The sequence below is a fragment of the Gopherus flavomarginatus genome, chromosome 1 (genome assembly GCF_025201925.1).
Source record: "Gopherus flavomarginatus isolate rGopFla2 chromosome 1, rGopFla2.mat.asm, whole genome shotgun sequence".
Classification (NCBI taxonomy): domain Eukaryota; kingdom Metazoa; phylum Chordata; order Testudines; family Testudinidae; genus Gopherus; species Gopherus flavomarginatus.
The window spans coordinates 104,179,413-104,299,354 of NC_066617.1; the positions used below are offsets into that span (position 1 = coordinate 104,179,413).

At 42.1% G+C, this 119,942-nt stretch overlaps 2 protein-coding genes across 4 annotated transcripts; one reads left to right on the top strand and one right to left on the bottom strand.

Moving 5' to 3' along the window:
- Nucleotides 1-8,165: 8,165 nt before the first annotated feature.
- CRY1 (cryptochrome circadian regulator 1) lies at nt 8,166-86,412 on the bottom strand. 2 transcript variants are annotated; one of them, XM_050926566.1, is made up of 14 exons: nt 85,895-86,412; nt 40,869-40,977; nt 37,894-38,036; nt 36,069-36,253; nt 30,633-30,721; nt 30,060-30,200; nt 29,657-29,968; nt 21,175-21,326; nt 20,869-21,071; nt 19,995-20,096; nt 18,509-18,604; nt 17,363-17,434; nt 17,175-17,279; nt 8,166-8,857 (listed from the first exon to the last, which is right to left on the bottom strand). In XM_050926566.1, the coding sequence occupies exons 1-13, from the start codon at nt 86,050-86,052 to the stop codon at nt 17,179-17,181; spliced, it is 1,863 nt and encodes a 620-aa protein (XP_050782523.1). In that variant the 5' UTR covers nt 86,053-86,412; the 3' UTR covers nt 8,166-8,857; nt 17,175-17,178. The 2 variants fall into 2 exon arrangements, with proteins under 2 accessions (XP_050782523.1, XP_050782533.1); XM_050926576.1 differs by lacking the exon at nt 8,166-8,857 and adding an exon at nt 8,864-15,572.
- An 11,488-nt stretch (nt 86,413-97,900) lies between these two features.
- MTERF2 (mitochondrial transcription termination factor 2) lies at nt 97,901-106,470 on the top strand. Of its 2 annotated transcripts, none has more exons than XM_050927041.1 (2): nt 97,901-98,684; nt 103,311-106,470. In XM_050927041.1, exon 2 carries the CDS (start codon nt 103,325-103,327, stop codon nt 104,507-104,509), a length of 1,185 nt encoding a protein of 394 aa, XP_050782998.1. In that variant the 5' UTR covers nt 97,901-98,684; nt 103,311-103,324; the 3' UTR covers nt 104,510-106,470. The 2 variants fall into 2 exon arrangements, with proteins under 2 accessions (XP_050782998.1, XP_050783007.1); XM_050927050.1 differs by having other exon boundaries at nt 97,901-98,585.
- Nucleotides 106,471-119,942: the final 13,472 nt, after the last annotated feature.

Sequence of the window (119,942 nt, forward strand, 5' to 3'; positions counted from 1 at the left end):
TCTTCCCAAACTGGCCATCTGCCTTGGCTCCTAAATACAGTAGTTCTGAGTAAAAACATGACTGGAGTTCTATGCGGCAGCAATACAAAGCTCTGCGACAGGTATTCCTCAAGTATGCCGTGAATTCTGCCTTCGAATTGGCACATATATCCTCTGGTACTTTGACTCCTGTAGTATCATAACAGTGAATAATTTATCTAATTTATTTGGGATTGTCCACATGGGAACGGCCAGGAAATTTAATCCAAATTAACTAAAGATATTAATTTAAAGTTAATTAAACTGCATTAAATCCCTGTGTGGACACTCGCATTCAGAATTACAGCGGCCTTAATTTGGTTTAGCTTAATTCACTTTGGAAGTGAAACTATTCACACAAACCTCCACACAACTGTGCTTCCTTTGATAACTAGAGAGGCTACCATTTGTGCAACCACCCCACAACCATGATGGGGCAAAGTCTGAACTGACTGGCAGCTGTCAGATTTGACAGCACAGAGCTCACAGCCAGCGGACTAAAAGTGACTTTCTGCAGAGACCGCTTACTTGAATATAATGCTATTGGTTGTCTGTTCATGGCTCTGAGAAAGGATTGTGCTGCAGAGGGATGCCTTCTTCATTCACAGGAGACACTTGTAAGCCTTTCCAGCAATCCCAGTGATAAAAGATCCTTGGCAAAGCTTAAGAGAGACAAAGGTTTGATGATCCTTGTTGTCCAATACTGGCTTATAGAGGTCTGATTCTCAGTTCCATTGTAGACAGCCAAAGCTGAGCCCATCAGGCTGGAAATCTGGCTTCAGACTATCAGTCAGAATGAGGGTACCTCACTTCATCCCAGCAAGGGGTCTTCTCCCTGACAGGGTAGAGATCTGTGGACACAACACGTCCAAGCAAATGGCTTACGTCTCCCAGCAAGCAGAAAGGGTTCAGAATACATTGCAAACAGGTCTGTGTGGATCTCTTTACTGAGACTGCACAAACATTGCTTGCTTGAATGCCCTATGCACTTATTTGGGTTTAACAATAACTAACCCCCTACTTACAACTGGCACCTACTTCATCTAATCCTGAATTAGTCAAAGGTAGAGCAGCAGTACATCAACTTCATTCTGGATTTGACTCTTAAGCTACCTCCTCCATTAAAACCTCTCTGTGTCACGGGATAGTAACAAAGGTCCTGACAAAGCCAATGAAAGCTTGTGATACCTGTATGGAAATTTGTTTCCAAATGAGTTTAACTTGCCATGTGAACCTCAGGCCTTTGTGATGGATCCACTTTATTGATACAAGATATTACAAGGAGGACCACATCTGGGTATGGAAATGGTATGGCGGGCCATGAATGCTCACAAAATTGGGGGTTGGGGTACAGGAGAGGGTGAGGGCTCCGTCTGGGGTTGTGGGCTCCGAGGTGAAGCCAGAAATGAGGAGTTCAGGATGTGGGAGGGGGCTCCAGTCTGGGACAGGGGGTTGTGGTGTGGGGGTGGGGCGGTGTCAGGGCTCTAGCTGGGGGTGTGGACTTTGGGGTGGGGCTGAGAATGAGGTGTTGGAGGTGCAGGAGGTTGCTCTGGGGTTCGGAGGGTGAGAGGCGGATCAGGGGTGTTGCAAGGGGTTGGGGCAAGGGAGGGGGTCAAGGGCATAGGCTCAGGGGGGAGGTGCTTACCTCAAGCAGCTCCCAGAAGCAGTGGCATGTCTCCCCTCTGACTCCTACGTGGAGGCACAGACAGGCAGCTCTGCGCACTGTCCCATCCACAGGCGTCGCCCCATTGGCCGTGGTTCCTGTGGCATGGTTGGATCAGAATGTGGAGATATGCATCCACTAGATCCACTGAAGTCAGAAAATCCCCCTGGAACAGGGATGTCACCATAGAAGTTAGAGTCTCCATCCAGCATTTTCATTTTCTTCATCAAGGCACTACCCTTGATATCAGCAGCTCTTTGATTTCATTGGCTACTTGCATCACAGCAGCCCCCACAGTAGATTTGCCCACTCCAAATTGATTCCCGACTGACCGGTAGATGTCTGGCGTTGCAAGCTTCCACAGGGCTATTGCCACTTGCTTGTGAACTGTGAGGGCTGCTCTCATCTTGGTATTCCTGCGCTTCAGGACAGGGGAAAGCAAGTCACAAAGTTCCATGAAAGTTCCCTTATGCATGCGGAAGTTTCGCAGCCACTGGGAATCGTCCCAGACATGCAACACTATGCGGTCCCATGTCTGTGCTTGTTTCCCGGGCCCAGAATCAGCGTTCCACAGCATGAACCTGCCTCATTAACACCATGATGTCCACATTGCCGGGGCCCTGTACTTTGAGAGAAGTCTGTGTCCATGTCCTTATCACTCTCATCACTGCGCTGCCATCACCTCCTCACCTGGTTTTGCTTTTGCACATTCTGGTTCTCCATATACTGCAGGATAACGCACATGGTGTTTACAGTGTTCATAATTGCGGCAGTGATCTGAGTGAGCTCCATGCTTGCCGTGCTATGGTGTCTGCGCTGAAAAAAGGTGCAAAATGATTGTCTGCTGTTGCTCTGATGGAAGGAGGAATGACTTGGCTTACAGGGAATTAAAATCAACACAGGGGGTGGGTTTGCATCAAAGAGAAACACACAACTGTCACACAGAATGGCCCCCTAAATGATTGGACTCAAAACCCTAGGCTGAGCAGGCCAATGCGCAAACCACTGAGCTATCCCTCCCCCCACTATTCAAGGAAGGAGTCGGGAGCAAATGAATACAAAACAAATCTGGTCTCTTTCTTGTTTTGATCCACTCCATCTCTCTTATACCTCTTAGGCAGGCAGCAGACAGTCCAGTACGACAGCTAGCAGCCATCATCATCTCCTGGGTGCTCGCCTGAAGACGGTGCAGTATGACTGCAGGCAGGACTGAATCTCCACGAGACAAAACTTAAAAAGAGAATGATCTGGAGTCAATCCCATTTATGTCCTGGTGCCCCTGACAGACCTCACTGAGGTTGGCTAAAAGAGCACCCAGGAGACAACGATGATGGCTACCAGTTGTAATGCACCATCTGCTACCAAAAGGCAATGAGCTGCTGCTGCTGTGTAGCAATGCAGTGCCACGTCTGCCAGCAGCCAGATGTATGGTGATAGTGAGCTTAGCGAGCTCCATGTTTGCCATGGTCCAGTGTTTGCATGGGTAACCCAGGAAATAAGGCTCGAAACAATTGTCTGCCATTGCTTTCACGGAGGGCGGGGGGGTCTGACGACATGTACCCAGGACCACCCACGACAATGTTTTTGACCCATCAGGCATTGGGAGCTCAACCCAGTATTCCAGTGGGCAGTGGAGACTGTGGGAACTGTGCGATAGCTAGTCACAGTGCAATGCTTCGGAAGTTGACGCTAGCCTTGGGTACTGCGGATGCACTCTGCCAAGTTAATGGTCTTAATGGTCTTGAGTGGGGGGACACACAATCAACTGTATAAAATCAACTTCAAAAAAATCAACTTCTATAAATTCGACCTAATTTCGTAGTGTAGACATACCCTTAGATTTTGCAGCATTGTCCGCCACTACCTTGTCTAGCTTATCTCCAAAAATCAGGGCTCTTGTGGTATTTGTGGAGCACAGCACCTGCTTAGAGTGGCTAGCCACCTTCCAGAGATGGAGCCATCGGTGGCACCTGTCAGTGAGCTTGAGATCCTGGCTTTGGCTGAGAAGAGGTTACTCACTTTGTGCAGTAACTGAGGCTCTTCAACATGGTTGTTCCTGTGAGTGCTCCACTTTAGGCATCTTGGTGCCCTGTGCTTTTAATCAGAGATTTGTAGTAGCAGTGCCTCAGTTGGCTGTGCACATGCGGCAGCCATCTCGCACCACTCCGAGCAGCTACCCTGCGAGTGCAGCCAACCGTCCCCCAGTTTTCTACCCCAGAGGGTTGAAGTGAAGCTCCAAAGGAGAGGGGCGGAGGGGGGGTAGTGGAACACCCACAGGGACGACCATCTCGAATAATCTCAATTACTGCACAAGGTGAGTAACCGTCTCTTCTTCTTTGAGGAGTGTCCCTCTGGGTGCTCCACTTTAGGTGACTATAGAGCAGTGCCCCTCAGTGAAGGGTAGGGGCTTTGGAGCTGATTTATGTACAGTGGAGAGGACCGATAGTCTAAACTGCGCATTTGCAGCTGATTGCTGCTCTAATGCATAGTGTTTGGTAAAGGTATGGGCTGATAGCTGCTTTACAAATGTCCATAATGGGCATATTATTGAGAAATGCTACAGAAGTGGAGAGTGCGCTAGGGGAGTATGTGCTAAATCCAGAGGGGGCTTCCATATTATAATTTTGGTAACATAACTGGATATATGTAGATATCCATTTAGATGGCCTCTGCTTGGAGATCGTTTGACCCTGAGAGCATTCTGTTGTGGATATGAACAGTCTGGAAGATTTTCTAAACATTTTTGTTCTTTCTATATAGAACACTAGGGCTTTGCGGACATCCAGCATATAGAGGGAGGCCTCCCTGCTGCCGTCGGTACCTGGGAGTGGCCTCCATTTTGATTTCTGTAGACCTTAGGATAGAACTCCTTTTCTGAGGGGACAACCATATTGTTAAGCCAAGGATGCTAAGGTAGCATCAACCTTTGGTATCTCAGTAATTTGGACTTTTGGTTCCTGGATCCTATAGAATCTAAGATCGTTTCTGTTGATGTGCTTGTCCTTGTCTGGCTTATCCCGTTCACCCTTGATTACCTCCACAAAAGAGGCATGTAGGGAACGGTGACCTCAAGGGAGGATACTGAGGGGAGAAAGTTGCTCAGAGGCTGGCTCTCAGGATTTTTTTAAAGGTTGAAACTGAAAAGTGGATACAATCTTGCTGCCCATGGCCTCAAATTTCTCAGGGAGGGAAAAAACAACAAAAACACACACAAAAAAACCCCTTGCTGAGTCTTTCCCCAGTCCTCTCCTCTCTGTCTCAAGGGACCCCATGGGGACTTACTCCCTGAGTCAGCTGACTGTGATCCTTCTCATCCTTAGAGCCTCACCTGGCTCTGCTCGTTAACTCCTAGTCCATTTCCCCCACATTGAAGTCATGGTTGCTCCAGTGGATAGGGGATCTCACATGCATGGCCAACTCATAGCCCTTAGACCTAACAGAATTAGGGACAGAAGGCTGGCTGCAGGCTGGGCACAACTCACCATTAACTGCACTTGGGAGATAGTGCTCTGGCTATGAGACTATTTGCATTTCATTTGGTGCTTTTTAGGGTGCTCTGCCATGCACAGGAGTCAGCATGTGGACAGTACAGCTGAGGCTCGGGGTGGTGCCAACACCTGGCTAAAAAAAACTGACCCAAGGGGCATGGGGAGAGAGACTGAGAGGAACTCACTGCTCACCCCACCCCAAATTTTTGACAAAAGCCCACTTTAGGTCAGTATGAAGACAGGGACTGTAAAAACTGCAGTCCACATGCTGGCACGGAGGCAGAGAACCTGGAAGCAAACAGGATCTGAGGGGGCATGGCTAGACAATGCTGCTTTGAAACCTTGATCCACTTCAGTGAGCTGCAGAGAGAGAAGAGCAGTCCAGATGTAAAGAACTGTGGGAGATGCTAGGCCGCAGAATGGCTCCATCTTTCCATCTGTGGGTTCCTTCGGTTAGAACTCCCACCCTCTGAGGAAGTAACATATCCCTGACATACCACGCTACAGCAGTGTTAACCTTCGGTATCTCAGCAACAGAGCCCTTGGATTTTTAAATGTTATTGAGCCTTGCCCTTAACCTGGCTTTCTCCATTCATCCCTAATCACTGCCTCACAGAAGGAATGAATGAGGAATTGCAACCTCAGGAGAGGATTTTGAAGGGAAAAATTTATTTTGAGGCTTACTCACAGGAGTCTGCTCAGGTGTCGGTGCCAGACTGCTCACCTTCCTGACTGGAGGAGTCAGAGAACTCAAATCTCCTGGATGTGTGTTTTTTCTTCCCTTTTTAAGATTTTTTAAAAACTCTTAGCACATCCTGGGAGCGCAGCAGCTCTACTATGGCTTTTGTGAGGCCTTTCACAGCTTGCCTTCCCTTCAAGAGATCAGTCTCAGAACTCTCCCACACTGGGTCCCATTCCCCTGGGAGGGAGAAGGGAGGAACTTGTTGGAGTTCTCCAGGTCAGCTTGGGAGGCTGACTAGAACCTTTGCACTTCCTTCACTCAGGGCGCTCAGGACAAACTTTAAGATTTGGAGCGGAGGGAGTCTTGTGGCCCCACAGGCCCCTATGTTCTGAAAGGGTCCCCTGGAACTTATCCCAAGTCAAATGGTCAGTGTCCGTCCTGCTTTTGGAGCATCTCCTTTCTCTGAGTTCCTGGTCCAATTTCCCCATGTTGGGAGTCATGGCTTAGTAGGCAGGCAGGGGGACCCCATCTGTCTGTCTGACTCCTAGTTCCAGGACCTAAGGCTGTGTGCAGGCTGGGCACAACTTGCCATCTACAAACTCTGGGAAGGCTGACTTACACATAGAGCACAGCCTGGATTTAACCAGCGCTTTCTTAGCTGCTCTGCCATACCTGTAAGGGTGCAGTGCAGGTTTAGGGAGGGTTAAATGACCTAAGGAGGAGGAATGCTGAAGAAGGAAAACACTGCTCCCCACTGCCCATGGACAAAAAAAAAAAATGAAGGAGTAAGGGCAGGAGCAACAGAAACCATCACTGTCTGCTGCTGCTGTGGAGGCAGAGAAACTGGGAGCAACCAGGAGAAAAGTGGGAAGGGTCACACTACACGGCACCAAAATGCTGATCCACCTCCATGAGCTGCGGAGATAGGAGAGCAGCCAAGATGTCCAGAATTATGGGAGACAGTGGCGCTGGGCTGCAGAATGCTTGGATGGTAGCATTTGTTCTTAACTGGGACTGGTACATAACTTCCAAGACGACTTTGTTTCAACAACATAAGGTATTTTCAAAAACATTTCACACTTTTATTCTTTGCTCTTCAAATTTTTAGAACCCTAAAATGAGCAAAATGGGCATAAGGTTCCTTTGTGTATTTTGGTGGTTTTGTGCATATTCTGCTTGAACTCATTTAGGAAAAATGCCTCACATCTGGTTCTCTGTTTTAGTGCTCAGTAATTTGCTAAGAACACTCAAACACTCTGCACTTCAAACAATACGGGATTCCACAGACAAAGAACATAATGTGAAAAACAAGTCGTATTTATTTAGTAGTACTTTTAACTACATTTTCTCTCTCTGCCCAAAACAGGTTGCTTATATTAATGTCATTGTATAGAAGAGGATCTAAAACTATCTCACACAATAGGGGCATTGCACCATCTTGTGCAGTATGGCACTTGGTCCTAGACAAGTTGCCAACGCAACATGCTATATAGGTTTGGTTTGAATTTGTAACTTCAAGTTAACCTGTAATGCTAGAGAGAAAATGCCTATGACTAAAGGTCATCTGAAAAGACGTTGCTAAGAACAGATCTTAGCAACTCAAATGAGAATTTATTTGTGTATCCACCAAAACAGCTAACTGGCCTTGCTTATATAAAATGTAAATTCGGGTTGTTCCTTCTAGGATCCTTATGTTGTTGGAAGATTTCTAATCTTTGCAATTCCCCCCAGAAAAGTTCAGATTGAGGCAAACTATTGAGTGGATTTGCAGAAATCACCACTGCCACAGAAGAGCAAACTAGTTGCCGTAAGGAAAAGGCTGCCCACTAAGCTGCTGAATTACTCTTGTAGTTGTAGCACAGAACAAGCATAACAAGGCATCTAAGCCTATATAAAGCATCCAGTGAATGACGTAGGAGTCCTGTGGAAAAAAATTGTATGCAATGTGCACAAGGGATCTGAATTAAGATTGCACAGAAAACTTCATTCTAGCATTTCCTAACTTTTGAGTCCTAGACTTTGTAACCTTGCAAGTAGTAATAAGCAGCTTATTACTACTCTTGCATTCTTGTCACATGGGTTTTTCATAATTAGATTTTAAATATCTAGATCAACAGATGAGCAACTTGTACACAGACAATTTTTAGCTCTGCTACTATAAAAAGTTGTGGAAAAAATTAAAGAGGAAGCCGTGCAGTCAACCATTCTAAATCTGAAGATCATCTCTTTCCCTCTCCCTCAAAGAAGTTTTTCCGGGTAATAATCACCAGAGCAACAACATATAGTGTACATGTACACACACACACAAAATCAGTACATATGTATATACATTTTTATTAAACAAGGTCATTTTAGCTTAACTGAACAAGGCAATGGGAAAATACAAGGACTGGACATATACATGACAACTTCACAATTTCTTGACAGAAATAAATGGCTTGTGACTTATATACAGCTGCATTTAATAGAGGTTACAAGTCTACTGTATTTTAATTAAACACAGTCCTAAGCTCTTACATTATGAAAATATGCAGAAGTTGGATCATAGAGGTTAAAATCCTGTCCACTCTAAAAATATTAAGTCTAAAACCCTCCATACCTTCCAATTTCTGCCCACAAAGTTTCTATTTTACAGAACCACTATTACCTTACTGTCTTTACTGTTACCATATACGAAATATCAAAAATATATTGATAAGTCTATCACTAATCATGAATGTTTGTATTTACATTCAAGTTAACAAATTCCTCACCAAATACTTTATATACAAATCTCAATTTGCCCTTTATGAAAGTCATTAAAAAGTAAAAATCCATAAAAATGCCAATTAGAAATAAAGCATTCCAAAAACTGAACTTGTTTACAACAATTCAGAACATTTGAAACAAATTTATGAAAAATGTGTTATCTTAATACAAGTACTATCACAATACTTTAGCTCCAATAGAGCGCAACAAAATTTTGCCTTCAACACATTCTGTGCGACATCTTCTCTTCCAACAATGCTGTAGGAAAAAAAAATTAAGTAATCAATTGAGGAATAATATTTTTGCAGATCCCGGTACACTATCATATAAAATGTATGTTTTGATGATGATCTTTACAGTAAACTGGCCAATAAACATAGCCCTCTTACTAGATTACCATGACGTGTACATTACATTTGACTACAATTTTACAATGACAACATTTCAGTAGAGTCCAGGAACACCATATAATATATCTTAAACAAAATGATAACTGACATTTTAGACAAGTAGGGTCTCCCAAAAGTGTAACTGTGCTCACAAGAAAAATTCACCACAAAAGACTGAAAGATGGGGAATTTCTTCAGGAGTTGTGGAAGAAATCCAAAGGTGCGTAGGGCGTGGAGAAAGGTGTATAGATTGGTGAAAGCAACATATTTGGAGAACTCCAATAATAAGTAAACAAACATACACACATCCTGATGTGTAGTCCATTAATTCTGACAGGGGAAAAAAGGTTTTCTTTCTTTCTTTACACACGTTCATCCAAACTAGACTACAATGTTCGCATAAAAAATAAAACACAACTTTTTCAAAATTTCTTGTCACCGAGTGGCTGAGAGTCCAATCGGCAGCTACAGAAAAACATGATGTAGAAGAGAGACATGCAGACCTCCTTCCATCAGTGTTTCATAGCATATATAGTGTCTTGTCCATTGGGACAACATCTCATTCATTGGGACATACAATGACTAGACTAGTCTACTGCTTTCAATAGGATCTCATTTAGGTTCATGTGAATTCATGTATCTTCTCCAAATACCTATACAACAGGAGTCACATTCCTAAAAGAGACTTTTTTTCTTTGTAATACACTTGTGATTTACAGCATTATAGACCAAGCAATAATAGGAGGTTAATTGGAGCTCAGCAGCCACTTACTGATTTCAGATTACAAAACAGAGATTATACTTTCAAGCCAGTAATACCTAACCTAGGAGTTTAGAGACACTCATCAAGCCCTAGAGTAGGCGGGTCCAAAGTTGTTCTTCAGAGTTTACATAGTTTCATGAAGAGTGAACTTAGATAGAAGAGAGAGCTACTCACCTTGTGTGAAAATGAGGATTCCTTGTGGCATCTTAGACACTAACAAATTTATTTGGGCATAAGCTTTGGTGGGCTAAAACCGACTTCATCAGATGCATCAGAAAGCTTATGCCCAAATAAATTTGTTAGTCTCTAAGGCAGAGGTGGGCAAACTATGGCCCGCAGGCCACCCGTCCTGTCCAGCCCTTGAACTCCTGGCCACGGAGGCTAGCCCCCAGCCCCTCCCCCACAGCCTCAGCTCACCATGCCGCCAGCGTTCTGGGCCGTGGGGCTGTGAGGTCCTGCCAGGCAGTGCAGCTGTGTGAACTGCCAGGTGTAGCGTATTAAATTGCTCCCTGTAGAAATGTGCCACTTACTGCGCACCAAGCAGTACCCTTAGTAGCACATTCCTATGGGGAGCAATTTAATACACTACACCAGCCCTCCATACAGTTTTGAAACCCCTGATGTGGCCCTCAGCCCAAAAAGTTTGCCCACCCCTGCTTTAAGGGGCCACAAGGACTCCTCGTTGTTTTCGCTGATACAGACTAACATGGCTACCACTCTGAAACCTGTCACCTTGTGCAATAACTGAGGTTCTTCGAGATGTGTGTCCCCATAGGTGCTACACTGCAGGTGTGGCAGCACCTTTGTGTCTGGAGTCAGAGATTTTCAATAGCACTGCCCGTTGGACAGCACATGAGTACCTCTCCTCCCCTGCATTGTGCGCGGGTAGTATAAATACTGCTGTGTGGGGCGACCCCAAACGCTATGCTCCAAAGCAGAGGGGAGGAGGGCTGTAGTGGAGCACCTATGGGGACACATATCTCAAAGAACCTCAGCTACTGCACAAGGTGAGTAATCCTCTCTTCTTCTTCGAGTGATGTCCCCATCACTGTAAGTAACTATAAAGCAGTGTCCCTAGCTGGAAGGTTGGCGCTTCGGAGTGGCTGGTATCGCCGAGGACAGGACCGTATGTCCAAGAATGGTGTCCACTGAGGAATCCTGCAAGATGGCATAATGTCGGGTGAATGTATCAGAGGATGCCCATGCGGCAGCCCTGCATATATTATGGGAACATTATTGAGGAATGCAATGGAGATTGAGAGCACTCGTGTGGCATGTATCCTGTTAGAGCCAGGTGGTTGCTTATTGTCAAGTTCATAAGACAGGCGTATGCACTGTGAAATTCATTTAGAGAGGCATTGTTTAGCTATAGCAGAGCCTTTAGCGTGTTCGGCAATGGATATGAACAAGCAAGGCGAGTTACTGAACAGTTTGGTTCTATCCAAACAGAATGACAATGTGCATCTAATGTGTGGTGAGCTGCTTCTTGGTAATTGTGTGGTTTGGAAAAGAAGGAGTAATATAGGCTTGTTTAGACAGAAGGACATTAACTTCAGCAGGAATTTTGGGAGGGGATGGAGGGTCACTGTCTCTATAACACATTGTATATGATGGGTATGCCATAAAAGCTGATATTTCTCCCACACATGGTGCTGATGAGGAAGGCCATTTTCATTGCTAGATGAAGGAGTGAGCGGGTTGACATTGGTTCAAATGCAAGTCTAGTCAGAGAGCGTAGGACTAGGCTGGGGCCCCAGGATGGGATGGGGGGACATATGTCAGAGTATAGGTTTCAAATACCTTTAAGAAAATGTATGACAAGGGTGTGTGCAAACACTGAATACCCCTTGACAAGGCAGTGGAATGTGGTAACTGCAGCCAGGTGCTGTTTGAGTTGAAGGGCGTAGTCCAATATGAAAGGGAATGGAGCATGATCCCCCTTAAATATTTATATAAAAAAGTGGTTTTGATTTATAACACAATTATAAATGCTGGAGGCAAAGCGGGGCTTGGGATGGAGGCTGACAGCTCACAGCCCCCCATGTAATAACCTCACAACCCCTGAGGGGTCTTGATCTCCAGTTTGAGAACCCCTGCCCTAGTGAATTGCGTCCCAGGCCTGCTCTGGAACAAAACTGAAGTCAGTGGGCATTCTCCTGAGTGGTGAAAAGGTCTATGGTGGGGTGACCCCCATTGGTGGAAGATGGGTCAGAGTGCTCTCATGTCGAGCTGCCATTCGTGCTCGTGTGAGAAGGTTCTGCTCAGTGTATCCGCTCTCGCGTTCTGAAGTCCAGAGAGATACGCAGCAGAGATGGAGATGTTGTCGTGGATACACCCATTCCATAGCTTGATCACTTCTGAGTGCAGGGAATGGGACCTGGCACTTCCTTGCCTGTTGATGTAATACATGCAAATAAGGTTGTCTGTCATTACTCAAACAGCCTGGTTTCTGAGGAGTGGTAGGAAACATTGGCAGACATTGCAGACTGACCTCAGTTCCAGGAAGTTGATGTGTAAGGTGGCCTCAGTGGGCATCCATCTGCCCTGTATAGTGTGCTTGCACAGATGTGTTCCCCAGCTAAGGAGGGAGGCCTTGGTGGTAAGTAGCATGGTAGGTGGAGGTTGAAGAAAAGGGACTCCGGCACAGACATTGTCGGGACAAGTCTACCACAGTAGTTACTCCTTGACCTGGGCTGGCATGGACAGAAGTTTCTGCATGCTGTGTTTGCGAGAAAGTTATACTGTATGGAGCCAGCCCTGAAAACACTGCATGTGCAGCCTCGTGTTTTTGACCAGAAACATAGCTGCAGCCATATGTCTCAGAAATTGGAGGCATATATGTGCTGGGATTTGGGGCCATGCTTGGGTAGTTGAGACTAGTTGTGTTATCTCTGGGAACCTGTGAGGTAGTAAACATGCTCTTGCGTGGTTGACATCGAGTAGAGCGTCAATGAATTCCAGTGTCTGCACTGGAGTTAGTGTGGACTTTTCAAAATTGATAAGGAGGCCCAGTTTTGTAAAGAGGGTCCTTGTAGCGTGGACTGTTTGGAGCGCTTCAGTCTTGGATGGCACTTTGAGAAGGTAGTCATCTAGATACGGGGAAATGGCGATACCTTGTTTGTAGAAGAAGGCCACGACCACTGCAAGTACTTTGGGAAAAACCTCACAGAGCTGTGGATAGTCCAAAGGGTAGTATCCTGTACTGGTAGCGACTGTGGCCTACAATGAATTGTAGGAAATGTCTGTGAGAAGGATGTCTACTGCAATATGAAAATATACGTCCTATAGGTTGAGGGCCGAGAACCAATCCCTCTGTTCCAGTGCTGGGATGATGGTGAATAGGGTGACCATCTTCAAAAGTTTGTAGTCTGACAAACTTTGTTGAGATTGCGAAGGACTAGGATGGAGCACCAACTACCAGACTTTTTTTGTACCAGGAATTAGTGAGTAAAAACCACATCCTTTGTGTTGTGGAGGGACTCATTCTATGGCTCCCAGTTGAAGATGTCATCTCATCTTTCCCTCCAGGATGGGCTCCCCTGAGAGGGATCCCTGAAAAGGATGTGGAGGGGGGGTGGAGGAAAGGCATAACTAGGAAAGGAATGGAGTAACCTTCCTTTACTATTTCCAGGACCCATCTGTCCGAGATAATGAGCATCCAAGATGGTAAAAATGGAGCTAAGCAGTTGCCAAACTGTCGGTATGTAGATGGCATTACAGATGGTAGGGGCAACTGGAGCAGGCAGGAGGTTTTCTGGACCTTGATCACATCTTCAAATTTGCTGCTTATTAGAGTGTTTGGGCCAGCGTCCCTCATGCAGGCGACTGTCTGCGCCTGTTGGGAAGTCAGTGACAACGGTGTTGGTTGTCAAACTGCTGCTGTTGGTAGTATGGCTAAGGATGAGATGGTGGAAACAGCTGATATTTTCCCAATCTTCTTTTTGGCTGCTGTGTGTAATACCGAGGGATTTTAGAGTGGATTGGGAGTCTTTCAGTGAATGTAAGGAGTTGTCCGTGCACTCAGAAATTAGTTTTTGTCCCTCGACCGGGAGATCCTCGACTGTATTTTGCACCTCCTTAGGAATTTTGAAAGGTTCAACTATGATACATGTCGCATTACTACTGCAGTAGCAATGGATCGGGCAACTGTGTCATTTGAGTCCAGGAAGGGTCTACAGGGCCTTGTTGTAACTGGAGTTCTTTAAGATGCGTGGTCCTTATCTATTCCACTGTGAGTACGCATGCGTTCCATGCACCTGAGACCAGAGAAGTTTTGCAAGTAGTGTCTATTGGTTCATGCCTGCACCACTACTCTTCCTGTGCTCTATTGTGAGGGAATAAGGAGTGGGGCAGACCAACTGCCTCTTCACAGTTTCTTCTCTACTGTGAATCTTGCCAAGCTCTGAAGAAGAGGTGAAGGAGGTTGGGAAGTGGAAGACAAATAGGGACTACACATCTTGAAGAACTTCAGTTACAACAAGGTAAGCAATTTCCCTTTCTTCTTTGAGTGCTGGTCCCTACGGATAACTGACAAGCAGTACTCAGAGAGCAGGTGGGTGCAAGAACACAGGTGGTATAGCTGCTTGTAGAATCACTGCCCCAAAGGATAAGTCAACGGCAGTCTTGGACCCAGAAATAATGCATTATGAATGTGTGGATGAAACTCCATGTAGGTTGTTCTGCAAATGCTAAGCAGGGATGCTTCTTGAAGTGATGCTTCTGAGGCTGCTTGTTCCCTTGCATAGTAAATCTTTACCCCATGTGAGGGAGGAAGCTGTGCCATCTGGTAAGAGAATAGGATATACCCAGAGATCCATTGAGAAGATATAGCTTGACCTTAAACTCACTCTGGAATAGAAATGAACAGTCTAGATGGCTTTTCTGATTGGTTTTGTTCTCTGCAGGTAAAAATCACCATGCTCATAATTAGTCAAGAGAATTAAGTCTCCTCTCCTCACTAAAGGCACAAGGCTTTGAAAAGGCACAGGTAAATGAAATGACTGGTTTATATGAAATGATAGAACAATTTTATGAGTAAATTTTGGATGTAGTTGTTGGATATAGAGACTCTGTCCTTATGGGATATTGTGTATGGCCATTAGGACCCCAAGTTCACCTACCTTTCTGGCCAAGGTGATAGCAATGAGGAAGGCAACATTTATCTACAGGTGAGATGTGAAACACATAGCTATTAGTTCAAAAAGAGTGGGTTAGTAAGACATGAAAGTACTAAATTAAGGTCCCAGCAAGCGGTTGGTTTTCTTACCGGCAGAAAGATTCTGATCAGAACTTTCTGGAAACTGGCTGTTGGTGGGTGAGTAAAGATTGAATAAATCCCTGATGGTGGGGGACACGCACTGATTGTTCCAGGTGAACCTGTGGCAAACTATGGGAAAGATCCACTGTCTTGAGAGTTAGAAGAATCTAAACTAGCAAGAAAAAATGGTTACTTATCCGTATGGTAACGGTTGTTCTTTGAGACGTGTTGTAAACACATACGTTCCACTGTAGATGTTTGTGTGCTCAGTGCAGCAGCATAACCAGGCAGTGCATCCTCCCCTGATCTCCTCATGCCTTCAGGTGAGATTATACAAGCGGAGTATCTGCCGCCTTCTGCTCCGTTCCTTCACATCGCTGTATGTAATGTCCTAAGTAGTTTGGAAGGTTGGAGGATCATGAAATGTATGTGTGCACAACACATCTTGAAGAACAAGAGTTACTATACTGGTAAATAACCTTTTTCTCCTTCGAGTGCACCTATACATTCCACTGTAGGTGACTCATCAGCAGTTCCCTTACAGGTGGAGGGACTTTGGATCATCTGAAGAGAGATTGGCAAGTCTGTTACTAAACTGGTATCATTACAGGAGACTTGAGTGATGGCATAATGAGTGGAAAAGCTATGCACAGACAATCATGCTGCTGTCTTGCATACAACAGCTATTGGAACATTGCTGAGAAAAGCTGATGAAGTGGACTGAGCTATTACTCTTGGTGGAGGAGAGATTTTAGCAAGATTGTAGCAGAGCTTAATGCAGTCAGAAATCCAGTGAGATTAGCCAAGGCAACGTGGATTGATCCTTAATGCTCTCAGCAAAGGCTACAAAAAACCTGAGGGAAGTCCTGAAGATCTAGTATGGTCCAAGTAGGATGCCGGGCTCTACGAACATCCCACATATAACTTTTTCCCTTAGTTTTAGACAAATGAGGTTTTGGGAAAAACACACTACTGGAAGATTGATTGGTTTAAATAAAAAGCTGACATTACCCTAAGCATAAACTTCTGGCGTATCCTAAGGGAAACCTTGTCCATATGGAAGGCCATGAAAAGAGGGCCAGCCAGAATAACCTGAAATTCTGAAACTCTCCTGACAGAAGTAATTACCACCAAAAAGGTCATCTTCATAGACAAAGATAATGAAGTTGTAAGCCAGAGGCTCAAAAGGGAGTCCCTTGTGTTTGGAGAGGACGAGTTTAAATCCCATACAGGTACAGGAGCAGACACAGAAGGGAAATGTTAATCAGGCCTTTCAAAAAAATAATAAAATAAATAAATAAATAATCAATAAATGAGAGGATGAACTGAATGCTGATAGGCAGGCAGGATGACATTTGTAGGAGGCTTCGAAACCAGAACTGTCTGTGCTGCTGAATCTTCCATAGAACCTAAGGTAGTAGTGGGAAAGGAGTGACAGATACTGCACCTGGAAGAGACAGGCACTTCCCCAAAGCAGTACAGGCAGCACTGGTGGTTGTCACTGACCAGAAAGGGGTGCAAGGACAAGAGATAAAGCTTTTAAAGCCAGATAATCTAGACATAATCTAATTCACATTCTGGGATGCACACAAGTCCCCAAGGAGAGGATTTTACCTATCCATTGAGCTATCCATTGCTATACTAACAGAATTATTAAAAACACTAACTATACTAAAGATAAAACAGGTAAGCTCTTATATATTTACAGTTTTTAAGGATCAGGCTCAAGGGAAACAAACGGCACTGCACTGGCGACTCAGATTTAGGCCATGGTGCGGTAAGAAGAACTGAAGAGGCCATCAGTCCTCCCCATCCCTTATATACTTGGTGCAGAGCATGAAGAGAGTACAGGCACAGGCCCTGACCTATGGATACTGCTTTCAAAATTTCTCTAGTCTAAGGCGCATGCACACCCACAATAGAATACACATAGGGACCAGCATTCAAAGAAGAACTTGATTTTTGGCCTTCTACTCCCACCGCAATTGTGTGCACGAAAAAGCAGAGCACAGCTGCTGTACCTTTTCAGCCACATTCAGTCATAAGTTATGTATATTTGTTCCCCTTTATACCATGCAATGGCACACATATTGTATATTAATGGGTGTAAACAGTATATAGTAATTTAGCTCACTAACAAGATGTTTTAGAATTCTCCTTTCTTACCAATCTAATTAGTGCTCTGTCGCTGGACTTTCGGCCCAATGCTCTGAGTTTCCTTTTCCGGATTTGGGCGTTTCCCAGTGCTGACACCAGTGCTTCCTGTTCTTCCTGAAAAAGGAAATCAACACCTAACATGAGAAACTAGTTTGCTTTTTATGTATCCAAATGATATCTTTTAAAACATAAGTCACCTTGTTGCAGTAAATGTGATTGCTGATGGTCTCCCTGGGCATAATGTAAAATACTGCTGCCTTGAGAATAACCTGTTAAAAACACAGTACACATTTACTTAAATCATTCCTGTGTTTTCCTTTTATTTAATCACAGTTATAGACTTGTATCCATTAAATTTTTGTATGAACAAGAGGAGCCAAACCTTGAACTCCCAAACACAGAAGTCTGGCCAGACACCATTCTTGTTTGCAGACACCGTCTGGTACTAAAAGGTTCTACACAAACACACGCACCCCCACCCACCGATCCACCCACCCCCCACCCCTTTTCTAACTGCTACAAACTTCAGTTTTGACACCACCCAATCATCCTTTTTACTATTCTCTTAAGATAACAGGAGTCAACAGCACAACTAAACTGGGATGAACCAGAATTTTCTGTTTCATGTAAATTGCCCAACAGCCCTCGATACATCAAGAGAACATGTACTACAGAAGCAAGGGCAAGTTTTCCTATTCTGCCCAAACATTTGCTTCAGCCATGTTCTGGAGGCCTGTAAGGAGTGAGAGTAAAGTCCTGTCTCCACATCTGTTCTGTCAACCCTCAACTCCTGCTCAGATTACAATGCGAAGCCAAGTCGGGTAATGATTTTGTGATGTGGATACCTATTTGACAGCAACTGTATTTCTAACTCTTTAAAAAAAATAATATTTCTCGTGCCTGTTCACCCATACAAACAGTGGACTCTACACAAATTGCTGTCAAATGCACAAAGTAAACAAATGGAAATTTTACTTCCTTCAAGCTCTCAGCTGTAGTGATCTTAGGTGTTATTTGTAAAAGGAGACAAACAGAGACCTCTGATTTCTGTGCTGGTATCCCACGAAAGACTATTGTAAAATATCCTTACCCCAACTCTGAAAACAAACAAACAGAGTCCGTGACTTGATTCTGGAGACAGCTCTTTGTATTTGAGGCCACAAATTAATATCATGCTAAATGATAATCATTACACATTTATGTATCAACAAAGAAAAGTGAGCCAAGCTCAACTTAGAATTCTGCTGTCACCAGTAAAAAAATATCAGAGATATTTTTAGGATTTTAACAATTTCAAGAATCGTGAGAATGTCACTGAACACACTTTATTTGCTAAATAATACCGTGTTGCTGAATTCCACTTGAACCTGCATGTGAGTCTTCTAGGGAACATGTCTGAACGCCCACTGTATGACCATCATTGCTTCCCATTTGAGCTCCTGAAAAAAGGACATTTTAAAAAAATATTTTCAGCACAGAATACAGCACAGTTTGAACATTTAATAAATAATTAAGTGTAATGTTTGAAATACGTACTTTTGTCTTGTACAAAATGGGAATGATTGAACAGTGCATTCTAAAGCAATAAAGGGTTCCGTAGGGTCAAATTTTTGAAGATTTTTTTTAATGTAACCTCTAAAATTATGGGAAAAATTTTGTATGTCCAAGGTATTGCTCAAACAAATTCAGTTCTCTGTGCACCAACCAGGTAGGTGACTCAAATTCCGGATAGGAAAAATACAAATGCAGTTTACGTACACGCGAATTTGATAATGCAAGATCGTCCCTTCATTTTGTACGCTGGACTGAAACCCCTTTACAAGTTTTGCCTTTGATGTTTAAGTTTCAAGCATGTTTTTTATTATTCCCTATATTCTGTATATAAAATACTAGCATCTGTACATCACCTAAAAAAAATGTCTGTAGGCTAAAAATATTTTTCATTAAAACCCAATTGAAAGTTATACATTATGTATTGTCAGGGCCGGCTCCAGACACCAGCCGACCAAGCATGTGCTTGGGGCGGCAACTTGGGGTGGGGCGGTGCTCAGGGTTTGTTGTTTTTTTTTGGTTCGGCTGGGCGGTGCTGGAGGGGTTTTTTTTGGGGTTGGCCCGGCAGCGCGCTGTGTGCGCGCGCTTGGGCGGCGCTTGTGGGGGGGCGGGGGCTTGGGCTGTGCTGGGGGGGGGCTTGGGCGGGGCGACGCTCGGGGGGGCGGGGTTTTCCGGCATGGCGCTCACGCAGGGGAGTGTTGCAGCAGAGCGGCGCTTTTTTTTTTTTTTGCTTGGGACGGCAAAAGTGTTAGAGCTGGCCCTGTGTATTGTACGTATGTTGGGGATATTTTACCATCATTATTTATATTGTGGTGGTGCCTAGAGTATCCAGTCCCCAAAGTACTAGGCATGGTACAAATATAGCAAAAATGGGCCTTGCCTCAAAGAATTTACAGTCTGAGTTAATCTATGATGTTACCACTGTCACAAGGTATTTCTGATTCCTAGGAGGGAAACAGATGTACAAATGTTTTGGAGAATTGCTTGAAATGTATTAATAATTTTAAAAGGGTTAGAACATTCCTCTCTAAAGGTTTACTTACTTAACGTTGAATATACCGATTCTTCAGATGAGCGGCTTATCCGCATTTATCTAACCATGCAAAAATTAACTATGGTGGAAGAGTGGATCTGAAAACATTCTTATGAGCAGTTTTCACAAAACTGTTTTCGCGTGGGCAGCTGTTTCTACATAATAGCATGTTAAGGGGCTCACTTAAGGAATTTGGGCAACTTGTCAGTTCCAATACTTTCGTTAGAACAGGAGATTTTACTTACCACTTGCACTACTACAACCAGAGATGTTTTCTCCTGGTGAATATCCCATTAGGCCACCATTTCCATTTCCATTTGGGTTAGAAGGCACTGTTGCAAGAAGACCTTATCAAGGAAACAAAATTCATTGTCAACAATATTGAGGCAAGCAAATATATTTTGATTTAGTATATATCTTCCCTTGTCTCCCAACAGTATTTTCTTTAATAGTTTAACTTCATCAGTGGAGAGAATTATTTTTTTCCCCCTCTACTATAAATTGGAATATCTGCCCAAGAAATTTTAGATTATAATTATTTTACTTATCAAAAAGTCAGTATTATTTTTGCAAGAAACTTTAATTGCCTATGTTAAATATGGTACATTTTAGTGCAAAAGACATCACAAGTTACGTCATATCTATGCATACCCTGTATCCCTGGATTACAGCCATTATTTGGACAGGCAGGTGTCAACAAATGCACATGTTGCACAACAGTGGGAGAAATGGACTTTTTTAAATAGATGGAAGAATGTAAACAAAGGGTTAAAATTAATTTCTCAAGATAAACCACCATGTTTGCGAATAGCAGATGTACAGTTAAAGGTTGCGAGACCTTTTCCACTGTAACTTTTTCATGCAATAGTTCTATCTGGCAGTTAAATTAATCTGTACAAGACTAATTTGATGCCCTGGAGATGACATGACCATAAAAGAAGCTTCAGTTCTAACTCCCTAGGCAGATGCAGATACACTGTTCTTATAATCCACTCTAGTCAGTTAACTAGGCCGACTCTGACACTGGGCTCATATCTGGCCACCATGGCTACAGAATGGGTTGTCACAACTTGAAGGCGAGAAAAAACCTCAAATACATGAAGGAGACTACAGTCATACCCAATCCTCTGTATCGTGAAAGCTGCTGGTAGATTTGTTTCATCCTCTCAATATTCAGGCGGCTTGCCTCTGCATGATTTACCATTGGTTTAGGATAATGAACTCCTATTACACATTTTGCAGCCTTCTGGATGCTCTCTGGGGCATTCCAAGGATCGTATATGTATTTTGCAGGGAAACCTCTAAGTACAGGCAAATAACGTCTTTAAAGAAAAAAAAGTATAGTTTAAAACACACAGCTCTTTGAAACTGAGGCAACTTTAATGATGGTTGTATGTTAACGGGGAGGACTGTATGTGAGATTACCTGATGTAGTCCCCATTAGGATCAGTTCTTCTGCCAAAACCCACAGGACAGTAGCAGTGAAAAAACTGCTGAAAAAATGAACTACAGGAAAGCCACATCCAGCTTCCAGCATTTACACTCCAATCTGCATCAAGCAGCAATTCTTCAAACACCTTGAGAAATAACAGTATCAAGTTATTCTAAATATGCATTGCTCAGCTATCAAGATGTCAGTAAGGAAACTTGTCTCTTAAATGTTGAAATCCTGTATTTTCTGACATTTGCCCAGACTTGGTAACATCCAAAAAGTGCTCAATACTTACACAAGTACTTCTTTATAGGTCCATTCAAGTGGGATAGTGGAAAAGAGGTATGTCTGGCTTCTATAGCACAGAAGTTGGACATATTTTGCACAAATCCATTTTACAGATGGAAAACTGAGGCAAAGAACGGTGAAATAACTCGCTCAAAGTCACCTAAGTACGCCAGTGGCAGAGTTAGGAATAGAACCTAAGTCTCCTGAATCCCTGTGCTGTGCTCTATTCACTAGGTCACAATGTCTCTGGTCAGGGGTGGAATTTTCTTTCCCAGTTAGCTCCGTACATACTCTACTAGAAAGCTACATTAATTTCCTAATGCTTTCTAGTGGGAAAGTTAATTTGCATAATTTTTTGGAAGATGTTTCAATTAACTTAACAGTTAACTTAATAATTGGAGAGACAAGGTGCGTGAGGTAATATCTTTTATTGGATCACTTCTCTTAGTGAAAGACAGAAGCTTCTGAGCTTACACAGTGCTCTTCAGGTCTGGGAAAGGTACTCAGTGTCACAGCTACATGGAACAGACTGTTATACATGAGGTAACATATGTTGCAAGAGACCATTCAAGGTGAAGTTAACATTTAATAATTACTTATTCTAAAAAATTCTAGAACTTAATAGCTTTGACATATGAAGGTTACTTACTTACAACTGGAGTTCTTAGAGATCAACACTGCATAATCACATCCTTGGGACTCATGCCAACCAATGCAGGATGGTAGAACCATGTGTTAGCAGTGCTCATTAGGCACCCGTGTTCCCCTGCTCACCCTGTCTAGCACTTGAGCACTGTAGCGGGGTGACCACCCGCTCCAGCCTGGAAGGGGTTGGAAAAGTCCTGCAAAGGGCAAGGTAAAACCCTGGCTGATTGGGGGAAGTGGCTGCAGCCGGGGCCACACCCCAAACTGAGCAACAGGGCCTTATAATAAGGCCAGGGAAGCCAGGAGCAAACACTCTCCCTCTAGCTATAGAGAGAGATGGGCCTGGCTGCAGGAAGCTGGACATAAGGTACCTGAGTGGAGCAGGGCTGGGGAAAGGCAGAGGAGCTGGGGAGCTCTAGCCTGGAAAGCCCCAGGCCCTGGCCTAGCATTGGACTAATAGGTACTGGGGGTTGCGTTGCAGAGGGCAGCCTAGGGGTAGGCCAAGGCAGCAGGTCCAAACCCTCCTTGCCAGCGATGAGTAGGCTGATACTGCAGCCTGCCCCAGGGCGTGGGGCTAGATGATGACTGGTAGTTGCCTTATACTAAGGCAAGGTGGGGATAGTGGGTGGGGGTTCCCCAGGGAGGGGAGACCCTAAGACTGAGCGGGTACTAGTACCCCATGTAAAAGGGCACCGGGTCCAGGGAGGGACACAGGGGCCAGAGGACAGGCGGATCATCAGCCTGCAGAGAGCACTCCAGAGCTGGAACGATCTAATTCCTAGGAGTCACCACCAGGAGGCGCCGCAGGGGTGAGTCCGCTTGTCTACAAGCGCATTCTGATGGTGAGAGTTTAAAGGGGGCATGGCAACATTGCCCCCTCAGTTCCTTCCACTCCTAGAGCAGAAAATCCAAGATATTTTAATTTGGATTCTGCAGGAGTGGGGAAGGTGGTCAGGGAGCATGAACATGCAGAGCCCATTTCAAAGAACTCCAGTTACAAGTGAGTAACCTTCATTTCTTCTTTGAGTGTCCTCAGCGTATCTCCACTCTTGGGATAGTCTTGCAAGCAGTACAGCAAATTGAATAGAGGGATGCAGAGTTTTAACTAAACAAGGATTGGAGCACCACTCTACCAAACTGGGTGTGCAACTGGGATGCCATATCCAATGCATAATGCTTTGTGCAAATGTAAACAACCTCCACGTAGCAGCTTTGCATATCTCAATAAGGGCAATGTTTATAAAAAGCCATAGATGTAAATTACTGCTCTAGTAGAATGAGCTCTGGCCAGGCTAGGAATGGTGAAAGAAGCTCTTCTGTAACATTCTTAAATGCACTAATCTATCTAGACAGGGGGAATGAGAGAAATGACTTTACCTTTAAAGTTACCAGCATATGAAATAAATAAATCTCTTGGAAGACTTAAAACTCTATAGAAAAACTCACGCCACAGGAGTTTGAAACGCAAGATGTTGAGCCTATAAAAATTATGCAACTATGTAGTCTTTTACAGTTTGCTAAGCGGAAGCAGCACAGCAGAAAAAAGCAAAAGCAACTCACCGACTTTTTAAAGAAAAAGTAAACTAGTTTATTGTAATGTCCACTTTAAATCTCTAATAAAGCAACACTTTTTTCCCTCATTTACTGTTTCCTTCAAGTAGGAGCTTATTTTCTAAGGTTTTCTATACTTTATGGATGTGAAGGTAATCAGTGCTACAAAAATGTCTATATCCATTTTTATATATATACACAGTACATAATTTTCTCCATGGCATTCCATACGTGAAGATGGAAGTTCATGGCGCTTGAAAGCAGACAATCAAAACAAAGTACACAAAGCATTTAACCAAATTCATTAAAATCACTTCATTTCAAAACGCAATTTCCACTGACGCCCGTGGTGAGTAATGTATCTTGTAGACTTGTTTTTTGCGACAGTTCCAAGTTTTGATGCTATTGTTAGCGCGCTATAAACCTAGAAATACACAACTACATATACCTGTATTGAAATTTCGGTCACAAAAATATAATTTCATTTTAACGCGGTCCCCGCTATAACCCGGTACTTGGCATGGATCCCAAATCCCGCGTTTTAGCAAGAGTCCAGTGTATTGTTTCTGAAATTTGATAAATGCAGATGTCCTTCTACAATAAGGAGGTAGTAACCCCCAGAGCTGGCTCTACGGTTTTTGCCGCCCCAAGCAGTGTGCTGAATTGCCACCGCTAATGGCTGGGGCAGTCCGTGCACCGTTAGGGCGGCATGCGCATTTCTGCGGTGGCGGCAATTCGGCAGCAGCTTCTCTCCTCAGCTGGAAGACAGAAGCTGCACTGCCACGCACAGCTGAACATAGAAGCTGCTGCCAAATTGATGCCGCCACAGAAACACGTGTGCCACCCTGTACATGAGTGCGGCCGGGGCTCGACCCTCTCTGAGGGGATAAGGGGAGCCACGCTGGCCCACTACGCACAGGTGGATCCGGGAAATTAGCCCGGCAGTCCTCGCGACAATTGCCTGCCCTGTGGGGCAAGGGGCTCAGGCCTTTGGGCAGGGCTGAGCAACAGTAACAGTTTAAGGCCCGGCCCCAGGTCAGGGCGGGGCAGCAAACACTGGCTTCGGCCTCGTCAGGCCAGGGAGAGGGGGAGTCTGCCACCCTGGACTGGGGTGGCAGGGGGGACGCAGGCCCTCCCACTCCACTGCGTCCCAGCCTGGGGCTCTAGCAGAGGCCAATGACCCACTGCTCAGTCAGTGGGGATCCTGGCTGCAACACACTGACATAGGCTGCCCCGGGGCTACTTCCGAACGCCACCTCAGGACCTACCCGGGCCCTAACATCGGCCTCTGCAGGGTCCATGAGCATGGTCTTGTCGCGGCTGGGGCGGGGTGGTAGGTCCGGCAACTCCTCCGGATAGTCTGGCCAGGGCAGCTCCGGGAGTTCCTCCGGGTAGCAGGTGCGGGGAAACTCTGGGGGCTCCACCGGGCAGAGGGCACGGGGGAGCTCCGACCAGTTGAGGCAGCCGGCCTAGGCCGCAGGAGTTTCCCAGTCTCGAGCTCCCTACGGGAAGTCTGCTCTCTCTGGCTGCTGGGGCCTGACTGAGCTCTGAGGGCCGGCCTTTATAGTTCCGGGTCGGCGTCTGACCCTTTGAGGGGTGGGCTTAGAGTTCCTTAGCCCCGCCCACTCTGGCCTCCGTCTGGGCTCTTCCTCTCTGGGCCGGAGGGGAGCCACACTGCCTCACTACACGCCCTAACAGCCCACGGACTTCCCCCACTGTCCACGGTGGCAATTTGGCACGCTGCTTGGAGGCACACACAACCTGACTGCCACCCCTTGCAGACTGCCGCTCCGAGCACCTGCTTGGAATGCTGGTGCCTGGAGCCGGCCCTGGTAACCCCATAGATCTCGCAGTGGAGAGTGTGTCCATTTTCTCCAGCACTTCAGCAGTTTTTGAACTGAACAGCCCGTTTCCTTCAAAAGGTAAACCCTTAATTTTTGTCTTTGTTTCCACAGGCAAAGATGAAGATCATGTATATCTGTGGAGAGCTACTGCTGATGCCATAGCTCTTGTAGCGGTGTCAGAAACATCAAACAATGCCCTAAGGGCATGTTTTGCCACATTCTGGCTCTTCTTAATGAGAGCGGTTGTTAAGCTTCTCTGATCCTCTGAGAGTTTCTTGGTTAACACTGAGATCTTCTCCCAGAAGTTAAATTAATATTTGGCCATTACTGCTTGTTAATTGGCCACATGCATGTTTAAAGAAGCTGGCAAAAATAATTTTCTCCCTGGAGAGTCCATCCAACTTTTTTCCCCTCTCTGTCTTAAGGAGCTGAAGAAGTCAAACATTGACCTGATCTGGATCACTGAACTTACTGCTACCACTAGTGAATTAGGCTGAGGGTGCACATGAAAATAGGAGAACCCTTCATTGGGACCTGACATAATTTATCTGCCTGTTTTTAAGCTGAGTGATGAAAATGTATTGGACCAGAGATATTTTTATAGATGCTAGAGATCTTCCAAAATGAGCAATGAGATCTTACTCTTTACAACAGAGCCCAAAATGTCAAAAACTGGATGCGTGGTTTCTTCCTAAGCTACTAATGGTAATTTTAAACTTGATACCACCCTATCCATTAGCTCGTGAAATTAAAATCACATCCTCAGGAGACAATGTTGCAATTACACCCACATTTTCATCAGGAGGTGAGCCACTGTCCAGGCTACATATCTTGTTGTTGAAATTTCTGTAGAGGAGATGTTCTCTGATGCTCTTCATCAAATAGTGTCTCCTGTAGCAAGGATGGAGAAAATTCTGTAGGTGTCAGACCCAGGCCCCTCGGTTCTGGTGAAAGATGTACCAGGACTGAAGATTCATGCTTCATAAAGTGACAGTAGTAAGCTAAGGTTGACCAATATGGCTAATGACTCCAAGGCCATATAGGGCAATCCAGCTGGTCACTCCAATCCTTCATTATATCCTTTGTTCAGAATATAAGGTGCCAAGAATGGAAATTCTTATCTGAAAATGATCAGATCCCAGGTATGCTCGTGGGATCTGGCTCTACATCTGTGGATCCAATACTGAAGCAGCAAGTGAAGTGACCATGATAGGCATCTGGGTCATGTAAAGTAGTGACAAGCCCCTTCTTAACGATCCAGTTGAGGGTCTTAGATTGTGGAACAGATGCTGGAGATTTTCTGCATTTAGTATCCCATCTCAGTCTCTTATCAGGAGAGTCATGAGAAAGTCGGAAACCAGTTCCACAAAATAACGCATTAATTTGAGTCATATCAGAGGGTTTAGAATTGGTCAAATCCACCAATCTGGAACTGGAACTTAGTGCCAGGACCAATCCCTTTCCTTTTTCTTTGCCAGCCCAAGATGTGAATGTGCTATAGATGGGTAATGGCTCCCTCCAAAACATTTTAAAACACTGAACCTGCAGGTCAGATACCAGGAAGACCTCTGGGCAAAACACGCATTGCTTGAACCTGTGTTTCTTCATACTGGATCAACCATACTGAAAAATAAAGCTTTTCCTTAAATCCACGATCTAATCTAAATCTAACCTAATTTATAGGTTACAGTAAAAACTAACTATAGACTACTAACTATAAAACTATTAACTAACAACATTACACTAAGATACAGGCAATAAGTATCAGTGGATCATGAGATCTGTTGGTTCACATTCTTTTAGTGCTGCAGCTGGAAGGAAATGGAGGTGCCAATAGTGTCACAACCTCTTTAAATCTCACCCTCAGAACATACTTGAGCACCAGATGCGGTGTGCGGGAGAGTGTGGGTGCCTAATTGGCACTTCTACTAGAAGATTCTACTGTCCTGCTGCACCAGTGCCAAGAGAGGGACTACACAGTTGTAGAGGACACAAAGTAGAATTTCAAATTTCCAGTGCTTTCTATAGAGAAAGCCCATCTGATCAAGCCTAACTTGCATAAAACAAGCTCCCCTGCTTAGATGCATCATTAAGATTGTTGTCTGAAAGAGAGAGAATCTTATTCCTTGAAGGAAAATACTAAAATAGTGAAAAGGTTTTCTAAAGTTGCTTTGAAAGTTTCTTTTCAATACATATATTCTTATTTAGCACACATTTTAAAAGTATTCAGTGAGTAGTTACTTTTCCTTTAAAAAACTTAATCACAAGATGTTCTATATAACTAACAAACAAACAAACAATCTAATTCCCTTCCCAGGACAATACTAAACCACAAATATTAATGTGACCCATGACTAGAATTAACATGTTCTGCTAGAAATCAGAAATAAAATAGTAAAGTTTAATACACAGCAAAAAAATGTGTGTGGGAGGGTAGGGGTTATTAGGTCTCTTCTTGCTAAACTTGCATTTAATACTTCATTCCAAATTCACTATTAGAACACTTCAGAAAGCTAAAAAGTAGAGTTCAATCAGTATCAGTTAACAAGAGCTATTTAAAGAATATATTAAAAAAAACCCTATAAACCATTACCTGAATACCTGCAACTATGCCTTTTTATTAAAAAAATTAGTTATGTATTTTCTCAAAAATATTTAGTTGAAATGCTTTTTAAGCATTTTAAAATTAAAGTGGCTACCAATCTAATAAGTTTAGAGATACAGAGTGGATGAGGTAATATCTTTTACTGGACCAGCTTCTGCTGATGAGAGACAAAATGTAAGTACACAACTGGTCCACTAGATGCTCCCCTTCAAGCACACTTGCTAAGATTGTGTAACACAGGACCTAGAATTAGCAGGAGAGATTCACTCTCACTGGTACAGAGAGGTATCATTTATTTCTTCTTGTACTACATAAATATGTTCCTCTCTACCTTGGGTTATTTACTCCAAGGGTAGGCTAAGTAATAACTGTAATACGCACAAACAAATGCACAAAGCTGTATGTTACAGGCATACGGATATACAATTTACACATGTATAAACTGCATAAGACAAGCTGCCTTAGGATTTTTCATGCAATTACTTGCATAACCAAGAGCGCTGTTTACATGTGAAACAGGAAGAAGGATGTGAACACAACTCAATAGTTTAAAAAAAAGAATTAGAAGAGATATTATAAGTGAACTTACACCACCACCAGCAAATGTATTAATGTTCAAGTTTCAAATAGTAAAAACTTTGTTTACAACTGTAATTAGTTTAAAAAATTGTAACCATATTTAGAAATTTAGTTTTATTATCTCAAACACAAACAAAAGCAAGGACTGAACAAAGAATGATGCAAATAATAACAATGAGACTGACACAACTTTGTACTCCGAATGGCCATGTCTCCAGTTTTAGGAAGATTTGGTACTACATCTCTACCTCGATATAACGCTGTCCTCGAGAGCCAAAAAATCTTACCGCGTTATAGATGAAACCGCGTTATATCAAACTTGCTTTGATCCACCGGAATACACAGCTCCACGCCCCCAGAGCACTGCTTTACTGTGTTATATCTGAATTTGTGTTATATCGGGTCGCGTTATATCGAGGTAGAGGTGTAGTTAGTTGGACTAATTAATTGTGATTACTCACAAATCATGTTGTCCAACATGTATGGGTCTGATACTGCCAGGTGCCAAGTGTCCTCAACACTTACTTTTCTGCCCCCATCTCAATTCCCATCTTATTTTCTCTACTAATCTGAAAAGAAAAGGTGGGTCGCTTCTTTTTTGGAAGAGGGGCAGAGAGTATGTTTGGGAAAGAATTTCTATTAGCTGATGAATAATCTGTATTTATTCTTATCATAGAAATATAGGGATGAAAGGGACCTCAAGAGGTCATATCCTCACTTCCCCCATATTCTATTTAGATTTTAAAAGAACCCATGGATTTAATAATTGCTGGCCTCAATTTTCAGACTGGGTTACCTAAAGTTAAGCACCAAAGATCATTTCACTCCTACCAGAACTACATGGTTTAAATTTTTTGACCACAGTTTAAGCTGTAAAACCTACTTGGATGCATTTACCAATGGGTATAGTTTGTATTTAATTCTTATTATCTGCATCAGAAATTCATTAATGAAAAACTGTACCTTCATTCCTTCTTCCCAACTAATCCACAGGTCACCTCGAGTCAAGAAGCATGCCACAGCATGTCTGGCTAAATGGTGAATCCAACCTTCCTGACGGAGCTGTGTCATAATTGCATCAATCCAAGGAAATCCTGTCCTGCCTTCTGCCCACTTGGCCAAAGCCTCAGGATTCCGATCCCATGGAATCTGAACACAGATAGGATTTCCCTCCATTTTATCAAAGCGTGGATTATTAGTAGCTGCTGTGTAGAAAAACTCACGCCACAGGAGTTGGCCATAAAGGGAGAGGGGAGGGGAGCTGTTTTTCTTTACCTGAAAGGCAACACAAAAAGAAAACAAATTTTATTAGAATTTTTTTCACTGTATATAAAAACATGATTATCTGACCAAGTTGAGTTCATACCTTTTTGTATAGGTCTGTTAACTTGAAATAAAAAAGGCGACATGACAGACAGCCAAACCGCAGATAGGGACTAAGCCCTGTGGGACTTGCAAGAAGGGAATTTGCATTCATTCGTGGTCTTTCAAAGTTTGCTACCCAAGCCTTAGAAAAAGAAAAACAAATTGGTAGAATACAGACTAGATGATCCACAGGCAGACAGGAAGATTATAAAGTTGAATATAAAATTGAAACATAACTGATGATTAAGAAGTTATCTTTATAGTCACTTTTTGTGACTTTACTGAAGGTATCTCCACTGGAAAAGGAGTTCATATATTTTTCAAAACTACATGAGATGTTATCAAATCTTCTTCTAGTTGTTCAATTTTTATAAAAGTTGAAATTCTAAATTTTTATCGACTTGTAAAAATCATTACAAAAAAAAAATAGCTATTCAATCTGTATCAGGATATAGGTCTTTGTTGCAGTTTCCTGGAAATTCTGTTCTTCTTTTCCCCACACTTATTTGTAACAGTAATTTACCATGGTTTTCAAGAGGCCAATTTTTGCTTACATCAATGATCTGCAACATACCTTTCGTTCTAAGTGCCTTTCCAGTCTCGTGAGTGCTTCTGTTTCTCCACCTGGCCACACTGCTGAAGGCAAACCATCTGTATCAAAACCTGATGAGTGAATTAAAAGAAGAAAAAAAAGATATATTTTTTAATATTGTAGCACAAAGAATCAGTAGTTATCCCTATTCTTGGAGAAAAACTGTATCATGGTTTGAGAACATCACTGGATAGCAGAATACAGCTTTTAAAACAATGTTTGCCGAAGTGACAAGTCCTAGCAAACTACTTTAGAACACCATTTACCTGCAACTAGCTTAAATATGATTTTTATGCTCTATTATAAAAGAGGCAAGAGTGGAAAGATCTTACTTCAATTCCTTTTTACATTTCCCTTGGCATGGACAGTTTAAAAAAAACAAACAATTTCCATTTTTGTTTATAGTTTTGTTTTTGAGTTCTCAGCTCTGTAACATTTGGGATGGAAGAACTACCGAGATTTTTATTTTTCAGAGACAACCTCCATTAGATTTTAAGAATGCATAACAAAAAACAGCCAAAATGGAAACAGCTCATTTTGAAAAATTTTAAATTTGGAACTAAAATTTACAGAGACAAGTCTTTATATTCTCCACGTCCACTGAAGGTAATCTGCTGCAAGGGATATTTAAGTCAGATATTCAATATTAGGAAAAACATTCCAACTGTCAAGATAGTTAAGCACTGGAATAGGCTTCTCAGGGAAATTGTGAAATCCTTGTCATAGGAGGTTTTTAAGAACAGGTTTACTTGGTCCTGCCTCAGCACAGGGGGCTGGATTGGATGGCCTCTTGAGGTCCCTTCCAACTCTATAGTTCTATTACTCTATTCTAGGGGTAGGCAACCTATGGCATGTGTGCCAAAGGCGGCACACAAGCTGATTTTCAGTGGCACTCACACTGCCCGGGTCCTGGCCACTGGTCCTGGAGACTCTACATTTTAATTTAATTTTAAATGAAGCTTCTTAAACATTTTGAAAACCTTATTTACTTTACATGTTTAGTTATATTATTATAGACTTTTAGAACGAGACCTTCCAAAAACGTTAAAATGTATTACTGGCACACAAAACCTTAAATTAGAGTGAATAAATGAAGACTTGGCACACTACTTCTGAAAGGCTGCCGAACCCTGTTCTATTCTACTGAAAAATGGAGTGCCTGGGAGCAGAGCAGAGAACCAGGAACTAACTCAGTAACCAATGAGAAGGATATGCTGCATAACCCAGGGACGCAGTAATAAGTGCAGTAGTGTCACTGAAGTAAATGCTTACGAGTTTTGTTAGATTGGGCCTTTAATCTGCAATTTTTGAAAGGGACGAGGTTAACTTGAAAATTTGTATGACAATTCTGTACCTGCTATAGTGACAAATTACACTCAAGAATACTGTAACAAGAAGCTAGTAATTCCTCTCCCCCCGCAGAGACTGAAAAGACATTTGTTAGAGGAGCAGAAAAACCCTTATAAAAATGTTTTTAAATGATTTGTAAGGGTCCAGACATATTTAAAAGGTGTTCCAGGAGAAACTGATGGTGAATGTCAAAAAGTTCAATTTGTCAGTATCTCTTTGATTCATCATGCTATGTTTAGCCTGACATGTTTTCATATGGGCACTTGTGTTTGCCAGATTCAAACAACAATGGTAATTAAATAGATCATTACTGTAAACAATATTATGTAAAAACTGATCTGCATAGTTGTTACTAAGTGTTTAATTATATACTAAATTGATCAAATACATGTTTTACTTTTTGTTTTCTTAGACCCAAGCTGTGTGATTTGAATTGAACTGGACTAGACAGAGCAGTGGAGGTGTGACAAGATTTTTCCCAGACACCTATGGTGACAACCTGGAGGCAAAGTCATATTTGCTTGTGTTTAATGGAAGTGACTGAAGATTAAATACATTACAAACAGAGTGAGGATAAAGGAGTCTTTTTATTATTTTACTTCATTTACTTTATCATAATGTCTTGTGTAACTTTGCAAAAATAGGTTTTCAGCACAGTTTTGTATGAACACAAGGTACTATCCTGAAGCACAGAGATAGGGAAGGTGTTCAATGCAAAAGAGGAGCTGTAAGTATATAAGCAGGAGTGTTGTAAGAAAGACATGCTCTACTCCGTGCTGATTAGACCTCAACTGGAGTATTGTGTCCAGTTCTGAGCACCACATTTCAGGAAAGGTGTGCACAAATAGGAGAAAGTCCAGAGAAGAGCAACAAAAAATGATTAAGGGTCTAGAAAACCATGACCTAAGAGAGTAGATTGAAAAAACTGGGTTTGTTTAGTCTGGAAAAGAGAAGACTGAGGCTTGGTCTACACTACGCGTTTAAACCGATTTTCGCAGCGTTAAACTGATTTAACGCTGTACCCATCCACGCTACGAGGCCCTTTATATCAATATAAAGGGCTCTTTAAATCAGTTTCTGTACTCCTCCCCGACGAGAGGAGTAGTGCTAAAATCGGTATTACCATATCGGATTAGGGTTAGTGTGGCCGCAAATCAATGGTATTGGCCTCCGGGCGGTATCCCACAGTGCACCACTGTGACCGCTCTGGACAGCAATCTCAACTCAGATGCAGTGGCCAGGTAAACAGGAAAAGCCCCGCAAAATTTTGATTTTCATTTCCTGTTTGCCCAGTGTGGAGCTCTGATCAGCACGGGTGGCAATGCAGTCCCAAATCCAAAAAGAGCTCCAGCATGGATCGTACGGGAGATACTGGATCTGATCGCTGTATGGGGAAACAAATCTGTTCTATCAGAGCTCCGTTACAGAAGACGAAATGCCAAAGCGTTTAAAAAAAAAAATCTACAGGCTACACAGTGCTGTGTGACAAGTGTAACGGGAAGCCAGAGACTTAAATGGATGCTCATGGAAGGAGGGAGGGGGTACTGAGGACTCCAGCTATCCCACAGTCCCCAGCAGTCTCCGAAAAGTATTTGCATTCTTGGCTGAGCTCCCAATGCCTGAAGGTTCGAACACATTGTCCGGCGTGGTTCAGGGAATAGCTCGTCAATTTACTCCCCCCCCTCCACATGAAAGAAAAGGGAAAGAAATCCTTTCTTGACTTCTTCCAATGTCACCCTATGTCTAATGAATGCTGCTGGTAGACACGATGCTGTAGCAGTGAAGAGCAGTATCCACTCCTCTCCCCTCCCTGGTGGCAGACGGTACATGCTTGAAAACTGCTGAATACCCCTGGCTGGCCTCAGGGGCGCCTGGGTAAAAATAGGAATGATTCCTGGTCATTCCCAGTAGATGGGACAGAACGGCTGGTAACCGTCTTCATCATAGCCACTGGGGGCTGAGCTCCATCAGCCCCCTCCCTTTCCTGTGTAAAGAAAAGATTCTGTCCTGCCTGGACTATCATAGCAGCGACATGCTGGGCTCCTCTCCCCCGCACCGCTTAATGTCCTGCCTGGACTGTCATAGCACGGGGAGGTTGCCTCCCCCTCATTTTATCTCACTAACAAGTCACTGTTTCTTATTCCTGCATTCTTTATAACTTCATGACACAAATGGGGGGGGGGACCACTGCCACAGTAGCTCAGGAAGGTTGGGGGAGGAGGGAAGCAATGGGTGGGGTTGTTGCAGGGGCACCCCCCGTGAATGGCAGTAGCTCAACATTTCTGCAGGATCTGACACGGAGGAGCTGTGCTCTCTGACACACTGCTTCTCTAGTACACTTGCCCCAAATTCTAGGCAGGACTGACTCTATTTTTAGAAACCATAAAGGAGCGATTGACTCGGGGAGTCATTCCCAGTTTTGCTTTTGCGCCTCCGGCTGATCTTAGCCAGGGGCACCCATGATAGCAGCAGACAGCACAGAAGGACAGATAACCGTCATCTCATTACCAAATTACACGGGCAGCAGACGGTACAGAACGACTGGTAACCATCTCTGCTATCATGCAAAAGCAAATGAATGCTGCTGTGTAGCGCTGGAGTAGCGCCTCTGTCCGCAGCATCCAGTACAGATAGGGTGACTGTAAAAAAAAAAAAAAAAAAAAAAAAAAAAAAAAAAAAAGCTGAACGGGCTCCATGGTTGCCATGCTATGGTGTCTGCCAGGGCAATCCAGGGAAAAAGGGCGCGAAATGATTGTCTGCCGTTACTTTCCCGGAGGAAGGAATGACTGACGACATTTACCCAGAACCACCCGCAACAATGATTTTTGCCCCATCAGCCACTGGGCTCTCAACCCAGAATTCTAAGGGGCGGGGGAGACTGCGGGAACTATGGGATAGCTACAGAATAGCTACCCACAGTGCAACGCTCCAGAAATCGACGCTAGCCTCGGACCACGGACACACACTGCCAAATTAATGTGCTTAGTGTGGCCGCGTGCACTCGACTTTATACAATCTGTTTTAAAAAACCGGTTCATGTAAAATCGGAATTATCCTGTAGCATAGACGTACTCTGAGAGGGGACATGATAGCAGTTTTCAGGTATCTAAAAGGGTGTCATCAGGAGGAGGGAGAAAACTTGTTCACCTTAGCCTCTAATGACAGAACAAGAAGCAATGGGCTTAAACTGCAGCAAGGGAGATTTAGGCTGGACATTAGGAAAAAGTTCTAACTGTCAGGGTACTTAAACACTGGAATAAATTGCCTAGGGAGGTTGTGGAATCTCCATCTCTGGATATGTTTAAGAGTAGGTTAGATAAATGTCTATCAGAGATGGTCTAGACAGTATTTGGTCCTGCCATGAGGACTGGACTCTATGACCTCTCGAGGTCCCTTCCAGTCCTAGAGTCTATGAATATATAAGTACATAAAAGTTTGTTACAAGGAGGAGGGAGAAAAATTGTTGTTCTTAACCTCTGAGGATAGGTTAAGAAGCAATGGGCTTAAATTACAGCAAGGGAGGTTTACGTTGGACATTAGGAAAAACTTCCCATCAGGGTGGTTGAGCTCTGGAATAAATTGCTTAGGGAGGTTGTGGAATTGCCATCATTGAAGGTTTTTAAAAGCAGGTTAGACAAACCTGTCAGGAATGGTTCAGATAATACTTAGTCCTGCCATGAATGCAGCGGACTGATCTAGATGACCTCTCGAGGTCCCTTCCAGTCCTATGATTCCAAGCATATTAGCCAGTACAGTGTTTTCAAACAAGTGTACTCTGATATCATGGAAAGATGGTTATGCTGCAGGAGGCCAAAAAATATAGGGTTTTACCTAGCCATCTAGCCTCGTAAAAATAATAATAATAAAAAATAAGTCTTGAAGTCACTTGTTCAGGCTTTCCACCTTTGCTTTAGGTTGATCTGATGTCAGCAGTTTTAGTTTATTTATGAAGCTTAAGTGTAAAAGTCACCTGAACAAGACTGAAATAACCATGTAGGACATTTTATAAGTAATACTGAAAATGTGTCTAACACAGTGCAATGAACGAATACAAGTCTTATAACATACCTAGCTCTTCTAATGACGGAACACCATATTTCTCATCATGGTCATCAGAAACTGGAGTAGTGCACTTTTCCATTACTTCTGCAGTGATGGTTTCCACTGGCATCTCCAGGGGTTCCATTCTACTGATTAAAGTCTGAAATCTTTTATAGGTAAGAGGTGGCTGGCCCCCATTTAATTCTATAATCCTGTGTTCAAAACACATAAATGCCTGCATTTAATACCAGTGCATATTACAATTTTTATATATTATACACACACACTTTGTCCTTACCTGCAATTTGAATTCTGTTGTTTACACACACACACACACACACACACACACACCCTAGAACCTTAATTATACCACTCCAATCCCACTAGGGAGACAGAAGAACTTAATTGCATAACAAAGTGATTACTATTCTAGCTTTCTGGGTTTGAAAAAAAAAAAAAACAAACCTCTCCGCAGTGGACAAATAACGAATAAACAAACAAATATATACACATCCTCAAACAGATTACAGATATCAGTAAAAATAAAGTTATTACAAAGACATACATACAAGCCACCAATTAAAAGCTTTAAAACTGCAATTTGGAAGAAAAAAAGATTACTGTGGTATTCCCATGGAATAATATGGTAACTTTACTTAGGCAAAAAATGAAGATCTAATGCTTTTAATGGCAACCACTGTACATGCATGCACATACCCCACCCCGCTTCTATACTCCACTTTTTCCTCAAAAGAATAATTTGCTTTGGATATACCCCAAACTCCAGAGAACACTGAAGCAGAATTTAAAAAAAACAACCCTAATATTGTGGCATAGAATGGTAAAACCATGTTGTGCAGAGGGAGCAGCAATTTCTCTCTTTTTTTTTTTTTTTTTAAACTACTTCATTAATTTGTTCTCCCCACCCACTGATGAAAGGTCAACTCCTGGGTTCCAAACAGTGGGAAAAAAATATAAAAGTGAGAGATTTTAAATAAATTACTTTTAAATCAGCTATAATAGTCTAAAACTGGAAATTATAACATAGTTAATAAATTTATCAAAATCTCAATGGGACCAATACTTTACATTTTATGTATGTATGTATGTATGTATGTATGTATGTATGTATGTATGTATGTATGTATGTATGTATAAATAATAGGGATCTAGTACTAATCCATTAAAAACAGTGGTCTGTAGAAAAATATAAATGACATTGTGCAAGGCAAGATGATGATATCAAGCAATCCCCAATAACTTTCTAGATACATAAATGAAAGAAAGGGAGTGTTTGAAAAATGTTCGATTCAGAACTAGCCCACTAGAAACAGTAAAGGACTTTAAACTTCTTGACATATTTGCATACTGAAGACTGCACTAATTTGAAGCAAGGGTACTGATCTTGACCATTAGTATTCTTAGCAGGTTCTTTATCACCCTGATGGTATGGAATGGTAGAACTGTTAAAAATTGGTATCTATTTAACTATATCCAAAATCTAAAATTTAAATAAAATGATAAATCCTATGTAAAGCGAATTATAGGCACTAACACACCATATCCACCCAAAAAATATGCAGCCATTTTTATAGACTGATTATGGCATATTTTATTAAAGGACTGATATGTTGGCTTCCTTGACCCATTTTGGAGTTCAAAACTCTACTTTGTATTGAAATAAGATGTCATTATTTCACTAGGGGGCGTAAGGAGGAGGAATGAAACCTGACTAAGCTTACAGTAAAGAAGACTGCAACTGTGCATTGCAGTTTCTGTGCAAAACAATGACTGAATGCTGCATAAAAAACACAGATCACTACTCTGTGAACTTACGACAGTGGTAACTTACTTGTCTAAGTCATATAATGTATGCGAAATTCGTACAATGACCTCCACTCCGGCTTCACTAGCCAGCTTCTTAATTGCTGCATCCCTCTCCTTCCCAAATGGCTCAGAATCATATTCAATAGAAAGTTTTGCAATGTTCCATTCCTGAAATTCAGGAAAAAAGTGTTAGTTAGAAACACCAGTTGCCAGGGGGTGGAGGGGAAGAGACACTTATTCCTCCACACCTAATTAGATAATAATCCAGTCTTGCACATCAGAAAAAGTCAAAAATCTTAAAAGAAGCAGTAGCAAAGATAAACTAAAAACCAGGCCTCCCTCTAGCCATTATTCAACACCACCTTCTCAGAGAATAAATGCTGCCCTTTAAGCATTCCTGTCTGTTTTAACTGCATGGGAAGCTAAATTCTCAGAGAGAATTAATCCAAAAATGATCAAAGTGACTTTTAAAAAATTATCTCAAAAGGAAAGAGAAAACCAAGATGCAGTTTTATAGCCTCACAACCTGAATCACCTGATATGGGCCAGCCACAGTTGTTTTACTGTGCAGCAGACATACTTTTGGTGGACTCCCGGGGTATCCCACAGGCCTACTTTCTTTGTTCCCTGGACAGTTTTCCCACACTGCACCACAAACAAAGGACTAGAGTGAACACATTTTGGAAGGGCACTAGGAAGTCTGGGATACGGGTGGTTGGATGCGGGCCCGCATGATGCAACGTAAAAACTGGAACCAGGGTTCAACAATTCCTAACCTGGGGTTACAAATGAGCATAGAGGCTCAAGCCCTAGGTTAACAAACTCAGGGTCTGCTAACCTGAGTTCTATTAAGCCTGCGCTTACATTGCAGCACAGACATAGTCTTAATAGTCTGTCTGAGAGGCCTCTACAGGAATCTTCCTCTAGAGAGTGTTTGTGCTGAGATGGCAGGGGCACTTCTGTTGACTGGAGACCAGCGTACAGCAGGACGAAGGATGGCAGGGAATGTTATATCGCAGGGGTGGCCAATCTGTGGCTCCGGAGCCACATGCGGCTCTTCAGAAGTTAATATGGTGCCTATACAAGGACCATGTCTCTGGGGCTGGAGCTACAGGCGCCACCTTTCCCATGTGCTGGGGCATGCTCACTGCTCAAACCCTGGCTCTGCCACAAGCCCTGCTCCCACTCTACCCCTTCCTGTGCCCTCCCCTGAGCCTGCCATGCCCTCGCTCCTCCCCCTCCCCCCTAGAGCCTCCTGCATGCCACAAAACAGCTGATCGGCAGGCATGGGGAGTGGAGGGGGAGGCGGCGGCACTGGGAGCAGGGGAGCTGCTGGGGAGCTGCTGACATATTACTGTGGCTCTTTGGCAATGTACATTGGTAAATTCTGGCTCCTTCTCAGGCTCAGGTTGGCCACCCCTGTTCTATCATGAGGAGTCTCCATTTAATTTTCCAGTTCTTCCTAACTCTGAATTTAAGTGCAAAGCAGAAGTTGCACTTTTAAAGGATGTGTGTTTCCTCGAGGCAACGGATACAGTGGGAATGCCCATTACTCACAAGGATGGCCTCCTGGAAAGTGTGGAAGCGTCTGAACCCCAATTAACCAGGAATACCCTCCCGTTGAGGTAAAAACCTTCCCAGAGGGAAAATAAAATAAAAAAAACCGAACGGATCTCATATAAACCAACTACCAGCTACCCTACACTAACTAAACTAACAACTAGGATAAGAAACATCTATAAGGCAAGCTCAAAGTGGACACTGCTGAAACTCCATCTCAGGCCAAAGTGAGCAAAAAAACACTGTAAAAAAATTCTCCTATTGAAGGCACATGTGCAGCTGAAGTGGAGAACTCATAAGGACAATACTCAAAGGAGGAGAACAAGCTTTTGAGCTTCTCAGAGCTCTTCCTCAGGTCTGGAGAAGTTAATCAGAGGAATGTCTACACTGCAATTTAACATCCACAGCTGGCCAGCGTCAGCTGACAGGGTCTCAGATCCTGGGCTCCAGCCCGAGCCCGAATAGCTACATTGGAGTTAAACAGCATCATAGCCTAAGCCCAATTCAGCTGACGTGGGCCAGCCAGGAGTGTTTAATTGCAGCACATACATACCCAGATGTCCAAGCTACATACAAGGAAGGGCAGATTGTTAAGCACAAGAGATTCACACACAATCCCTGGCAGGTTTGAATTGTTCAGTAATAAACTCCCCACACAAACTTTAAACATCTTCAACATAAATCCTTTTAGAGGCTAGGTGTCTAACTTTATCAAAATAAGTCAAGCCGTATCTAGCAGAATTAGCTTGACAGCTAGCAATTATAGCTTGATTCTATACAATTAGAAAAGTTATGATCCCCCAATTTCCAACTTTAAAGTTTATACATTTACGAGGAACAGTTTGAAATGTTGGATACTTCCCCCCACCCCAAAAAGATTCCAGACTCAATAAGATGAGACAGTGAGACACACACTGGATAATGGGGGTGGAGGGCAGCCAGACTACCCTGAACCCACCCAAAAACCGACCAAAGAATTTAACCTCTATATAGGAATCTCATTAGAGATTAGGGATGAATATAACATTTCTCTCCATGAACCCTGAACAATTTCCCCAGAATAAAAACTTCCTCTCTACTTCAGGGAGAATTGTCAAACTAGGAGGAAAGTTAGCAACAGCACAAAATTTTTATATACTTTGCAGGCTATTATGAGCTATATTTTATTTTACACAAAAAGCAAAAAACCCACACATTTCTTTAAATCTCTCTCTCTCAGAATAGGAGCCCAACTAAAATTCTCTAACCTTAAAAAGTAGTGAGGGATTCAAAGGTATTTAGGTAAGTAGTGATTTAAGTTAAAGTGCAACAGGACGCAAGTCTTCCCAGACAAAACTAGTTTGATGATTGAAAGCTAAAAACTTCTGAGTGGAGGCGAAACAGTGTATGAAAAGAAAAATGCTGCATTTGAATTAAAACACACTTCTGCCTAGAGCTTACCTTAAAGAGCCTGGGAAACACATCTGCTGGCTGTCCACGAATCACAAACAAACGAGAATTTAATTTTCGTAGATTGGCATCAAGATCTTCAAGACACTGAAGCAGAAATCTGTGGAGAAGAAGATAGATCTTATTCCAAAGCAACATTTATCCTCCTGAAATAGTTCAAACACACATTTTCAGTTAGGAAAGGGGAAATAGGAAGGCGACTACAAGTGGATAGTCAAACAGAAATTACCAAGTTTCCAGGATTTTACAGAAGACCTGCGTTCATACATGCATATTCTTATCAAGGTTCAAATTATACATACTTATTTTGACTACAGTTGTTTATATTCACCAGATGTATTGTTCTACACTGAACTGAAAAAAATCTATCTGCAATGCAACTTCACTTTTCTGCATCATACATTTTAACTTCGGAATGTGCCGAAATGAATGCTAGTTATAATTTGGAGTGCAGTTTTTCAATAATGGAGGGACAGCAGAGGAGTGAAGAACAGGAGTCAATTAGTTGTTAGGAGTATAAACACTTTGTGTAGTAAGGCCTCATACAATACAGTAACCTAAAATGTGACTGAGTACTAGTATAGTTAAGGTCACACTAGATCACGGATGGCAACCTTTGGCACCCGGCCCACCAGGGTAAGCACCCTGGCAGGCTGGGCCAGTTTGTTTACCTGTTCACTGTCCCAGGCTAATGGCGGGGGGGGAGGGCATGACGTGGGCCGAGGGATGTGCTGGCCGCCACTTCCTGCTGCCCCCGTTGGCCTGGAGCAGCGAACCACGGCCAGTGGGAGCTGCGATCAGCCAAACCTGCAGATGTGGCAGGTAAACAAACTAGCCTGGCCTACCAGGGTGCTTACCCTGGGGGGTCGCATGCCACAGGTTGCCAAGCCCTGCACTAGATGATCATAACTTAAAAAAAACAAAAACAAAAACAAAACCAATAAAAATAGGATTTCTATGTACTAATTAAGATTTGTGGTTTCCTCTGGAAGCCACAAAATTTCATTGCCTTAGCTATCCACCCAGTAGGATTATTTAAACAAGACAAATGAAATAGCCAAACCATGAACCCTATAAATCAACCAAAAATGATCTCTAGTATGGCCAGTATACAAGTTTTCCAAATGGAAATTATTTTAGTAAGTCTCTCCAAGTCCATAAAGCTTAAATGTGACATTCATTACTAGTACAATTAGTTACTATGAATTGGCAGTATAATTTTTTGGCATACAGCAGTTAATCTATGCAAATTAGGATATAACTGTTTTTAGATATTTAACAAGGAGCGTGGAGGATTAGTTAATGCTTATAAATTACTTCGTGAAATGTTATGCAAGTCTGAAGTATTCAAATATTGCAAGCATTACATACATCACAATCTCCCCACCCATCCAACACACACACAAAACTTCCCATGTAGCAAGAATAATCCATCATAGGTTGGGAAGAAAATACTTTTGGTGGGTAAGATATACACTAATACAGTAAATTCTGAGGCATTTAGCTGCACTAAAAAGGAACTCATCTCCCCCTTGTACAAAATTGTACATAAATGAAAATTTAAGAAAGATGTTTAAATTAACTGCCAGCTGAAGTTAGTCAACAGAAATAGATCCTGTTGTCTATAACATCATAAAACAATCACAATTTAGTTAAACATTGCAGAATCATTAATAGCTTTAAACTAACAATACAGTTTTTGCCTGCTGCTAGCCTCCATACACAGAAATTCTATTGTTAATTCTGATACGTGATATGATTCAACAAATGCAGAGTGATGGGTATCCCTTCCCATCAATCAAGCACACTAACAGATAATTTCTAATCCCCATATTTCATCTCTGCCAGCATCTCTCTGCTCCCAGCACAAGGACTTACAGCGCTGCAATTTGTTTTGGATTAGTGCCCACAATAACTACTTTTAAGGAGAGGAGGACCAATTTTTTCACCAAAGGACAAGTGTCAATAGTGATTAAGCCTGTTCACAGAAAAGAAAGAATAATCAAGAAATTCTGTTTTCTGGGGTCCTCTTGTCTCAGTGTAAAGTGATGGGTTCCAAGTAGCTGTTCCAAGCAGAATGAATATAAAGAAGGAAAAACAAAGGTTTCAGCTATACTCACCTATCTAGGTATAGCTTCCCAGTTTCTCCATCAAGACGTAGAAGAACTAGACCCCAACTAAACACTAAAATAGATGCAACAGTGAGCCTGGAAAAGGAGGTACATGTAGGTGAAGATAGGAAGAGGATAATGTGCCACAGTTGGAGGACTAGCAGGCTGAATGCTATGCTTTTTTCAGTTAGCACTTAAAGGATTTAAGTATCAAAGGGGTAGCCGTGTTAGTCTGGATCTGTAAAAGCAGCAAAGAATCCTGTGGCACCTTATGGACTAACAGACGTTTTGGAGCATGAGCTTTCGTGGGTGAATACCCACTTCTTCAGATGCATGTGATGGAAATTTCCAGGGGCAGGTATATATATGCTAGCAAGCAAGCTAGAGATAACGAGGTCAGTTCAATCAGGGAGGATGAGGCCCTGTTCTAGTAGTTGAAGCTGTGAAAACCAAGAGAGGAGAAACTGGTTCTGTAGTTGGCAAGCCATTCACAGTCTTTGTTCAATCCTGAGCTGATGGTGTGAAATTTGCAGATGAACAGAAGCTCAGCAGTTTCTCTTTGAAGTCTGGTCCTGAAGTTTTTTTGCTGCAGGATGGCCGCCTTAAGGTCTGCTATAGTGTGGCCAGGGAGGTTGAAGTGCTCTCCTACAGGTTTTTGTATATTGCCATTCCTAATGTCTGATTTGTGTCCATTTATCCTTTTCCGTAGAGACTGTCCAGTTTAGCCGATGTACATAGCAGAGGGGCATTGCTGGCATATGATGGCGTATATTACATTGGTGGATGTGCAGGTGAATGAACCAGTGATGGTGTGGCTGATCTGGTTAGGTCCTGGGATGGTGTCGCTGGTGTAGATGTGGGCAGAGTTGGCATCGAGGTTTGTTGCATGGATTGGTTCCTGAGCTAGAGTTATTATGGTGCGGTGTGCAGTTACTGGTGAGAATATGTTTCAGGTTGGCAGGTTGTCTGTGGGCAAGGACTGGCCTGCCACCCAAGGCCTGTGAAAATGTGGGATCATTGTCCAGGATGGGTTGTAGATCCTTGATGATGCGTTGGAGGGGTTTTAGCTGGGGGCTGTATGTGATGGCCAGTGGAGTCCTGTTGGTTTCTTTCTTGGGTTTGTCTTGCAGTAGGAGGCTTCTGGGTACACGTCTGGCTCTGTTGATCTGTTTCCTTATTTCTTCCTGCGGGTATTGTAGTTTTGAGAATGCTTGGTGGAGATTTTGTAGGTGTTGGTCTCTGTCTGAGGGGTTAGAGCAGATGCGGTTGTACCTCAGTGCTTGACTGTAGACAATGGATCGTGTGATGTGTCCGGGATGGAAGCTGGAGGCATGAAGGTAGGCATAGCGGTCGGTAGGTTTTCGATATAGGGTGGTGTTAATGTGACTATCACTTATTTGCACCGTGGTGTCAAGAAAGTGGACTTCCTGTGTAGATTGGTCCAGGCTGAGGTTGATGGTGGGGTGGAAGCTGTTGAAATCATGGTGGAATTTTTCCAGTCTCCTTCCCATGGGTCCAGATGATGAAGATGTCATCAATGTAGCGTAGGTAGAGAAGGGGCGTGAGTGGACGAGAGCTGAGGAAGCGTTGTTCCAGGTCAGCCATAAAGATATTCGCATATTGTGGGGCCATGCGGGTGCCCATAGCAGTGCCACTGATCTGGAGATATATATTGTCATCAAATTTGAAATAGTTGTGTGTGAGTATAAAGGCACAGAGCAGCCAGTTGTGCTGTGGCATCATCAGGGATAGTGTTCCTGACAGCTTGTATTCCATCTGTGTGTGGGGTTTAATTATTGTAATGGGATGGCCAATTCTCCTACCCACTGGGCCAAAATTGCTGCTATGTGAAAAGCTGTTTTCCAGGACCAAGAGACAAAGAGGCTTCCATATGAGGTACACAGGTGGATAAGTTTATTTCCAGAAGTCCTTTGACTCCAGGAAAGGATAAGGGGACCATCAAATAATCAAAGAATTAGCTACTGCAGCCTGACACCTTATGTAACAAGAATTAGATCCTATAGGAGACCTTTAAATATTACCCCAAAATAAAATGAAGGCAGAGACTTGAACTACAAGGAACTAGAGAGCAGAGCCATCCCTAGGTAACAGTGAATCGGGATGACTGCTCCAGGCCCTGCGCTTTGGGGACCCCACAAGCCAGTGCAATTGGCTGGATGGTGAACTGCTGGCTGGGGGAGGTTACCCCCAGCCCCACCCCTTCCACCTGAGGGAGAGCACACCTGGAGGAGAGCATGCGGCGGCGGCGCTGCAGCCTTCCCAGCCCCAGGAAGGCAGGAGGCATGGGTGGCCGGAGTGTGCGCGGGGCTACACCTGGCTATTTGGGCAGGGACTACCTCCCCCAGCCTCCTCTACCTTCCCCCGATGTGTTCGGCCCCTGAAGTGACATCACTGCCAACCCAGGCCCCGCTCTTCCAAACGGACAGCCCTGCTAGGGTGTAATCTTTTGTAAAATCCTGCTTGAAGAAAATATAATGAGAATATTTTCTTGCTTAGTAGTCAGCACACAAATGAGTGATGGCAACATCACATTCCTTTTAAAGCTCTTTCTAGATCCCCGAGGAGCTAAAAAGTGTTAAATGAGTAGTCAAGCAAGACAGGCCACTGCAGAGAAGTTAAACAAATTATATGCATCAGTCTTCACTGTAGAGGATGTTGCAAGATACCCACATCAGAGCTATTCTTTTGGGGTTACAAAACTGAAGTACAGTCCAAAACTGATGTCTCAGTAGGAGAGGTTTTAGAATAAACCGATAAACTAAAACAGTAAAAGTCACTGGGACCAGACAGTGTTCTGAAGGAACTTGGATCTGAAACTGCAAAAACTACTAACAGTGACATGTAACCTATCACTGAAATCGGTTTCTGTACCAGATGACTGGAAGGTAACTAATGTAACACCAGTTTTTAAAAAGGACAGCTGAGATCCTGGCACTTACAGGCTGGTGAACTTTAATATCAGGAAAATTCATTGAAAGTATAGCAATGAACAAGATTATCAGACACATGGATAAACATGGATTTTATAAAAGGAAGTCATGCCTCACCAATCTATTAGAATTCTTTGAGGGAGTCAACATGCATGCAAATAAGGATGATCCAGTCAATACAGTGTACTTGATTTTCAGAAAGCCTCTGACAAGGTCCCTTATCAAAGGCTCTTAATGAAACTGAGTAGCCAGGGGATAAGAGGGAAGGTCCACCCATGGATCAGTAACTGATTAAAAGACAGGAAACAAAAGGTTGGAATAAATAGTCAGTTTTCACAATGGAGAGAGGTAAACAGCAAGGTCCTCAAGGATCTGTACTGGACACCTGCGCTGTTCAACATATTCACCAGTGATTTGGAAAAGGGGTTGACCGGTGAAGTGGCAAAGTCTGAAGATGATACAACTTAATTCAAGAGTTAAGTCTAAAACAGACTGCAAAGAGTTACAGAACAATCTCACAAAACTGGGTGACTGGGAAACAAAAAGGCAGACGAAATTCAATGTTGATAAGTGCAAAGTAATGCATAATGGAAAACATAATCCCAACTATATATACACAATGATGGGATCTAAATTAGTTGTTACCACCCAAGAAAGATTATGGAGTCAGTGTGGATACTCTGTAAACTTCTGCTCAATGTACACAGCAGTCAAAAAAGCTAACTGTATCTTATGAACTATTGGGAAAGGGACAGAAAAGACGACAGAAAATATCATAATGCTACTATATAAATCCATGGTACACCTGCAGTTTGAATACTGTGTCCAGTTCTGGCCATCTCCAAAAGAATATAGTGGAACTGGAAAAGCTTTCAGAGAAGGACAAAAAAAGATGATCAAAGGTATGGAACAATTTCCATATGAGGAAAGACTACACAGATTAAGACTCTACAATTTAGAAGAAAAGATGACTAAGTGGGATATGATCGAGGTCTACTAAATCATGAATGGTGTAGAAAAAGTGAATATAGTCTTTTTACCTTTTCACATCATACAAATACCAGGAATCACCCAATGAAATTAGCAACAGGCTAAATACAAAAAAAGGGAAGCCTATTTGTATATATTTGTTAATGTCTAAGATTTCTGATTTACCCCAATTAATTGTATATCCTGAGAGGAGTCTAAACTTATTAACAGTAGTTGGAACGTTAGGAATGGTAATGTCAGGCTTAGATATAAATACAAGAGCATCATCAGCATAGGGCACAATTTTCTGCTGTTTGGCCCACCCTGATACTATGAATATGTTGATTTGCTCGCATGGCAATGGATAGAGATTCTAGAGCTAAATCAAAACAGAAGAGGATAAAGGAGGCAGCCCTGCCTCACACCTCTATATAATGAAAATGGGGCCAAAACACCACCACTAGTAACTACCCTGGAAATCAGGTTAGACTATAAAAGCCTAATCCAAGCAATAAATTGTTTATCAAATCCAAATTTTGCTAACATAAGAGATAGTGCCAGTCCATGTGGTCAAAGGCCTTTTCAGCATCTAAAGAAATGACAGTTAAGATTCTTTAGAATCTCATGAAGTGGCAATAATATCAGTTGATGTAAATTATCTGAGCCATGTCTATTATGAAGGAAGCCCACCTCATTTATATGTGTAACGTGTGAAAGAACTTTATCCAATTGCATAGCAATTGCATAGCAAGAGCTTTAAGTACAATTTTAGCACCACAATTGATTAAGAAATTGGTCTATAATTATTATCTAGTCCAAGGTCTTTCCAGGTTTAGGAACAACTGAAATTACAGCTCCTCTTACAATGGGTAGCAGAGTTTGCTCGTTCTTGGCCTCACTGGAACATATTCAATAATCTAGGTGTTAAAAGTTTCAGAGAACTTTTGTAAAATTCAGTTGGGAACACATCTGCACCAGGAGTCTTACAATCTTCACTTCTTTTATAGTTTGAATCAGTTCTGTGATTTCTATGAGGGCATCTAAAAGTTCCTTCTGAGAGTCAGATATTTGTGGCAGACACAATCCACTGAAGTTATGTATGGCATCTTTATTGATTCTCTCTTCTGCTAAATATAGTTTTGAATAAAACCATTGCAACTGTTTATAAAAACCTGTGTTGTATATAATTTATTAGTACTATTGCAAATAGCAGCAACCTCATTTGTTGGCTTCTGCTTAACTCTGTATGCCAACACTTTGACAGCTCTCTCGCCAGATTTCCCAGTAGCTCTGCTTCAAACAGAATACAACAAACTTAGCATTTTGGGACAGAAGTTTGTTGATTTCGCATCTTAGATTGAAGAGGGTTCTGAGTTTCTCTGTGGAGGGGGAAGAAGCATAGTCTACTACATCCAAGGCCTTAATTCCCTTTGTAAGAATATGTCTTCTATATTCTCTTCATTTCTTTTTAAAAGTGCCGTAAAAGATGATACAGCCTCTGATGAAGGCTTTAAAAGATTCCCCAAAATGTGGAGGTTGATGACGTGAGGGGGCATTTGTTTACAACCAAAAAAAGTTTTAACTCCTGTTGGACAGAGTTAAATGATGTATCAAACAGCAGAAAGGCATTTAATCGCCACATTTTAGTTAGGAGTGCATATCCTGGGGGCCTGAAACATATATCTGTAGGAGCATGGTCAGAAACAACAACAGTATCAATGCAACAATCAGTGACAGAGTTGATCAAATCTTATGACTAAGAAATAGTCCAATCTTCAATATGTTAAATGAGGTGCCGAAAAAACCAAAACCCATAGTCTCTGGCTGTAGGATTACCCAGGCTCCACACGTTTTGTAAACTTAAATCAGCAATGTGTGCATGACATACCTGATGAGTATTCATGTTTTTATATGGAGATGGAGAAGATTTATCAAAGACTGGATCTAGAGTTTCGTTAAGTCTCCAGCTGTAACAGGATGGTGGATATGTCATTTATACTCCCCCCCCAAAAAAATATGAAAAAATTTGGGATCATCCTGGTTTGGCCCATAGAGATTGGCAATGATAATTACAGAATTGTCATTTTGAGCCTTGAGGACAGGAAATCTACCCTCATTGTCAGAAATCTACCCTTGTGCTCAGAATATTAACATTCAACTTTTTATCCATTAGTATAGTAATGCCCCTTTCTTTAGAATTAAAGCAACTAGAAATTGAGAGGCCTATCCAATCTCTGTTCAGTTTTCAAGCTTCATGTTCCACCACGTGTCCCCTGGAGCATGGCAATGCCAAAATTCTTTTTAAGTAATGAATATTTTTTTCCCTTTTAACAGGGTTACTAAAACCCTTTATATTCCAGAAGACATTTAATTATAAGAAGCTTCATTGTTAAAATATATTGGAAAATATATACAGTCGCATTTTGAATAAATGAGAAATTGCAAGTTTTCCTGAGCAGCACACAGTTCTTGCATAGCTAAGCAGTAAAAATTATATAATCCAGGCATAGGGTATTGCTTCCCTGTACATATTCTAAAAAAAGTGAGAAAAATTCCCAGTAATAGGAGGGCAACAAAAGAGGGTAAGTGAAAACAAAACAGAAGAGACAGCGGAGAGAAAAATACACATTGGTACCATACAATAGAAGAGAAAAATATCTGTTTACACAGCCCAAATATACAAACTTGACATGCAGAGGGTGCAGACAAGTCAGGTGAAACTTGGAGATCCTCCCACCCCTGGAACCCCAAACATTACAGCTAAAGTTATCATCTAATACCAATAGAACCTTGATACACTAGTATCTAATAAAGTGAAGCTTTATACAAAATTTACTAATCAAATGATATATTTTACACTAATGCTCCTTTCCCATGAGCTAGGGCAACAGGAATTAAATCAAGAATAATCCTCTAACCATTAGCGATGGGGAAAAAAGAAAAGGAACTAACTATATCAACTAGAGCCCATCAACTTGTTTAGAACAGCCATATCAAATTGTAGAGAGCAATCCAAATTTCATATGGTCAGACCATCCCCAAGATGTCTCCTCTTGTTAGGGATGAGTTTGCAGATTTTTGAGGTACTTTCCTGCTTCCTGAGGGGAAATGAATGATACTATCTTCTCACCAATCTTAATATGGAGTACTGCAGATATTTAGTAAAATAATTCAAGTCCATCTTCCCGGCCAATTGCTTTGCTTGGTTAAAAGCTGGCCTCACTGCAACCACATCATAGGCATAATCTTGAAAGAGCAGTATTTTAAATTGCTGGTTCTCCCCATAACAGCTCCTTTTTTCCTCTCTTGATTTCTGCAATATAACTTCTTTAGAGGTATACTTCAGGAAGTTCACAATCAATGCTGTAGGCTGACCTCCTGGAGCTGGCACGGGGCAAAGGCTTGGTACGTTTACTTTATAATCAAAAAACAAAACAAAAAAAATCTACCTCTACAACTTAGATAGCAGTTTAGGGACACATTTGGAGGGTTCACCTTTCTCTGTTCCCTCAGGGACACCCACAATCTTGATGTTACATCATCATGTGTGGCTTTCTAGATCAATAAGCTTGGTCTTAGTAGTCTTGATATCATTACAGTTCTTCATAACCTGTAATTTGTTCTCTTTGAAATAATTTTCCATTTCTGAAATTCTGTGTTCTGCTTCAACAATCCCGCCTGGATAGAGTTTGTGGTGCACTTTGAATCTCAGTCATGGCAGTCTGTAGGGTGAAAACTGTAGATTTAATTTCAACAGAATATGCAGCTACCTGTTGTACTACAGCCATCAGCTGCGTTCCATCAGGTTCAGCCATCATTTTGTTTGTAGAAGTGAAAATGGAGGCAGATCTCCTCTGTTTCTTCAGTGCTTTCTGGCTGAGAGAGGAAGATGCACAGCTTGAGGGTATCTTGAGAGTGTGTCACATTCCAGGGTACAACACAGACCAGTGAGGAGTGGTGTCACCACCTACCTCGCAGCCTTGGGTACCTCATGATGCTTTGCTCTCAACCTGGTGAGCTCTAGTTTTATAGTTGTTTCGCTGGCACTCATATTAATGTTTTACTATGGTTTTATTTCCGTTTCTCGAAATAAACGGACAGAAAATAATAAAGCTGTAGCTTTTCTTGTGACTGTTCCCAGCCACCACACTTCATACTCACTTAAAATTGTTCTACCGCTGCTTAATGTGTAAATATCAGTTAAAATACCAAGATGTGTATAAATCCTTCTTTGACTACGCCTCTATCACATTCTGGGATGCAATCCAGACCAGTGAGGAACTGTGTCATCACCTGGCCTACCTGCTCCACCACCTCACACTGCTTTGCTATTGCAACTCCCAACCTGGGCTGCTCACAAACAGCCTACCAGCATGCATGTTACACCCTGAGCATCTTTGTATAGCTGTAGCCCTCGTCCAGCAGCTTTGACCCCAGCAGCCTGTCAGCAAAACTCCAGGCATAATCTGACTTCCACCAGCCTTGGTTAGTACTTGCAGAGGGCTCCCAACATACTTCCCCTCCTGAATTTTCCCCCAAAATGAACAGTTCTGGACAGTTCAGGTATTAAAGGTCCGTTGCACCTGTAAAGGGTCAATATTCAACAGATTGGTAACCCCAGTTAAAGTAGCAAACAGTTCAGTTTAAGCACAACATTGAATTTATTTAACTACAAAACCAGATAGATTTTAAGTGAATTCAGGTATTAAAGTCAGAAATGGTGACAAGAGAAAATGATAAAACGCTTTCTAGTGGCTTCAACTTAAGCTAGACTTGATTCAAGGTAAAATCTTTGCCACAAGATCCCACCAACATGGGTGACCAAATTCTCAGGTCAGGATCTTGCCCCAAAGTCAAAGGGCAGGTTGCTTTGTGTTCTTAGGTGAAAGTAGGAGAGTAACTGGGGGTTTCTGTCCCTTTCTCTTATAGTCCAGTTAACCTTTAAAATAGATTCTTCGGAGAGTTACCTCTCAAAGCAAAGTTTATTCAAACAGTAAAGGAGGCAAAACGGAGTCTCATGGTGAAGGAGGCTCCATGTTCTTCCTGCTCACCTGTGTTTGCTGAAATGCAGATTTTCTCTGTCTTCTGGCATCTGCTCTCCTTGCTGTCTTGAGGACCCTGCTTACTACTTATATGTAAACTAAGGTAAACGCACATTTCTTTGTTCAGGATACTTCTGCCTGGGCAGGGATGTGTGGTTTTGAAAATATGCTAAGATCATCATGCAGGGGGATTTCATAACTTTAGATATTATCCTGCTACATACATTACATCATGACATTATTGATCGAGTTTAGTTTTCTAATGGTATTTCCCAAGGCATAATTTGTATAAGGATTATTACAATAGTACGTAGAGTGGGAATGCATCAGTTTTCACCAAAAAGTTTAGTAGTGATTAGATGTCTAATACAGTGAATGCCAATGAAAATGAGGTAGGATCTAAGGCTAAAATAGAGAAAGAACAAATTAAAAATTACGTAGACAAGTTACATGGCTTCAAGTCGCCAGGGCCTGATGAAATACATCCTAGAATACTCAAGGAGCTAACTGTGGAGGTATCTTAACCATGAGCAATTAGCTTCAAAAACTCTGAGAAAATGGGAGAGATTAAATACAGTGTCAATGTATAAAAAGGGGAATAAGGACAACCCAGAGAATTACAGACCAGTCATCTTAACCTCAGTACTCGGAAAGAAAACAGAGCAAATCATCAGGCAATCAATCTGCAAACATCTAGAAGATAAGAAGGTGATAAATAACACTGAGCACAGATTTGTCAAGAATAAATTGTGTCAAACCAACCTAATACCTTTCTTTCACAGGACAACAAGCCTTGTGAACAGAGGGAAGTGGTAGATGTGGTATATCTTAACTTTAGCAAGGCTTTTGATACCGTCTCACGTGACCATCTCATAAACTAGGGAAATACAGCCTAGACAGAGCTACAATACGATGAGTAAGGCTAAGATTGGTCATGGTTATTTTTAGTAAAAGTCATGGACAGGTCATGGGCAATAAACAAAAATTCATAAAAGCCGTGACCTGTCTGTGACTGTTGCTGCTGCAGCTCCATTGTTTCTCCTGCCACCATGGTGGCTGGGGGCTGCAGGGTTCTTCCTCTCCCCCCCCCCCCTGCAAGACTGTCCCCGTTAACTGGAAGCCCGAGGAGGGTCCCCTGAGGTGGCTGTGTCACCTGTCACTGGAAACCTGCAGGGGGACCCTGAGGAGGCTGTCATCTGTCGCTGGAACCCTGCCATGGCCTCACTGGCTGCCAGCTCCAGTCCCACAGACCCAGGGGCTGAAGCAGAAAATTTCATGGAGGTCTCTAGAAGTCACACCTTCCGTGATTTCCATGACATAAACATAGCCTTAATGATGGGTGCATAACTGGTTGAAAACCTGTTCCCAGAGAGTAATCATCAGGAGTTCACAGTCAAGCTAGAATGCCATATCGAGTGCGGTCCTGCAGGGATTGGTCCTGGGTCCAGTTCTGTTCAATATCTTCATCAATTATTTAGATAACTACATAGAGAGTACACTTATAAAGTTTGCAGACAATACCAAGCTGGGAGAGGTTGCAAGTGCTTTGGAGAATAGGATTAAAATTAAACATCCATCTGGACAAACTGGGAGAAATGGTCTGAATTAAATAGGATGAAATTCAAGAAGGACAAATGCAAAGTACTCCACTTAGGAAGGAAAAATCATTTGCACACAAAATGGGAAATGACTGCCTAGGAAGAAGTACTGTAGAAAGGGATCTGGGGGCCAAAATGGATCACAAGCTAAATATGAGCCAACAATGTAACATTCTTGCAAAAAAAGCAAACATTATTCTGGGATGTATTAGCAAGAGCGTTGTTAGTAAGATATGAGTAACTCAGTGCTAAGGCCTCAACTGGAGTACTGTGTCGAGTTTTGGGTGCCACATTTTAGGAAAGAGATGGACAAACTGCAGAAAGTCCAGAGGAGAGTAACAAAAATTATTAAAAATCTAGAAAACATGACCTATCAGGAAAGATTGAAAAAAATGGGTTTGTTTAGTTTAGAGAAGAGAAGACAGAAGGGGGACATAACAGTTTTCAAGTACATAAAAAGGTTGTTACAAGGAAGAGGGAGAAAAATTCTCTCGTTAACCTCTCAGGATAGGACAAGCCATTGCTTAAATTGCAGCAAGTGTGATTTAGGTTGGACATTAGGAAAAATTTCCTGTCAGGGTAATTAAGCACTGGAATAAACTGCCTAGGGAGGTTTGTGGAATATCCATCATTGGAGGTTTTTAAGAACAGGTTAGACAGACACCTGTCAGGAATGGTCTAGTTATTACGTAGTCCTGCCTTGAGTGAGAAAAATTCGGTCACTTTTCAGCAAATGGCTTCCACAAGCAATAGGCTTAGATTTGCTAGTTATATATAGCGAAGGATTCTACTGGTCCTAGGCAAGATTTTTAGTAGAATTTACACATTCCTGCATATTCATCTTATTTGTTCATAAAGTCATCCATGCACATCAGCCTTATTCTCATATGTTCTTATTTTACATGTGAACTTTTGAAAGCAAGACGATGAATTTTATATACAATTTGACCATTATAATCACAAAAATGTTATTTCTGACAATCCCAAGCATACTGCCTGTGATCCGAAATCTAAGTTGCGTTTTCTGGTTTTTACTTCCTAACTATCACCAGTAACTTTGACACACCTAATATGTACTATAACTGTAAGGTGAAACTGAGACACACAGAGGTCCACTCAAGATTAAGATTTTACAGTTTGAATCTTAGTTTATAATTGTGTGGACAGCAAGAAAGCCAGAATAAAATCAAGTATATTACAGCAGTACTGGCTCTGTAGTATTAACAGGAGTAAATCTTTGTTCTATGGGAAAAAATGAATATAAACAGGCCTGGTAAGCGCCCATAAACGTTGATTTCACCACACACAAAACCAGGACAAACAATATTTCCACCAACATGAATCGATATTTACATATAGGCAAAGAAAGAAAAATACTGCTTGACAACTTTCATTTAACTTTGTATATTTTGCCATGTGATATTGACCATTTGTGTTTTAATGGTTATAAAGCTTTTGAATCTCAACATTTACTCTAATTATTCTGATGACCCCATAATTTCCCATAACTGTAAGAATTTAAAAATTGATAAAAAAATTAAAAAAAGCTTAAAAATAAACATTGATGTTATCTGTCAAAATTATAATAAAATAAATACAAAATTCTGCCAAGCCTAAATATAAGACTAACAAATAAGGTGATGAAATTTTTATTTAGGCTGCAGTTTTCCAAAACTGTGCGACTACAGCGAGACTCTTAAGGCTCTAAGTAAGTGGCCTGATTTTTAGGAGCAATGATCACCCAAAGAGTCCCACAGAATTTATGTAGCTCCAACTGTGGGAATCTCAAGTGCAGCCAGATATTCACTAAGAACTGGTAGGTGCTCAGAACTTTTGAAAGTTAGGCTACTTATTTAGGGACCTAAATAGGGAAATAGGAGCTTAACTTTGGTCACCCATTTTTGAGTCACTTTTCTCAACATAATTTACAAATGTTAATTTAAAATGTATTTCAAGTTTAACTCAGGGTAAATTCTTTTGAATATCGAATTGCCAGGCAGAGCAAAACATTTTAGATTAACTTATCATTTCAACACACATGCAGAACTTGTATTGCACCTTTTAAAATAAGCTCTCATACTATAAATTCTCTTTTTTTAAGGAGACCAGAAGAGTTTTGTTTAAGATTATTTTGTTCCTAGCTTTTAAACAAGAAACTTAAAATTACAATGTAGTTTTATCCTAGGAATAATCATTAGGATTCTGTGGGAGGTGTCTGTATAATCATAAAAAAAATTGTTGCAACTGGGAAGGCAAACAAGTATACAAATAAGTTTCTGTACAGGCAACAGGTACATAAAGGGAACAGATTAAATATGTTAAATTAATATTTTATTCATGATACCTCATGCATTTTGCCTCCAAGACATATTGAAAAGAACTGACACCACTCTTAAGTACTTTCTACTGCAGTAAAATTTGAATCTATAAACTCAAATTGAAGTTGCCTATATTAATAAGAAACTAAACAGACACGCTGTGTTTAAATTAAAACTGATTGCCAATCCATGCAAACTCCCTTTTATTTAGCTGGACAATTATCTGCACCTCATTTTTGACTATGCAACTTCACTCCAATTTTTATATCTGAACCACCACACAAAAAATTGTAAGGCTGTCAAGTGCAAGACATGTTAGGACACTAGCTCTCACACACAGGCTCGCTCTCCCAAAACCCTATTAAGTAGCTTCTCATATTTCCTATGTCTATTTTATCTTAACCTTCCCACATTTTCATTGATACTATTAGTCAGACCCTTCTGCTTCATCCTTTCACAAAATTTAGTGCCATGCAAGACGTACCAGGGAGAAAGAAGGTTATGTATTATTAAGAAAAGTCAGCTTTAAATTGTTAGACATGAATGAGGAATTTTAATTTATATTAAAGCTTTAAAACTGTTAAACATATTAATGCCTTCCCCCTCCCCTCCTTGTTGAAAAAAACAAAGAAACCAACCCCAGAGTACTGCACTTGGTAATAAGGTCTGCTATTCTGTCATTTATCCAGTTAGATCATATATGAAAGTGGTTTTTTTTAAATTCAACTACACATGTTCACTGCATTAATATCTATATGAGGCAGATGATGTATGAATGTTTTAGTTAGATAAACTGTCACTTAGACTGCTGAGATACAGTACAGCACTATCAGAGATTTCAGCAAATTGAATGCCAGCATATTTTCTTTTTACCTTGGTTTGTAGCAATCAGTCATTATATAGTAGGGCCAGTACGTTCAAGTAAACAGATTAAGCTCAGTCAGGATTTAAATGTTATGTACACTCCACAGCATCACTTGACCCTGGGATGGACTGCTACCTTCCTATCGCCAAATCAAGGTCCTTCTGTTTAGAAAGATGCTTGTTTTATTGATTCATTTAATTCCATATCCATTTTATATTGTTACAATACAATATGAAAGTTAGTGTGACTTTCAAAGGCTGAAAAAGTATTCAGTAAGGAAGTTGGTATTTTGTATTGCTCTCCATGCTTTATACTAACAGACAACACGGTTTTCACATGTTAGTACAAGATAAACTTTATGCAAAACAGAAAAGTGAATGAGGCAACAAGACGATTTTTTGGCTATTTTAATCAATAACAATTCTTATTCTCTTCACTGCCACCATGTCAAAGTAGTGATGGAGGGAGGAAAAGAATACTACAGGATATAGTTGGATAATCCAGTGTAATTGCAGAGTTCCATTACCAAATTCTATGAGTATCACACTGTCTAATAATATATGAAAAGGCCAAGTTAAAGGGTTGAGCTATTTTGGAAAACAATGAGAGAAAATGAAAAGAAAGCAGTGAGTTATACTAAGTTGTGAGCCATCTGGAAAAGTCTTCAAACTAGACCCAACTGGGTTACTTGTCATGCAGCAACAGGAGCTCTGTCCATTCAGGCCCTTGACAACTGTCTGAACTGAGAGGTTTCCCCTAACTAGCACACTACCAGATTAGTTACAGTGGTAGATATTAGCTAGAAGCAAATAAGTATCTGAAACGGTCCCAACTTGTTTGGTGAACTACAGAAAGTTGCTTCTTTCTGCTCTACTCCCTACTATGACTTTCTTCAACTACATTACTGTACCCACACAACCACATCTCTCTCTTCTTTTAGAGATTTTTTTTTTCTACATAAGGAGTACGATATGTCTGATCCAGTTACGGACAGTTGATATTTGGGCCAGCATGAGAGATCCTCATTCTATGCTCAGGCAGATCCCACCATCTGCTATCTTCCTTTTAGACAGGATATTGATGTATAAGAGTTCACTTTGGCCACATGACAATTTGCTTTTGAAAAAATATTTCTAGACCAGTTATGTGGTCTTGTAAACAGTCACCTGATATGATAGGCTGGAGCTTTCAAGAGAATCTTTTGGGCATTTTTTGTTTTGGTCATCAACTGTTCTCCAAAGAATATCTGGGCTGCTGCTCCTCTCAATTTGAGTACATTTCTTTAAGTTCAGGTGGTCTTTGGCACAGCTGGGGACACACTTCAGCTTCTCTTTGGTGTACCTGAGACACAGATTGTAAGGTACCAGGGCATAGGCAGTCTGACCTACTGGTCACAAGTCAAGGATGGTTATGAGGTGGTAGTTAACGAGTAGGGATTGGAATAATCACTAGTGCCAGGATCAATAGGCAAGAGTCAGGGTCAGAGTCAGGGACCGGAGATCAGAGTTACCATGCTGGAATCAGGAGGCAAGAGTCACTGTCAGAGGCTGAAAATCAGAAAGTGAGAAGTCACAGAAGGCCAGAAGTCTATGTGGATGCACAGATAACTGCTTAGGGCACCTTTTTGGTGTGCAATGGCCAATCAGAAGGCCCCAGAGTGTTGTCACTTTGGACCTTTTAGGCGGTAATTCTTGCAGCGCCTAATCTCCATGGTGCTCCTTGGATGTGGCTCCACGTAGGTTCTTGGTGGTGATATGGGAATGTCAGCTGTCCCAGTTTCTGCGTATCTGGGTTCTAGTCCCTTATACAGAAGGAGGACCTTGCAATAAGTCTTGGCTATGTATTGGTGTCATACAAATTTGAAAATTTTGGAATATGAATCATACCAGATCAGCAGTTTTATGCAACATTTTAGGCCTCTAAAACTGTGGTGTACAACCTCCACCCATGTTTGGCTTGTGAGTTTTGGGGGGGATTTTTAAAAGTTCTTTATGATGATCTGCTGGAGGTCCCATCGGCTTTGACAGAACTTAAGCTTTCATTTAAAAATAATTGTTAGTGACTATGGTTGCAAAATAACTATTTTACTACGGCTTATTTTCACAGAAATATCTAGCTAGTGTACTTATCCCATCCATCTAGCTGGATATCACAGAAATTAAAGATGGAAAGATCTATTATGACTGGAGAGAAATCTCAGGCCACTGAACTGCCCCAGGCTTCAATTCCTCTCTAGAGAAAGAAGCCAGTCAGAGCTCCTATGTGTGTTAGATAGGTCAGAGCAAAACTCAAGGGTCTGATCATCAACTGGTCATTGAAACTTGTGGAAGGCAACTACTACTGCAAAACTCACTCTATGAGCCTAAAATCATTTACTGACTAATCACAGCAAAATATTCTCAGGTACTTAAAACTTCACAGGTGAGTGGGACTTTTGTTTTCTGCTAGTATGGAAGACTAGCCCTTTATATTCAGCACCAAACTTTCACATAGACAACTTCAGCCAAATGACCTTTTCCCACTTTCTGTCCAGCCTAATGTTCAAGAAACATATGGCAATTATGTGCTTGCTGAAAAGATCAAGAAGCTTCAAGATTCATTTGAGCAATGACAAAGATTTTCAAGAGGAACAAAAAAAAAAATCACCTACATTCAAAAATAAGTGTAGATTACTTGAAATTAAATTACTCCAGACTACTTCAATTTAAATTTCATAAAGGAAACAACTGATTTTTTAAATACAGAAAATACCTGCCAAGCAACAGCTATCCAAAGTTATGTCACAGGGCTATTCGTACAAAACTTCTCTGAAAGTACCTATTTGTGAACCGACCTTTCTGTTATGAATTTAATCATCAGTTAGAGGAACAAACAAACAGTAAAGGCCAAGCAGCGAGTAAGGCCTTTGTATGTGAGCAATAAAGTTTTCTTTGTTTTCTTGTCTCCTTCTGCTGGAAGGCAGGCTACATTCACACTGCCTGAGCTCACCTAGAAGTACTAACAAAGTACTGATATTTCTACAGGAATCTGACAGAAAAAACAAAAACACACACACACACACACCCCAAACCTTACTGTGTGTTCCACAATATGTTCTGCCCCTTTGGAGGAAAAAAAAAAATAAAAAAAAACTTGTCATCAAGAAGTTTCCAAGAAGCTGTACCAATCTTCCCAGAGATATTTGTTCCCCTGCAGCCTTGAAATCAGATTTTATATGCACTTTTGTAAGCTACTACCTACACTGACAGTACTCAACATCATGTTGAGTAAACATATTTTCTCTTTAAGCTTTGTCAGTACAAAATACACACATTATGGATAGGCTTGCTCCCTGCAACAAGGTCCAAAACCTTCTGGAAAATTCTGCTCGTTAGGGACTGTGAGGACTTTCCTTCAAGTAATGGAAATGTCCAGGTGAAGCTACATAAGGAAATATGGCATCCATAAATGCTGTTCCTGACAAATGCCAGAAGAGCATGTCAAAATCACTCTGCTTCCTTCAACTTGCTAGCTGAGCCATTTCTTTGTTTTTCTCCACAGTTATGGACAGTATAGGTTTTTGTTTTTATGTTTTGTCTCAACAAAAACTCCCCGAGGGTCCACATGGACTCCCCCTGAGGGTCGAAATGACAGTCTGGACCTATACATTGAATGCTTCCGCTGACATGCACAGGCAGAAATTGTGGAAAAACAACATAATGCCTCAAAACCTAAGTCGTGCAGAACGCAATGCCATCCATAGCCTCAGAAACCACCCTGACATCATCATCAAAGAGGCTGATAAAGGAGGTGCTGTTGTCATCATGAACAGGTCTGACTACCAAAAGGAGGCCGCCAGACAACTCTCCAACACCAAATTCTACAGGCCACTTTCCTCAGATCCCACTGAGGAATACACTAAGAAACTGCAACATCTACTCAGGACACTCCCTACACTAACACCGAAACAAATCAACATACCCTTAGAGCCCTGACCAGGGTTATTCTATCTACTACCCAACATCCACAAACCCGGAAATCCTGGACGCCCCATCATCTCAGGCATTGGCACTCTCACTGAAGGACTGTCTGGATATGTGGACTCTCTACTCAGACCCTATGCCATCAGCACTCCCAGCTATCTCCGTGACACCACTGATTTCCTGAGGAAACTACAATGCATTAGTGACCTTCCAGAAAACACCATCCTAGCCACGATGGACGTAGAGGCTCTCTACACGAACATCCCACACACAGATGGAATACAAGCTGTCAGGAACAGTACCCCTGATGATGCCACGGTACAACTGGCTGCTGAGCTCTGTGCCTTTATCCTGAAACAAAACTATTTCAAATGTGATGACAATATATATCTCCAGATCAGTGACACCGCTATGGGCACCCGCATGGCCCCACAATATGCCAATATTTTTATGGCCGACCTGGAACAACGCTTCCTCGGCTTTCGTCCACTCATGCCCCTTCTCTACCTATGCTACATTGATGACATCTTTATCATCTGGACCCATGGGAAGGAGACTCTGGAAAACTTCCACAACGATTTCAACAGATTCCACCCCACCATCAACCTCAGCCTGGACCAATCTACACGGGAGGTCCACTTCCTAGACACAACAGTGCAAATAAGTGATGGCCATATTAACACCACCCTATACCGAAAACCTACTGACCGCTATGCCTACCTTCATGCCTCCAGCTTCCATTCTGGGCACATCACACGATCCATTGTCTATAGCCAAGCACTGAGGTACAACCGCATCTGCTCTAACCCCTCAGACAGAGACTAACACCTACACAATCTCCACCAAGCATTCTCAAAACTACAATACCCGCACAAGGAAATAAGGAAACAGATCAACAGAGCCAGGCGTGCATCCAGAAGTCTCCTACTGCAAGACAAACCCAAGAAAAAAACCAACAGGACTCCACTGGCCATCACATACAGTCCCCAGCTAAAACCCCTCCAACACATCATCAGGGATCTACAACCCATCCTGGACAATGATCCCACACTTTCACAGGCCTTGGGTGGCAGGCCAGTCCTCGCCCACAGGCAACCTGCCAACCTGAAGCATATTCTCACCAGTAACTGCACACTGCACCATAGTAACTCTAGCTCAGGAACCAATCCATGCAACAAACCTCGATGCCAACTCTGCCCACATATCTACACCAGCGACACCATCACAGGACCTAACCAGATCAGCCATACCATCACCGGTTCATTCACCTGCACATCCACCATTGTAATATATGCCATCATATGCCAGCAATGCCCCTCTGCTACGTACATCGGCCAATCTGGACAGTCGCTACGGAAAAGGATAAACGAACACAAATCAGATATTAGGAATGGCAATATACAGCAACCTGTAGGAGAGCACTTCAACCTCCCTGGCCACACTATAGCAGACCTTATGGTGGCCATCCTGCAGCAAAAAAACTTCAGGACCAGACTTCAAAGAGAAACTGCTGAGCTTCAGTTCATCTGCAAATTTGACACCATCAGCTCAGGATTAAACGAAGACTGTGAATGGCTTGCCAACTACAGAACCAGTTTCTCCTCCCTTGGTTTTCACACCTCAGCTGCTAGAACAGGGCCTCATTCTCCCTGATTGAACTAACCTCATTATCTCTAGCTTGCCTGCATATCTATACCTGCCCCTGGAAATTTCCACTACGTGCATCTGAGGAAGTGGGTATTCACCCACGAAAGCTCATGCTCCAAAACGTCTGTTAGTCTATAAGGTGCCACAGGATTCTTTGCTGCTTTAACAAAAACTTTGGAGACCTTTGGTTCCTGGAATTGCCTTAAACATGTGGATTGCAGACTCAACAAAAAAACTTGGGTTTAAGGAAGGTCTTTCTTATGAACATGAATTATCTGGTGTCAGACCCTTATAACTGATATCTTGGATAATAAGTATTTACCAATCAGTTCTCCAGCTGCCTTAAGTACACTAGAAAGGCCTATAAGGATGAAAATACTTTTCATGCTCATACTTAGCTTAGCTTTTAGGACAGATTCAAACTGAGAACTGGCTCCATCCAGACCCGTCTCTTTAATTCTGATCAGAGGATGCCTTAAAGTTTAGTTCCGAGAGATCCTCATTGCTAGGATAGACTTGATAGTCTGCTATGCCAGTGGTTCTCAAAGCTGGTCCGCCGTTTGTTCAGGGAAAGTCCCTGGTGGGCCGGGCCGGTTTGTTTACCTGCCGCGTCCGCAGGTTTGGCCGATCGTGGCTCCCACTGGCCACGGTTCACCGCTCCAGGCCAATGGGGGCTGCGGAAAGAGCGACCAGGACATCCCTCAGCCCGCGCCACTTCCTGCAGCCCCCATTGGCCTGGAGCAGCGAACCGGGGCCAGTGGGAGCCGGGATCGGCCAAACCTGCGGACACGACAGGTAAACAAACTGGCCCAGCCCGCTTTCCCTGAACAAGTGGCAGACTGGCTTTGAGCACCACTGTGCTATGCCATGAGAGGCCTCAGACTTTGTTCCATTATCAATAGACTGAAGAAAAGAGAGATGACATCATCATTACACAAAATCCTGTTCTTCCTCTGGGAACTCTATAAGAATGAATAAGGCCCTGACAGCAAAATTTCCCTGTGCTGAAGAGTGAAGTTTACATTCCAGGGTGCTGTTTACATTCCTTTGGGTTCTGAGACAGCTCCTCCAGCATCAACAGAGAATTCCTCTCCCCTGATGCCAAGAGATACCCTTTTGTCACTATCGCTCAGTTCCTGCAACAGATCAGGAGCCTGCTGCTCATCACCCCATCCACATTGGGGTAAAGTTCCATGTGTTCAAAGGATTTGAAGCTGGGATCCCTTGGGGTCTGCCTTGCCAACATCCAGGCTTGCGCTAAGGAGGTTCTTCAGTTACCTTTTCTCCACAGTTGACTTAGTTGTTCTGAGGTACCTAGTACTAAAGACTGAGCTATGTCCTTTCTAAGGCTTCAGTAGCTGCCACCATTTTGCTTATCTTCTGCTGGAGGGGTAGAGGGATACCCTTAGTTTTATCTTATCTTTCTTGGATCAGCAGCGAGGAATCCAAGCTCTTGCAGCATTGAGTACGTATATAACTTAGATGTGACCCTTGGGCTAATGACAAGCTGCAAATCTTCTAAAGGCCACAGAGACAACACTGCTCCAGCACAACTATTGCCATTTTAAACAACAAGACTTTTGGGTCTCCTCATATGACAGCACTTTTTGGCATGCATCCATATGTTTTAGGAGCACTTTAACTCTTCCTTAGGCACCTCACACAGATGACTGTAAGATATCTTTAAGGTGCCTTAAATTCTTCTAAAAAAGGCTATCCATTTCAATGCAGTATGTTCTTGATAATAACAGTTCATTATATTCCTTTCAGATCTAGTTAGCTGTCTTCAAAGAAGTGCAAATATTCCATACTGAAGTGTCTCTTAAGAGAGTTGTGAGCTTTTAAGATGTTAGGGAAAAATTAAATGAACTTGGTGTACTATGGGTAAGTGAGCACCCTTGATCTTGTTTGCTTTCAGCATAACCAGATCATTTTTGATCCATACTGTGACCCTATTATTTCTTATTGATATGTTTTCCCCCCTACATTTTCACAAACCCATTCAATATACTTTCAAAGTTACATAGTGTATTACATTTTAATTTAAAATTACTAGTCAAATTGACTACTATTTGATTAATTCATCATGTATGCAGTCTACGTGTAACTCAACACACATCCATTTATATACATTTCTAATATGCTAGATTTGTTTAAGTTGACTTCAGACAGATGGAAACAACATTAAACAAAAATCTGACCCTTAAGTTAAAATGCAGAAGGGGTTAAGGTTTAAAAAGGATTTTTGAGACTAATTAAAATTACTGTACATGATTAAGGTACATCATAATCAAGACCTTGAACATGCATTTCAGGTAAGAAAACATGGGATTCTGTCAGTAATGTTCGTTTCTCCTGGTAATTTAAAAATACTCATTTTTAAAGAAGGGAAAATGTACTTGTTTTGTTTCAATGAGGTCCTGCATTGTAAGTAAACAATGCCAGCAACCTTTCAAATGACCAAAGGCACATTCAATCATCATTCTGTACCTGGTGCTAAATTAGAGATACGTGTACCATCTAGTACTCCACTGCAGGTCAGGAATTCCATTGCAGCAAAACCATCTACTATGCCCCGCATATTGCCAGAGTAATAGTTCTGAATAGCAGGAGGCAATGAATGGCCCTGCACACTATCATGACAACAGCCCATTCAGTGATTTTCCTGACTCCAAATTGATTCTCGACTGACCAGCAGCAATCTGCTGTTCCAAGTTTCCATAGTGCAATCGCCACTTACTTCTCAACTGGAAGGCTGAGGCGAATTTGGCACACAGATCCAGAAACATAGATGGCCTTGTACATCCAAAAGTTCTGCAGCCACTCCTCATCATCCCAAACCTACATGACAATGCAATCTCACCAGTTTCTTGGGACCAGAACCAGCACTCCACCATCTGCAGCTGCTCCCTGAACGCCAACAACCTTGAACTCTATCTTTCTGAGTCTCAGAACAATCTAGCCTCTGAGGACTTGTGTGGCTCAGCAAATACTGCAGGATCATCTGCCCTGTGCTTGCAACACTCATGACAATAGTGCAGGCTCTATGATGCTGTCAGTGATGGTGGACAGCAAGGAGAAATGCAAGGGTTTGTGTGTATTTTGAAAAGGAGTGAAATATTATGGATGCAGATGAAGTTATGGGCTACAGAACACTACATTACAGGAAGCTACCCCATGCTCCCAGTCACCCCTGAGTGACTTGTTTCAGGGTGCTGCAAAAACACTCTGGTCACTGGATGTTAGTGAGGTGCACAGTGGGATTTGTACCCACAGCGCACTGCACTCTGCACTGATACAAGCATGCCTGGCGAGGACACACACCGCCAACACGAGGAGCCAAGTGTGCACATGCACAAGTGATGTGATAACTATCACAGCTGTATGCAGACATAACTTAGGTCAGCATAATGTTGTAGTATAGATATGACCTAAGTGTTTTTACTCCTACCCTCACAGCTTCTCCCATATTCACTCTTATTCACACAGAGAGCACATAGATTGAAAAGTGAGAAGAATTTTCAATAGCATGTAGCAAATCATTCATACATAATCTTTAGTTTAGGGAAAGCTTGCATTTCTTGTTCAGCTAAAATATAGGGAGAGGCCTGCAATCCAAGTGCTTGTACTTGTCTGAATGTTTTTTCAGTTCTTGGGGTATCCAGGACTGACAGTTACCTTACCACTCCCTGCCTCCAGCATTAGGGAGTCTTGCCTGTACCTGACTGGATGTCAGCTCCTTAATATCACCAGCCTTTCAGCCACTCAGGACTTCTCTATACTTGCAACATTACAGTGGCACAGTTGTAGCGCTATCGCGCTTCAGTGTAGATATTCATTACAAAGATGGGAGAGGTTCTCCTATTCACTTAGTTAAACCACCTCTCTAAGGCAGTCACTAGGTCGATAGAAGAATTTTTTTTACTGACCTAGTGCTGTCTACACCAGGGGCTAGGTCAGCTTAATTATGTCACTCAGGGGTGTGGATTTTGCACACCCTGAGCAACATAGTTTGGTCTGCTTAACTCTTGAGTGTTGACCTGGCCTCAAGCGCTCTCCTCTGGGTTGTACCAGCCCTGTCTTTGCATCCAAGTCGCTGACTCCCCTTGAAATCATACCTCTGTGATATCTAGCCCCTGGCACTCGTTACTCACAGAAATCCCAGATGCTCTGCTGCCAAGAACCAGTATGCCCCAGCTTACCTTAAACCAGTGTGCCTGTAAACCACACTACACTTGTGAGCATTTATAATACAACAAACGTAGGTTTATTTAAGAAGGGGTAAAGATTTAACTAGACACCCTCATTCCACAAAGGATTTCCTCAGTGAACTAACTGATCCAGAGGACTTGTCCCTACTCTGTGTTATACTGAAACAGTCTTTTGTTTCTATTCACAGATAGGAAGAAACCTTGTCTTGTTGTAATGTTCCTTTTTTACCTTCAGGAAGTTTTGATTGTTTGTAGTTCCTTTTCATAGCTTTCAACTGAATGTCATACTATAGCAGAAGGCTAAAAAATTAAGCCTTGCATTGCATCACTGGATAAATAGGACGGGGTGACAACTCCCTCCTGAATGAATGGGCCACCACTACAACACATTATCCTCTGGTGACTAATTTTTACTCCAAGTCCATAAAGCACAATATCAATATAAATATTTTATTCCTCAAATATTACCCATGTGTGCCTCTCACAATATTATGAATCTTGACAAGTTATGCGTTTTCTGTAGATACAGGATACTCTTTATGGATATTATATATATATATATATATATATATATATATATATATATATATATAGTAGTGAGTTTGCCAGGTTTAAGGAGAGAGATGTTTGCAAAAAGATAGGAGATCTCTTGCTAAGGAGTTTCTGTCACAAGTGTAAACCTTAAACTTTTCACTTAATCCACTCTGATACAGGACTCCTACTTTGGAAAGATGCAGAGTTATGCTGGGTCTAGGTTAGTACGTGTGACATGATTCTCTCTGCTTGCCAATTTGAGAGCAACATATCATGTGTTCTTAACCTGCCCAAATACAGAGCCAGCTGCTGCTTCTGACATAAATGACCATTAGACAAAATTAGCCACAGTAAAGAATTACAGCAGCTGTGACCATTATTGTTAGGTTCAAGAGTTTACATTCCATCTTCTGTCATTTTCATGTACCCCATTTCTCTCATTTAGTGTACAAGTTGTAAGGTGTTCTGTAATTAAGTCAAGGGTCCACTTCACTAATTTAACAGCAAGGATAAAAATATAGCTCAGTAACCTCATTTATTGTGCACAATCCAACTGTTCATGGAATGAGCAAGTGTATTGCTGAATAGTATGTGTACACACACACACACACACAAACTTGAATTGCACGTGAAACCTTAACTCTGAAATATGCATCAGGAAATGACACTTTATAATGTTAAAATGTAACAAAATGGGGGTTCAGTCTGTACCATTTCTGAATTGTGGAGAATTTTACAAAATCATATCATGAAATTTCTGTGTCATGGAAAGCCTACATGCGTTAGCAGGGTTGTGTCAAGTCTCTTTCAGATCAGAGAAAAGGGTATGTGATCACTGAGTGCTCATCAAAGTAAAACACCTTGGGATGATGGGTTTGCTGTAGCTAGGAGAAGAAATCCCTTCAGCCAAGAGGAGAAAGTAAGAAGGGGAATTGGAAGTAATGGAAAATTACTGGGAGGGGAACAAAAACAGCAGGTAGACCCAACAGGAGTCTATAAAGGGACTCACAGGGTGAACTGAGGAGTCATTTTGCACCAGATAAAGATGAAGGAGGCTGCTGCAGGGGCAGGATAGGCAAGAGGATGGGAAACCTTGTTTGCCTAAACACAGATAATACCCAAGGAAAGGGTGAGCTAATGTGAGGGACATTGCATTTAGAGTACTTTATTGTTTTGTATGATCTGTACTCTCATGAACATGACACCACTGCCTGTTGGAATGTGCTGCAGGTATCTCACTCTGAGGACCTGTCCATACCTGCAGTTATTCAGGAAACAGCAATTTCTAAACAACTCTATGTGTGGATGCTCTAATACTAGAAGAACACTTTGTTCTAGTTTATATTAATCCACTTTCAAAGTGGATACAGTTAAACCAGAACAAAGCATTCTTATTCCAGAATAAGAGCATCCACAGAAGGGCCTGGTCTACACTACCAGGTTAGGTCGAATTTAGCCATGTTAGGTCGATTTAAAAATAAACCACACAACACACCCTGTTCCATCTCTTAAAATCAACTTCTGTACTACTCCCTCGCGAGGGGAGTAGCGCTAAAAATTGACTTTGTTGGGTCGAATTTGGGGTAGTACAGATGCCAATTGACAGTATTGGCCTCCAGGAGCTATCCCAGAGTGCTCCATTGTGATCGCTCTAGACAGCACTTTGAATTCTGATGCACTAACCAGGTACACAGGAAAAGCCCCAGGAACTTTTTAATTTAATTTCCTGTTTTGTCAGTGTGGCGAACTCAGCAGCACAGGTGACCATGCAGTCCCCCTCGAATCATAGAGCGTAGAATGTTTCTACACTCCCCGTATCATCTCCGTCCCTGAGGTTATCGCAGATTAAAAGGTGGAGAAAAAAAACAACAACGCATTCACGATTACACGTTTTCTGAGCTCATGCAGTCCTCCTGCACTGATAGGGCACAGCTTAATGTCTGGAGGCATTCAGTGGCAGAGGCCAGGAAAGAATTAAGTGAGCGCAAAGAGCAGAGGCAGGACATGATGAAGCATCTGCTGGGGGAGCAAACGGACATGATGGAGCATCTGCTGGGGCTGCAGGAAAGCCAACAAGAGCACAGACTCCTGCAGTATCCACTGTATAACCACCTACCCTCCTCCCTATGTTCCATAGCCTCCTTACCCAGATGCCCAAGAATGTGGGGGGGGCGGCGCAGGCTCTGGGCACCCAGCCACTCCACTGCAGAGATGGCCCAAGCAACAGAAGGCTGTCATTCAAACAGTTTGATTTTTAGTGTGGCTACACTAAGCAATGTGGCCTTGTACTTCCCTCCTCCCCCACCCCACCCAGGCTACCTTGTCCGTTATCTCTTTTTTTAAAAAATGTAATAAAGAAAGAATGCATGGTTTCAAAACAATAGTTACTTTATTTCAAAGGGGGGAGGGTGGTTGGCTTACAGAGAATTAAACTCAACAACGGGGGCGGGTTTGCATCAAGGAGAAACACACACAACTGTCACACCAAAGCCTGGTCAGCCATGAAACTGATTTTCAAAGCCTCTCTGATGCTCAGCGCACCTTACTGTGCTCTTCTAATCACCCTGGTGTCTGGTGTGAAAAGATTGTCTGCTGTTGCTTTCATGGAGGGAGGGGCGACAGAAGACATGTACTCAAAACCACCTGCGACAACGTTTTTGCCTCATCAGGCATTGGAAGCTTAACCCAGAATTCCAATAGGCGGTGGAGACTGCAGGATAGCTACCCACAGGGCGCTGCTCCGTAAGTCGATGCTAGCCATGGTAGTGAGAACACACTTCACGGACTTAATGCACTTAGTGTGGACATACACAATTGACTGTATAAAATCAATTTCTAAAAATCGACTTCTATAAAATCAACCTTATTTCATAGTGCAGACATACCCAGAGTTATGCAGGAATAGCTACTGCACTACAGACAAGACCTAACCAACTCAGATTCAAATAAATGTACTACACTTATTAATGTACAATTACATACTGCACTTCATATTCAAAGTTAACTTCCCTTTTTTCAAAAGTACTTGTATCTAGAAGTTTGCATAGCATTTTGTATCAGCTGTTCAGAGAGACAAGTTTTTTAGAAACAAGGTCAAACTTTATTTTTGGAATGGATGTGCCTTTCATATTTCCATCATTCTACCTGCCCACCCATTCTTTTCTCATAAGCAGGCACGTAACTGAAATTTACTTTTTGAGGATTCCTGTAAGCTTCCAACCCCTACTATAGTTTTAAGAATAAAGGCAAGCAGACAGGGCTGAGAAACAGCATGTTGTATACATACATTTCATTACATTCATGGAGATGGTCACATAGCTAGTGCTTCCAATTTGCCAGTGCTGGTAATCCAGCACTGAGGATATTTTAGTGTTGCAGATTTGTTTGTTTGATGAGGGGCAGGGGCGGAGGGTAGGGAGCTAATTATAAAGAAACATCCTGTTTTTAAAAGGCTAGTTATATTTTTTAAAGCCATTTTGTCATCAACTTCCATGAATTTTTACCCCTTTAGTAAAAACTGGCTTCCAGACAGCTTCCCAGTAAGAACCCCACAGACATACTTTGGGTTGGTTGCTGGGCAGGCAGCAACTGTGAGCACTCTTCTCTAGAATTCAGCTACTGAGGAAAAGGAGCATCTCATATACAGTAAAACCCAAGGGGGTCTGAGCCTTCTCAAGATTGGGGGGGCTATAAGCCCCTCCCCTTCATCCCACGGGCCCACCCCTCCTCCTGCCCTGGAGGCATCTGCCCCGCCCCAGCCAAGCCAGAAGCTGGAGCAGGGCAGGGAAACCTTCCCCTCTACCCATGCCTATGATGGGGTGGGGCCAAAAGCAGCCCCCTGCCAGTGTCCCCGGCCCCCAGATCTCCCACTCAGAGCAGATGGAAGGACCCAGGGTCCCCACAGATGCTTGTGCAGCTCTCCCCAACCCAGCTCCGGCCCAGGGGCAGAGCCTCGGTGCCACAGCCCAGCCCTCAGAGCCGTGATCAGAGCCGTGCGGGCAGCTGGCATGGAGTCATGGACCCTCCATCTGCCTGGACCAGGTGGGGAGCTGGGGTGGGTGGGCACCCACCCCAGGGGCTGCTCTCAACCCCCCTGCATTGCAGTCAGGTGAAGTGTCCATGTGGCTCCCACAACTAGCTGGGCTCCCCGCTGGCCTCACCAGGGCGTGGGGCCTAAGGGGAAAAAGAACAGGGGAATGGTGTGGGGTCTGCCCTGGCGAAATGTGGATGGGCCAGGCCCATCCACCTTCAAAAAGTGGGAGGACTATGGCCCCCCCTTGCTCTGGCACCATTGGTAGAACCTCAAGAGTACCAAAATAACAGAGTTAATAACTGACTGGTCAACCACATACCTCATTTGAAACCAGAAGTACACAATCAGGCAGGGGGAGGAGAGCAAATACTGTACAGTACTGTGTTAAATGTAAACAACTTAAAAAAAAAGAAAAAGGGAAAGGTTAAGAAAAGATTTGACAAGTTAAGGAAACCATTTCTGCGCTTGTTTCATGTAAATTAAGATGGTTAAAAGCAGTGTTTTTCTTCTGCATAGTAAAGTTTCAAAGCTGTATTAAGTTAATGTTCAGTTGTAAACTTTTGAAAGACTCACCATAACATTTCATTCAGTTATGAACATTTTAGAGTTACGAACTACTTCCATTCCTGAGATGTTTGTAACTCTGAGGTTTTATTGTAACCCTGTAGCCATTTCTATACCCAAAGAAAGAAATGCCCCTTCCTTCATGGTCTCTGGACTGAAATCTAAAACTACACCTCATTGCTCAGGAAGCACAACTGTTATGTGTGGCCTCCAGGGAGGAGAAGTTTTCCACTGATGGAGGAGAGGAAATAAAACCTCTGAAGACTAAAAATGAAGCCTTGATTTAAACCCCCTACCCCCAAAAAGCATGGGACAGGAGGAGGTGGGGAAAGAGAGAAGACACATTTTTAATACAGAGGAAAAGGGTTAGCTACAAAGCTGTGGAATTCACATCCATATGCTGATTCATGTTGAAATGATCTTTTAGAAATCATATAAAGGAAATGGGCAGGTTTGAATCAACTGAATTAGCCTCTTAAAGTAGGTCGTTGCTCTAGCAACCAGTAGGCTGTTTGGACAACTCCCTGCAACAATGACCTACTTTTCAGCTCCTCCTAGGACAGCCTCATATAACCAGAATTTCATGTTCACATCTGAAACATTCTAAAGAGAGAAGACTAATCTTTAACTTATAAAGCCCATCTTTCCTGGAAACAAAAACAGACTTCCCGAATGTTCAGAACCCAGATCAATGAGTTCCTCTACACTGACTAGAAACATATTCACAATATAGAAACAAAACTATTCAGTACACATTCAGACTTCAAAAAGCATTTAAGAAAGTCAATTATTAAAACTCAAAAATACTAACAGAAAATAGCATGAGAAGCTGCCACAATGAACATGGCCAGAAGCAGTGTTCATCTCTGACAGCAATCTTCACTGTAAACAGGCTGCTTCACTACAACACAGAGAGTAGCTAGGAGAGATATTCCTCGATTATAGACTTGAATAACATTAAGGTTGTGACAAAACTCAGCAATGACAAAGTTAAAACTGATACTTACCTTTATACAGGGTTAAATGCAAAGATGGTGGTAGAGGAAACATATAACATAAATCCAGGAAACAGCACTGACAGTTACTTGATAACTTTTTGCCTATCCTTTGTAACAAGCTTTGTGTTACCATTTTCCAAAAGAAATAAGTCTACCAGTACATCTTTACTCAGAAGTTTATGAAATCAAATCTGAATTTTACTAAAATTTTGGAGACAGCTACCTCTTAGATAAAACTGAAAAGTCAACAATGTTTACCTGTAGAATACATGGCTACTCAACCATCCAACTTCCCAACCATTTACATTAAGCACACATAATTAATATGTGCAATAAAATGTTATGGGGGGGGTCACATTCCAAGAACAAGAGAGGTGCTACAGATGCAAATCCATTATTACACAGTATACCTGGGGTTTCTGATTTTTTGTTTTAACTAATAAACACCAGTAGAGCACCCCCAACATAAAAAAGGAATAGGTATTTATCCTATAAACACCAGAAATGGTTACTTGCATCTAAGGGCTTGTCTACACAGAGCAATAATATGGACTAAGGGAATGTGATTTCTAAAGTGTGCTATGCTGCACATTAATTGGTTACTTGAGACAATTCTGTGCCAAAAAATTTTAAAAAATTAAAATGTTGCAAAAATTTGCTCATTGGCAGGTGCAGGGGCAATGGGACTCTCTTGGGGAGGGGGGTGTCGAGGTGAAGGTGGTTGTGGCTCAGTGGGGGGGGGAGGTTTGGAGGCTGGGAGAGTGGGGGTGCACAGGGCTCGTCAGGGTAGTCAAGGTGGGGGAGGGCCCACTGGGGTGGAGGTCCAGGAGGGGCTGTGCAGGGGGTGAGAAGTGGCAGAGTGGAGTTTCGGGGTGTGTGTCTGAATATAGGGAGTTGGGCAGATGGGGGAGCAGCTCCCTGTACAATGATCCTTTCCTCTGCAGCTGAGGAGCAAAGGGGGCAGGAAGTGGGGATGTGCATGTGTGTAGCTTCCTGCAGTCAAGGGAACTGTCTGGGGGTGGGTCTGACCCAGCCCTGGCCGCTCCTTGCAGGGGAAGAGGAAGTCCCGTCCTTCCCAGCCCAGCCAAGACTAGCAGCTGAGTCCAGCGCAGGATAGGAGCCACTGGACAGGGCATCCCCAGCTCCCGCCACCCACGGTCCGCTAGCTGTTCTGGATGCCCAAAATGGCACACCTGTGCGACTGAGGAGGGGGTGTGTGTTCACTTTTGCAGCTTCCCTTTGCCTCCCCGTCAAAAGTCAGTTTTCTGCGAGGAAGCAAAGAAATCTGCAGGGGACATGAAAGCTGCACTTGCGCAGTGGTGCAGAATTCCCTCAGGAGTAATTGGTGAGTGTAGACCCTGCTAGCATATACCAAAGGTTCCCTAGTATGCCTTAACAGAGAGCTCTTTGAAGCTGCACTACATTAAACTGCACTAGAGAATATTACAAAAAAATGACGGTAGTATATACAATAATAAGCAATGTATATTATATACATTCAGGGTAGATAAAAATCAATTTTTAAAAAAATCCATTTTTTTTGGTAAAATGTTTTTTGAGAAAACTATCTTTAGGTCTTTTCAATGACGATACATTATAGCTCAAAGATATCTCATCATGGAATAGGGATTATAAATTCTAATTCTATAGTATGAGACAATATATTCATGCAAAGTTTAAGAAAAGTTTTGTAAACAAGTTCGAGTAGTTCATGGATTTGGGACCCAATCTTATGGGGTTCCAAGGGCTTCTGCATAGATTATTTAGGTAAATCTTTCTACCTACCCAATGGGACTCAGTGCCCAGTCTAGTGTCTCACTCATCAGAGATGTTCAGTTTTGCAGTTCTCAAACTGTGGATGTGTGTCTCCAGAGATAACATGCTTGCTAACAGCAAAAATGTTTTTAAATAAATAAATATATATAGAGAGGTGAGAAATAACAGACCTCAACCTTATTGTCCCTCTGAAAATTTGTGTACAGAGAGTCAATCCCTTACCTCTATTTAAAAGTTTCAAAAAGTTCAATGAATAGAAGATTGTTGGGGCAGAATAGATCTGGACAAGGAGAAGAAGTCTGGAAATAAATGTGAGAAGGGAGGGCCAGGCAGTAGAAACAAAAGTGAAACTGTCTGAGCAGCATATTATTCCTTTGGACTAATTCATTCCAAATTGAGAAATCGTTTGGGACCTGAAAAAGCAGGATAGCTGGTTTTTTCTTTTCCAGATTATGAAGAGGAAAATGAAGGTGAAGACGACTGAATTAGCTGCAGAAGCCAATATTTTAAGTTTCTCATGTTGACCTGGCTGACAGTCTATTTAATTTTTTTTAAATATTTTATTTAACTATTTTAGTTAAAAACAATTTTAACAAAAATAAACCTGATTTTAAAAAACTTGAAAGTTTACATTAAAAAATTCATGCGCTTGTTTTTTTAAAATATTATATGTTTGCTGTTGAAGAAAAAAAATCCAGACTACATAATGTTCTTGCTTTAGTTAAAAAAAACAATTTAAATGTCCGTCTGGTGATGTTCTCCTCCTAATATAGTCTGGCAAGAAAATCCTCCAAATGTTAATGATTAACTTGTTGAATTGGAGATATTTATGAAGTCATTGGGAGGTGAACTGCTTCAATTACCTAATAATCATTCCTTTAGTGATATAGCTGTCATTCCTTTAGTGATATAGCTGTAAAACTAATCTGAAAAGTGTTCAAAATAAATCACTTAAAAAATGTATAGTGTGTACCTTCTACAAATGAAACCTACATCTATCTCTGAGTTGTGAAGTATATGTATTAAGGTTATAATAACCCATGCACTTTTATGTAGAAATCCCTGATTAAATCGAGTCTTCCTGACTAGTGATTTAAATCAAATCCACCCTGTATACATTACAGTACAAAGAGACCCGCCCCCCAAAAAAATAGATTGACATCCTCATAAAACTCAAAAATTGCTAAAAACAAACTCTAAAAAATTAAATTAATAAACCCTGAAGAATAGAAGCCTCACATATGCCCTAATGAAGACAACATTAATAGAGAGGTTTGTACAGTTTTCTATGGGGAAAGAAGAAATTTATTTGTATCTTAAGTCTTGACAAAAACTGTAAGTTAATAGGAAAATTATTTGAATCCCTGACAAATGATAACATGGATGTAAAACTCTGGATGATGTTCTAGCACCCAAGTCTTGGGTAAATACTGTAAACATTACGAACCTCTACTACTCCTGCAAATAGCACTTCCCTAAATATAGCAACACAATAAATTAAGACCATTGCAGTTTTACTTTGCCACGGCTAGCCAAGTGCAGTATGTGGAATCCTGAAAAGGTTAAAAAAAAGGGAGAGCAGAGAATACTTGAGGGAAACTCAAGAGTAAGAGGAGTGCTGCATCTGTTCGGTGGCAGAGAATCCAAGTTCAAGAATGCCAAGAATCCGAGTTCTAGAAGGGGATAGGCCTTTTCTGCAGTCACACTCCTGAAGACAGGACAGGAGTACTTGTGGCACCTTAGAGACTAACAAATTTATTCGATCATAAGCTTTTGTGGGCTACAGCTCACTTCATCAGATGCATGTGGTGGAAAAAATGCAGTAGGAAGATATATATATACACACAGAGAACATGAAACAATGGGTGTTACCATACACACTATAAGGAGAGTGCTCAGTTAAGGTGAGCTATTATCAGCAGGAGAGAAAAAGAACTGTTTGTAGTGGTAATGAAAATTGCCCATTTCCAGCAATTGACAAGGAGATCTAAAGAACTGGGGTGGGGAGGGGAGCAGGAGGAATAAGCATGGGGAAATAGTTTTACTTTGTGTAATGGCTCATCCACTCCCAGTCTTTATTCAAGCCGTTTTATGGTGCCCAATTTGCAAATTAATTCCAATTCAGCAGTCTCTCGTTGGAGTCTGTTCGTGAAGTTGTTGTTGTAATATTCCGACTTTTAGATCTGTAATCGAGTGGTGAGGGAGGTTGGTGTTCCCCAACTGGTTTTTGAATGTTATAATTCTTGACCTCTGATTTGTGTCCATTTATTCTTTTACGTAGAGACTGTCTGATCTGGCCAATGTACATGGCAGAGGGGCACTGCTGGCACATGATGGCATATATCACATTGGTAGATGTGCAGGTGAATGAGCCCCTGATGGCATGGCTGATGTGATTAGGTCCTATGATGGTATCTCCTAAATGTGGACAGGAGTTGGCAACGGGCTTTGTTGCAAACATAGGTTCCTGGGTTAGTGTTTTTGTTGCGTGGTATGTGGTTGCTGGGGAGTATTTGCTTCAGGCTAGGTGGTTGTCTGTAAACAAGGACTGGCCTGTCTCTCAAGATCTGAGAGAGTGATGGATCATCCTTCAGGATAGGTTGTAGATCCTTGATGATACTCTGGAGACGTTTTAGTTGGGGGCTGAAGGTGATGGCTAGTGGCGTTCTGTTACTTTCTTTCTTGGGCCTGTCTTGTAGTAAGTAACTTCTGACTCTGTCAATCTGTTTCTTCACTTCATCACGTGGGTATTGTAGTTGTAAGAACGATTGATAGAGATCTTGTAGGTGTTTGTCTCTGTCTGAGGGGTTGGAGCAAATGTGACTGTACCATAGAGATTGACTGTAGACAATGGATCGAGTGGTGTGGTTTGGATGAAAGCTGGAGGCATGTAGGTAAGTATAGCGGTCAGGAGGTTTACTATAGGGTGGTGTTTATGTGGCCAACATTTATTAGTACTGTAGTGTCCAGGAAGTGGATCTCTTGTGTGGACTGGTCCAGGCTGAGCTTGATGGTGGGGTGGAAATTGTTGAAATCATGATGGAATTCCTCAAGGGCTTCTTTTCCATGGATACAGATGATGAAGATTTCATCAGTGTAGCACAAGTAGAGTAGGAGTGTTAGGGGACGAGAGCTGAGGAAGCGTTGTTCTAAGTCAGCCTGAAGGTAGACTCTGGAAGAAGAAATGATCGGCCTCCTGAAGATGATTTACAAGACACGCCAACCTCTTGTCTATCCCCAATACAAAAAGAATTACAAAAAAGGAGGGTGAGGGATCTACATACCTAACCCCACTATAATTTTCATTCCAACAAATTCCTACATACATGCAGCACTGCAGAAATATAAGTACCTCTGAGCTGGACAGTGGAAGCCAACTGCTTTATTGGAAAAGAAAATTTTGGTCAAAGAAACCGCGAAAAAACTCTACTCAGCTGAAGAACAGTATGTCCACAAAAAGCAAGCAAGATCTGCATTTCAAGAGAACCATCTTAAAACTTTTGGGGTTTGAGGGAAGATATAGCATACTGATAGGGAGATAAAAAAAGTTTTCTGAATTTTGCTATTATTATCCCTTTTTTCTGCACACAATATCATTGCTTGGGCAAGTAACTGGCGATTCGCCAGAAAATTTGAAGGAATAACTAAGCAAAAAAATCAGTTTCCTTAATTTGAAGATTTTTCCTCTTCTCTCTAATGAAGAAAATGTCTTGAGTCAGGAAATTTTGTCTAACCTGATGATAAAAACTGTTTTTCCTGTAATATCCATATAGTACTACTCTTCAAGAGTCACTGGTCACTTCACAGAATTAAGATACTTCCATGACCTGACTGTCCATATTCCCTATTACATGAAAGGAAAGGAAGACAGCAATCAGTAAATCAACTGTATGTGGAGAATTGGATAAAAAACAAAGATTCACTGATAATGTCACACATAAACGGTGTACTTGACTAAAGGAAAACATTTTATATATCTGGATTGTATGAAGGAAGCTGCCTTCATGTCCACTGAGTAATAAGTAGTCCCCAGCTGGGATTTCTTGGGTGTTATTTCCCAAACGTCTTGATTTGACCATTCCATTCAGTTTTCGATTTTTCATCTTGGAAAGAGAGTCTTCCATTTTCTTGGCACCAACACAGACATCAAGAACAGAGTAAGTCAGACTGCCATTATTTAATTAAAATAAATACTGGGCAAGAGAAGGAAGTTATGTCAGATTCTTGGTGGGGAATATGGGAAGAGAGAAGAGCTCAAATGCATATAATTCTATGGCATAACGATTAATAATTCCTTTCAGAACTCATTTCTCCTCTGATACTCAGTCCAGTCAGAGGTCCATAGTCAACTTTTCACTCATGAAATGCTGGATACTCCTCTGTTAGAGTTGGAGGGTACAAAATGAAGAAGAGATCTTGAAATCACTGATGAGCTCTCCCTGAAAACCACAGACCATCTTAACCTGAGGAATGAAAAGGCAGTTCATCCATTACCCACGGGATTGGTCTCTAAGCAGTGTAAACCCAGACTAGAATTATTTCTCTGTCCTATAATAACTGAAACTTATGAAAATCAATTACTCAATTGCTTTTCTGAGAATTTCCATAATGTACCTCCTTCAAAAGGTGTTTGGATGATGATGAATGTGGATACAGGGATCTGCATTTCAAACCAAGCCTAATTTCAGGAGTATCTATTTATGTTGTATAATGAATAAAAAAAGATCATATTATTATTAAAATGTAACATAAAAATCAATGACAACTCTCATATTGTGCTTTTAACAGAAGTACATTATTTTCATCCACAGATCTCACAGTGCTTTAAAAAACAAGTATCATTATCCCCATTTTACAACGGGGGAAACAGACACAGAAAAATGACATGACTTGCCGATAGTCACCCAGAAGAGCAGGGGTAGAGCAGGGAACAGGCTGTTAGATGCCTAGATCAGAAGAACAACACTTCTCAAAGTAAAAACTGAACCCACGATGGCTGCTGCGTTTTAGCTTTTTTTTTTTTAAAAGAGTGTTAACTTCTCACATCTTGAGAAAGAGAGCTCTCCCTTTCTATTTACTTGCCTCTCCAATCTTCTCCCTTTTCCCTTCATATCTAAGGACACTGTGCTGTTTACAATTGCCGTCTGGAGTTCCTCTCCTCCAACTCCATCCTAGACCCCCTACCATCCAGCTTCTGCCTTTACCGCAACTGAAATCACTCTCACCATCTCTCATGACATCTTAATCAAATCTCAGAACCATCATTTTCCTCAACCTACTTGTTACCTGTGACACAGCTGACCATGGCTCCTCTTCTTGAAACTCTTGTCTTCCCTTGGCTTTCATGACTAACCTATCCTAGCTCTCTTCCTACTTTTCTAATCACTCTGTCAGCTTGACCTTTGGAGGATCCCTCTCCAGCTTTCTGCAGGAGTTCCACAGCACTCTGCCATTGGTTCCTATCTCTTCTCCTTTTATCTATGGGTAATCTCATCTGCAAACACAAAGTCAACAAGCAGGTCCTAGCACAGCAAAGTCCTTACCAAATAAAATGCACTGAAGTTATGATGTGCCTTCACAGTGAGAGACTTTCAGAATTGCTGGGGTAACCTAAGAGACACCTAAGATGGAAATTCAAGCACCAGATGTATGAATATTTCACACTTAATAATTCTTACAAACCATGAAGGTGAGTTTGTTTAAAAAATTACAGAGGAATTAAGATTCGAAAAGTTGAGAGCATGAAGGAACATGGGTGCTAGAACTGGGGGTGCCGCAGCACCACCTGGCTTAAGATGGTTCCATCATATACAGGGTTTACAGTTTGGTTGAGCAGCAAAGAATTCTGTGGCACCTTATAGACTAACAGACGTTTTGGAGGATGAGCTTTCGTGGGTGAATACCCACTTCATCGGATGCATGTGGTTGAATGGCTCTTAGCACCTCCACTATACAAATTATTCTAGTGCCCTGGAAAAGAGAAATAAATGCTTGTACCTCTACTTCTCTGATTGGGTAGAGCAGCAGATTATATTAATAAGACTGGCAGTGCCTCAAGCCAGGAAGTTATGAAGCACAGGTTATGGAGAAACTCTACATAACGCCTCCCTCCCTCTCCCAAATGAAACCTTCTGCCATAAAAAAAAAAAACAAAAAAAACACAGCACGTAACATTATAAGCTACTGAACATGTCAAAATATTTCCATAGCAAAAGAACAATTCACTTCAAAATAAAAATACATTAACTGTGTGCAGAGTTAATAATATTTTCTTGTTTCAAAAAAAACAAACAAGTATTTTAAAGAAAACAGAGAGAAGAAACCAAAAAATTCCACCACAAGAAATTAACAGGATGCCTAAGGCTTTCTAAAACTACTCCTTCATGCCAGCATCCTTCCCAACCAACAGGAATCAAGGAAAACAGAAGAAATGTAAACGATCAGCCAAACTGAATCCTTACACGGCAAGACAATGAAGGAAAGAAAAAAAAATACGTGGAGATATTTCTATTAATCAAATGCCAAAACAAGAGTAAAAGCATTTTCTTTCATCCTGAAGACAAATGTGATCAGAGTGATTTGTACTCTTTGCTCGTAACAGGCAAACATATTCAAAAACAGTCAAAATGAGACAAAGTCATGCTCAAACCCTTTATAACCTATCCCGAAAAGAAAGTTATACCTTTAACTTTTGTATTTTGAGGAGAAAAGCTCACAAGTCATTCAGTTTCTTCTTAAACTATGGTTCCACTGTGAAATGAAAGCTACAACATTTTTTTGAGGGCAGAATTTAAACCATGTAAAGTAAAGTAAGAGTAACTGAACAGCCAGTTAAATTTCTTAATATATGTCAGGGGTGGCCAAACAGTGGCTCATGAGCTCTTTTACAGTTAATGTGCAGCTTGCAGAGCCCCCACACCTCCCCATTCTCCACCTAGCAGACTGGGGGGGAGGGAGGAGAAGAGAGATTGGGATCTCTGCCTTGCAGCAGTATGGTAGGGTAGAGGCTTCTGCCCAGCGGGAAAGGGGGTCTCAGGGATTCAGCCCCATGTGGCGAATGTACTGGGGCTTGGGTCTTCAGCAGGAGCAGGACTGAAGCCCAGAGTCCTGGCAGCTGTGCCCCAGCTCTCAAACTTGTGAAGACTGTCATAAGTGGCTTGGAGGGTCAACAAGTTTGGCCACCCCGGTATATGTCAATGCCAGAAATGAGAGACATAACTCTGATATCAAGGAGTTAAGGACAAAACTTCCATTTTGCATCTTCCTGCCCCATGTCCTATCACTTTTTACATTAATTTAATCAATCTTCTGTTAGGACACAATCTTACATTTGAGAATGGAAATGAAAAATTTGTTATCTAGATCCAGTACCTCTGGAATGATCAACAGGGAGATATACTTAGGTGCCAGTTTAACAACTTGAGAGGCAGAATAATAATCAAAAGAATGGTATTAAGTTTTAGAGGGCGTAGGAAAGAAGCCAAGAGAAAAAGAGGTCAGTAAGGCCATGTCACTGGTTAGTAATTACACTTGCTCAATATGACAACTATACAAAGATACTAATTCACACAAGAGTTACCTGCATGGTTAAGAGGAGAATTTCCCATACAACATCAATATATTGAAGTATGCTCTCAATTTGCCAGCTTAAAAAACCCTGAAAACCAGAAAAACTGCAAATGTCTCTATTTTGCACAACTTATAATGTGAATGGAGGAATCATGACTGATGTAAAGACAGCTATCACAATGTAATGTTATTTCCAAGAAGAAACAAAACCTAGTCTCCTCTCATTTCTTTTCTAGTTTTATTATAGCATCTTTTTCTATGCCCATTCTGTTAACCATGCTTTATCTTCAAAGATAGATGAAAACCTGACAATGGTAGTCACTCCAGATGTACTGATTTTGAACAAAAGGTGACAGGGTCTAGAAGAGAATCTGGGTCACTGGTCCAGCCCTTTGCAAGACAAATATTTCTGTCTATATAGATTTCCTTAGTTTTTAAACCCTCCCTCAACCCAATGCTAAACTCATGTTGATGAAAAAATGGCACTGTAAATTAGCAGCAGAAAAAGGAAACTGACAAGAAAGTTTAAGATTTTCAGTTGCTGAGTGAGTATCTGTTCCTATTCACACTGAGTTGTTTTGTTATAGTTTTGCCAGTGCAATGCCCTGTTCTGTAAAAATACATGAGCAAATAACCAATATCTGAGAAGATAAGCACTTGACTGTCAATTTCAGCTGCTGAATGATAGCGCCAAACTGAAAGGGCCATTTTACAGGTCTTGTGCACATACTACAGCTGTTAAAAAATGAAAACAAAATTATGAAAAAAATGTAAATTGTTTCCATTTAGTTCAAAACAAACTTATTTGTTTGTTTATAAAAACTTATTGAAATCATTCTGGTAAATAGTTGTTGAGACTAGTTTTGTTGGTATCTTAATGGTGGCTGTAAATTTTACTTGAAAAAGCTTTAATAAAACACATAATAAAGAACTATGAAGCAGAAGGAAGAGTCTCTGGTACACAAACTGTGTTTATAGCAAGAGCCATATAGGCACTGAAATCTGAAGCAATTTAAATGGTGTCTTAGGAAAGGGTGCTGCAGTATCTGAAACTACTTCTGGGAGATCTCTGATCTTGTTGGAGAGGTGAAGGATTAGCACAGAGCAGGCATTCTTCCTTAAAAAAAAAAAAAAAAAAAAAAAAAAAAAGTCTCCAAAGTCCTACTTTCTTCTTTTAGACTATAAGTTCTTCAGAGCAGGGATTGACTGTCTTCTGTACAGCACTAAGAATATTTTTAGACTAAGCAAGCTAACACGTGCTAAATATGAGTAATATACATTATACACATATAATTGTACACTGACTGGTTGCCAGAAACCCAGAGGATGTTAATATTAATATTAATGAGGCTCTTCTTCTTTAGTAGGTCCCATGAAGTTCACACCTGCTCACAGATCATAAGCTTCCATGCTGCATGCTGACCTTGTAAAGACTAGAGACTACAGGAGTAGAAGCATATCTTGATTTGTTTCTGCATAATATTACATATTTCAGGATATTTAACATTCTTAATTCCTACTCCACTAACAAACAAATTTAGGAACCTGCAAAGTACTTTAAAAACATCAGACTTGCCTTATTCCTTTAGGCTGGCTCCAGCAGATAGAATGATTAGGAAATATAATTTCACAGCTTGTAATGGCATGTATGTAGTTCTACCATAAAAGCAGAAATCTCTGAATTGTTTATAAAGAAAATATGTTTTTCAGCAGAAAGTATCTGCTGAAAACAACTTGTAAAGACAATTGTTGACCATCCCATTTGGAACCAGTGTCCAGCAACAACCGTATTATACTGCATAATTCTAAATTGATGGTTAATGCATGTTTGTCAACAAAAATGAAATATCATAGGAAGGGTACTCTAGTACTTCTACCTTCTCAAAACTATAAATAGGACTACCATGGGCAGAAGTTGGCAACTTCCAAACATTTACTTCATGGACAAGCTAACTTTTTTACTCTGATGTCCTTGGATAGAGAAAATTATATAAAATAAAAGGAAGATCTTGTAGAGAAGGCTCTAAACTGGTAGCCTACTAAGTCAAAGTTCTCCTCTTAACTCTGCCCTACATTCCTTGTATAACTTTGGGTAAGTAACTTCATCTTTCTGTACCTCAGTTTCATCATTTGTAAAGTGAAGTTAACACTTCTCAGCACTACAGTTCTATGGAGGCTAAATTAGCATTCATCCATCCAAGAACTACAGGCTCTTTGCTGATTCTACATGAATTCCAAGATATTATCAGTTTATTAGAAAAGGAAAACCTTTCAGACAAATACTGAAGTTTTAAGTAAGCTCATCATTTTGCAGTATAACCTAGCCCCACTACCTTCTCCCTTACTTCTTCTTTTCTTGCGATGTCATCTCTTTATTATACAGGTAACTTTAACTACGGAGCTATGACAGATAAGTGCAAAACTCAAAGCAGGATTCAACCTCTGGCTACAAGTTAGGTGTGATTCCCAGCTCAAATACCCACATTCACACTAACTCTCATCTGAATGTGCTACACTACTCTTTTTAGCATGCTAGCTCAGATGAGAGCTTCCACAAGTGTGAAGATGTAGCCACTGTTTGGTATGAAGTTTGTTAAACTTGCATCTTCCTGAAAATGACATCACTTATGCTTTTCAGGATTGAATGAATTTTCTGAGAATTTACATATAAATCTCATTTAAGCAATGTGTGTTAAGCAATGTTAAGCAATATTAAAAAGTCCTTTCGTGAATTCAATACCTGGTGTCAGTGCATTTTTTGTCTCAAAATTATCTCAGCTCAGGTATTTACAGGAAATAACTGACCCACTCTACTCAGCACCAGTGAGGCCTTGGCTGAAGCACTGCATCCAGGTCTGGAAGTCAAATTTATGAACAAATTGGAAAAAGTCCAGAACAAAAGTGATGTTCTTTTTGCTAAACTTTTCCTTTTCTCATACCTATAACAAATTGTTCATGTTTAGTCTTGAGAAGGAAAAAAAAGAGTGATGGGGACCTGACAGTCCTCAAATAGGTTAAGAGAGGTTATAAAAAGGATGGTGATCAACTGATCTCTATGTCCACTGAAGGTAGGACATGCAATAATCAGTTTTATCTTCAGCAAGGAAGACTTAGGTTACATATTAAGAAAAACTTCGTAACTGTAAGGATAGTTATGATCTGGAATAGGTTCCAGGGTAGGTTGTGGAATCCCCATTACTGGAGGTTTTTAAGAACAGGTTGGACAAACACCTGCTGCCAGAGATGGTCTAGGTTTTCTTGGTCCTGCCACAGCACAGGGGGCTGGATTAGATGACCTCTTGAGGTCCCTTCCAGCCCTGCATTTCTATGATTTAGAAGGTAAGCTCTTTGGACTTGCATACACTAGTTTCTTTCCCTACAGTTTCCAGCCACTGCTACCAGCAGTGCCCCTCTACTGGAAGTCCCAGTGGCTGAAATCACTAGTATTTAACGTACATCATCTAGATCTCCTTGAATCATGATTACACAACACAGGGGGTTAAAGTCAGAGATTAGCAGGAGCGCTGCCAGGGTGGCAGGGACTCCCTTATTTGGCGCTGGGGCAGATTTTCTTTTGAAGGGGGAAGCTCCTGGCACTCTGGGCGCTGAAGCTTACGCTCCGGGCCGCCCAGCAGCCGGGTGACAGCACAGCTGGGAGCACTCAGGAGGCGGAGGGCGGTGTTGCTGTGGCTGGCACAGCAGGCCCGCCGCGCAGGCTGGGGACGGATTACCGCCGCCTGAGCCGCGGGCAGGCAGGGACCGCGGCGCTCAGGCTGCAGAAGGGCCAATAAGAGCGATGAGGGGAAGGGCAGCGTGACCGCATATGTAACCCGAGGTTTACGCGCGGCCGGCCGGGCCCGCTCACTCACCGCCACCTGTTGATGCCCACGTTGGAGGAGCCCGCGAACCAGGGGTCGAGGATGTAGACGCAGCGCACGCTGTCGGCGCCCTGGATGCACTCCCGCAGCGCCGGGTTGTCGTGGAGCCGCAGTCCCTTGCGGAACCAGTGCACGGCGTTCACCCCCATGGCCGGGGGCGCGATCCCTCGCGGAGCGCCGGGTTCAGGAAGAGCCGCCGCGGCTCATGCCGGACGCGGCTTCGTCTCTCCCGTGGAGCCCTAACGCGGTGCGAAGCCCGGCTACGCCAAGAGCGAGGCGGGGCTGTGACACTGAGAGGCGAAGCGGCTACCGGGTCGCCCCCGCTGCTTGGCGATCGTGCGTTGGCGCTAGGACCCCGCGGAGGCGGCAGCGCGGCCGGCCGTCTGAGGGGGACACATCACCCCGAAACCTTCGCTCCAGGAGTCTCCCGCCCACGCCGAGAGGCCGCGCGCAGCCACAGGTGACGGTTAGCGGCGCGCGGGGTGTCTAGCTCCAAGCGGCGGTGGCGGCTTCCTCGCCACTAGCCCTGTGACTGCGCCGGACTTCAGAGCTGACGGGATCGTTAAGCCCCGCCCCGCCTTCCTATTGGCTGCTACCGCCCCACCTGCCTAGCCGCCCTCACGTTCCTAAAGTGTGTTTACTACCCCGAGAGGCTGGGGAAGGGGGGTGCGCGGGCCGAGGGGCTGGACAGGACCCGACAGGAGCTGTCGAGCTAAAGGCAAACAACCGATCCCGTTCCCGTGCACAAATCCGCCCGCCCGCCGGCTCGGTGACCGAGGTGAGGGGGGCGAAGGGGCGGCACCTTCGGGACTGCGAGTCCCACCCTCTTCGTCTCAAGGGCGGAGAAGCCCGGATGAGCACGGGGCTGCGAGGCTGCTCCTGGCGCGCCCGTGCGCGTGCCTGCGGTTGGCAGCAGAAATGTCTGTTTGTGCGCATGCTCCCCTGCTGGAGCAGCGGGGGACGGCGCATTCCTGTGAGGGGCGGAAGGGCGCAGTGCGCGCGTGCACGCTGGGGAGCGCGGCTGTTATGCAAAGCCTCCTGTGTACGTCAGAAGGAGCGTGCCTGGGCCCGGTTCCCAGTGAGCTGCTCCTTGGTGCTTACGTCGCTGTGCAGAGAACGGGGCGAACCCGGCATGAGTCGCAGCAGCAGGGTCACGGACTGTCGCTTACATAACAGCTGCACGAGGCGCAGTTTTAGGGCTCGGGCCCGGTTCGTGCACGGCCGCTGTTCCACACACCTACCGCCGCGTCATCCTGACCGCTTGTAGCCCTCTTACCGAGGGCCGGTGCAAGGACGTTTCGCGCTCTAGGCGAAACTTTCACCTTGCCGCCCCCCCCCCCCCGGCAGCTCCCCACCCCTTGGCCTGAGGAACCCTGCGGTACCTCCCCACCCCAGCTCACCTTTGCTCTGTGTCCTCTCCAAGCAGGCCTGCGCAGTGGCACCCCTGGGCTGCTGCTGGCAGCAGCATGCTGACCCAGGGGACCTTCCTAGGTTGCCAGGGGCGCGCCAGGGCAGCCCAGAGGATTCCGGGGGCCTGGGGTCTTTGGCGGCGGGGGGGGGCCCCCACTTTGGCGGTAATTAGGCAGCGGGGGGCCCTTCCGCTCCGGGACCTGCTGCCGAAGTGCCCCAGAGCCCTGCTGCAGGGCCCCCCCACCGCCGAAGTGCAGCAGGGTCTTCAGCGGCAATTCTGTGGTGGAGGGCCCCCGCCGCGTGTCTCCGGAGCACTTCGGCGACTGGTCCCAGAGTGGAAGGGCCCCCCGCTGCCGAATTACCGCCAAAGACCGGGCTGCATGTCGGCAGCGGGTCCTGCTTCAGCGGTAATTCACCGGCAGGGGTCCTTCCACCCCAGAGCGGAAGGACCCCCCGCCAGCGAGGACTGGGAGCAGAAGAAGCTCTAGGGGCCCGGGCCCCATGAGTGTTTTCTGGGACTCCCGGAGCGAGTGAAGGACCCCGCTCCAGGGACCTCAAAAAACTCTCGTGGGGGCCCCTGCGGGGCTTGGGGCAAATTGCCCCTCTTGTCCCCCTCTCTGGGCAGCCCTGCTGGCGCACCGACCCAGAGGAAGCCCTGGGCTGCCGGCAACGGCGCCCTGACCCGGGGGACCCCCTCGGTTCCCGGCTGCCGCGGCGCCCAAATCTCGACGCCCTAGGCAACTGCCTAGTTCGCCTAAATGGTTGCACTGGCCTTGCTCTTACCTGAGAGGTGCTAGAACTAGGGGACTGGCAGCTCAGCTGTGGATTGAAGTGGTTTCCATTACAGTCAGAGTTTACAGTTTGGCTAAATGGCTCTCAGCCATCCCCTTAGACACATTGTTCCAGCCCCCCTGCACTTTCTTGGGGGCTGAAGTGTGTGACTTGTACTAAGTACTATTTTGTATGATAATATTTAAAAGGATTTTATTTTTCCTTCATCCCAAAGACTCCGCCATCCCTAGGATGCTTATTTCCCAAAGGAAAAATGAGACACCACATGAAGCTAGCCCCAACTGCTTGCTTAAGGCACATTTCCCCCCTCCCCAATTGTCACTGGTCACTCAAATCCTGCTGGCCCCCCCACCTGAAATTGTCACTGGAATCCTGTCTGCCCCCCCACACACAGTAGAACCCTTATTCCCCCACCCTCCAGCCCAGGCTGGCATCTCCACTTTTCCCCTGCCTGTTTCTCTGCACCACACCCACACCCCACTTTTTTGAAAAAGTTGGCAAGAACAAAGGGGATAAATGCCCACTTTTGCCAAAGAAGTCAAGATGGCTGGGACTGGTCTTAATAAAGGGACTGTCACAGCCAAAACAGAACACATGGTCACCCTATAAAGCACCATCTTTCCTTTGCACAGTTTGTAATCCACCCACTGCTACACTGGGTCGGCTAGCACATAACCCAGGAAGTGAAAGGATTAGAAATAAAGGCAAAACTGTGGGCATGGCTATGCTACAGCTGACTAGCTTCCTTCAGCCTAGCCAGATTTAGGTCAGCTTTACTACAGCACTCAGTGTGAATAGTTCATACCTCTGAGTAACATAGCTATGTCAATTATAGGCATAGACTAGACCTAACTCAAGGTTGTGGATCCTGGTGAATGATCTGCTGAAAGAAAAAGAGAGAAAACCACAAACAAATAAAAAACAGTAAAGATACCAAGTACATTTTATAATCAACTTTAATAAAAAACTTGTGTTCTTTTAAATACACTTTTCATTACCAAGGAAAGAGATTTCCCCTACTCCATTTGAGACACTTGTCAGATTTGCCTTTATATAATTTTTTATTTTTACTTTTGTATTTACTTTCCATACTTTAGCTGTTTCTTGCTCAAAAGAGCTTTCATGTTTAAGAGCAGAATAAGAGCAGCATAAGCCCAGACAGTACATTTTCCTGTCAAACTCAGCCATTATTGTTACAAAGAGAGAGTAGGAACACATATAGGACACCTTAAGCAGAATAATATTCTAACCAAAGATGAAGATAATTCATGAATTGAAATAGGTCATTTTTTAAAAAAGTATCCTCTACCAGCAGAGCTTTGTAAGTTAGCATTTAAGGCAGTTGAATGCAGTGTCACTGTATTGACCCTTTTGTCTCACAAAAGGAAGTCCTTTTTTATGGAACAGGTTACAATGATTCTCTTTTGTTTAAACTAGAGACACAGGCATAACTAGTATAAACCCAAGGTAATCTTGAGTGACAGCTACATATGTTTTTGAAAAGAATGATTAATATTTTTTAAAGGTGCAGTTAAGATATGCAGACTTTGCGCAGCTGTTGGGAACTGTGCATGGGATGCAATCTGGCTCAAGATTTTCAAACAACTAAGAAGGGACATGATAATATACCTTTCTGTACCATTATTTTGTATATCGGGAATTTTTTGTTCACCATGGCTCATTACAAGAACAAGGGGACATTCAGTGAAACATAAAAATGTAGGGCTGAAAGGGACCTTGAGAGGTCATTCAGTCCAGCTATCCACAGTGGGGCAGGACCAAGTATATCTAGACCATCCACGGCTGTGTTCGTCTACTCTGTTCTTAAAAATCTCCAAGGATAGGGATTCCACAGCCTCCCGTAAGCTATTCCAGGGCTTACTTACCCTTAGAGTTTTCTTACTATTAACCTAAATCTCCCTTTTTGCAGATTAAGCAGATCATTTCTTGTCCTGTCTTCAGTGGACATGGAGAACATTGCTCACGGTTTTTCCTGTAACAGCCCTTAACATATTAGAAGACTTACCAGGCCCTCTCTTCAATCTTTTCCTCACGACTAAGCATGACTCTTTTTTTTTTTTTTTTAAAAGAACTTTTCCTCCTAGGTCAAGTTTTCTAAACTTACCATTTTTGTTGTTCTCCTCTAGATTCCATGCATTTTGTCCACATCTTTCTTGAATTGTCTCACCAAAAGTGGACACAGTACTCCAGCTGAGGCCTCATCAGTGAGGAGTAGAATTGAACAGTTAGCTCCCATGTCTTTCATATGATGCTCCTGTTAATGCATCCCAAAAACTAGAAGATGGCAAATTGAAAACTGATAAAAGTAAGTATTTTCATACAATGCAGGTTAGTCTGTGGAACAGTCAGAGACCAGGACATAGGCATTCAGGCCTAGTGGTTGGAAGGGGAGTCAGGCAGCCAGGAATAGAAACCCAGGTCAGAGCCAAAAAATGAGAAATTGGAACCAAGGCTCAGAGCTGGGTTACCTGTAGAGAAACAAGGGAAAGGCTGAGTACAAGCAAGCGCTATTACAGCTGTGGGCAAATGCTTTGAGCAGGCACCAAACTGCTGGTGCTGGGCTAGAGAGCTATTCTGCTGACTCTTCCTACTCATCAGGTGGAGTAGCCAACCAAGCAATCTGCTACCGGCCAGTGGCACTCTTTAGGTTGCCCAGTGACTGACTCTGCTGCATACCCTGATTCCAGATGGGAACTGAATGCTAAATAGTATAATTGAGCCTAAAAGTTTAGCAGACTTAAAACAGCAATTAGACATTTACACAAACATAATATACAGCAGTAAGTACCAAATAAAAAGCCATGAATTTTGGAAGAGATATAAACCCTCATTCTCCAGGACTAAAGGCAACCAATAATTATAGGTTGCCTAAGAGGAAACTTACCCTGCCTCTTACAGGTCTTTTAGCACCTTCCTCTGAAGCATCTCGTGTTGGCCATTGTCCGTAACAAACTATTGGATTAGCTGCACCACTGGTCTAATTTAGTATATGTGACATTATTGATATAAACTGGGACCATATAGAACATGGTTTGCAACCAAAGTCCTGTAGTGGCACCAAATCTTATGTAAAGGGGGTCATATAAGATGTCTAAGACCTTGGTTGCTGGTTATGATTATGCTTCTGTATGTCTGTATCATTTTGTAGTTGAAGTTATGAGTATTGGATCTATACTGTCTGTATTTCAAATTTGTGCTGTGTTTCTGGGAAACATCCCAGACAAGTTGGTGTTAGCTCTGCCTAGCCTGCTTGATGGCCCATTAAGGACCATCAGCTACACAATAACCCATTGAGAGGGGGCAGATCCATCTTGTAACTCAGCAGGGTGTACAGGAACTTGCCCATGTGACTGCAGACTCCCATTTTGCTGTAATTTTCCACAGTAAGAACAAAGAAGTGTTCTTACATCTGTAAGCAGAGTCAGGATAAGCTCTACCCTGACATCTGGTGGAAAGAATTTCAGAGAGTGTATTTGCATAGGCACGCCTACCCTATCCCAGACTGCTGAGCTGTGGGACTGCTTGGTGACAAATGACTCACCCTCAGTTGGGTGGTACTTGCTAGACAAGGGACATGGGTTCCAAAACCCAGTGAATTGAGAGAGAGGCTGGGGACAGGTATCTGTGCCTGGTGGTGCAGTCTCCTTGTGGAGCCAGAAGCACCAGTTCCACCCCCTCCTCTCTCCACTGTGGAATGTCAGAGTTGATTTTTTTTTTTATTTTATTCCCTCAAGAATCTAAATACTGGTTACTGAGCTGAACTCACTTTGGGCTAATGGTGCACTAGCACTGGGGCTCCCCCACTAAGAGCTGAGATCACTAAGAGTTGAAATCACTAAAGAGCTGAAATAACTGATCTGAGAGCACTGAGTACTGTGCTAACTAGTGGGGGAGCCTGAAGTTATACTGTGGAACAGAGCAGCTGGTGGAGTGGAGCAGTTGCGGGGACGGCTGGAGCGGATCATGGGACAGCTGGTGGCAGCAGAGCAGCTGGCAGAGCGGAGTAGCTGTGGGACGGGTGGAGCGGCCCACAGAGCGAGCGGAGCCGAGCAGTTTGCAGAGCAGCTCATGGAGCAGAGCAGCTGGTGGAGCGGAGCAGTTTCTGAGGACGGCTGGAGGAGCAGCTGTTAAAGCGGAGCAGTTCGTGGAGAAGGCAGAAGCAGAACCCACGGAGAGGCAGGGCAGTTGGCCCCGGACCACGTAAGGTGCCCCTTTCTACCCTGGCTGGGGGGAGGGACCTCTACAGATAAACTCTCGAACTCTAGGGTGGCATTGACCAGAGACTTTTGGGTTGTTGGACTTTGGGGTGATTGGACTTAAAACCCTAAGGGGAAAAAGGACAGTGCCAAACGTACTTGGAGGTGGGTTTTTGTTTATGGTTTGTGTTATAACCCTGTTTGTGGTGTTTCTCCAATGGGATGCCGCATTGATTCCTTCCTTTATTAAAAAGATTTTGCTACACTCAGACTCCGTGCTTGCGAGAGGGGAAGTATTGCCTCCTAGAGTCGCCCAGGGGGCTGTGGTATGTGAGTGTCCCAGGTCACTGGGTGGGGGCTCGAGCCGGTTATGCATTGTGTTACTGAAACGGAACCCCTGGATACTGAACCCGGCCCTTGTTGCTGCCAACTCAGAGGGGCAGAAGGGTTACACATCTGGAAGAGCCTATATAAGGCTAATGCCTCATCTCCATCTTGTCTTCAATCCTGCTTCTTACCTCTGGAGGATTTTGGTACAAACTGAAGCTCTGAACAAAGGAATGATGACCCATCCCAGCTGTGGATGTACTCCAGAGACTTGATTTGAACCTGCAGTTTATTCCATCACTGCTACAAGCCTGAACTAAGAACTTTGCCAGTACCGTATGTAATTGATTCCATTTAACCAATTCTAGCTCTCATCTCTATTTTTTCCTTTTATGAATAAACCTTTAGATTCTGAAGGATTGGCAACAGCGTGATTTGTGAGTAAGATCTGATGTGTATATTGACCTGGGTCTGGGACTTGGTCCTTTGGGATTGAGAGAACCGTTTTCTTTTAAATGGGGTGTTGGTTTTCATAACCATTCATCTCCAGGACGACTGGCACTGGTGGTGATACTGGGAGACTGGAGTGTCTAAGGAAATTGCTTGTGTGACTTGTGGTTAGTCAGTGGGGTAAAACCGAAGTCCTTTTTGTCTGGCTGGTTTGGTTTGCCTGAGAGGTGGAAAAACCACAGCCTAGAGTGGTACTGCCCTGTTTAAGCAATTGGTCCTGAATTGGCACTCTCAGTTGGGTCCCGCCAGAACCGCATCGTCCCAGTATAGCAATTCATGTGTTCCTCACACTGCTACTGTTGGTGGAGTACTGAAAACAGTTTCACATGGTAATTTTAACTTTTTCTGTTGCTTTTGCAGTTTTACCTTAAGGGATGGACAACAACAGGAAGTGTGTGCTGATTACAAATAAAAATAATTATGCAAGAGCATCCTGCCTCCATTTACCTGTTTCTCTCCCAATAAGGAATGAACCCAGACCAGAAGTCCCTACTTAGAAGCAGAACACTATTTTAAAAAAAAAACTAGTTATTTGTTCTCTACTGAAGTAGATTTTTGTAAATAGAGTAATAGTGTAATGTAGAAAGGTGGACTCAACACCTTTGCAGCTGTGTGGCATAGCAACTATCCTTTCTAGCAGCCTCTGTCTACAGTCACTTCAGTGGTCTCTTCTCATGACATAGCCCTCCAGTCAGGTCACATCACATTTAAGTCTATCCCTTCTCGAGTAACAGAAAGTCCAACAAACAGAAGTTGGAACACATAATCTCAAGACCTTGTCTCTCCAGCCCTCTAACTTGGGGCCCACTGGTCATCACACTCTTCTCTCCTTCCTAGTGGGGAACCCATGCCCACCATCTACATTGTGTTCCAATCCAGATGCCCTATGTCTGCTGTCAGACACTTCATCATTGCCTCCCTGGACGCTTTCCTGTCTTCAGCCATTTCCCCCAGCCATTTCCCCCAGCCCCTTCCTGGGGCCTTTGTAACAAGCAACGTCTCCCAGAGCTTATCTCCAAAGGTCCAGTTCTTACCCTTATGTCAGGGTCAGCCACAGGAGTTTACTCCAGTTCTGTGGATACCAGCTATCATCCCTCTCTGGACTTCCTCCTCACTCTCCAGACCTTCCTGTTCCCCACAGGTCTTTCCACTCTCTACTTTCCTACTCCTCAGAAGGAGACCATTTTCCTCTCTTCCCATGCAGCCCTTCAAACTTCAGACCCAAACGCATTTTAAGATTTGCCATCACAGCCTCTTGGGATTTACTGCCTCAAGTTTACTTTTAGCTCAGGAGGTCTTGCCTCTGGCCCTAGACTTCACTACCTCTGGCTGAGGACCTTCTGATTCTAGAACAAGCATCTCACAGCCTTTAACCGAAAAGAGGAAACTACCTTTCTCCTAGCTTTCTTCCCTGGGCTTCCCTCCATTATCCTGTGCTCTTTCCTCTATGAAAACCAAGTGGCATTGGAACCACAGTCATAGCACCACTCAGATTTGGCCCATCTATGGAGGGGTGGAGAGGCCAAATCTAAAGGGAGTTGTGTCCAGCTTTACCCACTTGAAATGCTGGGAGGTATGGGCTCCTATTAACCATTTCATTCCCTGTTTGGAGATACAGACACCTTACATTTTTCCATGCTGTCCATCCTAAGGCATAAGCAAAATAGGAGGCTGCATAGGGCACCTGAAAATTTGGGGCACCACTAGGTCTTAGTGTCCACCCCTCCACCTTCCTATCCCTGTTCTGACCGTGCCTGCAGGCTCCCACAGCTGGCTGCTGCAGCCTGGTGACTCTTACTCTGGAGGGGATCTAGTAACTTAAAGTGAAAAAGCCTTCCCGCCAGCCAGATCTATTAGTACAACATTGAAACTATTAAAGAGCTATCCAAGTGGTAATGAAGGCATTTGCCAAATCCCAGGTATATACTGTCAGTTTCTGAATTTACTGATAAAAACAGTTGTGCATTACTATTACAGATTATGCATTCCTTATGCCACCCGATTTTAAACCAAACTTTGCACCCTCGATAATCTGTATGTTATTCCCTGATAACCAGAAACTTCTATGCCTAAACTCTCTACCGTTCACTTTTTTTTTAACATCATCTTAATAAAATATTTACTCAGAACATATTAGTCTACAGGACCTTAGTTTAAAATTTGCTTTAAAAATATTTTACTACTGAGTTGGTGAAGATTATAAAATCACATCTCTAACAAATCCTTGCACAGATTTTTAGATGCACAATCATCTTTAGCCTTAAATGCTTGGATCTTCAGACATACAGTTTTTAAAATAAATCCTTCAAAAGTCCATCCTTATCTAAAATATAGATTTTAATTTAAATTACTATAGTAAAAAAAAACTTGCTTCTTGTCCTTTCTGTCCATCCCTTTCTCCCTTACCTCCCCCCATCCCTTGAAGAAAGCCCTTAAAGGGACAACACCCCTTTCCTTCCAGATAGCTGGACAAAGTTTCCTTCTCTTTACTTCTGACTATCTGATGAACTAGTTTTAAGAGAACCCTCCAGCAAAATCAGTATCTTAGTAATATATAAAATCCTTTGTTATGCCTAAAATCTTTGGAAACATATTTTTTAAAGTTGGTGAAATTTCATACATATGTCTATTGTTAAGGCGATCACACAGAGTAAATTAAGTGTTCTCTTTTTCTAAAAGTAATGAACATTGTTATGAACACACTAAATGTCTGAGACTGATTAATTTAAAAGAATGTCTTTGTTTCAGTGAGTTAAATATGTAGTAATCTGGAACGATTACTTTATAAAAGCTCAAGAGTACATTTAAAATATAAAATCAGCTTTAAATATTGATTAAGAAAATGTAAAATAGAAGAGCTGCATCATGTATTCCATAATATTTAATATTGTATTCAGTAAGACAGCTGACTCGCCCTTACTACAAAATCTTTGCAAATAAATGTCTGACAAATGTCAGGGCATATCAAAAAACCTGTGACTGACATTTTTTATTGCCAAGTTTAGTGCTTTTAATTAGGTACCTTCTGCATGTCCATTCTGCATGAGAGAGAGGGTACGGGGGTCTCTTCGGGGAACTGTGATTCTCCGCCACAGTGAAGTGGGCCAGGCATCTAGCTATCCTTTGCTGCCTCGTCCCTCCCCTGTACCCGCACCCCGGGCTGTGAGCACGGGCTGCCATCGGGCATAGGGGAACCAGTTTAAGAATACTGCATAGGGCCCCATAAATCCTAAGGATGGCCCTGATTGTCCCTCTCCAACTCCTGAACTTTATGAAATATTATTATTTAAGGTACAGCGGCTACCAGCTGTCATGATTAGAGAGCCCTATGGTGTTTGTTGCTATACGAGCTACCACTGATCCACACAGCTTAAATAGAATTTGTGGGGCCAGTTTAGCTCCCATTGAAGTCTATGGAAGTTTTGCCACTGACTTCAATCGGAGCATGAATGGCCTTAAGGCTTTCAAATACTGTTTCTTTATAGGCTTAACTTCAGGTCCTCAAAGAAGAGGAAACATAAAAATGAGGAACAGAGGCCCCAAATCACCTCTCTTCTCCCTTTCTCTCTACCTATAATATCCACAATGCCTGAAGGACAGGGCAAGGAACCCAAACCTTAAGTAATATAACACTGGTATTTCAAAGGGTAACAATAAGTTTAACAAAACAACTTTTTCTCATGATCTCATTCTTTTTGGTCACATGCTTAGGACTTATGCAAATATTCCAACTCAGTTTAAAACTAGAATCCACCTACATCTAATCTGGGCCTACATTCTGACATAAAATGTGATATATTGGGGTCTTTTGACCACAGAGGAAAACTGGGATGTGAGTCTCTGTTCTCTTTGGGAGACTATGAGAGAGATATTGGCCTTAATAAGCTATTATAGTAGGTGAAATGGAGTATGAACTGTGAGCTATATTTAGGGCTGTGCTGGTTGGAGATATGCATGTAGAGGTTTTTATTTTACAGAGCTTTACTTTTAAAAAAACTAAATTTCAAATATTTGTTTCTTTAATAACCACATTCTAATATTTTGAAATAAAGGCTATTGCTTTATTTAAAACCTTAATTCCATTTTCATGTCTGGGAATTTTATTAAATCTAGACATGCTTCAGTGTCTGAAATTGGAACATTTCTATTTAAAACTGCAACAAAAACAGTTGTATCAAGTGGAAGAAATATGAACATAAGTGATTCTCAGTTAGAAAGACGCTGTAGTCTGCTTATCCTCACTCTAATTAAGGAAGAAGATACAGTAGCATGAGTTACAGCATATCAAAAGCTTGGTAAATTACCACAATGAAACGAGAGCACTGAGACTTAATTTATTAACAACTGTACTTCACTACCAGCTGCGAGCTTGACTGAGGCCTTGGCTACACTGGCGCTTTACAGCACTGCAACTTTCTTGCTCAGGGGTGTGAAAAAAACACCCCCTTGAGTGCTGCAAGATACAGTGCTGTAGAGTGCCAGTGTGCTGCAAGCTAATCCCCATAGGGAGGTGGAGTACGTGCAGCGCTGGGAGAGCTCTCTCCCAGCACTGGTGCTGCGACCACACTCACACTTCAAAGCGCTGCTCTGGCAGCGCTTTGAAGTTTTGAGCGTAGCCAAGCCCTGACTCAAAGTATTCTCTTCCTCCTTGCACTGATTGAAAACATCAAACTACTGGATTTACATCAACATAGAAGTGGTGAGAGAAATCAGACCCATCCCTGCACTGCCAGGGTATTCACATACTACTGCCTAAACTCCCCCATCCCATCCCAGCATGCAGAAGGCCCAGTCAAGCCTAGGATGGATTCTCAGGGGAATAACCTTTTTGGGTGTCCCACAGTCTAGGTCAACAATCTAGTGCAGCTGTTGCCAGGATATTATATGGGGATAACCAGCAAAGCTGAAATCATAAGGGCAGATTCAGCTCTGGTTTATCCTACAGAAGTAAAGATAGCTACTCCCTTGAATTTGGCCCTTAGCCACCAACTGCTCCTAGGACAGCCCATCGTAAAACATCGGCTATTTTACAGTGATCTGTGAAATGCACTTCTGTGGAGTCTAAAGAGGCCTCCCTATTGCCCTCCTCACTCAGACACACCCTAGTCTCCCTCCCCCAGTTATCCTTAAATTACCCAGTCACTGGCCACCGTGCTGGGGCCTGGGTTCGTTGCATTCATTTCATGCAAACATCCCATTGGCGATTTACAGGTTTTAACTCTAATTTTCAAAGGGCCAGACCCTGGCGGCCCCTGGGCGTCACTGGGAAAGGCCCCACCTTTGCAGCTCAGCAGGGCAGGGGAGTTCCCAGCAGGGGACGCTGTGCTGCTCCCGCTGGGCCCAGGACCCGCAGCCTCCTCGCTCTTCCCACCGGGCAACAGGGACGGGACAGGCCGCTTGCGCTGAGCCAGCGAGGTCCCCACCCGGTACAAGGGGGGGGGTCGCTCCGTTCCCTCCTCCAACGGGCGGTACCGGCGCCAGCCCGCGTCGCCCCTCAGGAGAGCCAGCGGGAGCCCGGAGCCCAGGTCAGGAGCCCGGGGTGGCGGCCGAAGGGCTGAGCACCAGCGACCGCTCCCGCAGCAGCCCGGCCACTGGGGGCTCAGGCAGGGCTGGGTCCCTCCCTCACGGCTGGCACCACAGCGGGGCCCTGCCGCCCTCCCCTCCAGACTCGGGGTCGCTTGGGCCCCTCTCGCCAACGCGGAGCTGGGCCCTGCCCGCCCCCACCCGTACGGCGCTGTGTTGGGGGCGCCACAGCCTCTTCCTCACGCCTGTATCCGCGCGAGGGGGCGAGCCAGTTATTAGCACATCCTCAGCTCTCCGGGGTCGCCCGTCGCTGAATCAATCCCTCTCTCGCGCTGCCGCTGAGAACTGAGGCTAGAGAGAGCCCCCCCCCCCGTTTCCTGTACACAGTGCTGGGGGGTAGGGGGCTGTAGATGGCGTTTGTTTTCCTAATTCGGTGAAGACAGTTGAGCATATTGAAGGGGACATTTGAAAAAGCAAAAGTGCAGGTGTCTGAGCTGAGCGTTAGCTGCTCACAGGTGCTCAGACTGTATAAATCCTGACAGGTGTGAAATCCTCCCTTCTCAGACTATATATTTTATAAAAGTGGAGAGATGTTTTCTCCAGACTGCTGCAGGAGGTCTGTGCCTTAAAGGAGTTAATTTATAATCGTTCAGCAGTTTAGCCTTATAATTGTTGCATTTTCATAGACCCATGGTGTTACCACCACATTTTAAAATGTAAGAGGACTTCAATGGTATTTCTGTAATATTACATACATAGATGTAATGCTTATGGAGGAATCTACACCCTCTCCTCTGAACTTTTTTATTCTATTTTACAATACAGCATTGTAAACTGCTGCACTATTGTATATTATATTTCACTACTGGAATTTCAAACTTAAAAACATATCAAGAGTATCACACCTTGGTACACTGCTTGAAAGTTAGCAAATAGTCATTGGTGCAGGTGAAATGAGTTTAATCCTGGACAAGTTCGTAGTAGACAGCTGTATACTTCATTAATATTACTACCACATCTGGATGTAACTGGCACCCTTGTTGACTATGGGATCAAAGGCCTCATCTAGTCTGGCCTTTTTCTTAACATCTCCCAAAACTGCACTACTGCCACCACAACATATGAAATATCTAAAAGTCTGAATGTAGCTATACATATTTGTATCTACATATCTTGGAACTATACGTTTTAAGGATAGTAAGAACAGTCTAGCATCTGTTAGAAAAATCTCCGGAGATTTTGTGGACTACGGTGAACAGAGACTATTCCATAATATTATTCCAGAACTTGGTTATTTTGAAGACAGTGTTTTCCTACAAAGCTTCTTGTAAATAATGATATTCTCATCTACAGACTTTATAATATTATTTCAATATCAAATCATAGCTTTTAGACACTTCTTTAGCAGGACACTATCAATTTAAAAATCTATTCATTTTTTTAAAGTTCAGATTAATTTCATGTATTACAATTGCCCTGCATACCCATACCAAGTATTGGATGTTAACAAATCACATTTTTCTACTTTTAAAAAATGTTTTTATCTTTCCTGTTTCTCTGTGACCCTCACTAAACAACAGAGAAACTGACTACACGCAAAGTAGTGTCTACAGTATAAAACAAAAAGATTTTTCCCCATCTACTTTGTTTCACTTTAGTAATCTGGCATTTTTTATAGGTAAAACGTTGAAACAGAAGTGCAGATTTTAAGTTGGCTGAGTCCCTTTGACAGAACCTGTGCTGTGACTTATGTGCCTGACCTCAGATTAGCATGGATAGCATTTACTAGGCCAAATTTCACTCTTTAAAATTTTGCTTAAGAAGTATATTAGATGTTATTGGAAAAAAGTGTTCATGAGTAGTGTATTTATAAGTGAATATGGTACTGAAGTCTATTCTAGTCTTTTAAGTCCTTTCTTTGACAATTTGTAAATTGAAAATAAAAGTTGGGCTTGGCTATTTTACTAGTAAGTACTTTTATGGATCCCATTACCAAAGTCTCCAACCACTTTTAATAATACTTCATTTCCATGAGAACCGTGGATCGAAGGTGCTAAAGTGCCACACACAATTTAACTAAGGTCCTGATCCTGCAAATACTTACATACATGCTTAAGTTTACCCACCAAGTAGCTCCAGTGAATTCAGTAGGACTACTCACAGTACGAAAAGTTAAGCACTTGCATAAGACTTTGCAAGATCAAGGCAGTAGGCCTTAAACCCCATGAAATATTATTCCAGTTTTTCAAGATTGGGAAACTAAAGCACAGAAAGTTGAATGACTTGCCGACAGTTACACAGCAAGGCTTTGACAGACCTAGAAACAGACCAAGACTGCCTGAGTCCCAGTTCTGTGATTCAGCTTGCTAGACAAGACTTCCTTAAATTATGAAACTCTTGAGATCACATCAGAAACCTTAGATTGCGACTTTAGTATGTTCACATAATAGCTGGATTATGGGAAGAAATCTTATTCAGCTTCAAAAATTTTAAATAATCTCAAAGAAAAATACTAGTAAAAATGTTTTACATTAGTGTCCTCTTGTATGTAAGATAAACATGCCTACAATTATTTAAGAATTTGAACTAAATTTCTAAAGTATTAAAGGCTTCTTAATCTAGCAGAAAAAAGGTATAACAAGCTAATGGTTAGAAGTTTAAGCTACACAAATTTAGACAAGAACTAAGGGACAGATTTTTAAGTGAGAATAATTAACCATTGGAATAATTTACCTAGGACTTGATGGATTCTCCATCATTTGCGGGCTTTAAAGAAATACTGAATATTTTTCTAAAAATGTATCAAACAAAAGTTGGATGCAGAAATTACTAGGGAGGGTTCTTTGTCCTGTGGTATGTGCGAGATTAGTCTACTAGAATATCATAATGGTCCCTTCTGTCCTTAAAGCAGTGGTTCCCAAACTTTTCACAGTTGCGCCCCTGCCCCTTAACCTTGTCCACATCCACCCCACATCCTCTCGGCAGCTGGGGCTGGAAGCAGGGCCACAGCTCAGGGGTGGGGGTGGGGCATGGACAGGAGTAGTGGGGTGGGGGGGCAGAGCTGGAGACAGGAGTGGCACCAAGGCTGGGTCTGGGAGCCATGGTCAGGAGCCACGGCTGGGGGCGGAGCAGGGCTGGTCTGCGCTCCTTCCCCACCCCCATGAGAGCTGGCCCAGGCCCTGCTGCATCCCCCTCAAAAACATTCCTCCGTGTCCCCCAGTGGTGGCATGCCCCACAGTTTGGGGACCACTTCCTTAAAGTCTGTGAAAAATTGACTTTTTTCCTGCTCTCTTTTTGATCTTAAGGGTATTTTTAGCTGAGGAGAAACTGCTGTACAGTAAAACTGACAGTACACAAAGTTGTCAAGTGCACAAACTGAATTCAGTTGTTTTTTTGCTGACTTTCAATTATAGTAATCAGTGGTGTGTTACTTATAGCAATAATTGGTACAAAATTTTCAAACAAATATGATTTTTCAAGTTTTTACTCTCCCCTTTAGCTTCTAAAAGGTTTTTATTAAAAGTAGAAATTTAAGTTTAAAAACATACCTGATAGTGCCCTTTTGTATTTAAACACTGTTGTTCTTCCTCTCATCTCAGAATATGTGCAGCTGCATTAACGATAACCTAAATTCAGTTAGAGGGTGGGTGGGAACACTAATTATCCAAAATCACATTCTGATTAACTGATTGGGTTTGTCACATCTGTGCACCAAATCCAAAGGATGCACAGATGGGAACTCATTTACACATAAATCCGTTTGCTCATTTTGTTCAACAGGTGACAGGGGAAGTTAAGTACAGAAAAAGATAAGGCAGCTATGGGGATGGGAGATGAAGAAAAGTAGTTGTTTGAAGGCCTAAAGGAGAAAGCGATAACAATAACTCCCTCCCCAAAATGCCAAGCTGCTAGTTCAGCCACTTTTAACCTACCTGACTAGTCATAAGAAAGCTGTCCAATAGTCCAAATTATCATTTATTATAAAAAGTGAGTTTAGTGGCTTTTAGAATATATATGGCCAATGAAAGAAAGAGAGGATGTCTGGAAAAAACTGAATATATTCAAAGTATTTGAAAAAGGCATTTAGCTTTTCCCTCCCATTGATCCTTTTAATTGAAACTTTTGTTTAAAAAAAAAAAAGCAGCAGCTAAATTGCATAGAATCTCATACTTTAAATGTGCAGCTGAAGAGCTACTCTGTAATAGCAATAAGACACTTCTGAGTGCCCATGAGTTGGCTAATGATGCATTTTTGGCAGGATTCCCCCAACCATGCATTGTATCTTGCAGTACATCAGAGGCATCCACCAGTAGCCTATTAATGAACACCCTTTTGGGGACAGTTAAACTTGCGTGGTATTTGGGGCAGAACACTCACATTCTGCCCCATGTTCCCTATATGGCATTTGGGGGTTTTATTGTTCTAATGAAGCATCCTTTGAAATGTTAGCAGAAAATTCCATGTTCATTCTGAAGTGGAATGAAAGCTAGGTATGTGAAAATGTTCCTTTTAGAAGTAATTGTCTCCTATAGCAGCTCAGGTTTGAGCATGAATGTCTTTTGAAAATACTTTGCAAGACAGAAATTAATGTTTTCTAATTTTTGTTTTTACATTCATTTTGTATATAGTGCAGCACTCCAGAATGTTGAGAGGAATTGCTAATAGTGCAACACACATGTTTACATTTTCGTTGACTAGATCTCAGCACTGCAAACCATTGTTGACTCTCTCATCCCTGTGGAAAAACATAAAAGATGCAAGCTTTTTACAGCATTTCAGTTATACAACTGATATAAAATCGAAAGTGGAGAACAAAAGAACTGTGGAGAATCTCTACAGATTAGCCGTTGATATTAAAAAAATTCGGAGACTAAAGGAGTGGGTCCTCTTTCAGGATGCAGCCTATGTTAAAGAAACTGCTAACACTTTACGTGAAATGGGAGCTGATAAGACTGCCATAGCAAATATTTTGGAACGTTGCCCAGAGGCAATCCTCCGTACCCCAGCAGAGATAAACTCTCAAAGAGATCTGTGGCAATCAGTATGCCAGAATGAAAAACAACTGGTCAAATTAATAGAACAATTTCCAGAGTCTTTTTTTACTGTTGAACATCATGAGAACCAGAAATCGAATGTTCAATTCTTTCAAGAGTTGGGACTGAAGAATAATATAATCAGCAGGTTCTTCACAAGTGCACCCGATATTTTTTACAAGCCTGTTGAGAAAAACAAACATATAGTAGAGACATTACAGAGAATGTATCTAAATTTAGGTGGTTCTAATGCCAATATGAAGATCTGGCTTCTGAAATTATTGAGTCAAAACCCATTTATTTTGTTAAATAGCTCCACAGCAGTTCAGGAGAACTTGGAGTTTCTCCAGAAGAAAGATTTCACTGATTCTGAAGTTCTGCAGCTGCTATCTAGGCTTAAAGGTTTTATTTTTAATCTTAGTCCTGACACTATGCAGAGGAGCATGTTTTTTTCCAAAGATGTTTTTAAGTGCAGTGATCAAGAATTAAAAGAGCTCGTGTTGAAATGCCCTGCTCTCCTCTACAATTCTGTTCTAGTTCTGGAAGAAAGACTCAGGGGACTGTTGAAGGAAGGAATTTCTGTAGATCAGATTAAAGAGACGCCAATGGTGCTGGAGTTGACAACCCAAATTGTGCAGTACAGAATTAAAAAGTTAGCTGCTTTAGGATACAATATAAAAAATGGAAATCTAGAAAATTTGAAGGGAACAAAGAGAGATTTTGAAGCCACTTATTGTAGGATACAAGCAAAGAGAGAGAGACCAATGTTTAATCCTGTTGCTCCTTTAGATTAATTTGAATACCTTTAATTTATTCAAAAAGGGAACTTTATCCTTTAAGGATGGAAATAAAAATATCCTTAGCCAAATTGTATTCTATTGCATGAAGTTGTGCAGTAGCTGGCTTTAATTCATAGCTCACTGGTACTTTTAAAAGTTGTATTACAAAAAGTGACCATAATAAAAGGTTGGCAATATAATTGCTATCATTTACATAAGGACTAGGTTTTTAGATTGTATCCCAAGCACACAATTTTTAAAGAAGTTTCCCCATCAAACTGGCCACCAATGTACCTAGGTCTTTAGCAATTGGTGTTGTACTGGCCAGTCTATGATAATACCGAGAACGATTATACTAACTAACAAGAAAAGTTAGCAGCATGAATTTTCAAAACTGTTCATCAGGCAGCAGGTAAGTAAAAGACTTTCAAAAAGTCCTTTAGGTAACTGCTACTGCAGCAAAGAGGCCACTGGAAGTTGAGACCAAATTGAAGCTCGCAGTCTAATGGGATGGAAGGAGATTACATAGCTAGAGTCTCCACGGAGAGGATGTACAAAGACTATTTACCATATTTATCTACAATCATTACTATAAGAGGGCCTTGTCACTGTCTTAGTGTGGTCTCTCATGGGGTCTCATCTTCTCCTGACTGACCTTCTTAGTTTTCTCTGTCAGTTGCTGGACATTTGCCTCCAGTTAAGTCCATCAGCTCTTCACATTTTGGGTTTGCAGTCTCTCGGCTGTTTTTGTGGAGACAGCCTGGTACTATTCCACACCTTTCTGCCTCCCATTCTTTCCTTGTACTCTCCATTTTTTCTTGTTTTCTCTATTGGTCACAGCTGTGGATGCCTGCTTTTATGATTTGCAGTTCTAGCAGCTGCCTGGGGTTGTGATCAAGCTGCTTGTTTATAAACAGGAAAGATTCTCCTCCCTCCTCTGTGTGCCCAATCTGGGGTTTGTAGACCCCATTACAGGCCCTGATTTGGTTGGGGATTCTGGGTGCTAAAATAAAGCGAATAAATAACAAAATGGTTTTAGAGGGTCTTTTTCAAGGTTATGAAACCTCAAGCTGGCTCCTCTTTCAGGAACACACTCTTTTTTTTTTTTTGGCCTTGGCTTCTGTCTGTTATTCCTCCTCCTCCTCCTCTTCCTGGGGCTAGAAGGAGAACAGGATCAGAGAGGGAATTAGCTAAAGACTGCTTCCAGAAGGAAGGAGGCAGAGAAGTCTGAGGGGAAGAGTGTGGTCTTGTGCCTGAGCCACAGCTACTTTAAAAGGCACAAGTCTTTGCTTTTAAACTGGTGAATATTAAAAGTGGACAAGATATGCAAACAGCCACTGCAGTTATTTCTTAAGCATATGGAAAAACAGATATCTTAGAAACCATGATGTGATAACTGCTGAGAAATGCTGACCTTTTAATAGCAGTTACTGTAGGTAGTCATTAGTCTTTGGGGGTGTGAAAGAAGTGATACATGACAAAAACAATCATTAGATGTCACCTGACTGAAATTAAAGTTGTCGAGGGTTTCTGCATAAGCTTTCATGAGCAAGTCGTCTGTATATATTCCTCCTTGGCAGGCAGGAGATAAAAATGCATGAAAGAGTGGTGAGGTGAGCAACTGCTAAGGAACATGTTCCATATTTAAAATGTCTGGAAATTCAAACAAGTGTGATCAAAAATATCAAATTGTAAATTGATTTTGTATCAAATTTTCAAAAGAAAAACCTACTAAATTCTTGGGGCTCAACCATGAACCAAAACTGTTGACTACAATGGGAATTTTTGTTGTGCATGAAATGTAAGATCAGGTCTGTTCTCTTTGAAATAACCCTGCCGAATACTTGAACTGTTATTTTGCTTGTCATGAGTATACATTTCACATATATACATACATAAAGTACAATTGACTGTAACACTTGCTATATTCGCTGTATAATTAAGGATATGTTGGCAATAAATCAGTTTTTTCTTCATTTCTTCTTATTTTCTTAGAGGTTTACAACTGCTGAAGAAACTTAGTAAATAATCCAATACCAAGATAAATACTTTTTTTCCTTGCAAACAACACCCTCAATACATATACCCTTCCTTTTCTGATCTGTCAATGAGGTTTGAGAATGTTGGGAACTAATCAGTGTTATGATATAGTCCTCTCTTTCAGTACTCAAGGGACTGGAGGATGTTTGCATCCTCTATGCTAAGTAAACTGTAATTTGTGAGAGAATGTTTTTGAATAGCAACAAGTATATTCATAACCATTGTTCCCCATTGTCTAGCATGTCACAACCCAACCATGGGACCATAGTAATGTATTTTATTCAAGACTGTATATATCAAGTGAAGTGTTAATTTCTTAACTTAAAACTCTTAATATGACAAGATTAAAGAGGGTGGTTTTTTGCTGTTGTTTCTACAGTTGTATTAAACACCAACTGGAGAACAACTTACCAAACAGGTAGAAATTCTATTACCATTCATGTGGCTGAGTATTATGATGCATACCCAGAACAATGGTGTTGATTCAGCCTTAATTTTGGAATTTCCCTGCTTGAGGGCTTAACTGTGCAATTCTGATTTCTTTAAAACATTGTCATATTAAATAGATGTATTCTGTATAGGGGAAAAAGAGACAGATTCCACTCTTATTCTTTCATATTAAAAAAGGAAAAAAATAGAGGGTAGTTTTATTTACAGAACAAACTATGCACAGTTCAGTATTAGGAATATGTATCTGTGCTAACCTGAAAATTTCCCTTCTTTCAGATCCACTATGGTAGGTACTTCAGCTTGCTAGCAGTTTGGGGCAGAACCAGATCTGTCAGTCACTGGAAGCAAGGGAATGCCCCACCTCCTGAAGTTCCCTTTGTTGAGAACTTCCACAGCCAAGATAATTCAAATCTACTTTTCTAAATTATAGATTATGTTCTATACTTTGAGGAAAAAGCACAATGATTTTTCCTACTACTGCACATGATAAATTCAACTTAACAACAACAAATCAAATTGGATATAAATTCCTCTCTCTATTCTGAATAATCCATTTGTCCCCAAAGTGGGCTGGATCGGTGGACCTTATTACTCAAAGAAAAGAAATTTTCAGGTAAGCATGGATAATTTTTCTTTATGCTAAGGTCCACAGAGCCATTACAGTGGGATTTTCATAGCCTCCAGGATATGAAGTGAGACCTTCCTTTAAATGTGGACATTCAAAATTAGGTAGATTATAATCTGCAGCTATATATCCTCCATCTTCCCCTGGGCACTAAGGCATGGAGAAGACATCTGCCAAAAGAAAGGGAACATCATTGGCTAAGACTCGATGACTAGTATCCAGGATTTTATTATTTTGTATTGATGGCTATGGGGGTGTCTAGCAGATATCAATACAGGAGACATGACTACTCTGCTCTGAGATTCTCATTGCTCCTAAAGACTGGACTTTGATGCTTACCAAAAGGAGAAATATTTCTTGAATTTACTTAGGGAATGAATGCTATGACAGTTATAAGGACTGTCTGAATTCAAAGTACAATAGTGGCTCTTGCTAGAGAAAGCTTCCATCTTCCAGGAACTCATCTGATTGGAGATATTAGCCATCTTCTGTTTGATAGGAAGTATAAAGCAGGGGTTCCATCTGCACAGTGCTGTAAGGAGCAGAATGAGGTTCCAAGGTCATGCTCTGTGATCCTGCAGGGTTGGAATAAGGGTTGTTGTCCTAAGGAAATATTTAATGTTGGGATGTGTACAAAATATCCTTTTCTTGAACATGCCCAGAACATCATATTGCTTGACCTTTTTGCTTGGACACTACTATGCACCCATAATGAAGCCCTCCTGTTGGAGCTCAAGGCTGTACTGTATTTCACTTGTTTAACATGATAGTTAAACTATGGACTTTGCATCAGCCAATAGAATAAATTCTATTTGATGACTTCTCTTTTGGGGTCCATCAGAGTAATAATCACTTCTTCCAAATGTTCCCTTTAAATCTGTCTGATCCTTGATGATGGATTGGGTTTGCAGTAGCAGACCTCCTCCGGGAGACAGAAACAGCTGAAGAGCCAGTGCTAAGAATAAAATTTGAGACCGTAGTCATTTCAGCCAGAAAGGCATAAATGGTTTCACTCCTGTTCTCTTGTTGCTATCTTTTTGCATTGTCAGTGGAAAAAATGGGAAGACATCCACAACAAGCTTTGCTTGTGGTCATTCACCATCTCACATACCATATGGCACATAGACATATTTATCTTTTTCAGATGCAGAAGGCTGATCAGCAGCCCACCACATTGATTTACTATACATGAGATATTTGTGGATGTAGGAACCACTCTGCTAATCTCAGTGTTCTACTCCCTGCTAGTGGGGAGTGTATATAGAGATAGGAAACTGCTTTTCCCAGGACAGAAGAATCTCTCTAGGGTAGGACTGATCATATTCTTCCTAATTGCGAAGACCCCATCTGACTATCACAACTAGAACAGTATGTAGTGTAGGTGTGTCAGTCCCAGGATATTAGAGAGAAAAGGTGAGTGAGGTCATATCTTTTATTGTACCAACTTCTGTTGGTGAGAGAGAGAAGCTTTAGAACCAGTTTGTTATCCATGGAAGGATCAGTGCACAGAGATCTCCAGGAATCAGTGTTCCAGTGGGTAGATGCCGTGCTCTCTCTTTTTAGAACCCATTCCCTGAACTGACTCAGGAAGCTCCCTTTAAAAAATAAATCTGATTCTCTACATTCACCAGCTGTGAAAGCAGAGAATATACAGTTGGAAATAGTTCTCTGGATGAGATGAGAATGTGGATCCCAACATTACTGAATATCAGATGTACTTCGGATCTGTCAAGGTCCTTTCCCCACTCTGAACTTATGGGTACAAATGTGGGGACCTTCATGGACACTTCTAAGCTTAATTACTAGCTTAGATCCGGTAACACTGCCACCACCCAGAATGCCAGTGTCTGGGGCACTCTCTGTTCCCCCAAAACTTTGTCCCCTCCCTGGGTTGCCTTGAGAGGCTTCACCAATTCCCTGGTGAACACAGATCCAAACCCCTTGGATCTTAAAACAAGGAGGAATTAACCATCCCCGCTCCTTTCCCCCCCACCAGTCCCTGGTGAGTCCAAACCCAATCCCCTTGGCTCTTAAAACAAGGAAAAATCAATCAGGTTTTTAAAAAGAAAGCTTTTAATTAAAAAAAAAAAGGAAAAATTATCCTTAAAATCAGAATGAAAAATGCTTTACAGGGTAATCAGATTCCTATAGACCAGAGGGCCCCCCCTCAGCCTTAGGTTAAAAGTTACAGCAAAAAGCAACATTTACAAGTTGAGAAAAACAAACATAAGACTAACACACCTTGCCTGGCTAATTACTTACAAGTTTGAAACAAGAGAGACTGATTCAGAAAGATTTGGAGAGCCTGGATTGATATCCCGTCCCTCTCAGTCCTGAGAGCGAACAACAACAACACAAAGAGCACAAAACAAAAGACTTCCCTCCACTAAGATTTGAAAGTATCTTGTCCCCCTATTGGTCCTCTGGTCAGGTGTCAGCCAGGTTTACTGAGCTTCTTAACCCTTTAAAGGTAAAAGAGACATTAACCCTTAACTATCTGTTTATGAGAGGATCACTGAAGCATGCCTGTATGGAGAATCAGAATTCTCAGTAGGCTCCACTAATAATTGAATTTTGCTTATGTGAAATCACTTGTTTTCCATTATGGTCATCTTGTTAACATTCATCTGAGATGATAAGCCTTTGTACGGTATTTGATAGTACACCTCTACCTCGATGTAGAGGTGTACTATCTACACCTCTACAAGAGTCAAAAAAAAAAAAATGAGGTGTACTATCTACACATCTACAAGAGTCAAAAAAATCTTACTGCATTATAGGTGAAACCGTGTTATATCAAACTTGCTTTGATCCACCGAAGTGCACAGCCCCGCCTCCCCAGAGTGCTGCTTTACTGCGTTCTATCCAAATTCATGTTATATCGGGTCGTGTTATATCAGGGTAGAGGTGTATTTGTCCTCTCTCCAGGCCTGATTTCCCTGACCCCATTGTTTGTCCTGAATCCAGGATACTCCAGAAACTCTATTACTATGTGTTTGTTTGCTTCAGCTTTCTCTCTCTACAGAACCCCAATCAGAGAGATTGTTCAGGAAGTGAGATGAATTTTCTTCTTCCCTAACACCAGTCCTATTGCTACCGTGATCCTGGACCTAGACCCTGAGAGCACATGTAAGATCAGATTGGGAAAAGGGGGAAAAAAAAAAAAAGCTGCCATTCATCTGCAAAACATACTAGTCTGAGGATGGTAAGATGGACATACTCTGAAGACAAGCCTCCTTTAGGAACTTTCAGTGTTTCAGACTGGGCCCCACTCTACTTGTCCCTGATTTTCTGAGGCTGGAAATAGTATGGAGAGTGAGTTGCTCTGATCTGAAGTAGCTGACAGATTTCATTCATACCATGGCCTTTCCATAGATTGCTGAGACTGGGAATGAGGCAAAGTTGTTCCTGTAATTCTTGCAGAGCTCCATAGGGTACCCACTCTTAATAGCATCCATTTACCTCATTTGCTTCTTAATTGAGAGAACTGGCACCAGTTGAGGGTCTAACTCCAGATGGGGCTGGCTGAGAGGCCTGTGTATAGCTTTGAGGCAATAGAGGGCAGTTACTGACTACTTTTTCTAGCTGCTGCTTGCAAAGCAGTATCTTCTCCTGTTGTACTTCAGGGACTGCTTCAACTTGCCATATAGACTATATTCCTTTCTATTTTATCTGCAGGAACCAGGATTGTAAGCAGATTTTTTGATGACTGTGAATAGCCTCAGTTTTTCATGAAGTTTGATTGTATCACTAGGATAGCTGAGCATGTGATCAAGGACCAAAGCCCCCAAATTATTATTTAGACTAACAAGTATTTTAGCTCTTATAGCACTTTTCATCAGTAGAGCTCAAAGCACTTTGTAAAAGAGGTATATGGATAATGACTTTGTAGATTGGGTAAAATGAGGCACAGAGAAATGAAGTGACTTGCCCAAGAACACCCAGTAGTCTATTAGCAGATCTGAGTTTGGAATTTCTCAGAAAAATCTTTGCAGCAGGGAGGTTTGATAAAGCTACCTGCCACTGTGGAGACAGGAAAAAACTGGAGAAAACTTCAGGGGTGGGGCATTTCCCAGCTGTCAGGTCTCATTCTGCCCCCAAACTGCAAGCATGTTGAAGTAGCCGGTTTAACAGATCTCTGGACCTTAGCATGAAGAAACTATAGTTTAATACAAATCTGGGTGGTTCTTAAAAAAAAAAAATCCTTCAGCGAGAGCATGAAATAATCCAGCAATTGGACTGTTCACTGCTCTGTACATTGGCATCTGCAACAACCAGCCTGTTTCTTTCACCACTAATATGCAAGATCCAGGAGAAAAGCGTTTGTGGGGGGGAAATCCTGGTGTTTTTTTTAAGTTTCAGATCTTTACGAACATTTTTTACCTCTAAAAAAATCTTACATAATAATTCATTCTTATCCTTCTTGAAACCTCATTTATTAGGCTCACCTATGTTAATCTATTGTGCTATTATGCGTTCACTTTCCCAAATATAAAAAGAAAAGAATTTAAATTGGTTTCCATTTTTTATGTCTCCACATTTGTCTTCATTTTTCACACTGCAGGAAAGATCTGCAGGCAAGGACTGTCTGTGTTTTGAACAAGGGCCAAGCAGGCTGATAGTTATGTTTTGCTACACAGGATTAATTTAATAACTGTTAAATGCGCTATTCAAATTTACTCTGGTCCTCCAGTCCCATTCCACTTTGTTTCTATTTTCAGATCAAAGGTCTGATTGGTCCTCAAATGAAACATTCCTTCACCCAGACAAATTCAGATTATGTAAAAATGATGATGTAAGAAGTCACACAGGTTAATAAGCATTCAAATGTTTACTACACAGCTACAAACTACTAAATGTGTAGTCCTAGAAACCACCTATGCATGTTGTTTTCTGCTAGAGTTTAGTTTTCAACTTTTCCAAAAGTATCCCACAAGAAATTCAGCTGATATAGTGTAAAATTTCTCTCCCCCCCTCCTTACTGAAGGTTGGTCCAATAAGAGATTTACATCAGCCACCTTGTTTCTAACATCCCTCACTGCAACATTTTCCTCTTCCTCCTCTCTGTTACCATTGAAAACACCACCTTATTCCTTATCACACAGACTCGGCCAGGCAGTCATCTCGAGTTCCTCCCAATAGTCTGTGTACATATCTTGCCTTTACTCTTTATTCTGTTTTGAGGCTATGATCCTTCCCTCACACTGCCAATAGCTAAAACCTCAACCATGATCTAACAAACTCCCATCTTTACTACTGCTCCTCTGAATTTAATACATAACAAAACTGAGTCCCCACCAGGCTGTGCACATCTGAATTGAGAACCACTTAATCATATTGTTGTAACCCTCGTTTGTTCTTGTCCCCCTTTCCCTCAAATAACTTAAAATCTGAGTTTTCCATCTGTAAGATCTTTTCAGAAGGCTACAGAGTAAGATGCATAGAACTCTGTCCACAAAGCAGGAAAGAGCTGTCCATACTTTAGCTGCCACGGACATCTCCCTCTTGGAACTGAGAGTCTCAGTCTCAGAGCTCAAGAATTTTCCATGCATGGAGAGTCACAGAGACAAGCTTATTTCCTGACTGTAAACTGTTTGGGACAGAGATTTGTGATTAGGACATTGGATTGTGACTCTGGAGATCAGCATTGTGTTTCCTGTGGCATTAGTATTCATTGGACCTTGGGGAAATTCATTTTTCTCTCTCTATGCTTCAGTTCCCCTGTCTGTTAAAATAGGAATATGTTCTTTCTTCCATTATTTTTCTTGTCTAAACAGTAAAAACGTCCTTGGTGCATCCTATCTGTACGTACACCTGAAAGCACAATGAAGCTGCAGTCTTGCTGGGATCTTTAAAGCACTATTTTAATCAATGACACTTTTGGGTGCAAGAATGTAATATGGAGACCTCCCACCCCACCAAGTTATTCAGCTCATAGGTAGAATCTCTCCCCTGTAGTTCTACCTTCCCCACATCTAGAAAGGAAGCTGTCAGAAGAATTCAAACTGCAACAATTTAATGTTTCACAAGTTCCAAGCAGGGCAGAATCAGAACAGTTTTGAAAAAAGGGTCAGTCATACATTAAGTGGAAAATAAAAATATGCAGACAGCATAGGACCAAGCTCTAAACTGAAACCCTATACTACTTTAAAGCATTTAGTTACAAGAATTCAGAATCACTGAATACATTTTTCTCCTAACACATGCTGCAAGATGGTTGTAGAGTTGTATAGATTATAGCAAAAAACTTCTCAACTACACTTAGTTTGCTGCATGTTTCATAGTGTCTGTTATTAAAAACAAAAAAGCATTTAAATGGCTTATCAAAAAGGGTAAAGAGTTTGTGTTTTAAATTTAACACTCTAAAATTCCCAGAGTTTCCATAAAGATTATTAGTAAAAGTTTTGTTCAACAGTGACTGTAGTAGTATTTGTGAACCTTGGTATAGTTGATTGTCCTACCACTCTGTGTTACGGGCTCTGAACTATCCGATGATAAACTTACAGTTTCTACATGGTCCTCTTCAATCCCAAAAAATGGTATATGACAGATTAGCGTAGCAATGAAAGATGCTTTACTCAAACAAGATGAGTAAATAATTTCTTTAGTTGGAATCTTTAAAAAAATTTACATACTTTAAGATTTCATTTCCACTTCTACAGAGTAGCTAGAAAATATATTTATCTGACAGTTTAACAGTAATGATGTTTAATGAAGAAAGTTGCTTCAGATCACAGCTGAAGTACCAATGGTTTAGACATACTAGCTGACTAACATATCAACCAGTTTACCATATCAACATCAGTTAAACAGGAATAAAAATTTTAGACAAGTGGTACCTTTTGACCTTTAATTTCTACAAACACATTTATATCTTCCTTGTACAACTATAGCCACTTAAAAGGTAAGCTCACGTTTAGAAATTCTCTGCAGGGACATACATTTTTAGGAAATACTGCATACAGAATATTCACATAAAACTTCCGCCATCTTTTACAGGCTATCAAAAGGTTATTTTTAGCTGCAGAGTCATCAGATCTTGACTAACTGAGCCTGTATCATGTCATGCATTTAGATCCTGCTCATGCACATCCCTGAAGATGTATGAGAATGCAGCCATTCAAAGGAGTGTCAAGGTTGGAAATCTGTCCCTATACAATTCATTGAGATGACATTTCTCCTGCTTTAAACATTCTGTCAGTCTTATTTGTTTAAACAGTACATTGCTGTGTTTTAAGTAAAAGTGTATTTGAGATATAAATGTAGTGAAAAAAATCTTTATATCTTGGTTATAGGAGATGGTGAATGGTTAAAGCAACAAACTAAACTGGTATGGCATGCAGTTAGACAGCGGTTTTTCTTTAATTAGATCACTTTGCAGTGGTTTCCAACTTCACAGCAAAGGAATTTCTCTCAAGATAACTACAGGTTGCCATCCATTGCCATATGGATCATGAACCTCAGCCTAACTGAAACTAAGCCATTTCCTTCTATTGCTTTCTAGCTTAAAAAGTCACAAGTAGTAAGCTTTCATTTGCAGGTGATAGAGTGATACCTTTAAAATACACCTGAGAGTTAGCAGTATTGTATTTAGTAAAAGATGGCTAAGTTTCAGATATCAACACATCAAAAAAGTGTCTAAAGTTTGTTCTATGAACTGGGTTGAAATGATGGACATTAGAAAACATTCTTTACACAACTTCACTAAATGAAAAATAATTTTTCAACCATAAGGCATGAATCATTAAAATCAGCATACCGCAAACATAGAAAACTTAAGATGCTTTCTATCACAAACCATTTTAAGCATACTTCTCCCTCGACCCCCATCTCCACTTCTGTCTCTTGCCAGCCATCACTAACAGAATGCACCGACAGAGTTTATAATCTGTATAAAAATAGTTTCCAAAAGCAAAAATATACGAAATTATCAGACACATCAGGAAGATGCCTTTACATAGTTCAAGGATTCCTTATCAAAAAGATGCAGAAACCACTAAGAATGGTAGCTGGCACATCATACATCTAGTACTACAAAGATTGCCATCTAATTTTTTACTTTCACATCTTAGTCCCATACTGCAAAAGATTTACAGTAAATGAATATTCAAACATGTAGTATCCCTTCATATACATGTACTTGGTTCTACATTTATCAAGTGTAACATTTCACCAGATATAAAGCTTGAATCTAGGTTATAAGTGAACCTTCACACACTGTGCTGTCAGTTTCTTCTGTCCCTTCAGAGGAAAGCAAAAGTTTTCCCACTGCTCTTTAGAAGATAAGTGTCTAAGACATGTGGCTTTGTTGTAGTCCAAATCTTAGCAGATTCCAATGCCACTGACGTAGTATTATGGAAATCAACTAGGTCTCAGTCCTTTAGTCAGACTTATCCTTTTTCTTCCCTGTTAAAGGCACTTTACTTGTGACAGCAGATCCGACAGCTGTAATGCCCCCAGCCACAGCAGAAACACTTCCTTTAACCAGACTCACTCCCATGGAAGGCACTGCTGTAACAGCTGTTTTGGTCACTTCCAAACTTTTTCCTCCAATCCAGGCTACGCCACCGATCGTGGCACCAACAGCTCCCTTTGTTACACTGAAGATGCCACCAGTCACACGAGAAAGCATGCCGGGCTGCTGCTGTGGATGATCTTTCAATGAACCTGAAGGACAAAGTGTAAACATTCAAGTCAGTAATACTGCGATTACGAATTTTAGAAGAACACAGTTTATTCATAAGTACTGCGCCTTTTAATGGCATGACATATTGTAAGATGTGCATCTTACAGACTCTTGGCTGGCTGCCTGGAAAGCACCAGTGTTCCCAGGGTTAGTTCTTATTAAAAGGCGAGATAAATGGAGTGAAGCCTAAAAGTGCCTTGATGCCATTTTTTCACAACACGGATTAACGGACAGGGAATCTTCCAAATTTAGATCAGCTTCGAAGGGTACCCAAACTGAGGCTCCCCACCGAACCCTTCAGCTAATCCACATCTCTTTCCCTACCCAATCCCAATCCCCTTCCACAGGTGTCAGTTCCACCTCAGCCCCTGAAGACCTCACTACCTCCATGTACCTCTCTGCTGGGCTTTGGCTACGGAAAAATTCAATTTTTTGCTGTAGGGCTGTCTTCCCAAATGACAGAATTTCAATTCAGTACCAGAGTGTGATATTTACTGGGTCTAGGGTAAGCTGAACTAAGGTTACGTTGGGAAGGGGTTGCGGGGAGGATATCCCAGCCTGAAAAAAAAGGCTGTTTGGTTTCTTTTTCCTCTCTAATTTTGTTTTTGTTTTGTTTGGGTGGTGGAAGGAAGAAAGGAAGAAGAGTAGACGTTCAGGCCGGTTCTTTGCTCCACCCACCTCCTCCCTACCACCATGCACACACATCCAGTTTGCCTACACTGGGCCCTTATTCCAAATTTGGGGGAATTCAACATACCTAAAGACATTTTAAGACGTGCCCCCTAGCTCAAAAGGCACTAAGAACTGCAACTAAAGACTTCCAACAAAAAACCTACCAGTTAAAATACACACGAAAAACTCAAGCCAAAAGGTCTTGCTGTATGTCACCCTATGCCTCCCTTGTTTTTTCTTCCTGGCATTAAGTTTAATTAAAAGCTCTAGGGAGCGTTATTTTTTGTTAGTATTTTCGTAGTGCCTAGAAGTCCCAGTTATGGACCAGGACCCCACTGTACTAGTCAGGGGTACTGGAACAATTTTTATAGTGGGGGTGCTGATGATCAAAACCATATATTTGGTGTTTGTTATTACTACTTCAAACCAGAGGGTGTGGCAGCGCCCTCAGCACCACTGGTTCTAGGCACTGTACAAAGAACTATGTGTTTTATAAAGCTCCTTTCATGTTTTAGACGTTGTATAGTAAGCCCCTATTCTATACGTATGGTACAACAAAATATTCTCAAACTAAGAGGAAGCTTTAGAGTTATAGGAAAACATCCTAAACTAGAGTGCTTTTCTATAAGCTTAAAATTGGAAATCCATTCTCATTATCCTCCCACATTTTAGTATTCCAAGTTTCTAAATATAAGGTTCAAGATGAAGAGAGAAAGACACACAGGGTAAACTTACAGTAGAAATGCTAACACAACCTTAACTATAGAAGCATTTTATCTTCTATAAACAGAGTACTTTTTAAGCAGTTTTCAATTTTCAACACTATTAGATGCTGGGTTAGAAAAGCTTCCACACATACACCTGACAAATAGCCTAGTCTCACCATACAGAGAGGCACTGAGAGCATTTGTTTGCATGGTATTTTCAGTGTCTGGAATTTACTCCATTAATACTACAGTAAAATGAAGAGTGTTCCAAAGCAGCATTCTACAGTGCCAATGTCTATTTACCTCCCACAGTGCTCAGTCCTCACCATGTCTATTACTCTTTCTTTCTCTGAAACATGTTTCAGAGACAGCAGGGCACCAACAAAGGGCCATAGTAATGAAGTAGTTCAGATACTTATCATAAGAGTTATGTAGCTCCTGAAGAAAGAAGTTTAACTGTGCAGGAAATAAGCAACACACAGAGGAGAAGTGAGCAAGTGAATGGTGGAGGGTGGAACCAAAGAAAAGATGCAAAGAGGAGATAAACAGTAAGTAGGGCAGAAATGACTGGGAATAAACAAACAATCAAGGAAATAGAGAGCACATGAAGGAAAACAGGTGAATGAGGAATAGGGCAAGAAGAACAGTAGTAAGCTTCTCAAATATTATCTCCCCAGGCATGCAGTCACTCTCAGACTGCTCCACCAACAGGACTCAGCCCTGACTTGGAACAGTTATAAGAATATAGTTCAGATTTCAAGGCCTCACTGCCAGCAGAAGTCAGTTTGCAGTGATGATTTTTGTGATGTGGACATTTATGCACTAGGAAATGAACTGAGATCTACAACTCATTTCACGTATGGCACAGAATAGTCAATGATAATGCTTTCAGATCAGTACTGACCTGGGCCAGAATCAAACCAGTGAATTAGGCTATGTCTGTATTACACTTATGTCAGCAAATCTTATGTGCTCAAGGGTGTGAAAAAACACCCTGGCATAAGTGGTAGTGTACACAGCACTATATCAATGGGAGAGCTGCTACTGCTGTTCACTGGGGGAGTTTTATTATGTTGGTGGGAGAGCTCAGACCAGCTACATGAGAGATCTTAAAGCGGTGCAGCTGCATCGGTACAGCTGTGCCGCTGTACGGTCTCTAGTGTAGACAGCCTTAGAGATGTAAGTTTCTATATCCATTGTAAATGTCCCTAGAACACTTCAGACAAGAGGTGCCATCTCAGTATTGGAAACAACGGGGGTAAAAGAAAAGAACAGAGGGCATGGTAGCCCCTATTTGGGTATTAAAATGTTGCCAGCTTGCATTAACCTTTCTAGCAGGGTGGGAGAGTCACTCAGAGTTGTAAGAAGTTTACAGGAAGTAAAGAGGGACAAATTAAACTTTAACAACAAAAAACACCAATGAGTCACAAGGCAAAGGGAGCCCTTATCAGCACATTTTGATTAAGACTTGACATCTCAGATCCTGGTCAATCTGTCCAGGAGATATCCAAGGTTCAGAATTGCTTAATACAAGGATATTATGTGGCACATTTAATACTAAATCTTTTTTCAATATACAAGACACTTGGAGTTTCATAGATTGAAAGAACAGTTTGTCTAGTTCTGCGAGATGAAAAAAAAATCTATATTTCGATTGCAGTCTGTTGGTATCCTACAGTAACAGAAATGATTCTTATGACACGAGAAGTTCTAGATCTTGTTACAAGATCAGTCAAAAAGGTCGCTTGACTAACTCTGCTTCTCAATAACATTAATGTGTTTAGAGTGAGTAGGAAAAGGGAGTTTTCAATAACTAGCGTCACTGTAGCAATTTGCTACTGACTCAGAATTCTAATAGAGATTGTCATTAGAAGGAAGGGCCATAACTGTCCCGGTCACAACAACCCAGAAAGATACCATTAAATATATTTGCAGAAAAAGGAACAGCAAAGAAGTTGGTATCCCACTTTCCTCCAGGTGCTTTAAGGAGCAAATCCTTAGTCAAAAGCCTATTGATAGTTTCACTTGAGTAAGTGTGTTAGTACAACCATGTAGTTTTAACAGCGGAAACAACATTATTTCATTTCTTCCTGTGCTGTATGTTAGATATGCAGCCAGGACTAGTAATATTCCTTGCAGCTCCTGGTATTTTCTAGATCTGTTCCATGAAGCTTACTGCTCGCTAACTGGCCTCTTGTTTCTGATCACTACAGTGAAGAAAGAATTAATTTAGGAATGTTCTGTTTATTTAAGCAGAAAATGTATAAG

Coding starts and splice junctions, on each gene's coding strand:
- CRY1 (XM_050926566.1), bottom strand. CDS start 86,052: ATGGGGGTGAACGCCGTGCACTGGTTCCGCAAGGGACTGCGGCTCCAC. Junction 20,097..20,868: donor TTCACGATACAGAGGATTGG/GTATGACTGTAG, acceptor TTCCTTGATAAG/GTCTTCTTGCAACAGTGCCT. Junction 17,280..17,362: donor ATCACATTTACTGCAACAAG/GTGACTTATGTT, acceptor TTCCTTTTTCAG/GAAGAACAGGAAGCACTGGT.
- MTERF2 (XM_050927041.1), top strand. CDS start 103,325: ATGTTGAGAGGAATTGCTAATAGTGCAACACACATGTTTACATTTTCG.